At 38.2% G+C, this 138,929-nt stretch overlaps 15 protein-coding genes, 1 long non-coding RNA gene and 1 pseudogene across 18 annotated transcripts; 11 read left to right on the forward strand and 6 right to left on the reverse strand.

Moving 5' to 3' along the window:
- Nucleotides 1–435: 435 nt before the first annotated feature.
- LOC103406256 (ACT domain-containing protein ACR10-like) lies at nt 436–3,949 on the reverse strand. Its single transcript, XM_008345257.4, has 6 exons — nt 3,514–3,949; nt 2,961–3,182; nt 1,769–1,874; nt 1,303–1,639; nt 862–1,146; nt 436–731 (listed from the first exon to the last, which is right to left on the reverse strand). Exons 1-6 carry the CDS (start codon nt 3,665–3,667, stop codon nt 594–596), a joined length of 1,242 nt encoding a protein of 413 aa, XP_008343479.1. The 5' UTR covers nt 3,668–3,949; the 3' UTR covers nt 436–593.
- A 10,607-nt stretch (nt 3,950–14,556) lies between these two features.
- On the forward strand, nt 14,557–15,272 carry LOC103432672 (3-hydroxyisobutyryl-CoA hydrolase 1-like; annotated as a pseudogene).
- A 1,320-nt stretch (nt 15,273–16,592) lies between these two features.
- On the forward strand, nt 16,593–22,510 carry LOC103432682 (uncharacterized). The gene is made up of 12 exons (XM_029100193.2): nt 16,593–16,926; nt 17,762–17,840; nt 17,952–18,041; nt 18,129–18,173; nt 18,312–18,392; nt 18,683–18,752; nt 19,005–19,066; nt 20,151–20,287; nt 20,401–20,440; nt 20,905–20,967; nt 21,204–21,406; nt 21,556–22,510. Exons 1-12 carry the CDS (start codon nt 16,664–16,666, stop codon nt 22,007–22,009), a joined length of 1,587 nt encoding a protein of 528 aa, XP_028956026.1. The 5' UTR covers nt 16,593–16,663; the 3' UTR covers nt 22,010–22,510.
- A 1,715-nt stretch (nt 22,511–24,225) lies between these two features.
- On the forward strand, nt 24,226–27,502 carry LOC103427042 (uncharacterized). Its single transcript, XM_008365143.4, has 5 exons — nt 24,226–24,673; nt 25,621–25,834; nt 26,501–26,582; nt 27,018–27,084; nt 27,213–27,502. The coding sequence occupies exons 2-5, from the start codon at nt 25,702–25,704 to the stop codon at nt 27,264–27,266; spliced, it is 336 nt and encodes a 111-aa protein (XP_008363365.1). The 5' UTR covers nt 24,226–24,673; nt 25,621–25,701; the 3' UTR covers nt 27,267–27,502.
- Nucleotides 27,503–29,266: 1,764 nt separating this feature from the next.
- LOC103427133 (vacuolar protein sorting-associated protein 24 homolog 1-like) lies at nt 29,267–31,905 on the forward strand. Its single transcript, XM_008365232.4, has 6 exons — nt 29,267–29,582; nt 29,789–29,865; nt 30,330–30,432; nt 30,587–30,708; nt 31,236–31,430; nt 31,514–31,905. The coding sequence occupies exons 1-6, from the start codon at nt 29,471–29,473 to the stop codon at nt 31,592–31,594; spliced, it is 690 nt and encodes a 229-aa protein (XP_008363454.1). The 5' UTR covers nt 29,267–29,470; the 3' UTR covers nt 31,595–31,905.
- Nucleotides 31,906–33,137: 1,232 nt separating this feature from the next.
- Nucleotides 33,138–37,033, forward strand: LOC103427228 (serine carboxypeptidase-like). Its single transcript, XM_008365322.4, has 9 exons — nt 33,138–33,805; nt 34,084–34,252; nt 34,602–34,721; nt 34,960–35,103; nt 35,189–35,339; nt 35,655–35,743; nt 35,868–36,126; nt 36,243–36,376; nt 36,518–37,033. Exons 1-9 carry the CDS (start codon nt 33,453–33,455, stop codon nt 36,644–36,646), a joined length of 1,548 nt encoding a protein of 515 aa, XP_008363544.1. The 5' UTR covers nt 33,138–33,452; the 3' UTR covers nt 36,647–37,033.
- Nucleotides 37,034–37,409: 376 nt separating this feature from the next.
- Nucleotides 37,410–40,919, forward strand: LOC103427317 (uncharacterized). Its single transcript, XM_008365408.4, has 8 exons — nt 37,410–37,740; nt 38,047–38,120; nt 38,432–38,473; nt 39,455–39,496; nt 39,672–39,755; nt 40,245–40,332; nt 40,540–40,637; nt 40,725–40,919. The coding sequence occupies exons 1-8, from the start codon at nt 37,542–37,544 to the stop codon at nt 40,749–40,751; spliced, it is 654 nt and encodes a 217-aa protein (XP_008363630.1). The 5' UTR covers nt 37,410–37,541; the 3' UTR covers nt 40,752–40,919.
- Nucleotides 40,920–41,323: 404 nt separating this feature from the next.
- Nucleotides 41,324–46,227, reverse strand: LOC103427798 (U11/U12 small nuclear ribonucleoprotein 31 kDa protein). Its single transcript, XM_070818338.1, has 2 exons — nt 45,113–46,227; nt 41,324–41,762 (listed from the first exon to the last, which is right to left on the reverse strand). Exon 1 carries the CDS (start codon nt 45,970–45,972, stop codon nt 45,202–45,204), a length of 771 nt encoding a protein of 256 aa, XP_070674439.1. The 5' UTR covers nt 45,973–46,227; the 3' UTR covers nt 41,324–41,762; nt 45,113–45,201.
- A 2,847-nt stretch (nt 46,228–49,074) lies between these two features.
- Nucleotides 49,075–49,984, forward strand: LOC103427648 (uncharacterized). Its single transcript, XM_008365745.4, has one exon. It carries the CDS (start codon nt 49,075–49,077, stop codon nt 49,861–49,863), a length of 789 nt encoding a protein of 262 aa, XP_008363967.1. The 3' UTR covers nt 49,864–49,984.
- A 301-nt stretch (nt 49,985–50,285) lies between these two features.
- LOC103427557 (protein FLOWERING LOCUS D) lies at nt 50,286–54,971 on the reverse strand. The gene is made up of 5 exons (XM_008365652.4): nt 53,034–54,971; nt 51,809–52,570; nt 51,665–51,710; nt 51,419–51,540; nt 50,286–51,132 (listed from the first exon to the last, which is right to left on the reverse strand). The coding sequence occupies exons 1-5, from the start codon at nt 54,778–54,780 to the stop codon at nt 51,098–51,100; spliced, it is 2,712 nt and encodes a 903-aa protein (XP_008363874.1). The 5' UTR covers nt 54,781–54,971; the 3' UTR covers nt 50,286–51,097.
- A 2,204-nt stretch (nt 54,972–57,175) lies between these two features.
- On the forward strand, nt 57,176–73,359 carry LOC103427472 (exocyst complex component SEC8). Of its 2 annotated transcripts, none has more exons than XM_008365556.4 (28): nt 57,176–57,518; nt 57,614–57,670; nt 58,097–58,200; nt 59,473–59,685; nt 59,978–60,151; nt 60,692–60,796; nt 62,094–62,203; nt 62,648–62,815; nt 63,593–63,749; nt 63,845–63,951; nt 64,056–64,360; nt 64,485–64,648; nt 64,785–64,900; nt 65,747–65,817; nt 67,058–67,188; nt 67,290–67,339; nt 68,157–68,257; nt 68,760–68,872; nt 69,047–69,154; nt 69,762–69,959; nt 70,180–70,265; nt 70,790–70,976; nt 71,086–71,163; nt 71,554–71,655; nt 72,216–72,290; nt 72,573–72,668; nt 72,757–72,806; nt 72,895–73,359. In XM_008365556.4, the coding sequence occupies exons 3-28, from the start codon at nt 58,159–58,161 to the stop codon at nt 72,980–72,982; spliced, it is 3,195 nt and encodes a 1,064-aa protein (XP_008363778.1). In that variant the 5' UTR covers nt 57,176–57,518; nt 57,614–57,670; nt 58,097–58,158; the 3' UTR covers nt 72,983–73,359. The 2 variants fall into 2 exon arrangements, with proteins under 2 accessions (XP_008363778.1, XP_017188048.1); XM_017332559.3 differs by having other exon boundaries at nt 57,210–57,518; nt 57,609–57,670.
- A 1,085-nt stretch (nt 73,360–74,444) lies between these two features.
- LOC139194096 (uncharacterized) lies at nt 74,445–76,182 on the forward strand. Its single transcript, XR_011578806.1, has 2 exons — nt 74,445–74,653; nt 75,013–76,182. It is a non-coding gene; the product is annotated as an uncharacterized lncRNA (long non-coding RNA).
- Nucleotides 76,183–76,657: 475 nt separating this feature from the next.
- LOC103417673 (kinesin-like protein KIN-UC) lies at nt 76,658–85,079 on the reverse strand. 2 transcript variants are annotated; one of them, XM_008355835.4, is made up of 22 exons: nt 84,661–85,079; nt 84,430–84,530; nt 84,201–84,323; nt 83,869–84,054; nt 83,081–83,302; nt 82,815–82,977; nt 82,576–82,725; nt 82,102–82,190; nt 81,709–81,921; nt 81,416–81,550; nt 81,133–81,267; nt 80,597–80,776; nt 80,127–80,303; nt 79,666–79,785; nt 79,362–79,490; nt 79,156–79,294; nt 78,950–79,042; nt 78,436–78,561; nt 77,876–78,001; nt 77,422–77,565; nt 77,214–77,342; nt 76,658–77,061 (listed from the first exon to the last, which is right to left on the reverse strand). In XM_008355835.4, exons 1-22 carry the CDS (start codon nt 84,932–84,934, stop codon nt 76,913–76,915), a joined length of 3,303 nt encoding a protein of 1,100 aa, XP_008354057.1. In that variant the 5' UTR covers nt 84,935–85,079; the 3' UTR covers nt 76,658–76,912. The 2 variants fall into 2 exon arrangements, with proteins under 2 accessions (XP_008354057.1, XP_017182894.1); XM_017327405.3 differs by lacking the exon at nt 81,133–81,267 and having other exon boundaries at nt 84,661–85,076.
- Nucleotides 85,080–92,153: 7,074 nt separating this feature from the next.
- LOC103428073 (glycerol-3-phosphate dehydrogenase SDP6, mitochondrial) lies at nt 92,154–96,321 on the reverse strand. Its single transcript, XM_008366197.4, has 7 exons — nt 95,757–96,321; nt 94,718–95,191; nt 94,264–94,595; nt 93,670–93,830; nt 93,306–93,561; nt 92,662–92,960; nt 92,154–92,557 (listed from the first exon to the last, which is right to left on the reverse strand). Coding segments are annotated over exons 1-7 (1,890 nt in total). The 5' UTR covers nt 96,124–96,321; the 3' UTR covers nt 92,154–92,556.
- A 3,614-nt stretch (nt 96,322–99,935) lies between these two features.
- On the forward strand, nt 99,936–101,369 carry LOC103421671 (uncharacterized). The gene is made up of 3 exons (XM_029106178.1): nt 99,936–100,305; nt 100,411–100,962; nt 101,062–101,369. The coding sequence occupies exons 1-3, from the start codon at nt 99,936–99,938 to the stop codon at nt 101,367–101,369; spliced, it is 1,230 nt and encodes a 409-aa protein (XP_028962011.1).
- A 16,401-nt stretch (nt 101,370–117,770) lies between these two features.
- LOC103428441 (vacuolar protein-sorting-associated protein 33 homolog) lies at nt 117,771–123,470 on the forward strand. Its single transcript, XM_008366575.4, has 22 exons — nt 117,771–117,917; nt 118,033–118,072; nt 118,170–118,250; nt 118,505–118,699; nt 118,818–118,928; nt 119,063–119,128; nt 119,378–119,485; nt 119,606–119,650; nt 119,997–120,053; nt 120,494–120,591; nt 120,823–120,874; nt 121,012–121,068; nt 121,232–121,294; nt 121,380–121,486; nt 121,592–121,714; nt 121,803–121,884; nt 122,011–122,081; nt 122,171–122,251; nt 122,517–122,574; nt 122,675–122,736; nt 122,853–122,946; nt 123,098–123,470. Exons 1-22 carry the CDS (start codon nt 117,865–117,867, stop codon nt 123,179–123,181), a joined length of 1,788 nt encoding a protein of 595 aa, XP_008364797.1. The 5' UTR covers nt 117,771–117,864; the 3' UTR covers nt 123,182–123,470.
- Nucleotides 123,471–123,860: 390 nt separating this feature from the next.
- LOC103428346 (U-box domain-containing protein 14) lies at nt 123,861–127,435 on the reverse strand. Its single transcript, XM_008366480.4, has 4 exons — nt 126,874–127,435; nt 125,735–125,851; nt 125,171–125,584; nt 123,861–125,081 (listed from the first exon to the last, which is right to left on the reverse strand). The coding sequence occupies exons 1-4, from the start codon at nt 127,138–127,140 to the stop codon at nt 124,011–124,013; spliced, it is 1,869 nt and encodes a 622-aa protein (XP_008364702.1). The 5' UTR covers nt 127,141–127,435; the 3' UTR covers nt 123,861–124,010.
- Nucleotides 127,436–138,929: the final 11,494 nt, after the last annotated feature.

A 138,929-nucleotide genomic window follows, 5' to 3' on the forward strand; every position in this document is an offset into this window, starting at 1 on the left:
GCGACTAATTGTTGCAAATTTATGTTCAAGTTCGTCATGTTATCGACAAAATTAGCACACGAGTGACAAAAATGTGTGGAAATTGAACTTTTTTTTGCTGTAGAATATAGAGAATTTTTTATGGTTCCCTCCCCTATTTCAGTTTCGTATTAGGTCGACTTTCAAGACTTTGAAGCAAGATCTGAACCCAAACACAAATCAGTCGTCTAGCCGTGCAAGAATGGTGCACGCCGTCAACGAAGACCGCTCTTGCCGGCGGGTTTTCCTGGACTCTAAAACTCAACCAACTTAACCACTCCTCAAATTCGATCTTCTACCAACAAATCAAATTCTGATATAGTCTATGGTGAAAGATTAGTGAGAGACTTCGTAAAGAAAGGCGACGAACAGGATGAAATACTAAAACATTTTGTTACCTAAACACGCCGGAAGAGCTGAGACTGCCAAGTTTCTTTCATAAGCAATGCAAGTTAAGATGGAGGCACGGAGGTTATGAAACAGATTAGCTTATGCGCGTACTGATTTACTGGTTTGCACCTTGCCGTAGTAGAACTAGAAACTATGAAAGCCGGCAACTAAATTCGGCATCCAATCTATTCCCATCCCATCAACTTGTTTCTTACACCTTCCTCAATTTTGTTCCTTGGCACTGGAGAACCAACTCCTTCATCTAGCAGGATTCTGTATACTTCCCACTCTCGATCCCGGATCATGTGTCTGCCTATCTTAACCTGAAATCATGAAAGCACATTGAATCGTAGAATGAGAATCAAACTAAAGCGGAAATCATTCGTCTAAGTTGGCCTAAAGGAAATTACAACGAATGCATAAGAAAATTGTAAGATTGGTTGGGGGCAGTACAGAAAAGATGCGTGTTTTTAGAACTTTGAGGGCGAGTGTGATATCGTAAAAGACAAGAGGACGACCCCTGCCAGACAACTCAACGGGGTTAGCAACCAGCAGCTCAGTGTCAGGACCACGGCTCACCACAGCCACTCTAAGAGGACGCAGAAGCTCCATTCTCAAGCGGGAACATAATGCATTTTGCTTGTTCCGGTCAACAATCTTCTTCCCATCTGCTTGCATTATGAACAAGTCTAACTCACAATTTCCTCTTGGGTTAGCACAGAATCGTCCATAACGAACCTGACATTAAGCAAGAATATTCAATAGAATCGTCTCTTTAAAAAAACGGTAAATCACCTTCGTTATCTACTAAGTAATGGTAAAGCCAAATGACAAAGGAACCTTTGGAGAGAGAGAGGTTAAAAAAATCTACAAAACCTACAATTAAAGATGTACCTGAATATTGTAATCCTTCAGGGTTCTCATGATGTCATATATGAGACCTTTATGATCCTGGCAGAAGATTTGAACAAGTGTTAGAGATGGGCTAAGGTGATTGTCCACAGTTACTGAAACGGGGTTGGAGGCAACAGATCTGCTTAGGCGTCCGTTGGGCAGCTCTAAGCTGAACATTTCTTCGGTAATAGCAGAAGGAAGATACATGGAACCCTGTGAACACGCTGTAACTTCTGATCCGGCCAACTCAATTTCGCAACTCAACAAAGCATTGCATAAAACAGCCTTCAGAGAATCAATCGTTTCATCTTGTCTTCTTTTTGTATGAAGAATTTCTCTGATTGAAACGAGAGAAAAGAACAATAATATTCACCATACTCTAGAGGAGTGAAACGACAAAAGCAAAAGCGGAAATGCTGCACAGTTATTATTTATTGAAAGGGAAGCAATGTTAAGAATGACAAACCTAGTATCTGTTATGAAGAAAAGGTCCATTACTCTCCCATCCGGGGTAGTCGATACCTTCACACTGTTTATAGTGAGCTCCAGTTCACAGAGAACCTCAGTGACATCTATTAGATAAAAGCGTATTAATGTAAATCCGAAACAAAATATACGACTCCATACAGTACGTTTCCCACTCAATTACTGAGATAATTCAAAAGGTGTAGGAAGCACTTGGTAAATGAAGAGTCAATAAAGACAGAATCAAACAATACTTGTAGACTGATTAGCCAAAAGATAAGCAAAATTAACTCTCTTCCAACATTTAGTACCATAGGTGAAAGAAAAGGATCCCTTATTTGATTTCTTAAAACGAAACAAAAACAGAAATAGTGTTTTCATTTTTGCTATACAAAGTTACGGAAATAAGGATTGTTTATACCATACTTAGGGCTTCCGTATTTAGACATTGTATAAATAATCGGAGGACTCAAATGTAATTATGTAATAAAGGAAGGGGCAAATATGTAATTAGAGGAGGAGCCCTTATTCTATAAAAGGGCGTTCTCATCCTCACAAACCCTAAGCCTCTCCTATCTAGAGCAAAGCTCTCACACTCTCTCCCTCACAAATACTCTCAGAGAAATACAATTAGTGTGGACGTAGCCTAAACCTTGGGGTGAACCACGATACATCTTGTGTTATTTACATTTCTTGCAGATTCACGGTCGAATTTACGTTGTTCCAAAACCTCCGGTTTTGTGCATCAAATATGGTTCATACCGCTAAGAGTTCACTTGTCTTCCTTGGTATTATTAACACACCAAAAAGATTAATATCTATACTTGTACGAATCTGTCATAAATTATTCCTTGGTAATTCGTATCGATTCTAAACAAGGGAAATGAAAATGACGGATTCTCTTGCCTTTTACACAACACTGCTAAGTATGGGAACTCATAATATCAATCGTTGGAGATCATCGCCTTCCTATTTCATCACATACACAAATGATAATCACCGATAAAGGATACTCAAAACTTCATCTAATTCAAACGCTTACTAAGTTGGAGAGTTCAGACAAATCACTGAGAAAGATATTCAGTAACTGCACTATTTCTAAGCAAATTAAGCTCGAGGGTAACGCTTACGAAGTTTCACGAGAACAACTACTCATGCAATTGACATTCTTTGTAAAGAAGGCTTAGCATTACCATGCAATAGTCCGTCCCGTTCATAAGAACACCAGAACTTCAAAAGGAACACATCCGGTGGCTTAGGCTGCTGGTTTTCGGGCCGGTAATAGAATATTCCAGAAGTCGAAAAATACGATGGACACGCTGCCAACAGTCTCTTTGTCAACAAATTCCACCTTGTGCTTGGTTTCCCCACCACCCAAAACACTATGTAGCACCATTTCCCATCTGTTGAAACATCTGCTCCACAAAATAATCATATCGGTCACAAAAAATTTCATAAAAAATATGAGTAAAAACCTAAGTACAAATTACTACTTAATTTTAATAAGCTTGATGAAGAATGACACATTTCCAGGAAAAAACCAATATTTATTTCTCTCTGCATCTTTATATCCAACCCAAGAATTCTCAGGCATTTCCAGATCCAAACAGTAAAAAAAAATAAAAAATTACACTGCCCACCATATTTCTAGTTAAAAATTCCAAAACCCACCACCCAAAAACTCTGAAAATTTAAAATAAATAAATCAAACAAAAAGAATACATAAAGCAATCAATAAATCCTCACCTCCCCTGCAAATGCTGAGCCCAAACAGCAATATAACTCTGCACAAATCACATCCCAACCCGGTCTTGTCAAGACAATTCACAGTGATGACAGTGGGTTCCCCAGCCTTCTCTGCCTGGTTAATCACCACAACGTCCTCGTGCAAAATCCCCATTGCTTCGATTTCTGCTGCTCTGTTTTTCCAAGCTCTCGGGATACGGATGAAGCGAGAGCGCCAGAACAGCTTCCAGTTCGGTATCTTCGAATTCTCTCTGTTGTTGTTTACTGGGTGCAAACGGATTGGAGATTCCGCCAAACAGCGGATTACAGATCACTGGATTGGAGATTCCTCCACTCTGCTTTTTTTTTCTCGGCACCTTCTCAGCTTCTCTTGTCCTTCGCTTTATGTACTGTTTGCACAGTGAGAAGATTAGGAAATTATTTAAAAGATTAAAGCACGTGTGTGATTAGGTGGTGAGCCAATTAGTGCGGACCACGTCGTTGTTGCTTCCATAGGATTAACTGTTACTTTACAGTTAAATAGGATTAATTTTGTAATTAATGATTTATCGTAACGATATGACTATTTATTATCTCAAAGATTAGAGGAGATGATGTCTTAAAGAATGTTAACAATTCTTACATTTTAATCATTTATCATATATCGTGCAGTCAGAAATTATTTAACTTTCTTTATTTAAAATTAAACATAAATAATATCTGACGAAAACTGACTGTACGATATACGATAAACAGTTAGAATATGCGGATTCCTAAAATTCCTACAAAAAAAAGATCCGGACAAGATGCTTACCGGTACTAAATTGAGGTTGAGAGCCAAGTTTATTCAATTTGTCAATTGGACTTACTTACTTTTTTTTTGTCAATAGGGCTTTAATTTATAGGAAAACTGATGAAAATGGCTTGAAAACTTTGAGTTTTAACGATAAGGACACAATAAAGAGTAAAATGTAGTACCATGATTGATTTTTTAATGTAAAAATATGATTTTTCGTTAAAATGAATATTACGGGGAACTTTTCGTTAAACTTCCTTTAATTTATTTGGAAGAGAGGATCTCACCATTTGTAGGCTTGTTGCGACCTACCATGGTGGCGTTTCGAACAGTGATCTACCTGTTATGGATGATGGAGGAGGAGAGTTGCCAATTACCACCATCCCAATTTATGAGGACCGAATTGCAGCAAATCTAGTCCACCATGGTCCCCTTGCTAGTAAGTACATAGTAAACAATCGAATATATTGTAAGAATATGAGTATGAGATAGAGAAGTTTTAGGATCAGTTGTAGGTATTCAATTTTGATAGAAAGTATTGTTAATGAAAGGAATGTTGATCCTTGACAAATAAGGATTTTGTTTAGCATTGGGATTGGATTGCAGGACACGGAAACATATGTTTGTTTCCTATGAGGATTTTGATAGGAAATCCTAATATGTAAAGTCTATATGTATATATACAGTGGCCTTTCTTCTCACAGAACTAACGCTCATATTGAACCAAATCCTATCTGTGAGACGAGCTCTTGATAATATGCAAGAGAAGAGAAGGATCACTGAAACCTTGCTGCAATGGCTTTGAGTACTGGTGCTGCTGCAGGTATGTTTTTCCTTTTGGTTTTCTTGTGTACACATAATTGGTTGGTTCTCTCTATGGTTGTAGTTCATGTTTTGTTCTTGGTGTTTGTTAAGTTTATGCTTACATGTGGTGTCAAAGCCACAAGATATACAAACATGAGTTCAATCTGTACAGAAGAAAAGTTGTGTGTGTTTATAACAAAAAAATAAAAATAAAAAAAATTAATTTTCTTTTTTTTGCTCTCATGGAGAATCGAAGTCAGGTTCTCAAGGCCAGGAGATAGGTACTGGTCGAAAACGACAAAATAACAGCTCCTTTAGAAATTGAAAATATTGATCGTTGGAACCTCTAAACCACAACCGAATCGGGTTTTCTAGTTAGAGTTAGGTTTGATTCTTTCCATGAAACTATGATCTGGGTTTTTCTAAAAGCGCAAAAACCTTATGTCTTCAAATTCTAAATCCGTTTCCGCTATTATCATCGAGAATTTGAAATCAGTAATTGAAAGGTATGTTTGTGTTTATTGCTTCTGAAATACCTATGTGTGTTTAAGTATGTATGAATATGATTTACTGCAGATTGGGTTAACAAATTGCTGATAAGAAACATGGTATAACTATCGATTTTGAAAGTGAATTTAGGTTTCTTGATTTAACTTTGATTATTTTGAATCTATCACATGTATGAGACACCATCATTATGAATCGGTGTTTAAGGATACATGATGGCTGCCGCATGTTGATCGAGTTCTTAGTATGTCATTTATATGCTTATCAACAAATTATTAAGACTATAAGTATGATTATAGTCATGATGTTCAAATGGATGTTGGAATGAAATCTGGACTAATTAGTTCATATTTGTGATTTCATGAACTGCTGCAACATCTGCAATATCATTAAGGACTATGAACTTGGCCAATATACATATTCTCACTGAGGGAAACAACTACAAGAATTGGAGATGTGAGATTGATCTCTTGTTGACACTTAATGAATTTCACATAGCTCTTGACACTCCCAAACCAGTTTTGACTGATCAAAGCACTTAGCTGATGTAGAGAGATTGGTTAAAGCTAACAAAGTGGCACTTTCCATACTTGAAAGTGCTATGACATATATTGTTCGAGGTGGAATCAAAAGGCATGAATTGGCTATTACCTATTTGGATGCAATTGAGAGGAAGTTCAAAGAATCCCAAAAGGCATAAATCATTCAATACATGGCAATGCTTACCACATACAAGATTGAAGGGACAAGCTTCATCCGAGATCACATTATGAAAATGACTGATGCAGCTGGGAAGTTGAATTCTCTAGATTTTAATATTGGAGAGAAACAACTTGTATTCATGATCATTCAGGCTCTTCCAAACAAATACAATCAATTGAAGGTGTCTTATAATATTCAAGACAAGAATTGGGATGTTGATGATCTAATTGCACAGTGTGTGCAAGATGAGACTAGACAAAAGCAAGAAAAAGGCAAGGAAGTAGAAGCAGTAAATTTTGTGCAACCGGACAAAGAGAAGAAGTCATTCAATTCATTCTATGGATACTCTAGTAAGAATTCCAATACCAAACTAACCTCTTTTAAGTCAAATGCACCTACCAGAGTAAAAGACTCTAGTAAAGGATCTAACAATCTTAAAGTCAAGACCAAAAAAATTGCCAAACTTAGATGTTTTTTCTGCAAAACTAAGGGACATTTGAGAAACGATTGTCAAGTTTTCAAAGACTACCTTAAAATCAAGGGTGTGGAACACGTTAATGTCTGTGTTGAGTCAAATTTGATAGAAATTCCTGTAAATTCTTGGTGGTTTGATACTGGATGCTTGGTCTACATTACAAATTCTTTGAAGGGTTTTATAACATCAAAGCAAATTGGAGAAGAACGAAGGTTGTAGGAGGTTCCACTGTGCATGGAATCAAAGAATGGTATTGGGATGGCCTGCCTGAAGTCGAGCTACCTACCACAAAAGTTGAGGTGGTAGACCTCCATCCCGTGCTCGTAACCTATGCAGTCACTTCGCACTCCCCATGCCACGTCCCGCTGTTGGATACAACTCACGAACTTCTCCTTGCAGAGGTTGCTGACATCTTCCCCAAAGGCATTCTGGAAGATTTGGTTCGAGAACTATGGATATCTTCGCAGCACAGAAGCTCCTCACTTTAAGTCTGCCCGAGTCTGGCAAATTCTAAAGAAATAGAGGCAAGTGAATGTTGAATGGTTGGTGGGAAACACCTCGACCAAGATTCGGGCTAGAGCCACTCCTTTGGGGAACTCCAGATTGGGCACCCAAAATTCGGGGAAGTACCACTTGAGCTACAATTGGACCATCCAGGTTGGCTCGTTGAGATTGGTTTTAGGTACTGGTCGAAAACGACAAAATAACAACCCCTTTAGAAATTGAAAATTTTGATTGTTGGAGCCTCTAAACCACAACCAAATCGGGTTTTCCAAATTAGAGTTAGGTTTGATTCTTTCTATGAAACTATGATCTGGGTGTTTCTAAAAGCGCAAAAACCTTATGTTTTCAAATTCTAAATCTGTTTCCGCTATTATCATTGAGAATTTGAAATTAGTAATTGAAAGGTATGTTTGTGTTTATTGCTTCTGAAATACCTATATGTGTTTGAGTATGTATGAATATGATCTACTACAGATTGGGTTAACAAATTGCTGATAAGAAACATGGTATAACTATTGATTTTGAAAGTGAATTTAGGTTTCTTGATTTAACTTTGTTTATTTTGAATCTATCACATGTATGAGACACCATCATTATGAATTGGTGTTTAAGGATACATGATGGCTGCAACATGTTGATCAAGTTCTTAGTATATCATTTATATGCTTATCAACAAATTGTTGATTAAGACTATATGTATGAGTCTATGACTATAGTCATGATGTTCAAAGGGATGTTGGAATGAAATCTAGAACTAACTAGTTCATATTTGTGATTTCATGAACTACTGCAGCATCTGCAATATCATTAAGGACTATGAACTTGGCCAATATACATATTATCACTGGCGGCGGTAGCAACTACAAGAATTGGAAACGAAAGATTGGTCTCTTGTTGACACTTAATGAATTCGACATAGCTCTTTACACTCATAAACCAGTTTTGACTAATCAAAACACTCGGGCTGAGAAAGCTTATGTAAAGAGATGGGTTAGAGCTAACAAAGTGGCATTTTCCATACTTGAAAGTACCATGACAGATAATGTTCGAGGTGGAATCAAAAGGCATGGATTGGCTGTTAACTGTTTGGATGCAATTGAGAGGAAGTTTAAAGAATCTTAAAAGGCAGAAATCATTCAATACATGGCAATGCTTACCACATACAAGATTGAAGGGACAGGCTTCATATGAGATCACATTATGAAAATGACCGATGCAGCTGAAAAGTTGAATTCTCTAGATGTTAATATTGGAGATAAACAGCTTGTATTCATGATCATTCAGGCCCTTCCAAACAAATATAGTAAATTGAATGTGTCTTATAATATTCAAGACAAGAATTGGGATGTTTATGAGCTAATTGCACAGTGTGTGCAAGATGAGACTAGACAAAAGCAAGAAAAAGGCAAGGAAGTAGAAGCATTGAATTTTGTGCAACCAAACAAAGGGAAGAAGTCATTCAATTCATTTTGTGGATACTCTGGTAAGAATTCCAATACCAAACTAACCTCTTTTAAGTAAAATGCACCTACCAGAGTAAAAGACTTTATTAAGGGATCTAACAATCTTAAAGTCAAGAGTAAAAATATTGCCAAACTTAGATGTTTTTTCTGCAAAACTAAGGGACATTTGAGAAAAGATTGTCAAGTTTTCAAATACCACTTTAAAATCAAGGGTGTGGAACAAGTTAATGTTTGTGTTGAGTCAAATTTGATAGAAATTCTTGTAAACTCTTGGTGGTTTGATACTAGATGTTTGGTCCATATTACAAATTCTTTGGAGGGTTTTATAACATCAAAGCAAACCGGAGGAGAACGAAGGCGGTATGAGGTTCCACTGTCCATGGAATCAAAGAATGGCACTGGGATGGCCTACTTGAAGCCGAGCTGCTTACCATAGAAGTTGGGGTGGTAGACCTTCATCCCGTGCTCGTAACCTATGTAATCACTCCGCACTCCCCATGCCAGGTCTTGTTGTTGGACATAACTTAAGAACTTTTCCTTACAGAGGCTGCTGACATCTTCCCCAAATGCGTCCTGGAAGATTTGGTCTAAGAACTATGGATATCTTTGCAGCACAGAAGCTCTCCACTCTAAGTCTGCCCGAGTCCAGCAACCTCTGAAGAAATAGAGGTAGGGAATGTTGAATGGTTGGTAGGAAACACCTCGACCAAGATTCGAGCTAGAGCCACTCCTTTGGGGAACTCCAGATTGGGCACCCAAAATTCGGGGAAGTACCACTTGAGCCACAATTGGACCATCCAGTTTGGCTCGTTGAGATTGGTTTTAAAGGGCTCGCATTAAGTCATCTCATACAACAAGTGGTAGAGGTATGCAAGGAGGAAATATCCCATGGCCACATCATCAAATGAATGAAGAGCTTCCACTAGAGGGATCCACTTCAGCTTCACTCATTTGGATTTGTTGCCTAAAGACTTTAGCCATGTTGAGGATAGTTAGAGACATAAGACCCATTCTAAAGGCATGCAGTTGATGTTTAATCATTATTAATGTCTCGATTTGCAACCTTAACAATGATTAAATGGGGCACTACTTGGGTTAATATTTGAATATTGGGCTTATCATAAAGGAAGCCCAAAGGCGCCAAAAACAAGTTGAACTTACCCGAAGCTCAGCGATGAAGCCTGAAATAAATTGAAGCCTTCTCAGCTAAAGGCATAGGCCACGTGCTTATGATTGAAGTGACAAGTGACAAAGACCAGCGCTACCAACCAAAAAGCACTTTATGATGGCATAAAGGTGTAAATACAAGGTAACTCACTACCCCTGAGAGCATTCATGTCACATCCCGGCACGGGCCAGCACTACATCTCGGGCTCCTACCATATCCCGGGCTCGACTTCGTCGTAGTACGATATTGTCTGCTTTGGGCCCCAACCACGCCCACACGGTTTTGTTTCTGGGAACTCACACGAGAACTTCCTAGTGGGTCACTCATCATAGGATTGCTCTCGTGCAAACTTGCTTAACTTCGGAGTTCTGATGGAATCCGAAGCCAGTGAGCTCCCAAAAGGCCTCGTGCTAGGTAGAGATAAGAATATACATATAAGGCTTACAGTATCCACTCCCCTGAGCGATGTGGGTATCAGAGCGAATCCCTGGCCGGAAGTGTACCGACGAGAACGTCGGGCCCCTAAGGAGGGTAGATTGTGACATCCCACATCGCTCAGGGGAGTGGATCATGTAAGCCTTATATGTATATTTCTATCTCTACTTAGCACAAGGCCTTTTGGGAGCTCACTGACTTCGGATTCCATCGAAACTGCGAAGTTAAACGATTTTGCGCAAGAGCAATCCCATGATAGGTGACCCACTGAGAAGTTCTCATGTGAGTTCCCAGAAACAAAACCATGATGGTGTGGTCGGGGCCCAAAGTAGACAATATCGTACTACAGCGGAGTCGAGCCCAGGATGCGGTGGGGGCCCGTGCCTGGATGTGTTGAAAAAAAAATCTAAAAAATAAAAGAACAAGGAGAAAGATGGAGGAGGAAAAAAGGTTGCCAATTGAGGGGAATGAAGAGGTAGAGAGACCATTGAGATGAGAGAGAAAGGAGAGGAAATGAGGGAGTGCAGAGCACCCAAACTGAGCCTCTGCAACCCATACCCAACTCGTGTAGCTCTCGGACCCGACCCATATTACCCATTTTTAGTGTATTTCCGTTGGTTTTCCGGCGATCCAAAGCACCCAAACATATGGGAAACACTCTAAGACTTTCCTTCTCTCCATTACACCCCAAGTTTGATGGACTTTAGCCTTAAAAATAGGGAAACCCGCACGGTGGGTGCGGCGGGTTCTTGTGGAAATTCCTCAAATCCTTAAATATTTTTCTCCAATTACCACCACCATTAGACTTCCCTTGAGGCCTGGAACAAAGCTCATTCATTGGTTGGGGCGTTGAAGTTGTTTTAGAGTCGAATCAAGAACACCAAATTCGAGGGTTTCCGACGGGTTTGAGTGAAATTGGAGCTTTTCCCGGCCAAATTGGACTTGGCCACATGTATAAAGTTTGCTCTACTTTTTGAGATCTTCATTTGTGTAATTTTTTGAGAATTTTTAGAAATAGTTGAATTTTCTAGCGAGTCGGGGCAGCTAACCGCCACCTGCGCGCACGGCCCGAGGAGTCGACATTGTGTTTTTGTGCGAATTTTGTTATTCTAATTATGTTTTGGCATTTAATTGACATGTTTCAAATGTTAACACAAATGTTGTATATTTTGGGTTAATTAAATAGTTTTGGAATTAATTGGAAATTGGTTTGTGAACTACGAAAGGCTTGATCCCTGTTTAGGGTAAGTAGGCAGTCTAACGAGAAGTTAGATACAGCCTTAAATAATCAAGATTAATCTTACGTTGAAATTTGTCTATGAAGAGTAATTGGGTGATTAATTTATAACATATATCTTATGTTCTTTGTAAATGAGTTGGGTTATAGATTTTGTAAGTAACTCATAATTCGAAAATTAAGTATTAACTTTTGTTGAGAAGTTGAGTTAATAGAAGAAATTTGGAGATTTAGTGAAAAATCTAAGCATATGCTTTGTGTAACAACTCACATCGCCCAGATGAGTGATCCTTAAATGTATATTCTCATCCCTACCTAGCACAAGGCTTTTGAGAGCTTACTGGCTTCGGGTTCCATTAGAACTCCGAAGTTAAGTAAGTAGCACACGAGAGCACTCCCAGGATGGGTGACCCACTGGGAAGTTGCTTGTGGCGGACAATATCGTGCTACGATGGTGGAACGGGCATGGGATGTGATGACCCGGGCGGGGATGTGACAAATGGTATCAGAGCCAATCTTTGGCCGGAAGTGTGTCAACGAAGACGTCTGGCCCATAAGAGGGGTGGATTGTAAGATCCCACATTGCCCAGGGGAGTGATCCTTAAATGTATATCCACATCCCTACATAGCACGAGGCCTTTTGGGAGCTCACTGGATTTGGGTTTCGTAGGAACTCCGAAGTTAAGCGAAAATGAGGCTAGAGCATTCCCAGGATGGGTGACCTACTGGGAAGTTGCTCGTGAGTTCCCAAAAACAAATCCGTAAGGGAATGGTAAGCCCAAAACGGACAATATCGTGCTACAGTGGTGGAGCGGGCCCGGGAAGTGATCCGCCCTTGGCCTGGATAATGAAATGTGTCGACGAAAATGTCGGGCCCCTAAGGGGGGTAGATTGTAACATCCTATATTGCCCAGGGGAGTGATCCTTAAATGTATATTCTCATCCCTACCTAGCACGAGGAATTTTGGGAACTCACTCGCTTCGGGTTCCATTGGAACTCCGAAGTTAAGCGAGTAACGCACGAGAGCACTCCTAGGATGGGTGACCAACTGGGAAGTTGCTCGTGAGTTCCTAGAAACAAAACCGTGAGGGTGTGGTTAAGGCCCAAAGCGGACAATATCGTGCTACATGGATGTCATCCCGGCCCGGGTCCACCACATCCTGGGCCTGTTCTACCACCGTAGCATGATATTGTTCACTTTGGGCTTACCATTCCCTCACGATTTTGTTTTTGGGAACTCACGAGCAACTTCCCAGTGGGTCACCCATCCTAAGAGTGCTCTCGTGCACTACGCACTTAACTTCGGAGTTCTAATAGAACCCGAAGCTAGTGAGCTCCCAAAATGCCTCGTGCTAGGTAGGAATAGGAATATACATTTAAAGATCACTCCCCTGGGCAATATGGAATGTTACAATCCACCCCCCTTAGGGGCTCGACGTCCTCGTCGGCACACTTCCGGCCATGGATTGGCTCTGATACCATTTGCCACATCCCGGCCCGGGTCCACCACATCCCGAGCCTGTTTCACCACCGTAGCACGATATTGTCCGCTTTGGGCCGACCACGCCCTCGTGGTTTTGTTTTTGGGAAATTCTCGTGTGAGTTCCCAAAAACAAAACTGTGAAGGCGTGGTCGGCCCAAAACGGACAATATCGTGCTACGATGGTGGAACGGGCCCGGGATGTGGTGGACCCGGGCCGGGATGTGACACTTTGGTAATTAAAATATGATTATAGTTTATAAGGAAGTAAAGAAATTAAATAAAGCATCATGATTGAGAATTTAGCTAAGTAAAGCGAAGTTTAGTTTGGGCCATAAAATTAAATGAAGGTTAAATAATTGAGAATTTCAATTGAGTTGAGAATTATTCTGAGATTGGAGAAAAAATTGATCTAAGAGAGGTAAAGGGTAAGGAATCCAACATAAAATTGTTATGTTTTGATAAGAGAATTAAGGTTATAGAACTTGTGGAATTAAGGAACTTAATTATATGGTCATGAATATTGGCGGCTAAATAAACAAGAGTTTTATGTTGGGCCTATCAACAAACTCAATTCCTAAAAATAAATATTTCGGGGATGGGGTGTTACACTTCGGCCAAGAACAAAGCTAAAAGCAATCGGGCCAAATCGTCTATAAAAGGGGAAGTAAGCTCCAGGGGCAAGGACACTCAACCAATCAAACAAAAGACATACAAACTTGCCTATCAGACAAGTAAATACCTAAAAAGCTGCACTTCGTCCATATTCTGCACCTTTTAGCCATAGATTCCTGGTAGAAAGCCATTTTTAGCAATATTAGAAGCTCTGTTACCTTATCCTAGATTCGTATTATCGATTCCCTTTAGGAACCTTATTTGTATTTCCTACTTACATTTCCATTTCCCATTACCCACGACCCTTCTACAAACTCAAAGAGAAGTGGTTGCAAGAGATTTGAACCTTACCTGAATCTTGCCCAACTTCTTTGTGTTTGTACTTACAATTTGTAGATCTGTTGTTTAAATGCATATTATGTTATGTTTTAACTCACTTGCAATTGTTTCTCGCTTTAAGACCCATTTATAATCAAATATGGCTAAGCAAGTTAAGTTCACTTCTTTAAGCGTTTAACTGTAACCAATCAAATGATTAAGAGGGCTCTGGACTCCTTTCATCTGAACATACAAAATTATAAGTAAAAGTCCTCGGTCATAAGGCAAGAAAAAGAACTTAATGCAAACTTAACCCATCTGGGACAATCATTTGATAACAAGAAATTTAAGTATCTTGGGGCGCAAGTAATCGACTTAAATCAAATTTGTTCAACATCTATTATATTGAGATAACAGTGGCATGCCTAACTCTTTGTTAGTTTTGATTGTGAGCCTGAAAGCCTACACCTAAGGCCCCACAAAGACACATTTCAAAACTGACTTTGTTCTCTTCTTGTAGCACACCAAGCAGCAAGAACTCGACCAACAACCAACATCAATGTCAAGTGCCAACACTCCAGGGGAGCTTTGCCAAGGCCGAATCCTTGCCCGAACAGCTGAAATGCTTGCATATGGCCTAGCGACTCACTATGTGCCCTCAGCCAAATTGTCTTTATTGGAAGAAGCTTTGACATGCCGAGTAGCTTCATCTACTTCATCAATCTGTGATCTTGCTTCTATTATTTCAGCAATTATAAATGAATACTCACTGAAGAAACCAGCTTTGAGTGAAAAAGTGCTTATTAAAAAAAGGGTATTATTGACAAGTACTTTTCTAAACCAACAGTGGAAGAAATTGTAAGTGCCCTTGAGGAGGAACTTACTAAGGCAAACACTAGGGCTAGTGATCATAAAGAATGGTTAGCTGCAGCAATTTAATCGCTGAAGAAGGCATCGCCGATGAGTTTGAAAATTACTTTAAGATCCATTAGGGAAGGCAGGGTGAAAGGAATCGGTGAATGCCTCGTTCGCGAGTACCGAATAACTTGTCATATTCTGCATGGGGAGATCAACAAGGACTTCAAAGAGGGTTGCAAAGCTACTTTGTGGGACAAGGATAAGAAACCAAAATGGAAGCCTTCTAAATTGGATCTCATCACTGATGATATGGTTGAGCACTACTTCACTAAGTTGGATGGTGATGATAAAGACTGGAAATAATTAAAGCTCCCTACAAGATCCAAATTGCCTGTATTTGCCACTTCCAAGCTTTGATCAGCTTGTGATTTTTTATGTTTTCAATAACATAACTATATCTAACTTTGATGATTATAGTGTAATTAAAAAGTTAAAACTTTGATGATTATAGTGTAATTAAGAAGTTAAATAATATTTGGGTTAACTACATTTCACACTATTCAAGTTTGGAGTGATTTTAAAAAATGGCCATAAATTTTAAATTTTCTCATTATGCACCATAGGTATTGAAAAGTGTAAGCTACATTTGCACCACATTGACAGTAAAAAAACTCATCAATTTTGGAAGATTAGACATTTAAATAAACAAAAGGTGTAAATTGATATAAATGTCAAAACTTTAGGGTGCAATGTGAGAAAATTTAAAACTCATGATCTTATAAAAATCACAACACCTGAAAGTACATGGATTATTTTAAAACTCAGTTAGCCCTATAATCTAATGTTGAAACAATATTATACATCGAACATAACACCACACATATTCAACAACACATTAAGACATGAATGTGTTTCTTTAAAACCCAAAAATTATGTAAGGAAACATCCCTGAAATCAACTAAGACAATTGGTGAGGTTAAAACGTTTTTCAAATGCAATAGCCTCGTGTTTGGGACATAAATAAAAATAAGATCTGTTATGGAGCTAATTTGTTTTTATTTATGCAAAGTGGTGCAACTCTGGTGTTGGGTTCAAATTCAAAATTCTTAACCGTTGGAAATCCACCAGTTCAAAATTATAACCGTTGGAAAGCTAACGGACAAGAATGAGCCACGTCACCTAGGGGCAGAAGGACCTGACATCCCTATAGCATGGGCCCCACGACCTTTTTAGTCCCTTGATGTGCTACCCAGGGGCAAGAGTAATGCATGCACCTGATGCAAAAAAAAATTATAACATAGCTGACGTCAGTCTGACGTCACATTGCACCCAGGCGAAGGACCAAACAGAGATTGCCTGACTAGGCAGTCAGGCTACTTTAGGCCCACCAATTGCCCAACTTTTTGGACTGGGCCGGAGGTTGGCTTTTCGATTTCTGGGTGTGGGGTGGAATTGCTCTTCGTACATCACATTGACACAAAATTGTATACAACCAGTGTCGTAAGTTTTACCACCCGACCTTTCGGCTTTTTGTTATAAAATTTGGTGGATGCCCAAAGACAACTTTCGGAGAAACGCAACTGGGCTTGTTTCATATCCGGCCCACAAAATTTGGGCCTCGAATTTGGGTCTTAAACATCACAACAAAACTGGGCCAGAACTTTATGCTTTGGGTTGGGGTGGCCCAAGTACGATTTTGGCGGCAGATAGTGCATCAAGTAAAACTACACTTGCTTTCTTCTTCCTTTTTCTGTGCTCGTCTGACGACTTTACCCCCGGAAACCGCAGAGCTTCGAAACCGACTGACGATGTCTACTTCCGAGCCCTCTGATAGTGTGATGGCAATGCTCATCGACGGAGAGGACGAGCAGGAAGTACACGAGCTGCAAACCGACGCTCGGACTCCGATTCCCAAGCAGCGCCGAGAAATCTTTCCTTCGCTGTCGTCGAATTGCGGTGGCGACGGCGACGAAGGCAGAAGAAAGAAGGTTTTGGCTTTGAGCGATACGGAGGGTTTGTTTTGTCCTATTTGTATGGAGGCGTGGGAGTCGCAAGGCGATCATCAAGTCAGGTTAGAAATACAAATATACCATCTTCTTGGTTTTCCCGGAATTTTTTTTATTTTCCTGGAAAATTTATTGGTTTGTGTTGGCATGTGTGTTGAATTTGAATTTTGTTTCTGTTGTTGTAATAATTCAGATTGTTTGATCGTTTTGGAGAGTTTGATTTTTGTTTTGATTCAGTAAAGTTGCGTTCTTTAGAAACGGATTGTTGATTGCATCGGGAGAATTTACTATTTCATTCGAATAGTTTACTCGAAACCGGAAATTCTATGCTGAAATTCAGAAAGGTACAAGGAAACAGTAAAATTTATCAACCAAACAATTGGTAAAGTTAATCAGTCACCGAAAGTATCTGCGTAAATTAACCCATAAACCCCCAATACCATCTCAGAAGCTGAGAAGAACTCAATTGGGGAGTCCTGACTGTTCGATATTAGCGCTGCAGAACATAGTCGTGTCACCAACAAATGAAAAGTGCTGGATTAATATGGTACCTTCTCGAGGGAAGTCTGACATAACACGGTAATGGTTAAAGAGGCTTGGTGTTCTTAAGTTGTTAGTGACCTCACTTTTGGGTCAGCTCGCATGCTTCCCGTCAACAAAAAGTAAAAATGTTTTGTGGGGGAGGGGTTCTTTGTTGGGAATGCGATGTTGAAGTTAAATTCTAGCTTTCTCAACTTGCCATTACACTTGAATTTTTGTGCTGACTTCTGTAATTTCTAATTAATAATTTTGCTTTTGTTGCTAGAGTGCTATTTGTATTCCTCCAGGTGTATTCTGCGTAACGTATCACTTTCAATTGAAAATTCAATTGGCTAAACTCATTCTTTGTTCATTTTGAAGTTGTCTTCCTTGTGGTCATGTATATGGCTTGTCTTGCATTAGAAGATGGATTCAACAACATGGTGGAATTGTTGCAAAGGTTCTTTCTGCTGCCTTCTTTGTTTTTTCATTTATCTACATTCATTTCACCCATCGTTCTTTTATTTTTCATTTATCTACATTTGTTTCACCCCATCGTTTTTTTCTGTAGTGTACACAATGCAATTCAAAGTACAACCTAAAGGACATAATAAAGCTGTTTGGATCACCAATAGTTGTTCTTGATGAAAGTCTACATAAGGTGATGATTATGTATTATCTCGTGTTAAACAAGTTTCAAACGTTTATGATAAACACTATTTTGAATATGAACTCAACCATTCTGCAGAAAGTAAGATCATACGAGGCTGAAGTCGCCTCTCTCAAGACTGAAGTAAGACTACTGAGTACCAGATTGTCAAGCTGCATTCTGTTTGGTTGCTTAGTTGTTGCAATAACAGTTAAAATACTTGTTTTCTTTTTTTTATTTGGCAAAGGAGAATGCCTTTATGATTTTTCCTATCATGTGCAGAGAGCTTCTTTACTTGACATACAAGATGATTTATTCCGTGTACAAGAAAATCTATTCAAGGAATTAACCAACTGGGGGGAGGTATATTTTTTTGTAAACTTCATATTTTTATTTCTCAAATTAACTTGATCTTCAAAAGACGTATTATCTTGGTTTCCTCTTTCTTACGGCGTTGGGCATTCATTTCTTGGGATCAGTTAATTCATGCAGAAAACTGTTTCATCCCTTCAAGTTTATAACAAATATTTTGCTGTGTTTATAGTTTTGGTTTAAGAATTAACTTTTTTGATTATTTATCTGTTTTTGCTACTTAGTTCTATTTTATCCCTTGCTAGCTGCTTTTCCACTGATGTCCCCATTTTGTTTTCCAGAAACTTAGCTGCAGAGGTGATGCAGCATCAGGAGAGAAAGGGATGGAGCAGAGACAGGGCAGACAATGGGGTCATATTTCTATTTTAGAACTTTACCTTGCAAATTTATTTCCAGTTTTTATATTGAGCAAATTTATTTTCAGTTGGTTGTGTCTAAAAGAATTAATGCCCCTTAAGATTTATTTCATAATAACCCACCATCCTTTTTAGGGTCTCACAACATGATGAAAACATTCATTGTTACTCATTTAAAAGTACGTGCCCTACTGCTATAATGAATCAGTGAATTTGTTTTAATTGGAGACGTGCTGCCATAATGCAGATCATCACTCTGCCCATAATTTTCTCAGAGAAGGAATTCTTCACTGTAAATTTCAATTGGAGGTGCATCTATTCGTAATTCTTTCTCCAACTTTATCACGTCATATATTGTTCGGTGATTTGTTTTATTCAGTTGGGTCCTTGTCCAAGTAGCTTCCACAATTTTTTATGTAGTCCTTGTAGTAGTAAATTTGTCTAGAATGCATTTGAACTTTCTGTACGAGAGGAATTTCCCTTTCATGATCAGAATTTGGTAAATCCCAATAAGGCTGAGTTGCTTCTTGTATGAACACTATAAGGTCTTTGCAAAGCTAAAAAAAAGGTGGATTATCGATTCATCAGTTTGATTAAAAATAGAGGATGGGTTTCTGGAAATATGGTCATAGGATCTTTTTGGTTGCGAACAACAAGCCTGTGTACTTGGTGGTGAGGATTGCATGAGACTAGAGGGCATGCTTATCTGCATTGAGTAGTGGGAATGTGGCAGATGCCATGACATTTAGGGGGAAGGTGGGCTATAGTGTCTGATGTGCCATTGAGATGGTGGCTGCTTTTTGCTTGTTTGGTGGAATAGTACTCTCTACAATATGCGCTAAGCTTCCAGCCAAAAGCAGACACCATTCATAGTAAACAGAAGAATATATTTATTCTTTTAGACAAAAAAGAACTGACTGATAAATATTATAAATAATCGTGAACATACCATACAAAAGAGATCAAAGAGAATGACAACGGTCTGATAATGACAATGGTCTGATCATATTTGTTGTAATTATATATTAAATTCATTCATGGTTCAGTGTTTTCTATATGCTTGTGAACACACGAATTTGGCAGTTAGATGCTTGTCATCCATGAGTCTATTTTAGAATTTTGATTTCATATGATGCATAGCATCCATTGACAGCGGATAGATATATTATTGACAGAGTGAGCTGGCAGTAGAAGGGGCATGACTTTTTGATATGGATGCTTCTTCTCAAACTTTGGTCCTTGCTCGAAGGATATCTGGAATAGGTGGCACACACATGCTGAAGAAAGTATAGTTCTTGTTGAACACTAACAAAAACAAAACAAAAATATAGTTTTCAGCATATACATATGTCTGATTTTGTTACTTTTCATATGCATAATTGGTTTACCACAGGTCAACTTGATGTCTCCTCGACAAAGTGAAGATATACAGCTTCCACCTCGTACAAAGCCCATTAAGGATCTACGTGTATCCCCATGTGGTAGATTCGCCCTTTTAGCTTCACTGGGGAAGAAACTATCATTTCTTAGGTTTGCCTATTCTATCTTTTTGGCCAATGTGACTATTGAGGTGAAATTTGTTGGAATTTTATTTTCAGGTACAATTGTTTTTTGGAATTTACTTGTTTTGTTTTGTGTTTCAGCTTGGGGAGCAACAGTTTTGTCACCACTTATGACTTACCGGTATAATTTTTCCCATACTCTGTGTTGCAAGTCTAGAGAATAAATGTTGTCGCTTATCTGCTAGTGTGCGTGCGTGTGTGTGTCTAGCGGAGTATTTTCACTGCAGAATATCCCATTTTTCCTGTTTTTTTTTTATATTAGATTTTTTGGAATAAGTTCTGTGATCAGATCGTGCCCACATGACAGATTACAGGGTTCTAAAATAAGATTGGATCCCCATATTGGAACTTCCAAAAGTGATCAGTCATATTATTTTCTAGCATCTATTATACGAATGAGATTCTGTACTTACCATTATAAAACAGAAGGGATTCCCGGGACCTATTTAGGAAGTACTTACTTTTCGGATTTATGGAGACACAGATAGTTAGCTTATATGGATACTTTTGTGCTACCATTACCATGTACTTTTTTTTCTTTTTTTTCTACCATTTATCTGAATAAACATGGCTGTGCATATCCAGGGCCCCGCATGGTCGTGCTCATGGGATCTTAACACGCCACATTGTATATATACTGGTTTACAGGTTTTGATCCCTAACCATTTAGTTTAAGTTATATCATATGCTTATATTCTTTTGTGGATGAAGAGGGGGTTGTATATGGACATATAATACTGCTTAGTGTTATCTTCCATTATTTGAACGCCTCTAGATGTTTTTTTCTTTTTCGTTTTAGTTTAGTCAATCTTATGCGAATTTGATAAAATATCAGTTTATTGTTGGCGGCTAATTATCTTATCCGCTCATTTGTAATTTGGCAGGATGGTATGCTTTTAATGTTCGATATGCGTTTTAGCAAGGTTCCTCTGCTATCTTTGGCTGGGCTGACCTCCCGGCCAATTCATACTATACACTCCCTCGTGCAAAACCGTGCTTTCAGTCACACTTCTCATAAATTGCTCACTGCTTCTTCCATTGGCCCTTGCGTGTGGAACATGGGTAGTACTGGTCCTGCTGGAGAAAGGTTAGTTTATACAAAGTTATAAACTTGTGATGATTAGACCCTTTGGTTAAAGTATCCTGCCAACTCTTCTAAAAAGGTTTTCTGAAACATAACCTTAATTAAAGTCATATGAGCTGGTTGATATTCTAACTCGTATCTAAAACTTGAAGGCCATTTCTCATCCCCGGATTAGAGGATCAAGGTGTTTGTATATCAGTAGCTTATAGTCCCTCAACTGATAACATAGTTGCTTCATATCATCCGAAAACCAATACATCCGCTAGACCTTCTGGTTCACAAGTTCTTATCAAGAGGGTAGATGATTGCTTTTATCATAAGATGGGATCTGTGCCAGTTCATTTGAATGACTTTCAGCTGAGAAAGTCTGCCATTGTAGATATACCAGACTGCTACCCATTGTTTGCGTATGGTGAGGAACTGACCCGTGGATTGAGGCTGCGGGAATTGCCAAGTCTAAAAGTGAGCCAGAATCTTGAACCTCATCAACATTCCATCCTTGACGTGAAGTATGCACGTTCTCAGGACAAAGGTTTGCTTGGTTGCTTGAGTGAGGACAAGTTGCAACTTTTCTCCGCGGCTACAAAAGGTGTGTTTATATTGTAAATACTGATGCGAAAATAAATTTGAAAAGCGAAAGGCGAAAGAGAGAGAGATCTGCAACTGCTGCAAGGTTTCACCCATCACTTTTTCGCTACCAAGGACGCTGGTTTTCAGAATCATAGGCAAAGATGAATCGTCCTTGAGGATTCGAGGCTGCCAATAAGAGATAGGTTCTAAGTTAAAGTCCTGCCCCTTTCGGCTAGTTCTGTGGTATGCATTTCTCGGCCATAGCTCTGGTCGACTGTTACTATTCTTATGGTTCTACCGTAGGTTTGAGAAGTCGAAATTCAAGCTTCTTGTTCATAAGAAAGATAGGGCGACAAGGGAAATGCTAGATATCTTTCCACTTGTCTCTCCTTCGCCATCCTTTTCCGTTCTTTTTGTTTGTGTATATAACCCAAAAATTGTTCAATTAGAGCTTAAATTGTTTCGGAAATAACTCTGTCTGAAAAACACTTCCTGTAAGAATCATATAACTGATGCTTCTTTCTTGGAACTCAAAAACACCATCACCAAAAGCGTTTTCGGTCATTTTAAAAGCACTTCTAAACAAGTCATACACCATTAAGAAAAGAACATTCGAAGCGTTGAGGTCTGTTTGGTTGGCGGGAAATTGGATTGTCAAATCTTATGAGGGTAGAAGAATACTTATCCTTGTTTTTGTTTCCCAACATTTCCAAACGTTGGATTGAAAGTCTTTGTATTCTCAAGTCCTAGGAAGTTAGGATTGAGCATGGAAACCAAACAGGCCGTAAGAATTTCTCTACCAAGGTTAGGTGGAAAAGTGATTGTATATCCATAAAATAAGTCACATAATTCCAATGACTCCATAGAAAAACGATTACAAGTTTATAATTTTCAACCTTAATGCCAATACTTCATAGAAAAACGATTCTAAGTTTATAATTTTCAATATATTTTTGTGCTAGTGGTATTGCTCTAGTAGTTGGGGTTTTTCTATTCAATTCAATGTGTCATGTGTTTAACGACTTAGTGTAATTTAGAGTAAGAATATTGCTTGTATTAAAAACAAAAAAGTGACCAACTTGCATCATCATTAGAGCAATGTGGTACATTCTCAACACCTAAGTTCAAATCATCATTTTCGTAATTTAGATAAATTAGTGTAATTATTTTATCATATGCTATAAAAAAAAGGTCATATAATGAACTACTCAAATAATTCAATATTAAAACATTTCAATTAAAAGTAGAAACGAACATCACTAACTATAATATTAAGTGACATGACGACAATAGAGAAATGTTTGATCAATAATAGAACAAGATCAATTTTGCATCATATGTAAGGAATTTCTTGGTTCAGGCCGTCATGAACTAAGGGGGGTGTATTCAATTGAGAATTTGAGAAATTTTAATGGATTTTTATGGAGTTTAATTGATTTATAGAGATTCCATATAAAAATTTGATTTAATTTTCTCGAAATCTCATGGGGAGAGGTGGGATTTGTGGATGCTTAAAATACACTACGAAATCTCTCAAATTCCCTCTAATTCCTCAACTTTATCAAATTCTTTAAAATCAATTTCTAATTGAATACACATAGAATGTTATAAACTTCTTTAAAATCCTAATTTAATACACCTGAATTTCTAAAGATTTTAATAAACTATCTTAAAATTCTAATTGAATACACCTTAAATTTCAGAGAATCACTTAAAATATTGATTGAATACCCCTAGATTTATTAAAGGGAACTTTAACGAAAAGCTCCCGGTACTGTTCACTTTAACAAAAAACCACATTTTTACACTGAAAAGTCAATCCTGGTACTATTCATTTTACCCTTTATTTTGTCCTTATCGTTAAAACTCAAAGTTTTCAAGTCATTTTCATTAGTTTTCCTTGTATTAAAAGAATTAAAATCCCTCAAAATTCCTATTGAATACACCCCCTAAATTGAAATCATTCTCCCATGTGAAGTGATTTCATTATTTTATCAAATAAGAGTAGAAACCTAAGGTCTTAAGCGACCGACGAAGCAGAACAACTCAAAAGATAAAGAAGCATTTCGATTATAAAAAAAAGTAAAGGTAATTGAAACAAAAAGGATTTCTGTGGTAGGTGAGAAGAAAAAGTAGTCAACTACTTAATATAAGGAAGTGTGTAGAAAATGATTTTTCCTTTTGGGAAAAATACAAATTTTGCATCAAAATTAAATTTTGGTGTGCGAGAAAATGGAGGACGTGGTTTCCTCATTTACTTAATTGCGTGGTAAGACCTTGGTCACCAATCCAAGGAGAGTTCCTATCCGAATCTCTTCTATCAAGGTTACCGAAACAAAATAAGTGATCCAGATTTTTCAAATTCCATCTAAACGTTTCATCTGTTTTGACTTTTTAAAAAATATAATAATTTTTTACCGTTTGATGAAATTTAAAAATCCAGATTACTTAATAGCGGTGGAAGAGATCTGGAGAGAGGATTTCTTCTCCACCGATCCGACTCACATCCACGTCGCCAACAGAGAGTGACTGGAAACCATTTCTCCAAGCTACATATACCATAAACAAATAAATAAATTCAGAAATTAATATTATAAATTAAATAAATTGCTTTCTTCTCCATTTATCATAATCCAATCCATACTCTCTTTGTCAATCATTGTAATCTCTGAGTGCTTTCAGTGATACGTGCGGATCAAGGTAATTGTTCGTCTTGCATTAAGTATAATTTCATCCCTTTTTCCCTTTCGAATCTCTGGTTTTTTTGGTATGAACTGTGCTTGTAGATCTCAAGTGGGGTTGGGGTTTTTTTTTATTCGACTTTTTTTTGGAATCAAATGCTAAAATCTTTGTGGGTTCTTTAGCATTCGGGATTCTGTGAACTTTTCCTTTTTATACGAATCTGTTTTTTATGGATATGAAAAGAATTGTTGACATTTTGTTTATATCGAAAGTAAATGTGAAGAATTTGTTGTTTCCATGAATTGGGTTTTGTTTAAATGATCATCTTGTAGTTGGGTTTGTGTCGAATTAGGACGCGGTTCAATTAGGTTTTATTTGTTTGCTGAAAGTTTAGGGGTAGAGGAGGCTGCCCCATCCCAGGCCAGGGCATACCACAAGCCTTACAGAGGGGTCTTAGCCCCTTTTTTGGTTTTTACAGATCGCCCACCAAGAGGGATTTCTGGAAGCGGGAGTCAAACCTAGGCCTTTGTCTAGGGAGGAGAACGATCCTTACCAACTCAACTCAAGGAACCTAGGGAATAGATTTTAGAGCCTCATTGTTTTGCAACTTCTGTTGTCAAAGAATCAACTTTTAAGGTCCGTATAGGGTTACTGGGTAACTGCTGAAAAGCATGTACATGGTGCTCGCTTTTGCAATTAACACGGAGAGTAAAATATGCAGATTTGAATTTGGAAGATCTGATCTTTGAAAATAGTAAAGCTTGAGGGAAGTAATTTTTGGAGATTTGAACATGGAAGACTTTGTGGTCGAATCACTTATTTGCAATTGTCAAGATTATGCTTCTAAATAGTGTGTATTGGTAGTTCCTTATGTTTAACCAGCATCTGTCATCTCTTTTCGACCCCCTGTGGAGGTTCCTTATGATAAGCAGTAGTAGCTTCAGAAATTTTGTCTTTCATTTCAGGTGGCTGTGTCTGTTAGTGACACACTGGAAGTTGCTACGCAACACTTTACTGTCGTTTGCATTAAGGAATGGTCACTCGATATGGAGACAATGTCAGTGAATACTGGAAATTCCCATTCCAATAAAAGGCAAGCGTCAGAGCATTCGGAAACTACTAATGAAGAAAAGAGGCCTGCAGTAAAAGAAGTGAGCACTCCTGTATTTGTTAATCATGGTAAGTTCGTGGATACTATGGCAATTAAGTGCTAATACTGATACATGTAAGACCTTTCCTACTTTGGTAGTATGATTAGACTAACCCTTAATAAGAAACACTTGAATATAATTGATCTTATTACAACGTCTATTGGGTTGAAGATATTCAGAATCCCTTAGGTTATAGAAAGGTACAAGATATTCAGAATCCCTTTATTCATTCTGGAAGAGTGTACAAAATTTTTATTTTCATGCTTTGTTGATAAAAGGAATGAGGGCAAGCCTTGGTGCAAGCCTTGTTGGCTTGGGGTCGCCCTTATTGTTGATAAAGGTACAAGAATTGATATTTTAACAGAATCTCTTAAGCTTTTCGTTTCTCTTTCATTGTGGTATAATTTCATAAAAAGTAAAAACGAGCTTTTACAATTGAGTAATACATATCTTCCTTTATAAGAGACGTCTTTCAAATTTGGATCTCCGCCTATGCAAGAGCTTTTTATGGTTCTTTTCTGGTTTCCTTCTGTATCATTTCCTTTCTTTGGGGCTGGGGAAAAGTGTAGTAAGAAACTATTCCTTCTGCCCAGTCATTACCATATCTCAGCAATCGAAAACAACAATTTTTTATTTGTTTTAGTTGGTATTAATCATTTGTTCCTTGGAGATAATCGCGCTTTTTGTCTCGTAGCTGCAATTGCTTGGCATGAGAGGAGAAAAAAGTGGGTTGGGAATCAACGGGTGCAAAGAGCGGAAAAGGATCCAATCATAAGGTATTTTCTCTTCACAAAACTTCTTGTAAAGTAGAGAAAAAAGTTGGACAGCAGAATTTTTATAAGATCTAATCTTTTAGCACACCTAAGAAACATCATGACTTGTACTTACATTTTAGCAAATTCGACTTTTATTTTTAATGTTAGTTAATTAGAAACCTCTGTCCCCATTCCTGAACTTCAGTTGGCGGGTTTATGAAAAAAAAAGTGTGCACCTTTTCTGTTCTGGCATTTTATATGTGTGTGGTTTCGAATACTATCTCTTCCTTCAAATTTAAACACTGACATAAACCGAAGAAGCTCTTGCAACTTTAAAATGGGGTTGATGGTTGATGATACCATATCGTTGGCTTTCTTCGATTATTCTCTATTGAATTCTAGCCACTGAAAGAATTTCTGGGCTCCGGAAGATGATGCAAACAATTTATTTTGCAGCTGGTCAACATCATATGAAGATCTGCTGTCGACGAATGAATCTTTTCCTGAGCCAATCCCCTTAACTGTAAGTTTTTCATTTTCTTTTTCCAAAAAGATTGTTCTACGTGTTTCACATGTAGAATCTGGATTTATGATATTTTGTTACGACTTTTTCTTAGCGCTGTGAATTTAAGTTACTGGTGAACTGTGCAGGAGATGGTAGACTTTTTAGTTGATATTTGGCACGACGAAGGTCTCTTCGATTAGACGATGTGGAGACAGATAGAAGTTGGAGAAGGTCATTAAACCCTAATACAATCTAATTTCTTGTAGCTGATCAATCACACAAGGTTGGATTCCGGAAAGCGTTGCGATGAACCGAAGCAATATCCTTTTCCGGTTTCTTAATTCTTTGGATTGTAAAATCTAGATATTGTTCAACATTTACCACTTTAAATTGTGGTGAAAAAAAAAAAGACTAATGCATTACACTTAAGTTCTAATTCTGGATTATGACGTGAGGATCTTCTGTTTCTTCCTGTTGCAAGAAAGACTAATGCAGTAATTTCTTTTGGGAATACCAGTTAATCAACTGAAGATACAATTTTGGTGAATGATTAAAAGATGGAGTAGGATTCTCGCCCCTCCAAATCGATAATGTTGCTTTTGTAGTCGTTAGATCTAAATCATTGAAAATGTTTGGTGAGTATTTACTCTTTTCTTTTATGCAACTGAAAGTATTTATTCTGTGTTTACTTATTTGAAACGAAAAGTAGGAGTCTCACATTCCATTTTGTAATCAAAATTATAGGGTGGTGTTATTTATTTATACACGTATTTAGTTATACACCTCTTTTTATCTCTTAAATGTCTTTTGTTAATTTCTGTCTTTTAATTTTTTTCAATTCTTTCAATTCAACGGTCAAAAATTAAGAGGTGTGTGGAAGGTAAAAGAGAAGTGTGTGAATAACACCACCCATTTTATATTGATTTGGAGTGGTAAAGTCTTATCTATTTGTTGCTAAAATATGAGTTTTGTGTATTTATTTTTTGAATCGTTTCAATTCCTAACTTTTTTATGTGTTTAGTAAACGCATTTAATCGGAAAAATGTGAAGTTTCTTCTCATCCGGAAAATGAATTCCTAAAATCAATAACCAAATTAATTGTCCGATTTCTTTTCCTTACTTCTCATTTTTTAAGTTTCTCGATTCCTTAGAGCAACTCCAGCGGATGCTGGTTGCTCGGGCGACAGGGGAGGAGAAAGGGCCTGAGGGCCGGTGGGAGCAGCTCCAGCGGGGAAGGGCCCGAGTGAGGGTGGGAGCCCGAGCGAAGGGGGGGTGGGGAGTCGACGGGCCTGTGGCCCGAGGGCTTTGCAATATTTTATGTTTTTTGTGTCAGAGAGAGAGAGAGAGAGATAGGGTTTTTTATTATTTAAACAAACAAACAAAAATTATTATTTTAATTGCTTATTGCCAGGGGGAGGGTTCCAAGGGTGGAGATGTAAATGGCAATTACTGTTCATTAATGGTAGTTACTATTCATTTAAGGCAGTTACTGTTTAATAGGGTGGATTGAATATTGGATTGCCAGGGGGAAGGGCTCCATGGGTGGAATTGCTCTTACCTCTCTCGTTTTAAGTTTCTCGATTTGTTACTTCTCCTGCTGTCTCTTGTATTCCTGACTTCCGAATTCACAATTTTCGCATTTAACTAAAACAATGTTCTAAAAAAAGGTCTAGGTGGTGGTGAGCTGAGATGTTTTCTTGCAAATCGGTTGGAAAAATCGGATGGGCTCTAGGTGGTCGCCTAGGCGGGCTAGGCGGGGCTAGGTTGTGCTATGCGGTTTTTTTTTAATGAAATTAAAAAATAAAATAAAAAATCCTATCTATGTCTAAGTGGTTTAAAATTGTGAACTTGTTGTACATGTGTCATCCTACAATACTCCTCACTATGGTTATATGACTTATATGCTTATTGTGTTTTTAAATTTTGGACTTGTTGAATACTCGTTTTGCATTTTATCATTTTTTATTATCTTATTCATAAATTTCATACAAGTATAATTTTTTGTAAGTGTCAATATGCACTTATTTATAAGATATACAAGAAATTTACCTAAATCCGCCTAAACCACCTAGGCGCCAGCCTAAACTCCGCCTAGCTGCTCGACTAGCACCTAGTGTTTTTTAGAATCTTGAAATAGAACACTTCGAATTCGAATAGATCCTTTTTGGTAAAAAAAATTAACATAAAAAAAAAAAAAGGTGAAAACGCGGGGAAGGAAGGACCGTCGGCTGGTCGTTGCTGACTGCCGCTTGGAAGAAGAAAGTAAACGCGGAAAAGAAAAGTCTCAGTGGAGGGAAAAACGAAACAGAGATACACACCATACCATCGGATAATCCGATTGGATCTTGGAAAAACCAGAGAGAGATAGAACTCGAATCAGCGAGAAAAAGGAACGGGAAAAAAAATGAACAAAGTCAAGAGCTTGTTGAAGCCGAAACCTAACCCGTCGGAGCAACTCAGAGAATGGCAGCGGCGCCTCCGCCATGAGTGCCGCAACATGGAGCGCCAAATCAGAGGCAAAAGCTTCCTCCTTTCATTATTTTTGTTCTCGTTTTCAAATTACATGTAATTTTGCGTTTTGGGTTCAATTTATTTGGTGCAGATTTCTTTTATTTTGTTCTTAATTCTTATCAATTATTTGAATTTTTGGGCTGAGATTGGGTTTGTGTGTAACTGTTGACTAATTTTAGTCTAAAAGAAAGATGGGGTTTTTGTTTCATAGATATACAGAAAGAAGAGAAGGCTGTACATAAAACTATCAGAGAGGCTGCCAAGAGAAATGACATGGCCACAGCCAAGGTACTCCAAATTTTAGCTTTTCTGCTGATCACTCGATCGTCAATAATTTTACTTGCAATTTAGAAACACTGGTTGCACAAAAGTGTTCTTGTCGAAAACTGGAAGGGGAAAAAGCTTTGCCTTTTATTAGCTTATAAAGGTTCAATGAATCGAAAGTCATTCTGTTTCGGAGGGGTTTGTGGATTTTGAACTCAGTGTCACTAATTTCAAGATGGTTTTTGTTCTCGGAGTTTGTATTGGTAGGAATCTGTTTCAGCTACGTTGCGGTTTTGGGCCATTTGTAATGAAGTTCTTAAGTATAAACCCGAATGCAGGTGTTTTTAGATTCGCTGGGATTTTCCGTGTAGGATGATTGCGATGTGGTCTTTACGTTGAATGTCTGCTACTTGTGTTTGCTTCTTGTTGTTTTGTTCATCACGTCATGTATGTTCTATGTGTTGATCGACTAGTGAATTTGTGTTCAGGCACTTGCAAAGGAAATTGTGATGTCGAGGAAAGTTGTGAATCGGCTTCATGAGAATAAGGCACAACTGAATTCGATATCTATGCACCTTGGAGAAAGTGTTGGTATTGCTTCACACACATAAAATTATTATTTTAGTTCCCCTATGCTTATGTTGTCTTGAATTTGTGCCTAGCATGTTACCCTTCAATCCACCCTACCCCCTTCTCCATTGTTTAAGTCAGCTTTATGGTATTGATATGTTGTATGTGCTTGCAGCACTTGCCCGTACCGTGGGTCATCTGTCAAAAAGTACAGAGGTTATGAAACTTGTCAATAACCTCATGAAAGCTCCAGAAATGGCCGTCACGATGCATGAATTTACCAAAGAAATCACCAAGGTAAGATACCTTAAGGTGCTTTGTGGGTGGCTGTTAGAAGTTAATACTCCCCCCTGATTGCCCTATAGTCTCAAGTGTCGCACCCTTGTTTAAGCAGGGGTTCAATCTCTTGCTTTAATTTTGTACTTGTTTATTTCATGTTTGTTTATTTGGCTTAAAATGTTATATGGGGTATCATTTCACATAATTTACAGCTGTTATATTGAAATATCTGAACTCATTTTATGTAGAAAGTTGGGTGTTAATATTTTTTATTTTCGCTTATTTAATCAATGAACAATGAGAGTGCTGAATGTTACAAATTCTTTTCTATAACATGGAGAGAACGAATTATATCCGAATGCACCTTTTGACTGGCTCCCTGTTTTGGGAATGGTATATTTTTAATGATGAGGAGAGTCGAGACTGAAGCATATCTGAAGCGTCAGAGTTTTCGCAATGTGGAATGTGTTTATGTGCCACTATACTGTCTATATAGCTTCTATATCCTTGAAATCTTTAGATGTAACACTCTATTGGTCATACAGGCTGGCGTGATTGAGGAATTCGTAGATGATGCTCTTGATACGGCATTAGATTCAGAAGATATAGAAGAGGAAACCGAAGAAGAAGTTGAAAGGGTCCTCAGTGAAATAGCTGGTGAGACGGCTGCACAGCTCCCAGAAGCTGTGCGGAAGGAGAGGACAAAGGTAGCAGCCCAGAGAGCCAGTGCGTCACAACAAGTATGTGTCGTAGACTCCATTTTTATATCTTTTCATTGTTCCTTGCAAGATGCAATGAAATAACTCGTCATTAATCCATGCAGGAAGAAGCTATAGCAGAGGGTGCAGACAATGAGGAAGAGTTGGAAGCACTGAGGGCGCGGCTTGCCCAAGTGAGATCGTAAAATTTTCATGTAGTTCCCGCAGTTCGTTCCCTTCTTATGAGGAAAACTTCTTTTTGTATTTTGTAGAGGCATCTTAAAGTTTAGAAATTTATTGTTTTATTTATTAAGGGCTATAGACACAGCTTGCTTTGTATAAATGAGACAAATGTTGTAGGGTTCGGAAATACTTTTAAAATAACTGAAAGCGCTTTTGATGAGCGTGCTTTTGGAACCCAAAATACTTTCACCAAAAGCGTTTTCAGTTATTTTAAAAGCACTTTCAAACAAGTCCGTACATTAATACAATTTGTTACATAGTTTTGTTTGTCTTATTCTCGACTTTCAACACCAAGAGGTCTAATACTAGTTGAATGAATTTATTTAACATCTTGTGAGTAATGGTTATGATGCTGCAATGAACCATCAGCCGAGTTCATATGCATCAACGGCTGACAATCATCGAGGCATGCGTAATCGTCATGCCTTACCTCGAGCTGGTGTCAGACTCTGTTGTAAAGCTAAGGCTATATATAGCTTTCTGTCAACGACTAGATTTGGAATGCTTGCTGAATTGGTGTTGCTTGTTGTTCTGCTAACTGACGTTATGCTCGTGCGTTTGCTGAGTAGACCACCTTGATCCAAAAAGTCAGCACCGTCCTTCCTACTTCACTTTCTCTCCATACCTAATCTTCATCCCCAAGTCATTTGCAAAACCAGCCCATCCAATCTCCGTCCGCGGCTCAAAATACTGAACGCCCATACGACTGATGCTACCATCATTCTCATATTAGGCCTTATTGTCAAATTATCAAAGAGACGGCCCAAATGCCCACTTCAATAGCACTGATATGTCTTCAACTTAGTTATTATCACATGCACAATTCGTGAAGTGTGGAGTTTTATCAAAAATATCTCATTATTAGTTAGAGGAGGGTTGGGATATCTAAACTCTTATTTTCATAGAGATACGGTCGATGTGAGATATTTCAACATCCCTTAGTGAGACCCAATTAGTGGGTCACACGTGGTAGATCCTCGCATCGACAACCACGTGGAGCTAAGGAGACTCACCCTACATGCGGGGCCAAAGGACTCACCATCATCACGCGGGGCCAAGAGGACCAACCCATCACATGACAGTACAGTACGCGCTTGCTTCCTGACTCTGAACCAATGTCAAATAGGATGGAGCACCTCTTTCTTTGTGTAGCATTACCATGTTGGATAAAATACTTTTTTTTACATAAATACAATCGATGTAGGATATTTCAAGACTTATACCGTTATAAACTATCGCATATGGATTAACTAATAACAATCGTTCCTGAACACAATTGATGAAAACGTAATTTCGTGTGACAGCTCTGTCCTATACGACGGCCCTATCCAAGAATCCCTCCTGCAAGAGGTCGGTAACTTCTCCTCCACATGATGTGAATGAAGGTCATGGAATGGAATCATCCTCAACCTCAAAAACCACCTCTGTCGCGTGCACTGCTTTAACAGTATGCCGGTTTACACGTAATTACAACCCCACCTTCCTTCTTTCCGTTTTTAATTTTAATTTAAAGCAACTCCTTTGTTGCAAGCGAAAGCAACCGGGTCCAAATCCCCTGCACCCCGTTCCACAGAACTACACCACAGCTCCAATAAAAGGACCCCACAGAGCCAAAATCCAACGTCCTAGATCCGGTCAATTTCTGTACCTGCGCGCACCGGAAACTTCCACGAACCCACTCGCCCCAACAACTTAACAGTCCATTTATAAATCGTCGTACCACGCGACTGTTAGTTATCGCCTGGCGCCTTCTTCTCCCCGGCAAATCTCTCTCCTCTCTCATTCCTCTCTCTCTCTACCCAAAACGCAGACGCACAAGCCATGGAACGCAAGAATTCTCTCCTCCCTCACCTCCTCACCTTTCTCTCTCTTCACCTCCTCCTCCTACTTTTCTCTCCGATCGCCGCCGCTAAGCTCACGAACCCTCTCGGGCTCGCCAGGTCCAGCTTCCCATCCGTGCACGCAAAGCAGCTGATCAGAGCCTTCAATCTCTTCCCCGAGGAAGACATCAACATCATCGACGGCCCCGATTCCTCCACCGCCGCCGTCGCCGACGCGCCGAGGCTCGTCGAGAAGCCATTCAGGCTCCCCAACCTCATCGAATCCGGAGTCTCCGTCGAGGACCTCGGCCACCATGCCGGGTACTTCAACATCGAGCATTCTCATGCCGCCAAGTGAGCTTCTTAATCTCTTTGAATTTCGTTGTTTTTATGATACTTTGAACTGTTAAGTCGTGCTGCATCGTGAATTTGGTGTATTTTAGGGGTTTTATTTTGATTTCATTTGAATTTTAGGGTTTTATGCGGAAATTTTATGCTTAGCTGGGCCTTAATTTAGGAAAATAGGACCTCAAATTTGTAAAATTATGCGGAATTTTGGATTTTTTTGGATTGTATGGTGAATGTAGCTGCTTGCTTGGTGTTCTTACTATTCAATTTGTGTGGTAATGTAGGATGTTCTATCTCTTCTTCGAGTCTCGCACCAACAAGAAGGACCCTGTTGTTATTTGGTTGACTGGCGGTCCGGGGTGCAGCAGTGAATTGGCTGTATTTTACGAAAATGGTCCGTTCACTATCGCAAATAACTTGTCACTTGTGTGGAACGAGTATGGCTGGGATAAGGTATTTATATGAGACTCTCTGTCAATTGACTAGTTCGTTTTTGCTGACATTGTACGTATATTGAAAATTGGCAGTTGTATTTGTTGTCCTTGCCCCTTATGTGGTAACATTTTCTTCTTAATTATCGTTCGTGGAACCTTTTTCTAAATCATGTTGCACCGGTATGAAAGTGACTCGTAAACATGAAAGTGACTCGTAAACACGTCTTCACTTATATTTACTTGTCCCTGCATGATATCTGAGGCCGTCACTGATTTAGAGGCATCCTACTTCAGTAAGGCATGTCAGTTCTTTCTTCATTTTCCTGAGAGGTAACCTTTTTTTTTTTTTACATTTTCCTGTTTTGCAGGCATCTAATCTTCTGTATGTTGACCAGCCTATTGGGACTGGCTTCAGTTATAGTAGTGACAAACGTGACATTCGTCACTCTGAAGATGGTGTTAGTAATGACCTTTATGACTTCTTACAGGTGTGTCATTTATCCTTCATTTCTAAAGCAGTAATGTTTAAGTGTAATGGAAGTAATACGTGTGTATATATCTATATTTTAATTTCAATGTCAAACTTAACTGCAGTGTTTTTTTTAGGAGAAGAACTGCATGATTTTTATCTTGAGAATTTTGGAAGAAAGCAGACATCTTAGATGTTTAAGGTTTATTATTGTAATGAATAGTAGCATTACTTATTGTGCCTTTCTATGATGTTAGGCCTTCTTTGCCGAGCATCCTGAGTTGGCAAAGAATGACTTTTTCATAACTGGAGAATCATATGCTGGACACTATATTCCAGCTTTTGCTGCTCGAGTCCACAAAGGAAACAAAGCCAAAGAAGGAATCCATATAAATTTGAAGGTACATATCTCAAGTATTACCTTGTTTTGAGAATTGTAACGGGTCATTTCGTGGTTTAATAAATTTAGAAAAACTTGTTGAACAGGGATTTGCCATTGGCAATGGGCTTACTGATCCTGCAGTCCAGTATAAGGCTTACACAGATTTTGCGTTGGACAATGGCTTAATCACAGCAACTGAATATAATCGTATTAACAAAGTGCTTCCAGTTTGTGAAATGGCTATAAAGCTCTGTGGTAAGTGACATATTTTAGTGGCCCCTTCCTCATTTTCTGGTTCCCTTTTTTCAAATTTCTATTAGCTTCTCATTAAGTTTAGACCCTAAGACATGCAAATTTGTTATTTAAAATTTGCAGTTCTTTTGTTCGTTTTCATGTCAACATGGTAGGGTGGCCCCTTTCTCTTTTATTGTGTTCCATCTTTATGTATTTTTTCCTCTTTTCTAAGCCATGAATATTTATTTTTTATTTTTTATTACGCAAGCGTGTCTTTACATATTAGCCAATTAGTTGGTGCTTTTGTAAATAAACATATACTTCTGGTTTTTTCAGGCACTGATGGTACAGTCTCTTGCATGGCTTCATATTTTGTTTGCAATACCATATTCAGTAGCATCATGGCGAAGGCCGGAAATATAAATGTAAGAAGATCAGTTACTCATCATTGACAGAATGATTGCTCTTTAATCATTACGTTGTCATTTGGTATTCCACTATTGATCTGAAGTTTGATGGGAGTTTTTATTAATTTATTATGATATGCAGTACTACGACATCAGAAAGAAGTGTGAGGGGAGCCTTTGCTATGACTTCTCAAACATGGAGAAATTCCTGAACCAGAAGCCTGTTAGAGAGTCACTTGGAGTTGGGGACATTGAATTTGTTTCATGCAGCTCTACAGTGTATCAAGCCATGCTGGTGGACTGGATGAGGAACCTCGAAGTGGGCATTCCCACTCTTCTCGAGGACGGAATCCAACTGCTTGTGTATGCAGGAGAATATGATCTAATCTGCAACTGGCTTGGTAGGTCTTTAGGTTTTATTTGATACGACATGCCAAACCACCTATCATTAATATTATTCTCTTTTAATTTGTGATGTGCAATTCTTACCCGTCGCATATAAATTTGTATATGATAGGTAACTCAAGATGGGTCCATGCCATGGAATGGTCTGGTCAGAAACAGTTTGTAACTTCTCCGGAAGTTCCTTTTGTTGTCGATAATTCAGAAGCAGGAGTTCTCAAGAACCATGGGCCTCTTAGCTTCCTTAAGGTCTCTTTCTCTCTCCTTCCTCACTTGTCTGGGTTTCTATCTCTCTCACATATCTGCATTTCTCTCTATCCATAGACATTGATTAATTACCGATCCCGATTGCTGAACTAGTTATATGGTACGTTGTCTTGCAACAAACAGGTCCATGATGCCGGCCACATGGTTCCAATGGACCAGCCCAAGGCTGCACTGGAGATGTTGAGGAGGTGGACTCGGGGATCAATTGCTGAATCCGCAGGTGAACCAGAAAAACGGGTTGCTCAGATGTGATTTTACACCGGAACATGAACGGAGTGATGAGCATAGGATATGGATTTCCGTGGTTTCTCAATGCGCTTGTAAATATTTTGCCTAGGCTGGTGAAGCTAATAGCGTTTCTAGACAATGCGCTATGTTTGCTTGCAGTATTTTAAGATGCATAAGAAAGACTGCTTGTGGGCAAATATATGAATATTCGTCTTGTATGATTTTAAGCCGTTCTGTTCGAAAATTTCGATAGTTCGTAGTTGAACGTAATACATCCTGCAACAGCGAAGTTATGGAGCTGAAGCGGATGAAAGCATTCACCTTTGCACACGAGGGAAGATCTTACCATACAATATGCTATGTTTGCTTACACTACTTTTAAGATGAATAAGAAAGACTGCTTGTCGATAACATATGATTTCGCCTTCGTTTTGCTTGTAAATTTAGGTAGTTGAACGTGTTATGACCATCCAACAGAGAGCATTCACCTTTGCATACGAAGGGAGATTTTACCATAGAAGCCGAGGGATATTCCCGTTACGAGAATTTATTATACACTCGAGCATTTATCCTGCACACGAATGTACTCTCCGAATGCCTTGTTTTAGATTTCTGTATCTCTATATCGACAATATACCATCACGTGATGAGAGACATACTTACGAAGAAAAATACTTCTGTTTCATCTAAGAATATCTCCATCTTGTATGAGATTCCCCTCCCTCAATATCGCCACGTCACTGGAGAATAAAATACAAAAGAATTGGGAGTAACGGGTTTAAAGCCCAATTATCTCAAAGTTTGGGGCAAGATAAACCCGAAACCCGTTTAAATTTGGAACCAAGTTTATCAACTCCCATGGAAACGTGTTCGTAAATTGTGGAGCTGTGTGTAGTAAAAGACTGCAAAATCTTCTTCGATGGCAGCTTCTGCTCTTGCTTTCTCTCTGAAAACTTCACTCAACAATTCTCCTCTGCTTTTTATCCCTTCAATTTCCTCAAATCCTCTGCTGCCTCCAAAGATTTCAACCCTTTCTTCTTCTTCGTCGTCGGAAAATTACAGAAGCCATCAGTTGAAGCTCCTCAAGAGCACCCCAAGAGCCTCTTCTGAAAGAGAAGGTACTCAATTTCTGCTGCTCCTCAACATTTTTGGTGTTGGAACTCTGTTGAATTCAGTTTTTGAAGCTAAATTGTAAATCTTTTCGATAGCGAAAAAGAAATGGATTTGCTTTGGGATTTACCTGAAAGCTTATCACTCAAAAATCACCAACATAGTCTAAACCGAGCTTGAACAAGAGACACTGGATTCACGAGAGTCGAACCTGAGAACTCCCGCTTACAAGTAGAGATGAATACCACTAGACATTGTAGTATATGGCATAGATTATTACTGTTTTTGTTTAATTTGTTTTAACAACTTTACAGGAGTTCCTGGTGAGTTGATTGAAGATTCAAAATTCGTTCCTCTAAATGCAGATGAAATGATATTTGGTCCACCTGTAAGTTGCGGTTAGTTTCGCTCCAGTTTTTTTCAATCATAACAGTCTGCCAATGTCTCTATATGTTAGCAAGCATACCCTTCAATTTAAAGACACGAATGACCTAATGACAGTCGTTTTTTGATTGAAATGTATATGACTTTCTGAACTTGTTAGTTAGAAGGAAGAAACAAGCTTTCGAAATTCCTCCTTTAGAATCTGATTTTGCAGGAAATTGCAAATGTAAATCATTGATCTATTTATAGATGTATGCCGATAAATGATATTACAATTACTAATGAGGTTGAAGATTCAAACTTTCTCGTTTCCAGGCTTTGTTATTGTTGGGGTTTGAAGCGGAGGAAGCTGAGAAGGTAACTTGTTTTCCATCTATTTACTTTTCTCGTTTCTGAAGAGTTTATTTGTCTTGACCAGTGTATTAAAGAGTGAGGCGTGGGCGAGGCGTCTGAGGGATAGCCTGGTCTAGGCGTGAGGCGTGAGGCGTGAGGCGAAGCCTCATGGGACCTAATTTTTTTAGTATATACATTAAGCGTACACATATATTATTTTTTTTAAAAAAGGATTATTAACCAATAATCACCCTGAGCACACACATATATTATAAATATATATACACACATATATAGACATATATATATATATATATATATAATAGAGGATGAAAAGCACAATGAGCACACCTATAACAATGCACGCAGACAGCACACACATCCATTATATAAAAAATAAAAATCAGAAAAAAGGCAAAGAGACGATAGTGCAAGGAAGAGGTATGAGGCAGTTAAAACCCTACCCAAAATTTGGGTTTGGGAGTTGAAAAAAAAAAAAAAAAGCCTTGAGGCGCGCCTTCCGCCACCTAGGTGGCACCGGTGAAGCCTTACACCCACTCCCTTAAAACAGAGGCGGCAACCCTCAAGCCCAACCTGCCTCAAAGGGTGCCTAGGCGTGCCCTGAGGCGAGCCTTTTAAAACATTGGTCTTGACCAATGCATTTTCAATTCTCCATCTAAACGTTCATGCTTGCCATATGATCGATCGTATGGGGCAATGCAGGATCTCTTCAAGATCTATATAGTAGTAAGAAATTTCTACAAAGATCAATAGATTATGGACTGAAGTTAGTGAATCTTAGAAAGCTAGAGAACATTTTGACATTGCTACAACTTACAAGTAGGAAACAATTGCTGCTTTGAAAGTTTTAAAACCAGTTTTCTGAAACGGCTGCAAGTAACGTTCATCTCAGAGCGTTGCTGGTTGTACTTATACGTGGCTAGTGCTACACCTATGAATCATGGCTCGCGCTCATCGTGTTATCTTATGTGTCTTCTCGTGCAGATCCAACAGTTTTTGAAACAGCTAGATGGAGAATTCCTCAAGGTAATCTTGTATATTTGTTACTATGTTTGTTCCCTATGGACATTGACCTTTTCAAGGTTGACCTACAAAATCGAAAACAGCAGCCAATCAATCGTACTGATACCATAGTGATAAGGGAAATATGTCTGATTTCTTCACATGTTTGCCATTTTTCTGTTTAATCTTGTTAATGTAGGTTATTTATTGTACTGAAGACATGATTACTCGTTCACTTTGGGACGCGATGAATACAAGCCAGCCAAATTTGGAAGCATTAAAGGTTGAAAATCTCCACCTTGCTAATTACTAGTTCTTGCTGAAAACCGTACGTTGAATACTGGTCATCTAAAATTCATGTCTGCTTGATGAACTTTGGAAATGCAAAATTTAAGACATCTGGACATCTGAAGATACTCTAATTTGGCCTCCATGCTTGTGTCGTTATAATCTAAAGTATGTTTTCATCATCATAGTACTTAAACTAATTAAAATTTTCCATCTTTTCCATAGTTTCTTTCTGTTCACAAAGTTCTTAAAGCATCAGTTTACAAATCGTTTTAATGTTTAGTAATTTCAAGCAAAATTAGTCAACAAAAGATGAGGTTTAGCATTTAAGCGCAGTGGAGCGGAGGCTACACAGTAATTATCTTTTAGATGAAACAACGGGCTTAGGGAGCTTACAAGTTGAAGGATTATTAGCATCTTACCCGACCTGTTAAGTAGGAAACTTGTAGCTGGTCTCCTGCAGTTGACATGTTCTGCTCTGCAGATTGCTAAGCCGCTGCCACGAATCTGTTTCTTCTCTGGTCTCAGTGGGGAGGAGATGATGGTGTTCATTGATTCTTTCCCGGAATCAGGTACCTTTAAGTTTCTCTATCCATCAAATAACTAGTTATCTAGTGGAAGACATTTGTACGTATTTAAGCAACATATACTCGTTCTTGTACCCCCTTATTTACTGCTCTCAGTATGTATTTAACTACTGAATTACCGTTCTCTGTTTGAACACATTTGTCTTGTCCATTTCCATACTGGCGTAACGGCGTTACTCTTTTGATATACAGGACTCGAACCAGCCATTTTTGCAGCTCTTGTTCCCAACAGTGCCGATAAACCACTGGCGGAGTTGATAGAAGAGATCGTGGGGGACCATGAAATGCTAGTGAGTCTATTTTCTTGCCCCATTCCTAAATATACGAAAATCATCGGTCTATCGTTTAACCGGCATTACATTTTTATCCCCACGCAGACTGCGAAAGAAAAGGAAAATGCATAGGCTATGCGGAATCGACCATTCAAGATTCAGTTTTGTTTTTGCGCTTGAAACTTGCTTGTAGTTTATGCAATGTTTACATTAGAGAGGTAATGTAATCTTCAAAGTTATTGGAATTCTCGCTAGGGGTTTATAGCTCAAGCGATTATGAGTATTTACTCTGCACCCGAAGTCCTAGGTTCGATTCCCCCTTGCTCCAGTATCGCTTGTAGAAAGAAAGTTGTTGGAATTCTCAAAATTATATTGACTCTATAGAAACCCTATAAATCTTGCCACTCCCCTAAGGTGAACGAGAAGTCATTTGATTTCGCTACCGACCAAATTTGTGATCAGATATGCAGAGAACAGAAAATACAACCCGAACTTGCTCCTTTTATTTGTCCTATAGCTTGTACTAGACCTGGCATTTGGAATCCGACCGACCCGTTAATATTAGTATTTGGGTGGATGCTTAACCGGTCAGATCGCTAACAGATGAACCCATTAAATAACGGATCACTTTGGATCGACCCGCCATTAGCATCCGTTAGTTGAAGATGTTTTAGTAATTTCAGTTAAGTTTTAACAACAAAAAATAAACTCTATGCAAACAAAAAATAATAATAATAATTGTTAACGGGTCGGATTGAACCCGACCCAAACCCAATAACCCCGATCCGTTTACAGGTCTAGCTTGTACCAAAAGAAATTTGATAGAAGAGAAAATTGGAGCATTGATCCTAGACTTCGGCCCAACTTCACTCATAAATCATCGTGGTAACTTTATGTCCACCACTCGATTTTGATTGTATTACCGTTGAAGAAATACAGCATAAGCACTCATAAATTTTCATGGTGGCGACAATAGCGGCGCCAACAGCAATGATGGTGTCGCCAGCAGCAATGGTGAGGGTATAATGGTGGTGCCAATTCTAGCGTGTGGTTGTTGGGGGTGTAGAGGTAGCAATGGTGGCAGCGGTGGCGGTCAATCAGCTATGATCAATTTGATACGATGATGAATGTTTCGCCTATCTCCTGCAAAAAGGATGAACACCGTAGGACGAGTTAGAACCCGTATGAACATGAGAACCTTGGTGTTTAAGAGGCTAGCCCTAAACTCCGCAAATCCAATCAAGCATAACAATTTGTCTGTGTTATGCCTTGTGACGCTCTATCGACCCGGCTAACAAGATGAGGGGGCGGAAAGGGCTTTAAAATACAACGTTTTCTGAAAATAAAAGGTGAAGTCACAACAACTTGAACAATGTCACGGTTTTCTTCTTGTATTTCTACCACAAAGGAAATACTCTATGATCCTGAAAACTCACGCACCGGGGAAATGTGGAAACGCAATGGATGCTCGAAGCTACGATCAGATCGTACAATGTGGAAATATTATGCCACCACCTCATATGAAAATCAACAAACTGCATTTACTGCATAGCTTTAAGTATTTGTATGCAACAAGCAAAGTTATTTGATCATGCTTTTCAAATCAACACAAATCGAAGCAAACCGCAACGAAATTTATGATCAAATCCCACATAATGTAAAACTGCAACTACATTACTACTCTGTTGCTCAGCTAAACCAGCTTCAAATCGACTACTTTTCTCAATAAGAAACAGCACAAACTGAACAAATTATCGAAATATAAATTGAAAAACAAAACAATCAAAGCAAACTGCAACGAAATTTATGATCAAATCCCACATAATGTAAAACTGCAACTACATTACTACTCTGTTGCTCAGCTAAACCAGCTTCAAATCGACTACTTTTCTCAATCAAAAACAGCACAAACTGAACAAATTATCGAAATATAAATTGAAAAACAAAACAATCAAAGCAAACTGCAACGAAATTTATGATCAAATCCCACATAATGTAAAACTGCAACTACATTACTACTCTGTTGCTCAGCTAAACCAGCTTCAAATCGACTACTTTTCTCAATAAGAAACAGCACAAACTGAACAAATTATCGAAATATAAATTGAAAAACAAAACAATCAAAGCAAACTGCAACGAAATTTATGATCAAATCCCACATAATGTAAAACTGCAACTACATTACTACTCTGTTGCTCAGCTAAACCAGCTTCAAATCGACTACTTTTCTCAATAAGAAACAGCACAAACTGAACAAATTATCGAAATATAAATTGAAAAACAAAACAATCAAAGCAAACTGCAACGAAATTTATGATCAAATCCCACATAATGTAAAACTGCAACTACATTACTACTCTGTTGCTCAGCTAAACCAGCTTCAAATCGACTACTTTTCTCAATCAAAAACAGCACAAACTGAACAAATTATCGAAATATAAATTGAAAAACAAAACAATCAAAGCAAACTGCAACGAAATTTATGATCAAATCCCACATAATGTAAAACTGCAACTACATTACTACTCTGTTGCTCAGCTAAACCAGCTTCAAATCGACTACTTTTCTCAATCAAAAACAGCACAAACTGAACAAATTATCGAAATATAAATTGAAAAACAAAACAATCAAAGCAAACTGCAACGAAATTTATGATCAAATCCCACATAATGTAAAACTGCAACTACATTACTACTCTGTTGCTCAGCTAAACCAGCTTCAAATCGACTACTTTTCTCAATAAGAAACAGCACAAACTGAACAAATTATCGAAATATAAATTGAAAAACAAAACAATCAAAGCAAACTGCAACGAAATTTATGATCAAATCCCACATAATGTAAAACTGCAACTACATTACTACTCTGTTGCTCAGCTAAACCAGCTTCAAATCGACTACTTTTCTCAATAAGAAACAGCACAAACTGAACAAATTATCAAAATATAAATTGAAAAACAAAACAATCAAAGCAAACTGCAACGAAATTTATGATCAAATCCCACATAATGTAAAACTGCAACTACATTACTACTCTGTTGCTCAGCTAAACCAGCTTCAAATCGACTACTTTTCTCAATCAAAAACAGCACAAACTGAACAAATTATCGAAATATAAATTGAAAAACAAAACAATCAAAGCAAACTGCAACGAAATTTATGATCAAATCCCACATAATGTAAAACTGCAACTACATTACTACTCTGTTGCTCAGCTAAACCAGCTTCAAATCGACTACTTTTCTCAATCAAAAACAGCACAAACTGAACAAATTATCGAAATATAAATTGAAAAACAAAACAATCAAAGCAAACTGCAACGAAATTTATGATCAAATCCCACATAATGTAAAACTGCAACTACATTACTACTCTGTTGCTCAGCTAAACCAGCTTCAAATCGACTACTTTTCTCAATAAGAAACAGCACAAACTGAACAAATTATCGAAATATAAATTGAAAAACAAAACAATCAAAGCAAACTGCAACGAAATTTATGATCAAATCCCACATAATGTAAAACTGCAACTACATTACTACTCTGTTGCTCAGCTAAACCAGCTTCAAATCGACTACTTTTCTCAATCAAAAACAGCACAAACTGAACAAATTATCGAAATATAAATTGAAAAACAAAACAATCAAAGCAAACTGCAACGAAATTTATGATCAAATCCCACATAATGTAAAACTGCAACTACATTACTACTCTGTTGCTCAGCTAAACCAGCTTCAAATCGACTACTTTTCTCAATAAAAAACAGCACAAACTGAACAAATTATCGAAATATAAATTGAAAAACAAAACAATCAAAGCAAACTGCAACGAAATTTATGATCAAATCCCACATAATGTAAAACTGCAACTACATTACTACTCTGTTGCTCAGCTAAACCAGCTTCAAATCGACTACTTTTCTCAATAAGAAACAGCACAAACTGAACAAATTATCGAAATATAAATTGAAAAACAAAACAATCAAAGCAAACTGCAACGAAATTTATGATCAAATCCCACATAATGTAAAACTGCAACTACATTACTACTCTGTTGCTCAGCTAAACCAGCTTCAAATCGACTACTTTTCTCAATCAAAAACAGGACAAACTGAACAAATTATCGAAATATAAATTGAAAAACAAAACAATCAAAGCAAACTGCAACGAAATTTATGATCAAATCCCACATAATGTAAAACTGCAACTACATTACTACTCTGTTGCTCAGCTAAACCAGCTTCAAATCGACTACTTTTCTCAATCAAAAACAGCACAAACTGAACAAATTATCGAAATATAAATTGAAAAACAAAACAATCAAAGCAAACTGCAACGAAATTTATGATCAAATCCCACATAATGTAAAACTGCAACTACATTACTACTCTGTTGCTCAGCTAAACCAGCTTCAAATCGACTACTTTTTCTCAATAAAAAACAGCACAAAGTGAACAAATTATCGAAATATAAATTGAAAAACAAAAAGAATATACCTTGAAGGATGCCCCATTTGAAATCCTAATCCTCCAATTCCAAACAAAACCCCCTCCCCAAAACAAGCTAAAACCCGTCACCAAATCACTCAATCTTCATCATCGTTGTCACTCTCATCACTAAAGTAACCAGGTTTCTTTGCAACCTTTTTACTCTTCTTCTCCTCCGCCTCCTCCGCCGCCAACCGCAACCTCAGATCAGCCCCATCATCCACCACCGACGCCCAATTATCATCCTCAAACTTCTCACCACCACTATCATACTCCTCCTCGTCCACAGGTGCCGCCCTGCCGCCATTACCGCTACCACCGCCACCTCTCTTCACCCGCTTCGGCGGCGGCCGCTCCCTGGGCCCCAGCTGGTTCTTCGGGCACTCGTACGACAAGTGCCCCTCCTCGCCGCACTCATAGCATCGGCTCTTGTCCTTGTACTCCCTCTTCCGAATGAACTCGGTGGCCCGGCCATTGTCAGCGGCGATGGAGGCGGATAACTTTCTCCCGTTAAGTATCTTCCCGTGCATCTCACTCGCCGCCGTGGAAGCATCGGTGCGGGACACGAATTGGACGAAGGCGACGCCGCGGCTCTGGCGGGTCTCGCGATTCTTGAGGACGGTGACTCTGGCGATCTTGCCGAAGTGGGAGAAGAGGGTGTGGAGGTCCGAATTGGTGAGGGAGTAGTCGAGGTTGGAGACGTAGAGGGTCGATTTCGATGGTGCTAGGCTTCCTGAGCCGGACGTACTTACCGGTTTTTGGTTTTTGGGTTTTTGGGTTTGTGGGGCGGAGGAGGCGTAGCGGTAGTAGAAGGTGTCGTCTTCGTCTTCGTCGCTGCTGTTCTTCTTCTTCCTCCTCTTCTCCGCCATTGTCGATCTCACTCTCGAAGCTCCCAAATTTCAGTCAGACCTTTTGTTTTTTCTTTTGTGAAATCCTTTACCAACGCCCTTGAACTGTGGAATCTCGTTACATTTGGGCCCTTCAATTTTTTTATTTTAGTATTAAGCCCCTTAAATTTGCACTTTCTTTTTATCAGTTCGAACTATTCTGGTTCGATGGCTAGGAAACTGTTTTGTTTTGTTTTGCTCTTGGTGGCAACCCCTTCGCAATTGAGTGTTTCGTTTTGCATGTGGTGGTTAAAAAAAATGAAGGAGACGGTTTCTTGAACTAATAAATGTTGTTGGTGTTGTGTTTTGAACTCTAAGTTAGAGAATATAATTGGATGTCATTAGCGCGTTAATGTGTTTTTATTCTTTACTGATTAATGAAATCGGGGAATGTTGTTAAGTATTGTTAAGCCTCACTGCATTTTCTTATCCTTTTTTTTTATTAATGAAGTGCAATGTGGAGTTTTCAAGTCCAATTTGATCACAAGAGCAGTTTATCAAAAATGTGATCAAAAGTGCAACCATTAGTCAAAAATCATGGAACAAAATGCCGATAATATCGGCGAAATATCGTCGACGGTTTTTCAAGGGAACGATATTTTTTTTGGTATCCAACGGTTTTCGTCAAAATATCGCGATAATATCGCCGGAGGCTTCGTCGTCGCAACTGCAGCCGAGGTCCCGTCGTCGCAGCTGCCAAGGAGAGGAATGAGGGAGAAGGTTCGAGGGATTGGGGAAGGGGGAAACACACAAAACCTTTCCCGAGGGTTTCGATCTCAGCTCCGGAGCGGCGAGCGGCGTTGGGTGCCTTCTTCGTTCTTCCTGATGACGACGGGCTCCCAGTCCTGCGTGATGGGTCATCTTGACATGGCGATCGGCTGTGGGAGGGGTGTGCGGGGTGTCGGAGATTTCTGGGCTCTCGAGGCGGTCTAAAAGGGCTTTTGGAAGAGAGGCGAGGGGGTGCGTTGGGGGGGGGGGAGGATACGGGTGGAAGTGTCTGAAAAGATCTGGAAGAAGAAAAAGAAGGGCGAGGGGGAGGACACAGTGGAAGTGTCTGGAAGAAGAAAAAGAAGGGCGAGGGGGAGGACATAGTGGAAGTGTCTGAAAAGAATAAGAAAAGCAAGGGTTTTGGATTGGTGCGTTGGCACCATCTGAAAAGAAGAAGAAAAAGTGGTGGTGCGTTGGCACCATCTGAAAACAAGAAGGAAAAATGTTTGCCAAAAAAAAACAAAAGAAGAAGAAGCAATAATAATTAAAAAAAAAAGGGTTTTGGAATGATGTGCTGCACCATGTGAAAAGAAAAAATAAAAATAATTTTTTAATAGAAAATTGTACAACAAGATTGATTAAAAATTATATATAAATGATTATGGTGTGTTTAGATTTCTTTCATTAATTACTACATATTTTCTACACTCACAATGTTTGTCAGCTCGCTATATAATCAACTTGATAATGTTAAATCCATCATGCAATGCATTTCCTTCCAATTTTTTGTGATAAACTAATAGATAATTGACTAAATAAACATCTTGCAAAGTTTCAATAAAAATTTCCAAGTTTTTCTTACAATTTCCGTGGTTTCTATGTAATTTTTATCGATATCGATATTATCCCGATATTTCCATCGATATTTCCGTTTTTTTGGACTACCGATATTTCCGATATTACCGATATTTAATACCTTGGTCAAAATAGAAAAAATTCATTGAAATAAGAAGATCACTTGTATGAAAAGAAAAAAAACAAAATGAACACTAACAACGCGTGTTTCACAGGGGATTAGTCCAATTTTTCGAGAAGGATTTTGGCCGGATCATTTTTGTGAAGATTTGGAATTCTGAAGATCCTCAAATCACATCGGTTCATCGTACATTATGTAGTCAGTTTCTGTCTGATACTGTTTATATTTAATTTTAAAAAACAAAATTTACAATAATTTCTAACCGCACGATATACGATGAATAAATGTGATTGAAAGATCTATGATCCTCTGGCAATTTTCCCTTTTGTTTTGCCTATATCGGTTAATCCCACGTGGAGAGCACGTGAGATTGCCAAATCCAGAAAAATAAATAAAACAAAAAGAAAAGAGTAGATTGTTTTGAGTGGTGGTTGAGTTATGACTTATGAATGGACAGATGGGGAGATATCATCATCGGATTTACAGAATTGCTGATTGCTGTCTCCCGAACGAATACGCAGCTGCGAACAAGGCTTCAGGCGATTCAAAACCAGATTATTCTTCTGCAATAACACACCACTTCACCAGTTCTAGGGTTTCCTGTGACCTATTACTGAAGGTACCCTTTTTTTTTTTCTTATGTATCTTTCGTATTTGTTAGTTCTTCAGCTTTCTGTTTGGATAAGAAAAATCGGATATTTTTATATTTGAAATGCTATGAAAAATCCGGATTCTGGGAATTGGGTATTGGATAATTTGTTGTTTCCTGTGATGGGTATTGATTGGAATTTGAAATCTTTAATTTTTGTCTTTTGGGTCAATGGTTTCGTATTTCCGGTATGCGTGATGATTTGGAAGACAATAGGCAAGTGATTTGATTCGAAATCTGCGTAGAGGAGGCTACGCGAAAGATCGAAAATAATCTGTAAGAAAATTGATGGGGTGGAGTGGAGAATGACTATTTTGGAGTGCCAATCTGCTCCAGAAGAATATCGGGTCGCGGATAAATTTATCAATGCAGGCAGTTGAAATATAAGTTCTTGTTTTACAGCTGAGTTATCATTGACTTGGCGCAAAACCGAGCTCAATGACGTTCTAGGATTCATTAAGCCGACTTCACTCAGTGGGATAAGCTTTGTTGTTGTTTTACAGTTGAGTTCGTTCGACATGTCTTGAACTGCATTTGATTTTTAAACCACAATAGTATAGATTAGTAAAGATGGCTCTCGAGTGCCTTTCGTTGTTTAATTTGTGTATCGATTAGTAAAGATGCACGAAGCCACAAAGTGAATCAACGGCATTGATTTATTATTTTCAGGTTTACCATTTAACTTTTCTGACTTTCAATCTTCAATTTTTTTTGACAAAAACAGTGATGAACTGCCTTTGGCTATGAAAAGATGCATGAATTCTCCACCACGGATGGCTTTATGGAGATAACTGAAGGCTTGGGAGAGATGATAAGCAACGTTGCAAACGAACCGTCAGTAGGGCTTTTTTATATTCAGCAGCACGTACAAAATGCAGCGCCCAATCTCGTTAGTCTTAGAAGTAATGTTGTGGAAAAGGCTCGTCAAACAGCTTTGCACACTGAGGATTCAGAGGATTCCATAGCTACGGTGAGATCAATGAAAGAATGTGGGGTCCCCGTTGCTGATGAGATGATTAAAGATATAAAGAAATCTCTAGCGCTTATGTCAACAAAGAAGCCGAAGAGAGGTGTAATCCATAAGCAAACATCAGGTTTTCAGATGGGAAGAACAAGCTCTTGGAAGCCAACAAGTTGGGTTCGTAACCCAAGCGATGCCCAACAGGATACCGAAAGAGGTTATTTTTCTACCGTAATCAAATCTGCCAGACAAAAAGCAAGTGGTTTCAAGTGGCCGCAACGTGATCCTGAAGAATTAACACAGACCTATTATTCTAACCCATCACTATCGGTTGCTTCTGCAAGCACCAGTTCATCTATGCCGGATGTGGAAGCTGAGGAGTTGCCCTTGTCGAGTCCTGTTGCTGACGAACCACAAGAAGAACAAGCTGATGAGAGCTTGTCGACTCCTCATTTATTACCAATGGCAGAAAACTATGATGAATTCAAGGCTGACAGAGAAAATAAACTAAAGGAGTGGTTGGAAGGAGCCGGTAACCTAGATAATCGCAGAGGAACAAGCGATGCGGCAAGATTTTAGCTTGTCAATGTTACGATACTGAAAGAGCTTTAGCCTGTGCGTACTGTCGCGTGTTATTTTCTATGGGTGGTAATGTACACACGATATTCGATTATTATGAATACTGTAAGAGCTTGCGGTATTTGATTATGATGTGTGAATAGAGCATAATGTGGATCGGCTACCAGGAATCTGGCAGGAGTTGTAAATCCGCCGTGACTCACTCCATCTTGTATCGCAGGCTCGCGGCATTGTTGTGCTCTTGAAGGATGCACCGTTTCGAATTCAATGTAAAGCTAATGGATCGAAATGTGAGAGAGTTCTCTTATCAACAATTGTCGTCCATGAGATTTGTCGCCGTTGTTGAACTGCGAAAGATAAATAAGAATTCCCGTCCTAGAGCCCTCAAGAACGTCCCGCCGGAAAACTTGTTAATCATTCCATTGCTTTAGAAAAAGGCTTCTTGCATCTTATCATATAAAAACCTTATCTAAATAGTAGTACAAGGAAAATCGTAAAATCATGAGCAGAAAATTAAATCTGTTTACATTGTATTGCAGTTCGTGTTAAAAATCGACATTGTAAATCCGCGAAGTTTGCTTCCTTCACATATTAACTGAACAAGTTGTGGAACTGGAAAGATCACAACTCAAGTATCATTCCACCAGTCAACAATCACTGCCGTCTCATAATTAAAGCCTCGGCCATGGGCAGCACCCGATTCTGCTCACCGCAATCTGCTTGAAGACAATTGTCAGAAAGTAGGTATAATGGGGGCATTGTTCATGAGGTTCATCTGAAGTCCTAGGCCAAACATGTCACCATGATTCTTATCTCCATTTTATTCAGGCTTGTTGAAAGACCGGGACGGAGTTGCTCTTCCTCAATCTTCAGCTGGATACCACATTTCTCTTTGGCCTCAGTGGTAGAGAGCAAGCGGCACAAATTTCTTTACAATTGGGAATGGCAGCAGTGGTTATCCAGCAAAGAACATGCTGAGCAGAATATAGATCTTGCGACGCTGGTAGCAGAAACTTGGTATAAAGTCTTCATGGTGGCCGGCCACTTGTCACATACTCAAAAGTGAATGGGAACCGTCCCATATATTGGGCCAAAGCGTGCACCAGAAGGGCCAACTCCCAAGGCCAAAGGATATAAATCTCAAAGCTACAAAATGTAAAAATGCTCACTGATACTCCACTTTCGAGGTAAAGAAAATTTGATGATATCTCACCCCTCAACAGAAAAAGTTCATCTAGTCATTCTTCAACATGTCAGAATCGTTTTGCCCTAACAAAATAGGGAAAACAATATGAGATGTTTATCAGCAGAAATTATCATTGAATTTGAAAAACTAATGCAGAAGAAAGATACAAATTTAAATGCATTCAACTGAGAAAAAGTAAAGAACAAAACTTAAGAAAAAGAGAGAGAAACTAAAAGATTAAGGGAAGAAAAAAGAAATCGAGGACTTTAAAGCACACCCGCAAAACAAATGGGAAGACAATTCTGTCCCACTAAATCGTTTGATATGCAAAAAGTGATAAAAATATGTAAAGGACCTCCCCAAGTTTACCTGGACCAAGTGTGTTGGAGGGAGCCTGACTTGTGGTAGTTTCGTCTGACACCTTACCATTAACCAAGTTTGAATTAGCAGAAGGGGCTGACCCATTACCAGTGCGCATTATTTTGGCCCTTCTGGGAAAAGAAAGAAGATAACAAGAGAATAAACTGATAATTTAACGGAGTAAAAGAGATCTTTCTCATGAGAGAAAAAAGAGACATGAACTATCTAAACAACAGAAGATTTCAGAGCTCATACCTGACAAATTTTTTTTTCAAATTGCCAGCTTTCAGCTTTGATGTCCCTACAAAACCACTTTAATTGTTATTCCATTTCTACAGTTTAATAGTTCTCATATTTTTAAGGAAACCATATAGATAAAAATCAGCATTAACCACTCACCGGACTTTAAAGCCAATGAAGTTGAAGCAGGTTTGCGATTACCCCTCTCAGCTTTTATTAAGGCAATTACAGAATCAGCAGTAGGCCCCAATCCTTTTCTCCCCACCAGCTTCACCCCCAGATTTTCACAAAGGTAATTTAACCTCATCTCATCACCCCCTCGCACCTCTCTGAGGTCAAGAGCCTGCTGCCTAGATAACAAAGTGTAAACATGAAGTTGCTGTTGCTGATTGAAATGTGACTGAAGCTGTTGAAAAAGTAACTTATTTGAATGCGGCTGATCAGGGTTTGAACTGTCATGACTCTTCTTTCGAGGCTCATTAAATGTCACTCTTAAAACTGCCGTCGACTTAGGATCAGCATTCCTTCGACCAAAAATAACAGAAAAACTCCCAAATTCTAAATCAGGCTCCCTAAATAAATCTGCAAGGACAGAAGCACAAGAATGGGCGTTCTTTGATGGGTTCCTGTTAATTTTTATCCTCAGGGCTCGAGCATTAGCATAGTGAGCCATATTGGCGGCTTCTCTGAGCCCACTGAGAAAAGCACCATGCATGGTTGCAGGATATCTCCGATTGGTAGCCTCACCTGCAAAGAAAAGTCGTCCATCTCCTACACTTTCTGCTAAAATATCATAATCATCTCCTGATGCCCCTACTGCTACATTAGAATAAGAGCCTAGGCTGAAGGGATCACTTCCCCATCTAGTACAGATTGTTTGGATGGGTTCTGGGACAGTAATTCCTTGTGGTTCATAAATACCTGCATTGATTTACGTCAGCACCTAATAAAAAATAACTTTATAATCGGCAGCTACCTAATGGTTGAAATTTAAAAACTTAAAAATGCAACACCAATGATACCCAGAATAGTGATTGGGAATAGTCGTGATTAGAAATGGCAATAATCCAGAACTGGGTTTAGTGATTGTCTGTTTATTCCCTAAAATAAAATATTCTAACTTGTAAATCATTATTTGTCATGACAATTTCTATTCCATAACTAACTGTTGGGTTAACTATCGAACTTGAGGAACTTCATATATGTATGGGAACTCCGACTTCTGAAGAGATCATATGACCAAATTCTTTAAAAATGAAATCATGTTACAACTATATGTCTTTTTGTAATTTGTAGTCAAATATATGAGAACATAACATCCACTTATGCCAAAAAGTCAAAGCCACAAATCATACAATCAAAGTTCAAAGAATGAAAGGATTACCCTTGAGAATCTGAATAACCCGGGTCACAGCATCTGTAGGGGGCATGGTCTCAAACTTATGTGCAGCTTCACCTGCTACTAAAGCAATCAAAAGGGGACCGCCAGCAACTGTTGCATAGCTGTAAAACAGGAAGAACTCCCCACGACGGCTTGGATCATCTGAAAGGTGGCCAAAGGTCTCAAGATCTGTGCCCCAAAACACATGAGGAAAAAGCATTGCAACCTTATTCAACAGTCCGAACCCCAACCTCTTTATTCCATCAAGCTTCCTCTGAGGCAACTCTGGATTAAACTTGATGGACCCACTCTTCAAAACCCCAAGTGGAACAGTGCACAAAGCCATATCACCCTTAAAAACCTGGTTGCCAGCAATAACCTGCACTCCGTCACTACCATACCTAATGGTATTCACCACTCTCTCATATAAAATCGGCACATTCTCTGCCAAAGCCTGCACCAGCCTTCCATTACCTCCAGGCAAGAAGCAATGGTCCCCTCCCATATCATATGGATCATCTTGGTCCCAAAATGCAAGTGACAATTTAGATATTAACCCTGCATTTGCATATTCCAAATTTGCAAGATGCCAATTAAACAAGTTCGTCTCCTCAGCATTCACTGCATCCCAGAATGTTTCCAGTGCTGCACCAAGAGACACATCAACTGAAACACCCCCCATTAACTGCCTAAGGGTACTTGCCTTATCTAACAGACGGTTAAAAGCTGCTTCCACCTTCATATCCATATCAGGATCTACAGGCTTCCCATCTAAACTATAAAGCGGGCACTTGTCTCTCACTTTATGAAGCATGTCACCCAATTGGCGTGCAACAATGCCGAGTGGGTTCCCTAATGTGCCAGTTAAAACACTTCCACCTAAATCCGCAGCTGCACTTACCCGATTTCCTCCCTCCATTTTCTTTGTATAAACCCGTCCACCCACACGCTTCCTGCCTTCTAGAACAGTCACTTTAAACCCAAAACGCATCATTTGCCTGGCAGCAGCCAGACCAGCGAGCCCAGCACCAATCACAATCACATGTGGTTTACTGGGTTCAGCCGGAATCTTCTCTTTGATAGCCGGTGCAACCCCGAAGTTAATATATCCATATGAAACTAGATACTTGTAAGTAGAGTCCAAAAGGGAATGGCAATGCTTCGGTATAGAATCAACAAACATCTCTTTAGTGACCCAATTCGACACATTTTCGCGCCATCTAGCAATTATATGGTTTCTAATGAGAATGTAATTGACCTGCTCTATTCCCCCAATAACTCGAATTACCCCAAAATCGATTTCCTCTTCAGTGAGGGAATCAGCAGGAAAACCAGCCGAGAGCGCGATAAGCGCCTCGGCCGTGGAATCCTTATTGATCACAATGATCTCATCGGAGATATCAGGCACCATTCTTGCCGAAGAACTAGGGTTCCCTACATTGTGTCTAGACGAATGAGCTGAAATTAAACTAGAAGAAGAAGCAAGACCGTTACCATTACCGATCAAAGCGCCGTTAGGAATCGGAGGCAGCTGAAACGACGTCGCGACGCGATGAGGCCTGCCTCGTCTTCGTTTCTTGGGGACCGAGAAGGAAAGAAGATGGGCGGAGCTAGGGTTTGCGACAGTGTTTGGGATCGGCCCTGCGATTGAATTAGGGTTAGGGATTGGGTTTTCTGGGGGCACAAAAAGGGCGAAGGGGATCGGAGGGAAGGAAGAAAAATCATCGGGGAATTCGTTTGGTGGATCCATGGCAGTCCGGTCTGGCTGTGGTGGTGGTGGGGGCGGTCAGCTGGATGTGGTGAAGGAGAACAAAGTTGGACTGTTTGGTTCCCGGGGAAAAAAATTAGCACGGTAGTTTTGCCAAAGGGGTTTATCAGTAATTTCAAATTATTTTTCGTCTTATCAGTAAATTTCAAATTGATATCACTTTTTCCTTTTTGGGTAAATTTATTACTAATTTGTATGGGAAATGTCCTTGGTTAATAAAATTCTAAAGAATAAACATTAGGGTCAAATTAGTCATGTTAAAAAAATAGTACTACTTATTATTTTTATTATTTTTATCACTTTTCCATGACTTTTTCACTTAAACCATTCCAATTTTCTAAACAAAAGATCCAGCTCTCTTTAAGGCCATCTCCAACCCTTGGCTAAAAGCCAAATTTTAAGGATATTTATGTAATATAGTCTAACTATAAAACCTACCTATTCCAACTTCCAACACTTCTATTCCTTTTCCCAATACTAAAAATGAGTATTTTATTATTCTCCAAGTTTCTAGCTGACTACAATCTGCCAGTCTGGGTTTGGGTTGATATATGTGTATTGCTTTTCGATCAGCCTTCAATTTCCATGATCCTCAAAGGTATGAACTTCGAATCTCCAAAGTTGTCATTTTCAATTTTTTTGCAATTTGCTAATTCATATATGTTGTCATCTACAATTGTAAATTAATTTAACAAATAATATTTTTTTTGCAGATTGAAAAATTCCATTATTCCATCATTCCATCAAAGAAAAGACATTGAAATTTAGTTAATTGGTCAACAACCCAAAGTATGTATTTTACTCTCAATTCCTCTTACAATTTTTTGTTTATAAATAATGATTAAATTGATGTCTTGCAATTTCTCTTTAACTATTGCCGAATTTGTTTTAGTTTGTAAAATTAACATATATATACACTATGCAACAATTTCAAAATATGAAAACTCGTAGAGAATAATTATTTTAATTTTGGGAATATGTAATATTATCAATGCTATGTTATTTTGAATTTTGGTTACTTTTCATATATATTGTGATATCCCACATCACACAAGGAAGTGATTCTTAAATGTATATTCTCATCCCTACCTAGCACGAGGCTTTTTAGGAGCTCACTAGCTTTGGGTTCCGTAGGAACTCCGAAGTTAAGCGAGGAGGCCAGATCACTCCCAAGATGGGTGACCACTGGGAAGTTGTTTGTGAGTTCCCAAAAACAAAACCGTGAGGGAATGGTAAGTCCAAAGTGGATAATATTGTACACTGTAATGGGTTTGCTCACTTGGTCATGGTAAGCCTAAAGTGGACAATATCGTACTACGATGGTAGAGCAGGCCTGGGATATGGTGGACCCGGGCCGGGATGTGACAAATGGTATCAGAGCCAATCTCTGGGCGGAAGTGTGCCGACGAGGATCCTTAAATGTATATTCTCATCCGTACCTAGCACGAGGTATTTTGGGAGCTCACTGGCTTCGGGTTCCGTATAAACTCTGAAGTTGAGCGAGAAAGAGGCTAAAGCACTTCCAGGATAGGTGACCCACTGGAAAGTTGCTTGTGAATTCCTATTATAATAAATAAGGGAGTGAACATCACTTGAGGGTAAGCAAAAATGCAGTCCTATTTTCCACCACAACAACTCCACGTAACCACGTTGGCTTTCACTTTCAATTTCTTTTGGCCAAATGGTAATGTTGCAACCATGAAAAAAAAATTGAAAATTTTGAAAAGATCCCTTGGTTAATAAAAAGTAAAACAATAAAGTTCCAACCAACCAAATTTAAAAAGTTAAACGATTTCAACCTTGTTGATTCAACTCATAGTTAATAAAATACGAACCGATATAATACATAAAAAAATAAGTCCGAATATTATTAGACAATTTTGCTACAAAAAATACTTTGAAAATTTCAACAATTTATTTAAATTTTTAATATTTAGAATAAGTAATTTTGATATGTATTATTAGAAATGTGTTAAAATAACGTGTATTAAACATGAAAAGTATATTAAATTTTTGTCATAAAAATGTGAAAAGTATATATATAAGTGTATAATAGCACATTATATTGTTTGAACTTAAAATACGTATAATTTAACTAATAGTTTAAAAATATACAAAAAAATGCAAATATTTAAAAAAAATACCTATTTACGTAATTACATATCATACGAAAATCTAATAATTGCTCCTAATATATTTAATTGCTTGATATTAAGAGCATATTAAAGAAGGACATTTTGATATTTTCACACCAATTATTCCCTTTTATAAAAATAGCTATTTCATTATTTTCCCCATAACAATCCGACCCGTCAATATCCAAATACTCCATATTTAACTTAACCAAAATAATAATAATTAAAAATAAAAAAATAAAAAAGAAACTTGGTTGAAAGCCGCAGGCGCTTGTTGTTGCATACTTTTCCGCTTTAACCTCTCCGTTTCTTGCAAACCACCGATCCAGTTGGCCATTACACACCACCGGCGCATTCCGATCCGCTGCCACGAGCTCCGACCTTCAATGCGCCTCCGCCTCCGACGACCCGATCCATATCTAGCTCCCAACTCGACCCAACCCCAAATCCCAGCTCCGAAGCACTCTTCACTCCTCCACTAATCTCCCATTCAATTCACTCCCGTCCGAACACAGTTCTACATCTCCAAGACGACGCCGTTTTCCCTTCAAGATTCAATTACGGACATTGCCGCCTCAATAATCGGTGATCATTTGAATTTTTTCAATGAAATTTGACTGTTCATTTTTCAATGATTATCGAATTGACATATGTTATTTATTGGTTTGTTGGAAGCTTAGGGTTTTGTATTTCGCGGAATTGCTTTGTTTTTGGAGTTCTTCCTACGGGATCTAGAGGTATCTTTTGTTTCAAATCTTTACCTTCTGTTTGGTTGCTGAGAAAGTTGTGGGGAAAATAAAAATTGAAGGGAAAGTTTGAAGTGTTGCGGCTTCGGTTGCGTTTTTAGTTTTTGGGTAGTAGAATATTCAACTCAAACTTGCATAGTAAGTTGTCTCGAGCTCAGATGAAGATATTCCACCTCTACCGTCAAGGAGATATTGCATATGCATTTTGGAACTGGAATTTCAGTAATCCCATATTCGGTTGATCGCAATTTGGTGAAAAATTAGGAAAGAACTTTGAATTGGAAATAAATTTTTTGTTTGTTTTGGTTAATAAAGAGAAATTAAATAGGTTAATTCAACAAAGTATTCTGAAGATGGCTTATTTGAATTTATCGTTCTGTGCTTATTAATTGAATAAACCATGCCCTTTAATTTCAGTTGGGACTGATTTGTGTGGGAATGAGGTGAGTTTTACAGCCCTGCCGAGGTGAAATCTCACTATGGGACTTTTTGATGGATTGCCCGTGTCTTCAGACAAGGCAGTAAGTTCAAGTCACTTATCTTATTATACCTGTTAATGACTATTTATTGGGTTGTGTGCACTGGATATGGAGCTCATATTCCAAAGAAGATGACACACAACATCACGAAAGTGAGATTTTATAATTTATATTATTTACAAAAAAATATATACAATGATTGAGGTCAGTTAGAACAATTACTGTTCTTTTGGATAGCTAAGATGATGAATTGGAAAGCCTACTAGATAGTAGTTCCAACTTTTTGCACTCAGAAGAAATTCATTTTATCTCTGGCAAGGGGGTTTGGCGCAGGTATCTATGGTAGGAATTTTAATGTGTAAAAGGGTTTTGCATAAAGTTAACTTTTGACTATGTGTAGAGTTGGTTCAATTTTCTTTATCCTTGAAATGTCTTCAGAATTCATGACATGTTCTTTATTCGATTGTAAATAAACGACGCATATTTTAGCTGCTAAAAACTTGGCGTTTTATTTTTCTTTTGGTTGCTGTTGGTGCATATTTCTCATTTCAGAGTTCTAATGAATACATCTGTTTTGAGTCAATACGGAAAAGATTCTTGCTAAAAATTTGATTGACCAAAATGTGTTGTGTCATCAATTCATGGATGTTTACGGTTTGATATAGGCTTAAATTTATACCTGCTGTATGCTACTTATCAATAACAAAAAGGGATTTACTATATTTTGCAAGTTTGACTTGATCCCAACACTCCTTGTTTTTCTTTTTTTTTTTGAGGATGCAGTTTAGCTGGACAACACCCTGTTTCACTTCATCTTATTTGTTGCTTTTTTTGTTGTGACATTTTGATCTTTTGTGTATACTTCCTGCACACCCAGTGTCACCTTTTGGGCATGTCTTACATAAAATTGGGTAATAAAAAAAATATCATACAGAATATAAAAGGTGAAAATCCTTATAATTTTCTTCAGTAAAACTGGAGAGGAACAGTTTTTCAGTGATTCTAAATTGAAAAATAATCTTAGGAAAAAGTGTACGGAATCCACATTAAAATAATTCTAATTATCAGAAAAAGAGCTGGAGGTTTATATATATTCATGCCTTGGACTCTTCATAATGTTACAATATTGGAACAATAACAATATGCTTATGACGTAAAAATCTTTTACATATGGAGAATTCACTGTAATAACTAGAAGCATGCACCAGCATATGAAAACAATCATTTCATACAGATTTTAAACTTTAGCACGCATGCTTTGTTATGCATAGTGCTTCTTTCTCATTTTTCCTTCTGTCATCATGGTAATTTCAGTATCTGAGGGAAGAGATTGCAAAGATAGATGAGAGCTGGGCTGCTGCTCGTTTTGATTCATTACCTCATGTTGTTCATATTTTGACATCCAAAGATCGTGAAGGTGACATCCAGGTTTTGAAGGAGCAAAGTGATGTTGTTGAGGAGGTTGTGGATGAAGTTGTGCATAATTATCACAGTGGCTTCAACAAAGCTATTCAAAATTATTCTCAGGTCTAGTCACCTTTCTTGATCAAAATATTTAATCTATTTGTCCATTTTTTTCTGTAATTTTTTCAATTTCATATATTTTGAGAATCTGTGGTGATAAGAAACTCAATCTTGTAGGTGCTCCAATAATTCATCTGTTTCCTGACAAAAGAAATTATTTGTCAAAATATTTTGCTTTGAAAATGCTATCGTTTTAATAGTTTGTTTGTTTCTGATTTTGGGGGAAGCGGAGGGTTGTCATAAACAAGAGTTGACTTTTGCGTACTGCTGTCTCACTCTACTCAATTCCTTCCAGATCTTGCGGTTGTTCAGCGAATCTACTGAAAGTGTTGGTGTCCTAAAGGTTGATTTGGCTGAAGCAAAGAAGCATCTCAGTGCCCGTAGTAAACAACTGCATCAGTTATGGTACCGGTCAGTTACTTTGCGTCACATAATATCCCTCTTAGATCAAATTGAGGGCATATCTAAGGTTCGTCATATCTTTTTTTTTAATTTATGAATTTTTATATCTTTAGACCATATCGGGCTTAGTAGTGTTGGGATTATTTCATTCAGTCACTAGCATTTGAACTCTTGACCATGAAGTTAGCTTTTTGGAGGGTGTGTCAACTGCACTCTGCTCAATCCATTGTACTTGAGTTGCAATTGTATTAGTTTGCTCATTCGTATATAAATTCATGAGCATGCATACATACATGAGTAAATTGATGAGCATGTATGCATGTATATTTTGGTTTGAATTTTGAAATAATTTCTTAAAACCCTGACCTTTACAGGTCACGAGATAGAAGTACACGCCCACACGCTCACATCTTACAACTTATTATTACTTGGCACTGTAGCTTCAGATTTAACACATATGTTGTATGGTTTGATACGTCTGTATTGTCTGGTATCCATACTGTCGTTGAACTACCAGCGATAAAATTGTTCCAACTGAATCAACTTCATGCCATGAATGTTTCAATTCTGAAGATTTATCATCTATTCTGGTCAAAATGTGGCCCAGGTTCCAGCTCGGATTGAGAAGCTGATTGCTGAAAAGCAGTATTATGCTGCTGTTCAGTTTCATGTTCAATCAATGTTGATGCTTGAAAGAGAGGGGCTTCAAACGGTAGGATTTCTTTTATATTAAAGAATAAAATATTATCTTCTAACAGTATATTTGTCAACTACTTTATTTGTTTTCATGTTAAAATGTTACATAATGTTTTTCCTACTGTTTTATGGTGGCTTGGTTGAAACTTAGTTTCCTCTAACTATACTAGATCCTAAAACAGTTTGTCCCATTGTATTCTCAAGTTTCATTTATGCCCGTCTGTTCAGTAATAATGGTGTCAACTTCAAGCTTCAACCATTTTCTTCATCCAATATATCATGGCGTTTCACCATTTTGCTTCTATATATTTTTAAATTGTTAGCTTCTCTGCAGCCACATGGCCTGGTGGCACTATTTTAATGATATTAAATATTGCATTATTATCTGGTTGATGCGTCCTTAAAGGGACTCAGATCCTCTCCGGATCATTTCCGTGGGGATCCTCCTGACTGATTAATCTCATCCGTTGATACTAATCCAACAGCCAAATGAGTTTCGCATCTTTTCTCTCTTTCCGCTACCCTCTATTCCCCTTGCTCTCTTCCCCTCAACTCCTCTTTCTCCCTCAATTCAAAGCACCCGACCCACCGCCACCATGTTAGAACTGGATTTGAACCAGCATCCCAAACTTCCCTAGAAAAGTTCCATTTTTATTCTGATCATGACAATGGTCTTCCACCAAGTGTTGGATCATTCTACTAGCCCTTAAAAGAAATAGTCATTTTAGCCAATTCTAAAGCTAATCTCCAATAGATGTATAAATACTTCAAAATCTTTTTCTGGACATCCACCCTCCCACTGTAGTTCCACATCTTACACAACCCAGCAACCCCAACCTCCCCTGCTGCAAATTCTTCCTCCTCCTGTTGAATAAAGTCTGAATTCAAAGGACCTACAAAAAAATCACTGAACATACTGCAAAAATTAAAGATTCAGAGATAAGAAATACAAAAGTTAACAAGGAATTTAATTGGGGTGGGCTGGGGCTGAAGAAGATTGAGAAGATGCAGGTGTGGCGGTGGTGGGTGCTTCAAAGTGAGGGAGAAAGAGGTGAAAATAATTTGGCTGTTGGATTTGTACCAACGGTTGATATCAATCGGTCAGGAGGATCCTCACGGAAATGATCCGGAGAGGATCTGAGTCCTCCTTAAAGGTGCATCTGACACTTAAAGTTCTTAAAGCTATCAGAACAGGGTCTAATAGACGCGCTCTCATATTTTTTTTCTTGATGCAATTTAGCTTTGAAGAAATATTTCAAATGTTACCGTTCTAGTACTGTATATGAATCGGTAGTTATAATTGATTGGCCCAGGTCGGTGCCCTTCAAGATGTTCGCTCTGAGTTGACAAAGTTGCGAGGAGTTCTGTTTCATAAAGTGCTAGAGGATTTGCATGCTCATCTTTACAACAAGGGTGAATATAGGTATTTACTTGTGTTTTGGAGTTTTTTCCTTTTGGATACTTTCATATATTTTGCCTCACTTTAAAAATAGTACTTTTCAGGTGAAAAAAAAAAGAAGAAACATTTTACTTTATAGTTTTCAGTTGTTCTGCATACTTATGGGGTGGCTGGGATGTTCTGGGTTTTAGCCATTGGAGGATTTGTTCACAATCTACAGCTTTCTATTTCATGTTAGCTGGGCATTGTCTGTTTGTTCCTGCTGCTGTGAGAAACTATACTTGTATAAACTTGTGATGATTTTTATAGAACTCTACCTCTCCGGGGGCATTTATCTTTGTCTTTTGGGGAAATCGATGATCGATCAATTTCCTAGCTTTGTATCTCTTTTTATCCTGTGCTATACTCTCAAAAGCTGTTTCTCATATATGTTGTCCTTCTGCCGATTCGTGCCGATTCTTTCTTCAGCTCAGCTGCTTTAAGTTTGCAAGAAATGGATGATGAGGTACCAACCACCACTGCTGCTGTATTGACTGATTCACAATCCCTGTCTCGAAGAACCAGGCTGTTAAAAGGTGACAATCAGTTCGGTATTCAAGGAGATGGATCATATAGGACAGGTTCTATTGATGGAGGGTAAGATTACAAAGTTATTTGTAACGGCTTGAACCTACTATGTTATTGTTGCATGCTGGGATTTTCCTTCAACATGCATTATTATCGCATTATTTTCATATGAAAGTTATATTCCTTTGTAAAATGTGGATTCTTTTGTTTATACTCTATACTAGAATCAAAGTAAGTTCACAATGCCTCAAATTCTTATTTGGCATTTTTTCTGCTGCTGCACTATATTATGTAGTTAATTTCTTCAAGACCCTCCTGGATATTTGTATATTCGTTAGGAATTAGGATAATAGCATCCATCTTCAAATAAGAGGAAGGTTCCCCACGAGGTTAATAGGTTGGATAGAATATTTTTTATTGGCTGCTAAGTACCCGTTTAAACTAGTTTTTGGAAAGAAGTTAAAAAAATGTCACTACAGTGTCTTGATGGTTATATGTGGCTAACTGTGGGTAGGCCTCCAGGATATTCTATAGGGGTGTGATATCCACACACCCCCTTTGACTCTCACACACCCTTCTAATTTTTGGCCGTCGGATCAGTTGAATTGATGAAGATCAAATGACAGAAATTAACCAGAGGTGTGTGAGAAGTAAAAAGGGGTGTGTGGATAGCACACCCCTATTCTATATTGCCTTTTGCAATATTCTTTTTCCATCTGTTCAATTGAAAGTCTAAATCTAAAATGTATGAATTAAGCTTATAATTAGAGGATTGAATTCTTAATATTATTATATTGTGCTTTTCATTTGGTAATTCTATATCTAAATTCTGAATGTATTATTCAGTTCATCTTTTGATGGAGTTGCTGAGGAGGGCACTTTGGAACTGCATGAGGAAGCTACCTCAGATGGGCAGACATCAGTGAGGGTCAATGGTGATGTCAAAATTGTTCCTCGTGAGATGCCAACATGGCTTCAGTATTCCACTCCGGACGAATTTCTTGTATGACAACTGTGATTGTTCATATCTCATGTTTTCTTTTGAATGAGTTTCTCTTCTTTCGTTCTGAAAGTTCTGGGGTTTTCATTTGGATGTAGGAAGCAATAAAGAAAAGTGATGCCCCACTTCATGTCAAGTATTTGCAGACTATGGTTGAGTGCCTTTGCATGCTTAGGAAAGTTGCAGCTGCTGGTGCTATAATATGGTTTGTTGTCTGGTTTTACTTTTATCTCGTTTGGTTGGTCGTCAGTTGTATTTCATCAAGAATACTTATTAACCTCTTTGATATTGTGTTCTTACCCATAACAGCCAAAGATTGCGACCTACAATTCATGAGATCATCACATCCAAGATTAAAGCTCATGCTGAACTTGCTAATTCTTCAAGGTCTAGCATTGGGCAAGCTTCCCGCACAACAGCTGGTCTACATTTCATGAAGGGACAGTTACAAAGTTATCAGTTGCCAAAACAGAAGCGTCAGAATGGGATATCACTGTCTGGAACTCTATTGGCAGTAAGCCCAGTCTCATCTGTAATGGCTCCTGCAGGGAAAGCACAAGCCGTGGCAAAAGAACTTCTTGATTCAATTTTGGATGCTGTTGTTCGGATATTTGGTGAGATACTTTTCAGTTTTTAATGTGTTCTTAATTCTATTTTTAGGTTTTAATGATGTGAATATAAATAGTATACATATATATTTTCAACATTGAAATTAATTTCCCTAGCATAATTATTCAGAGAACCATGTTGTTGTTGGGGAGCTTTTGGAATCAAAGTCCTCTGTTCAAATAGACATGAACACACCAAAATCAATGCCAACAGATGTAAATTGGAATACTGATTTGGAAGCATCTCAAGTTACTGGAGGCTATAGCATTGGTTTTTCCTTGACAGTATTACAGGTAAACTATCTGTTTCAAGTTTTTAATGGTTAACTTCCACATGGTGTATCCTCTAAAGGAAATGCTGTGGAGGGACGTGCATGTCAGTTCTAAAACTGTCTTTTTATTTTTCCCTTTTTCTTTTCATGTGTTAAAGAGTGAATGCCAACAACTTATTTGTGAGATTCTGCGGGCAACTCCTGAAGCTGCATCTGCTGATGCTGCTGTACAAACAGCTAGACTTGCAAACAAGGTCCCTTCCAAAGACAAGAGGCAAGTAAATTGGTTTCATATGTTGAAAAACACTTACTAGACCTTGTTCTTTAATGTAACCAACGGCAATAGACTAAACTAGAAAATATTGAAAACTTAGAAACACACAAGAATTATACTAGTTTGACAGAACTTTTGCCCATGTCCGGTTGTGATTTCTCTAGGTAGAGAAATCACTGCTCCTTTGATTAATAATAGAGATTTCAGAACTTTTGCAAACCCTAGAACTAATCTCAAAACTCTTGGCTGTCTCTGGCTGTTTCTCTCTCTGAAAAATTAAGCCTTGCCGCACCCTATTTATAGGCATAGGATTAGGAAATTACACTTATCCAAATCCAAATAGACTTCTAGAAATCCAAACCTAAATTGAATAAGGAAAACTGAAATTCTTTAGTAATCCCTCTAGGACAAGAATCATTATACCTCTAATTTTCCTAAAACAAACCCAAACCGAATAGGGCATATTTGAAGAGCCAAAAATCCTAACATCATATTCATCTAACCATATAGTGTCACTTAAGTTATTGATTCTGCTTGATAGGATGGCGGTTTTCTAGTTTAATAACTTATGAAATCACCACCAGGGGGCAGTGGTTCTAAAAAGCTTCATAGTAGATGTTTTCTCGACTACTTGGGTTTGCTGAATGAAACACATGCTTAAATGAAACAATTGTGACTGGTTGGAAAATTTTAATCCACCATATATGCCAAGGATTCATATATATTGTTCTATTGATATGATGTCACTTTTGAAATTAGGTCCCTTTCTTACAATTCGGGATATATCTCCTTTTGTGAGGAGTTACTGGACTTATGCCTTTTTTCCTTCATGATAATGGGTTACAGGGATGATGCAGAAGGGGGTCTTACCTTTGCTTTTCGCTTCACAGATGCTGCTATTTCTGTTCCCAACCAAGGTATGCTTGATTTTGCTCCTGCACTACTTAATAACACTTAACTATCTAGCATAATGATGAGTCGAAGAACACCATGCAGTAATTTACGAACGTCAATATACTGTCTATTGGGGTTACAAGGTCAGCCTTATCTAATGGATAGCGTCAAACTGTGGCAGCCTTATCTAGTAAATGTGAATGTTATGATTATTGCCAGGTTACATGGACTCTTCACTTCACCTTGTTCCTTGTACCTTGTACCTGTGTCAATAAGACATGACACTGTTAAGGGGTATGAGTATGGCATTAGGAACTGCTGATGCATAGAAGACCTTTGGATAAATACAAACCCTGATATACTTGGGTGTAGACCCTCACATGATTCCCATAATCAAGTTCATGTCACAAGTAACATCAATAATTTTATAAATTCCTTAAGAAATGAGTTCTTTCTCTGTACTTAGTTGATAAGCTACTTGTTAATTGTGCATATGAGAAGCATAAATTCACATCAGAAATCTGATGATAGAAGATTTTTACTTCTGAGGTTCTCAGAGGCTTTTGTTTTTCACGACAGACATGATACAGTTTGTCTGATATGTGTTACTACATAGGTACTGATATAGTACTTGCTGATGATTGAGCTTGTCTGATGTGTGTTCAAGGTTACTCAATATATTAATGAATTGAATCATTGATTGTGTCATAAGACCCTGGTGTCCAAGCCCCAATCAAATTATTGCTTTGATTATTTATTTTGTTGCAGTTTCTCATATTTCTGGAGATTAGCATGACCTTGGACTATACATTGGTGGATTTTTCCAACAATGAATCATTGTGATTTTTCACCAAGAATAGAGCGACCTTATTGATCAAATCACTTTCACCTTTAACTTATATAATTGAGATGCTCCGTTGTATGTAACTGAAGATACAGTAGATATTGAAGAAAGATGCCCTTTCCTCCTTCCACAAATATAAGTCAGTTTGTATGTCGTGGATTTTTCAAACCATTGCTTTATGGTGTTTGATGTCACCACCAACCTTCAAGTTGGAGTGTTTTGATTTATCGACCGAAAGAATCACTTACTTCATAGGGGTGCTTTCTAGTTTAAAAACTCTCTCAATAGGCTGGTGCTTTCATAAGTTATATTTTTAAATTCTTCTAGATTCAAAGTTTTCTTCAGTTTTCAACATGTTGCGTCTGACATTTCTGTTAGTTAGTAACATGTTATGGTGGTCTGCATCTTCCATTCTCCAGGGGTTGATCTCATTCGTCAAGGCTGGAGTAGGAAAGGTCCAAATGTTTCACAAGAAGGTTATGGGTCCGCAGCTATCTTGCCTGAGCAAGGCATATATCTTGCAGCATCTGTATACCGGCCTGTTATTCAGGTTGTTAGGATTGTTCTTAATCATGTCGTTAAACACGAGTTCTGCGATTGTACACAGTGGGTTCGTCTTTTGACCTTTTTCTGACTTTATGTGCTCTTCAGTTTACAGATAAGGTCGCATCAATGCTTCCGAAAAAGTATTCCCAGCTGGGGTAAGCCTCAAAAACATATTGCTCTTTTCTTTAAGTAATTGTGCATATCACTTTACGTTTAACATGCAACGGGCAAGATGCTAGTTATTCGCTTTCATTCTATTTCCATTTTATTGCTTAAGCAAATGTTACTTGGCATGGGATAGGATATGCAGAGAGAAGAAAATCCTGTTGATCTTAAATTTGAACTTCTGATCCTATTTCTGTTGTTAGTCTTGTTGATGACTTATATAAATATATGTTGGTAATGGTCTCTATATGCCGATGCCAAATTGTCTTTCTTAATATATTTGAATCTACTAAACCTCTTATGTCTGTCGAATTATATTTAAGAGGATGGTAAAGGTTGCGTCTGTCCAGTAATCTGTCCTGTAGGCAGTCCAATTGCCCATCTGTCCACAAGGCGAGATCCAATTCAGTTGTGCCGCTGTAGCATATAGTTCCTCATAGTCATATTTGTACATGTGTCTGTATCAAAAAAGATAAAATTGTATCAACTGTTTTTCAGTCTCCTTTTATGCCACTATTGATGCATGAGTTTCCGAATGTCTCAGCCACAAGTTGTAGTCTCACTAACCCCACACATATAGGTTTAAATATAGTAATTCTTCAAAATTGGGATTCTTTGCTGTTTAGGCTTAGTGAACTACTGGTCCTGTGATCTGTTTGCTTATTGATCCACAGATGAGTTCGGTTCATCTTCTTTGTTATCTCCATATTTTATGTTATTATTATTATGAATTTGGGTGTTGCATTTCCTCTTTGTTGCCATTTACTTTTCTGGGAAAAATTGTAAAACTAACTTCTGAATCTACAGTAACGATGGATTGCTGGCTTTTGTGGAGAACTTTGTGAAGGACCATTTTCTACCCACGATGTTTGTGGACTACAGAAAAGGAGTACAGCAAGCTATATCAAGCAAGTTCTATAACTAATTACTCTACAGTGACCTTTTTTTATTCTTTTATTTTCTTGCATAACATGAAACTACATTGATCAAATGATTTCACTTGTATGTGCCCTAAACCCTGATAAAACTTGCTTTTAAAATAACGCAGATGCATATATGTATAATTATATAATGCATACATACATACTTAGTTGTAAGCTATATATTTTTCAAGTAATCTTACCCAAGTAAGAGGTTGTAGGCTCATGCCCTTTGTATAATTTAATTTCTATATGAATTCTGTAGACGTGAATGTTATATTTTATATAGAGTTTTTATGGAATTGACCTTTAACAAATAATACATATTCAAATAGATATGATCAGAAACCATTTCTGTCAACAATAAGGAATTCTACTATTACTGCCTCACTCATCTGGAGCATTGAACAAAAGTTTTCTTGTACATAATGGAACAGTCACATCATTTGCACTTAAAATTTGATTTTGGGAAGCATTTTAATTTTTATAGGTCCAGCTGCATTCCGGCCCAGGGCACATGCTGCTGCATCTTATACTCCTTCAGTTGAGAAGGGTCGACCTGTCTTACAGGGACTGTTGGCAATAGATTTTTTAGCAAAAGAGGCAAGTTTGAACTTTTCCTTAAGAGAATTTCCTTTATAGTATTGCAGTAGTGTCTCTCTGCTCCACTGCGGATGATTTTTTTAACATTGTGCTCAAGTTATTTTAAATATATGGATGAATAATCTGATTTTAAATATATGGATGAATAATCTGATTTGAAATTATTTACTGCAGGTGCTGGGTTGGGCACAAGCTATGCCTAAATTTGCCATAGACCTTGTGAAATATGTGCAAACTTTCCTTGAGCGAACCTATGAACGATGCCGGACCTCATACATGGAGGCAAGGATGTTTCCCTTCTCACTTTCCTATTATCCTAGCACAGCAGGAGTGATGCCAACCATACACTAAAAATATATTTAATTACTATAATAGGTGATTATAGTAAGACTTGAGAGAATGATGCCAACAGTAAAAAAAGGTCGTACCCAGTGCACAAGGCTCCCGCTTTACGCAGGGTTTGGGAGAGGTGAATGTCGGCTAGCCTTACCCCCATTTATGGAGAGGCTGCTCCCAAGTCTCGAACCCGAGACCTACCGCTCATGGGCAAAGGCACTTGCCATCGCACCAAATGCGACCTCTAAAAGGTCGTACCCAGTGCACAAGGCTCCCGCTTTACGCAGGGTCTGGGAGAGGTGAATGTCGGCTAGCCTTACCCCCATTTATGGAGAGGCTGCTCCCAAGTCTCGAACCCGAGACCTACCGCTCATGGGCGAAGGCACTTGCCATGATAAATGCCAACAGTAAACAAATATAAATGTCAACAATGTCCTAGATTGAATTTCACATTTTCTCGTTCATAGTTTCTTGATTTCTAATCAGTACCCCGACAAGTAGTTAGCACATGCCATGATAATTGATCATGAATCCAATTTTTGGTATTCTTCAGGCGGTTCTGGAGAAACAGAGCTATATGCTCATTGGAAGGTATGATATTGAGCAATTGATGCGTCTCGATCCAGCAAGTACATGTTTACCAATTTCCTTTGGTCAGTCAAACATTGAAACCCATGCTTCAGATTCTGAAAATCTTGAGGTTGAATTACAATTAAGCGACCTATTATTGAATTTGCGGCCTATTAAGCAGGTATTTCAGTTGGCCGCCTGATGTTTACAGTTGTTCTTTCTACTTGAATGATTACAACTTATTGTTATCATTTATTGTTTCTGTTTTTTTCAGTAAAAGATGTTAGACTAACTTCCCTTCAGATTTTGTAGTAGTGAGGCCTTGCTGACATATTAATTGATTAATTTTTTGAATATGTAGATTATGGATTGACTTTCTTTTTCAACTCTGCCCCTCACAGGATAATCTAATTCGTGATGATAACAAACTAATATTGCTGGCTTCCCTTAGTGATTCGTTGGAGTATGTTGCGGACTCTATTGAAAGGTAAGCTCTCATCTGGCTGGATTTATTTTTTTATTAGATCAGTGGAGTTTGTGAGTGATCACAGAGTGGACAACAAGAAACTTGTTAGTTTAATTAAAAGTAGCAAGATCCTATTTTTAATCCCTATACTCCATATGGCAATGAGTAGTGTTATCTGAGATTAATGTGGCAAGAGTTATCTTATATAACAAGTTATCATGAAAACAATCATGGATCTCGTGTGGATGCTAATGATACTGATTGATGCTCCTTTGAAGAAAATGCTAATGTATACCCATAAAATTATGTTGTTTTTATGGATGCGAAGAATCTGTTTCCAGAAGTTTTTCCCTTCACTTCCTTGTGTGAAGTTTGTTATTATTTTCAGAAGTTTCGACAACACCTTTATTTTTCTAATTTTTGTTTTCAATTTGTACATGTCCAGTTTCAACCTCAAACGTAGAACCTTTTTTATGCTTGAAATCTTTTCAGTAGGCAATTTATCCATGATAGATGAATGAGCACAACCGTTGTTCATTATATAGGCTTGGGCAGACAACCTTCAGGTCTCCAAATGAAGTAGAAGAGAGTGGTATGAACCATCATCAACGAACAACTAGTGCTGCTTCTAGGGATCTGGCATCGTTTGCAGATGAGTATAGAAAATTGGCAATTGACTGCCTCAAGGTTTTACGTGTTGAGATGCAATTGGAGACGATTTTCCATATGCAGGTATGTGATATTTAGTTTTCATATATTGAGTCGACTTTGAGAGTGATACTTGTTAGAATTGTCCTGTAATGAAAATAGCATCGGTGGACTGAAATTGTGGTTTAAACAGGAAATGACAAATAGGGAATACATGGAAGACCAGGATGCAGAAGAACCAGATGATTTCATTATTTCACTTACTGCACAGGTCAGTATATTCATGTCCAGCTTAAGCAGATGGGAGCCATTGGATCAACTGTACTTTTCTTTCTTGATTTGGAGAGAAATCCTAAATAGGAATTATTATACACCACGTCTTTTTTAAAAGGTTTTTTAAAAGGAAAACTAATGAAAAAGGCTTAAAAACTGAGTTTTAACGAAAAGGATAAAATAAAGGGTAAAGTGAATAGTACCAGAATTGACTTTTTAGTGTAAAAATGTGGTTTTTTGTTAAAATGAACAGTACCGAGAGCTTTTCGTTAAAATTCCCTTTTTTAAAAGGATATTTACTTTAATAAAAAATTAATTCTTTAAGGACCAGTGATTTCTGAGTGCCACATGCTCTTCTTACATAATATTTGTGTTTCTTTGCCTATAGATAACACGCAGGGATGAGGAAATGGCACCTTTTGTTGTGGGAACGAAGCGAAACTACATATTTGGTGGGATTTGTAGCATCGCTGCAAATGCATCCATCAAGGTTTGTACTTTTTATGGAGTCTTTGACTCTTCTGTATGATATATTAATATTATATATATATATATCATTGTGTGTGTGTGTGTATATATATATATATATCATTGTAGATATATATATACTCATAATCTCATGCAAAAGTCTGGTTCAACTGATTCAGCCAGATTGGTGCTTGTTATGTCATGCCATCTGAAACATCATGAATACATGAATTGGAAATGTAAAAAGGCTTCATTTTCTCAACAATTTTTGCTGTATTTTATTATCTTCTCTGAACTTCTTCATTCATCAATCATTACAAGCATAAGGAATTGTGCCGAGAAAATATTTCATTGCCTTACGTTACCTTTTTGCTTTTTGTTGCACCATCATTGAAATCACGGCACGGGAATTCATGAATAGCATTCATCATCACCCATTTTATTCATTTAGTGATTGAAATCCAAAGAACCACGTGAAAGAAGGCTTATTTATTATGTGCATTTTATCTATTCCGTCAGACCATAAGTCTTTTCCATCTGTTCACTGCTGAATGCTGATGTGAGATATTGCAATCTTAACAGGCTTTGGCTGATATGAAATCCATCAACCTTTTTGGCGTTCAGCAGATATGTCGGAATTCAATCGCCCTGGAACAGGTAAGTCATTTTTTTTAAGGGAACTTTGACGAAAAGTTTCCGGTACTGTTCACTTTAACGAAAAATCACTTTTTACACTACAAAGTCAATCCTGGTACTATTCACTTTACTATTTATTTTGTCCTTATCATTAAAACTCAAAGTTTTCAAACCCTTTTCATTAGTTTTCCTTTTTTTTAAGCCTTTATTCAGACACCCCAAAATTATTGTGATAAGGCTTTCTGGTTCCGATCTTGAAGTTATGAACGTTACCACTGGTAATAATTATTATTGGCACTGCAGGCCCTGGCTGCTATCCCATCAATTAACAGTGAAGGTGTCCAACAACGACTAGATCATGTCCGAACTTACTATGAACTCCTAAACATGCCATTCGAGGTAAGTCATTGGTATTGCATATTTTGTTTCACTCTCTATATTTTGGTTTTCCCGTAGTGATCAACATTTTTCACCTGTTTGTTTGCAGGCCTTGCTAGCTTTCATCACAGAGCACGAGCACTTGTTCACGACTACAGAGTTAGTCAATACGTCCCTCTTACCTATACTTATCATGGTCATAGTAACTTTTATAGCTGCTGAATAACATGTAACATTTCTCTCGCAGGTATGCAAATCTTCTGAAGGTCCAGGTTCCAGGAAGGGAGATTCCTGCCGATGCTCAAGATCGTGTATCAGAGATTTTATCCCGTTAGCCATCTCTTGCATTTATTCTCTTTCGTCGAGATTAAGAGTTCTTTGCTGTGGAAAATGTGGTAGCATCTATGTAAAGTGTTGGTCATACTCAAATTGGCGGGTGCAGCAAAAGCAGATAGAAGAGTGAATTTTGTGGAAGTTGCCGTGTCAAATTTTTTTTTGCCGAACTGTACAATGATGGCGAGGGTTCCGGTTTTCCTTTTGTTTCGACAATTTGTTAGTGTAGTACCAATTTTTTGTTGTTGCAGTGTGTAAGAAGTTAATGCTTAGTGTTGGTCATGAAGAAACGAAAGCCGATGTAAATTTTCATGTAAATCATTTGTATTGATTCTCAACAGCGTCCATTTATCGAAGAGCTAGGACTCGATTACAGCCCTGCCCCGTTTCATCGTTTTGTTATTTCGGGTTATGTTCTCCGAATAATTTCAGTTGTCTCGACTAGGAGAATTGGGAGTTACCTTAATTCGGATCAAAACTTTGTAGTTCAAGCCTCAGATGAATTCAAGTTTACGGCCTAGCTCCGTGAGGTTGTGAGCCAAGTTTTGGTTTCGGGCCTGAGCAAATCCGCTTTCATTTACTTCTTTTTGCGCAAAAACGACCATTTTTTAAACTTCTCCGGTGATTATCCAGCTAGAGCTTAACCTGGAAACCTCGGCTGTGAGATTACTGTGTTAAGTTATTGTTTTTATGCGAGCGATATTCAATGATGGGTGAATTGAACACGAACCTTACATCAAGCAATGTCTCCCAAATGCAATTTGGTTAGACACTAACAATTTCCCTTGTATACAGATGAGACTCCTTTTAGAGAAATTTTATTTAAACTCATCTAACCTATTTATACATCCAACTTACTCTTTGCACCCATTTGATTTTTAACTAAACTATTAATATATTTTTGAACTCAAATTTAATAACTAATATACCCTATAAACCCAATTCAATATGTAGATTTTTTTTTACACCCATTGAGTTTTTAACTCAAAAGTTGCCTCTGTGCGACTTGACTTTTGATGGTAAAGGGTTTACCTCCTCCTTAAACTTCTCCTCCTCTTCGTAACTGGACAAAGCAACTACTTCTACCCAGTGGCGAAGCCACGTGAGGACGAGGAGTGGCGACTGCCCCTCCCCTCGCCGAAAAACACAGCTGAAGCCGAGGTTTCGCCCCTCCCCTCACCGGAAAACCCAGCCCCTCCATCTCTGTTTTGGCACCGGTGAACTGGTTTTGCTGCTGCGTGCAGCAGCACTGGGTTTTTTTTTTTTCCTTTTAAATTAATAAAAAATTTAAAATCTGGCCCGCATGTCCCAAAGTTAGGCCCCTCCATGTCTCATGTCTGTTTCAAATTAGTGCCCCTCCACGTGAAACTTTCAATGTTTGAAAAAAACCAAAAAAATATATATGTATTGGGGGGACCGCGTGGCATGTCCCCTATTCCTTCACTTAGTCAGCCCGCGTGTCATGCTTTACCATTCCAAATTTCTCCCTTCCCCAATGAGAGAGAGAGAGAGTGCAAAGCTTCTCCCAAAATCTCAGCAGCCTGAGCCTGCAGCCAACACCCAACCCCAACGGAACGGAAAATAAATCCCCATTGGCTGATTTCTGTTGGCTTTTTGCTGCTAACACTAGCCACTCCAGCCGCTAAGCCGACTTCTAGCCTTCAATTTCAAAGGTAAATTTTTTAATTCCTAAATTTATAATCCCTAACCCTAATTAATTATTTAATACGAATTTTGTTTAATTAGTATAGAATCATATGGTAATGCACTAATATGGTTATTGATTATTGATATGATTCTATGATTATTGATTGATATGAAATTATGAAATTATTTTTTAGGGTGAAAATTAAAATTTGAATTTTTGATTAGTTGTATTCATATGATTAGTTGAATGAATTTTTTATTTATTTAATAATTTATATGCTTATTGGTATTGATTAATTGAATTGTTGGTTGGGTTATTATGCATATTAGTATAGTCTACTCTAGGATTAAGAGTCTAAGATTTTTTTTTCTTTCCATTTTACAGTTACGTAATGGAACGGTACTATAAGAAACAATGCTTAAATCTTCCTTCAAACATTTCGGGTAGTCCTTCTCCTTCAAATATTCCAAGTAGTCATCCTCCTCCTCCTTCAAATATAAGAAGTCCTCCTTTGAATATTATGAGTAGTTCACAACAAAGTGAGCCCACTGAGTTGGATGAGATATTGGCTAATCTTCATGCAGACCCTGGATATAGACGTCGAATGCTTGATTATCCACCTAATTATCGTGAAGCAATTCGTAGACACTATCTCCAAAATGATCCTTGTCAACCTAGAGACCACATTATGCCAAGAAAAGTTAGCAACAGAAGATGTTTTATCACCGGTTGGTTTGATAGGTTTAAGTGGTTGGAGTATAGTATATCAAAGGATGCTGCATTTTGTCGTTATTGCTATCTTTTCAAATGTGATTTCGATCAAATGGGTAGCACTGGAAATGATGTCTTCACTGAGAAAGGGTTTACAAATTGGAGGAAAGGACCCGAAAATCTTCGAGCCCATGAGGGAGGTGTTGGAAGTCTTCATAATAAAGTTGTACAACAAGCTAGAGATTTGATGACACAAAAACAACACATTGAAACATTTGTGATTAAGCAAACCGATGAAGCTCGCAATAATTATCATACTTTATTGAGTGCCTCACTTGAGTGCACAAGATGGTTGTTGGGACAAGGTTTGCCTTTTCGCCCCTCCCCCCGTCAATTCCTGGCTTCGCCACTGCTTCTACCTTCATATTAAAAAATGAAGTACCAGAGACAATAGGCTTTGATTAATAAGAACATTATACAAAGCAAACATGACCAGAGAGTAGAGAAGAATAACTTATATTCTTAGTCCTAGTATCGAGGAAACAACTAAGCAAGATAATGCAAGGGAATCATGGTTACTAGGTCCTTTCACACCGGACATTTTTTCATCATATGTAAGCAGTGATTCAAAAGGAGGTTTAATGTATAAACATATGGGAAGAAGGATTGGTAGGATATTCTGCAGACTACTAGGGTTGGACTTGAAGGCAAGAAATCACTAGAATTTCAGTATTGATTCTGGAATTTGGGGCAGCAACTGCTTCATAATTTTTTTTGTGTCATGGCAATTAAGCCAAAGGCTATCAACAAAATCTGAGGAGTAAACATATGCTTTCGTTGTTGTTTGTTTTAGCCAAAAGGTAGGATGCTTTCATTGTATTTGTTGAAAAAAATTACAGTAAAGTAACTTCTACACTCTAAAAAATTGAAATCAAACGAACAAAAAATTTATAAATTGAGTCATATCTTGGTTGAAGGATTCAAAACTTCAAAATCACCATCTATCAATATAAAAAACTTATTTTTCTCTATGAGAGCTATTAGGGTTTTAGTCAGAATGAATGTAGGATAAACAAAGAGTGATCGTAGGGTTTAATTATAGTGTTTCGATTTATTGATAAATTTGAGTTTTATTATTAATTTCATTTTGTACTTAATAGTAATTATGCAATAGAATAAAATAGACAATTAACATTTGAAATTTAAGTTGGGTGTAAAAAGAGATTAAATGGGTTTATATAAAATTTCGCCTACTTTTATTTGTCTGCGCTATGCATTGAACTTCCCGTTTTGTAATAAGAGTTACCACCCAATCACGTTGTGCACTCTGATATATTTATTAAAAGTTTAAATTTATTCTCACTTTTACACATCAACCATACTTTATGGCTTCGTCACCCTCCGGATGTCGGCCATCACATCACGATTCGGATGGACATCATTGTTGATTTCTCAAAACATGCATATATAGTGCAAAACTGTCCAGAATTCCAGTTCAGTTGATAAAAGAACAAATGGCTACTTACAACTCAAACAATTAGGCTACAAAAACAACGAGATTATGTACATTTCGCTATTCACCGTGCCTCTGATTGTAAAGTTTCGGATTCACTCTCAACGCCTTCTTTGCCAAGTTTCGGATATCGTCCCGAATGGATTCAGTTGATATTCGAACGATCTCTTGCAGCCCTCCACCGGATATGAAATCCCTTGCATTGTCCTCTGCACGAACAGATAATATTACTGCCTAAGAAATTTAGGACCTCAACAGAAAATAGAACAAGTCATCCTAAGCATCTAAGTTTGTTGTCCGATTATTTGGAAATATGTAAAATTCTCCGTAAAAAAAATCCCCGAGCGCAGTCAGAGCTTACCGTTTTGCGCTAAATGGCAGAGAGCAAGCTCTATATGGCGTCGGGTTGAAGTTGAGGCAGTGTTGGAGTTGATAATCAACCAGGTAAGGGCACCATCGTCCATCAAAAGTGAACGACCTTTTCTATGTCCTGATATGTAAAGCTTAATAGTCAATATAATGCAGCATAATACATGTACACAACCACAAGGAGGACTATTTCGACCAACCTTGAATAGTTCCGCGCGATTCACATTTTGCAAAGTTAGCCAGTCCTCTGGCAACCTGTGCAATGACATCACTACTCCCCGACCTCCCCATTCCCAAGAGTGCCTTAATTCCTCCATCTTCTTTCAGCATTGTATGTAATCTTTCTGTAATTAACGAAAACTACGCATGAGCTTTCAGACTAATAACCCTCAAGCAAGATGTGACTCCATCCGTTTAGACGTAAAATATATTGGGATATGTTGAGTAAGCAACCTATGCAGCGAAGGAATGACCCTAAAATACATAACCTAAGTACTTAACAACCTCACGCTTAAACCATATGTTGATGCTAACAAGTAATTCGGTACATGGAAAGGTCGGTACTTAGAAAAAATTAAACAACGTGCTAATATGAAATGCACAAAAGTTCCTGAGAAAACTTGGAAAAAATACTCTCAACCATCTCGTGCTTACCATTTCCACATAAATTAGCAAGTGCACCAGCAACCATTCTAAGAGTTTGTGGATCATTTGTCTTGCATGCTGTCTCTGCGAGTAGTTGAGCTCCGCCTCTGCTCATAATTGCGCCTTGATTTACCTCTGAGAAGAGTTAAAAGAGAAACAGAAGACAAAAGACGAAGAGTTGAGTACATAAAATTAAGAGAGTGATCAAATATTCAACACAGAAATATCAAGTTCCTCCCCCCTACATTTTACTGCAAGGGTCCTGCTTTTCCTAGAACCCAGGAGCCATTTTCAGTGACTAAAAGACCCGAGATAACAATACATAAAGTTTTATAGTTGTCAAAAAAATATGCAGTCAAATGTTCACGAACTTCATAGTAATCAGCATCTTTTGTGGTATTTGTTAATAATCAGTTTGGTTTACATTTTCCAGAACCAACGTAGTGTAAACAAGAATTTTAAAAGCAAGGTCTAGACGTGAAAAGGATGGACGATGGAAGGCACTGAACAAGTATAATTTGTTTACCAACTAAAATGCACAAGAAAGATGAAAAAGGAATCAGGATTACCATTCATTGCCAAATTGGCAATGGCCCCAGAAGCAACTCTAAGGATAGTTGTATTTTGTGAGGATTGCAACAGAACAAGCAAAGCGTCTAAACCGCCTTCCTCAACAATCTTTGCTTGATTAGTATCTGAAAATAAAGGAAAACCTTACTCGGTACAACAGTATACACTACTAAATCCTCATGCTAACTGTTTGACCCCGTGACAGCAGTGACAGATCAGTGATATAGACCATACAAATCAAATGCACAAATATATGACATATAATATCACTATTATGTGAAAATTGAAGCAGCATATATTAGTTTTAGAATAAATTTTTTTTCCATGTGTAAAAATTGAAGTGGCATATATTTTTTTTTTCCATTAGACTGGTTTTCTGAGGTCAACGTAATAACAAATAACACGTAGATTGATCCATCTTTAGCACAGTTTGTAGTACCACCTCCTTTGAAAGGGGATGAAAAGCATGCATTTATCCGCTAATATAAATAGACAATACAGGAAAGTGCATACCTTCAGCTGCAAGATTGGCCACCACCTTCACAGCATGGGTTTGGACATCTGAATCTTCAGATGTCAACAATTGTACAATCTTTTGAAGCCCAACTGAATTATTAAGTAAATTAACTTGTCAACCAAGAGATATCAATGAGTGGAATTCGCAAAGGAAAAGATAGTTATTCAAACTTTATGAGGCTTTATTATATAATAAAACTTGCCTTCTTCACATATTTTTGCAATTGTGGCCCTCTGACCAGAAATTGTATCTCTCGATGGATTTGCATTGTGTAACCCCATTGGATTCCCCAAAGCAGAAGATCCTTTATGTGTATTTTCCTTCATATACAATTTCTTGTCCTGGAGAATTTCAAATGTAAGGTTGTATTGTCGAACCTGATATTTGTGAAAAGCACAAGCAACTCACCTCAAACTCATCTTCTTTCTCCGGTGCAGCCTTCTTTAATTTGATTAGCTCATTCTCTACAGACTTCCTCTGCTTCTCTTCAATTAGAAGTCTTTGCCTCACATCTTGAAGTTCTTCCTTGAGTATTTCCTTAATAGTCCCAATTATAGAAAATAACGCAAATCATTTAGTAATTCACACTTAACTGACTACTCATAGCAACTGTAGGAGCAATTGCGTGACCACAACAGAAATAAATATCAGTCTACATTTTGTGGGAATATAATATTGAACCACTCCAGATGCATTTTATATGTCAACGTACCTTCTCTTCTGAGAGATCAGCACATTCTGATTTCAAGGACCAATATTTGTTTAGAGTTTGTTCATGTAGCTGATTCATTTCTTCTAACTGCACTCTAAGTTCATCAATCTCTTTCTTCCCCTGGATTTATTAAAGCAAAATAAAATTTACTGTATGATGAATACGTGTGAAAGGGAGCCTTGAATATGAACAATCATTTCACCACATTTAGAGAATTATCAATTATCAAAACAGAGGGAATAAAGGCAGGTAGTAGCTGCATAAAAACTTTTCCCAGCTCAATATGAAGTGATATATTACTACGAAGCACGTGGGGATGAATTTTTCTTTTTGCCTATATATACATTAAAAGGAAAAAGAAACAAAGAATATCACAGATACGTGAAAATAAAAGAACACTGGACTCTTCCATGAAGCATCACAACGGGCTCATTTAGTAAGTTTTAGGAATAAATTTTAACCTGCATTGAGTTTTGCCGACTACGTTGCTTCTTCTCCACATCCAATTGTTCTTCTAGATCTTCAAAACGAGCGTGCTCATTTTCCAATTGCTCCATTAACTCACCTATTTTTTTCTCATACATCTGAGTAGCGTCTGCAAGTGCTGATTGAAATGCAGAATTCTCTATCTGATGTTGCTACAAAAAATGAACAAAGCATTGCAGTTGGTACTCATGTTGCTATAACTTGTGGTAAAATAATAGCTTCCATTATTTGCAAGTTGCAAATGAAAAGAAGAGACCATATTTAAAAGGTTGAAGTTTGAAATTTTCTAATAAAAGGTGGCCAAATTTTGAAGAAGAAACAATATTTAAAATTTTCCAGAAAAATGCATATTAAAATAAAAAAAGCACTCCAAGGATATTACAGAAAACTGTTAGAATTAAAGATGACAAAAACAGGTCCTGTTCTAAGTGCATAGAATGCTCACCTGAATAGTCTTTTGGCCATCAGTCAGAAGCTTCGTTGTTAAATCTAACTGTTCCTCTGTGCTTTCAGCACGAGCATGCTCATCATCTAGCTGCTTAATCAACTTTGCTATTTTCTCTTCATACATCTGAGTGCTATCAGCTAGGACTTTCTGATACATAGAACTTTCAAGCTGGTGTTGCTACTAACAGGCAAAACAACACTATAAATGCCATGCTCATAAAGGACAAAATATTTGATTATGAGACGGTATGCATTCAACATATGTTTTATGCGTGTGTGTGCGCGCGTGCGTGTGTGCGCGTGTGTGCCTAACTCCTGCTATATAACTGATTTACTAGCCTATGATAAATTCTTTTGGTGTACATAGTGGCACCAACATTAATAACCATAAGCACTGTATAGCCTCAGCTAGACTGACAAGAAAACAACTAGACAAAGTCATTAATATGAAAGGAAATTACAAGGCAATCTAACTGGGCAATACAGCCATTATGGTATCAATACTGGTGCACTGGATCTTCAGAAAGGAAATACCTTGCCGTGTTCTAAACTTGCTTCAAGTTCTGCAACTTTATCATGCATCAGGTCACTGTGTTCTTTCTCAAGGTTCAGTTTATCTGAAAGATCTTTCAGATCCAACTCCAAACGAGTATTTTCCTTCTCCAGAAACTTTAAGTATAGAGAAGTATTAGATGGCGGGGAAAGACGTACCAACCCTCATAACAATCGGCATGACAAGAAAATAACTAGATGAATCATCAAAATGAAATGAAACTATAAGGAACATTTTTGCACCGAGTCTTCAGAAAAGAAATACCTCTCCATGTTCTAAACTTGCTTCAAGCTTTGCAACCTTATCATGCATCAACTCACTGTGGTCTTTATGACAGTTCAGCTCATCTAAAAGATCATTCAGATCCGACTCCAAACGAGCATTTTCCTTCTCCAATAACTGAAACATGCAGAAGATTAGAAGAAAAAAGTATACTATACCTCTCATAACAATAGGTATGTCAAATGGATCGTATGTGAGTTGAAAACAACCCTCATCATATGATGACCAGCGTTTCATCAACCAAATTACAAATGGTATCTAGGCGAGACAACTACCTCAGACCTTGTGCTTAGATTGTTCTTGGCCTCAGCAAAAGAATCTTGACACTCCTTCAGCTGTCTTTCCAATTCCAATTTGTTACTGTCCAACAACTTCTGTTGCCTTTCAAATTGTGCAGTAAGATGGTCTACTTGATTCTCAAGCTTCCGACATTGACTTTCATAATCAAATTCTTCTTTAAGTTTTACCATATTTACTATTCTCATTGCCTGCAAAATAAATAACAGATGGTCTTGTATGAAAGATTGTAAACTACCAATAAAATAAATGAGATAAACTAACAACAGGAAATTAGCAGTTGGAATTATTAAAGTTAGAAAATGAAAAACAGATACTGGAATATATGGAGAATTCAGTTCAGCAATAATGATTAGTATAAGTTAGCTCACCCGTTGTCCAAACATTATTGTACTAGTGGTCTCTGCATAGTGCTGTGCTGACAGCCCAATCATTACTATGAGTGAGGTCCTCGCAGAGCCTGTTTCGTGGAAAATACATGGAATTTCCTTTTAGAAACATTAGGAAAAGAAATGGAGCAGAAATAAATGAAGGAAGGTATACATATGTGTGCATTGGGCCTTTTCATATTTTTCTTTCTTTACATATATGTGTATAAATTAGCCGACCCCACTTAGTGGGAAAAGGCTTTGTTGTTGTTGTTGTACATATATGTGTATAAATAGAACAACAAATATGAACAACATATCAAATTTGTCTCACTCGACACAAAATGTATTCAAGATATAGAGCATTGGCTATGGCCTAAATACATAGCAAATACCATTATAGATGTAAGAGGAGCGATTCAATAAAATCTATGCAATATCTAAATACAGAGCAGAATGTAAATATATTGGGACAACCTCCAAATGAATCACGAAGCAACCTTGTAAGCTTAGAATCTCTGACAGGGATATGTGGACTGTTTTCCGCCAATGCATTTATACATTTTCCAAGGGAAGTAAGTGAAAGATTTATAAATTTCGCCTCCTCAAGCAAGTGGCCCTCACTGCCTGCAACATGAGAAAAATAATGTCAGGAATAACAAATGATGGAAAAAAAGCTTAAGTACTACTTCAGGTGTACAGTATCAATGACAAACCAGATTTATCTATTCTTTCAGATCCTGCAAGATCAACAATCAACAACTTGCTTTTTCGAACTACAGGTACCCCACTTCTAACTGATAAATCAGCTCTAAAGGTTTTTTCTTGAGAAGTGATCTCATCTGTAGCATTTTCTTGCACAGATCTACGAACAAAAACCTGCAAGCATAAAAGATTCAGATCATCGTTATTCGAAAAATAATATCTACAGATTTGAAAGTAAACATGAATTGATAAATCCAAAATCATACAACAGACACACCATAAGAATCGCGTGACTGCGTGAAGATTCTGTATTCAGCTTCGTGTTAGCTGCATGACGGTTTGCCTCACCAATTTGCAGCAGTTGTAAAAAGTGATCAAGGTCTTTAATTCTTACTACTGAAGCACCAGGAAGTGACACCTCACCAGTCTTCGAGTCCTCATGAATAGGAATATTAATCTTTTCTGGTGCAAGCAAATCTTGAATAGATTCCATGTACAACTGGTGCGGAAAAAAAAAAACATTTCTTAATAAACGAGCAATCATCCAACATGGTAGTAACTTGCCGCTCTACTTCAACAGGTATGCAATCAGATGACAAGCAATCTTTAGAATTTGGTAAGGATTGAAAAGGTTTAACTGAAAACACTATATTCCCTGTCATCCTTCTTTTCCTGGATAAGAAAGAAGAACAGAGTCCTAAAAGAGATGGTGGATGTTCACCTTGCTGATAGTGATACCTCAATGTAGTCTCACACAACAAGGGAATGTGATGGGACTTTACACAGTACGCAGCATGTCTCCAGGTTTTCCATTACTTTCCTAAGTTGTTATAAGACTTAAAGATCTCTACTGAACTCCAAAAGATATTTGTTCCTTAGCAGTGTAGCATTCAACTCATGAAATGAAGCGTTTGCTAATGCTATTAACTTCCTATGGTGCAGTGAACAATATCATGCCTACGATGGACTATGTACCAATTCACCTATATTTCACTATGAACAGTGATGGTGGATCATGAAACACTTCAACAAGAACGTCAAATCAAAACAACGAAATGCAACCACCTGCAAGTAGGAAACTTCCACACTATCAAAAGCAGTAGATGTAGTCGAAAGTATGTCCTCCAAAGCTCTAACCATAATGCCACGCTCGGATGCATCATCATTACCCAGACTGCCAACTGTGTAAGTTTTCCCAGTACCGGTTTGGCCATAGGCCATAACTGTCCCATTATATCCACTCAACACACTCTGCAAAAGTATATCAAACTCGACATTACATCATTAACCAATTAAAGAGCCACAATTGCAATCAAAAGCCACATTGAGCATCTCGACGCGTCAAATGCAACTCAAAAAAAGCCAAAGAAATAGTGGTAAATAAGCAAACAAGATACCTCAACTACAGGCTTTGCCACCACTTGATAAACCCGATTTTGTGAGGCGGTTTCAGTGAAAACTTCATCAAATCTGTAAGACTCTGAGCTCCAATTGTTCTTTCTCAACTTTAGCCGCTTCAGCTACACAACAGGAAAAAATGAAAATTTTAATTCCATTATAATTTAATTAGTTAATCTGGTTTAAGATTAATAAAAAAGCTCGGAAATTTCAGCTGTAAAATCACACCTCGGGCTGCAACTCGACAATGTCTGCGAAATCAGAATCCGAAATGCGATCCTCCAGATTTCTCGGTCGAAGCCTGACAGCAACCCTCACTCTTCCGGCCTCTGTTGCAAAAATTAATCCCGAAATCCCCAGAAATTTAAAAACTTGAAGTTTGATTTGAAATTAAAAATGCATTCTTCGAAGATAAATTCCAAAAATTCAAAATTATATGTGGGGGGGAGAGAGAGAGACCTTGTTGATATTCGGGGTTAGAGTGAGGAGTTCTCGAACTGGGTATGACGGAGCGCCGTGAACTGGAAGAAGAGGGCCGTGTGCGGTGGCTGTTGGCTTGCAAAGACGACGTCGTTTGTCTAGTGGAGTGAGTAAGAGGGACTTGCGCCGACGATGTCGTTTGCCTCTGGGACCTTCCACCCGTACTGTTACTTCCATTAGTATTCCCTGCTGCCGTCGACGACGACGATGATCGTGCGGACGACGATGACGAAGAAGAAGAAGAAGCAGCCATTGATTTGTCAATGGTCAGAGGAAAGTGAAAGGGAATGGCAGAGGAAGATTCTGGAGCTTTATTGTTGTGAGGAGTGAGAGAGAGAGAGAGAGAGGAGAGGAGAGGCCGGCACGATGGGGAAGAGAAAGAAAATGGTTCCCGCGTTGTGGGTAACGTTTGACTGTTTAAGCACACGAGTCGACCCTTTTTTTTCCTTTTAATTTAATTTTTAATTTAATTTACTTTTTCATTATCTAAAGCCTAATCGGATAAAGGTTCTTGGAATACGAAAGTAATCAGAAGATAGGCTAGTGGTAAAAAATATATATATATAAAATTTAAGCCTTTGTGATGGCACTCATTTAGACCATCTCTAACCCTTGGGGTAAAAGTCAAATTTTTTAGCCCGAAAAATTTGGCTTTTAGCCCAGAAACATCTTTTCTGCTCCAACCGTTCTGCCCTAAAATTTTAGCCCGGAATTATTAAAAAATGAACTTAGGCTAATTTTTTTCATAAATCAATTTTTTTTTAAATAAATATGTAGATTATTGTAAATTAATTTTATGAACATTTTAATCTAAAAAAAATTAAATTCCGATAAACATTTGGCATTTGGCCCGGGGGGAAAGCTGGGGGGTTTTGGCCCAGAAATAACATTTGGCATTTAGCCTAAAATTTTAACATGGGTTGGAGAGTGTTGGGGGGGGTAATTTGGCTTTTAGTCCAGGTTTGGAGATGGTCTTAGTAAATTTAATCCATTTTTATCCTTGCATTTAACTGACATTTAATGGAAAATTTATTTTTGAACTAAATTTGCTAAAGGACTACACTATGAGGCTTTAAATCTTAATTTTTTTACCATAGGCGTTATTTTCCAATTATCTTGTCACTACGAGAGCCATTTATTCGATTAGAACTATTAAATTATCTCTATTAATTAATGAAACTCTCTTTGTCAACTAAAAGATAATGAAAAGACTACTTAGTCTTCTAGCACACAAAAAACATTATGGACAATAATGTAATTTTACAAGTCCAAATTTTTTTATGAACAATAATGTAATTTCACAAGTCCAAATTTTACTGTTTTTTATTGAAACCTCATCTACAGGTGATGTTAAAATACCTCGAATATTAAAAAATTAAAAAAAATAAAAACCGAAAACAAAAACCTTCCACTCCCCCCCCCGGTTCTCTATCTCCCCTTCTCATTTTCTAAAATAATGTGTTCATACACACAAAGTGTGTAGACAAATGCTAGTTATATATTAATATAACTATCTTTGTCAACCAAAAGAGAGTGAAAAGATTATTTAGTCTTTTACCACATCAAAAAACTTAGGGTTAATATCAGTTTACTGCCCTGAAGTTTTGTAGTTTTCAACATTTGGTACATGAAGTTTTTTTCATTCCAGAGTCATACCTCAAGTCTTAATTTTGGGACAATTTCATACATCTGTTAAGTTTTCCGTTAAAACTTCTGTTAACTAATGACGTGGCGCCCACGTGGACAATAACTGAGCGCAACGTGTCAATATGGGCCCATTTCAATATTTAAATTTTTTTTTAAATACAAAAACAAAAATCTCCACCTGTCTTCTACCTCCCCCAACCCCCTCATTTCCTTCTTCCCTCTGCAACCCACATCTTCTCCCCCAAAACCAGTCTCCCCCCAAGCTCATTCCAACCACCAAAACCAGTCTCCCCTAGCCTTCATTCTTCCTTCTGCAACCTGCACCATCTCCCTCAACCTTCCTTTACCACCAAAACCAGTCTCCCCCAACCCACACCCTTCATTCCTTCTTCCCTCAAATCCAACCCTAACGAGTCCATGTGCGACCCCGAGAGCTCCAACCTTCCTTCTTCCTTCTGTAAAAGACGTCCCCGAGAGTTCCAACCCTGACGAGTCCATGTGCAACCTCGAGCTCGACAAGGCCGTCGATGACTCCATGGGCGAGCCGGATGTCTCCTTCATTGAAGCCGATGGTAAGACCAGCGCTAACTATTACTTCGACTCCTACTCTCATTTCGGTAAAAAGAAAAAAACTTACTTTCTTCGATTCTCTGTTTTTTGCTTTTGGCTTTTTTTTGGATGGTTTGAAAAATTAGATAGTGGGATTGGAAAAGGGGGGGTTTTTTAGTTTTCGTGATTAGGTTTTCAATGTGGGTTTCGCAAGTTCCGAACTTGGTTGCATTTTGTTTTGGAAGTTAGACTTTTGTGCTGGTTTTCATTTGATTGGGAGAGTTGCTTTAAGGTGCAATGGAAGCAAGTAATAGAATGGTCTAGAATTGTTTACGTTTTTGTTTTGGATCTGAGGGAAGAAGGAAGGGAGGGTGAGGGTTAAAGGAGACTTATTTTAGTGGTAAAGGAAGGTTGGGGGAGAGGGTGCGGGTTGCAGAGGAAGAAGGAAGGTTGGGGGAGACTGGTTTTGGTGGTTGGAGTGAGCTTAGGGGAGACTGGTTTTGGGGGAGAGGGTGCAGGTTACAAAGGGAAGAAAAAAGGGAAAAGGCTGGGGGAGGTAGAAGACGGGTGGGGATTTTTTTTTAAAAAAAAATTTTAATATTGAAATTGGCCCATATTGACACGTGGTGCTCAGTTACTGTCCACGTAGGTGCCTCGTCATCAGTTAACAGAAATTCTAACGGAAAACTTAACGGATGTATGAAACTGTCCCAAAATTAAGACTTGAGGTATGACTCTGGGATGAAAAAGCCTTCATGTACCAAATGTTGAAAATCACAAAACTTCAGGGTAGTAAACTGAGATTAACCCAAAAATTTAATAGCAGTAATGTAATTTCACAAAACAATTTTTTTTTAAAACCTCACCTACAAATGATTTTAACACTCTAATTTTTTTTTTAAATTTAAAAATAAATAACAAATAAACCCATCTCCCACTCTCCGCCTAAACCATCAATTTTATTTATTTTATATTTTTTTGTTAATTTTTTTTCCCTTACTATAACATCAAACAATATTTTCATATTCTACAAAATATATTTTTGGTAAAATTTTTCTTATAATTCATGTCTTGATCTTTTGAGCACGGGTCGCAACAAGTATGTTCTTGGTCGAATGGTTCTCAAAAGATCAAGACGGAACGAATGGGAGCATATAGTGGCCGAGACAGGCCTGAAGGAAACGTGCATGAGGGTGCGACTAAAGCTTGAGGTTGCCATCCTCGTCGAGGACAATCCATGGGATGATGAGCTGGCCGGCGAGAGCATCTAGGTCGAGTTCAGCGGAGTCGGGTTTGGGCTTCGGCTTGGGTGGCACTAAGGTGATGTTGAACTCCTGAGATGAAAAGGAAGTGGTGAGGGAGCAAGTGAGGCAGGGGGGTGGGCGAATGGGGATGAGAGAGAGTGAAGGTTTGGAGAGTAGGGAGGAGGAGAAAGAAGCTATTGCTGCTCCAGCCACTGACGCCATTTTTGGTTGTTGGGTTTATTGGTTGATGTTTTTGCCGGCAGTGGATATATATATATATATATTATTTTTTTTGGGTAAATTACACAGAACTACTTCAACTATTGGGTCATTAACAGTTTCATACATTGTTTTTAAAAAGTTTCAATGTCATATCTTATCTTCAAATTTGTTGCAATGTCATACCTTTCGTCAGTTGTCTGTCAATTCCTCAGTTAAATGATGACATGGCTTGAGGCAGGGCCCATTTTCTATAAAAAAAATAATTAAATATTAACTAAATATTAAAAAAAAACACCAAACCAAACCCAGATTCCCTTCCCATCTTCCCCATTGGTCCCCCCCACCCCTTTTCTCCCTCTCGAGCCTCCCAACCACCTTCCTCTCCTCCACTCTCTTCACCTCCCCTCCCATTCAAAACTTAAAAAATTAAAAAACAAACAATTAGAGGGTCCCCGTTACCTCTGTCAATAAGTTTGTCAATGAGGTAGGACCCGATGAACCCAGCTTTGTCGGTGACGACGATTCGCAGCCTCTGATGGCCGAGCGCAACAGGGACGCAACCCACCTTGGCATGGGTGGGCTTGGAGACGAGGTCGTGGGCGGTGGAGAAGGTTCTGGAGATGGAGTTGGGATTGGAGGGGCCGAGGCAGGAGAGGGTCAGTTGGAGGATGAAAAAGGTGGAGCCGATGAGAACGCCAAAGAGGATGAAGATGAGGCCCTACTCCTTGAAGAGGTAGTTGATGGATCTGGGTGGCGGATTTGATGGATCTGGGTCGATGGGAAGAGGTAGTTTTGGTTTTTATTTTTATTTTTAATTTTTTAATATTTAGTTAATATTTAATATTTTTTTTTAATATGCTGATGTGGCTTGGGTCCCGTCTCAATCCATGTCAGCATTTAACAGAGGAATTGACAGACAATTGACGGAATGTATGAAATTGTAATAAATTTGTAGATAAGATATGACATTGAAACTTTTTAAAGGGGATGGGAAGTTTCTCGGGGGGGGGGGGTGGGGATATGGGTTTGGGTTTGGAATTTTTTGGTTTTTTTTATTTTTAAATTTTTTAATATTTAGTTAATATTTAATTATTATTTTTTAATATGCTGATGTGGCTTAGGTCCCGCCTCAAGCCATGTAAGCATTTAATGGAGGAATTGACAGACAACTAACGAAAGATATGAAATTGTAACAAATTTGTAGATGAGGTATGACATTGAAACTTTTTAAAGACAATGTATGAAACTGTTAATGACCCAATAGTTAAGGTAGTTCTGTGTAATTTACCCTATTATTTTTTAAGAGAATTTTTATTGGCACTTTAAAAATCTCATTTTATACTCCTCATAAGTGTATTTAATATTTTACTTTTTAAATATATAAAGTTTGAAGTGAAAAATGAGAATTTTGAAATGCTAATAACAATTCATTTTTTGAAATGAATTTGTAATTGGGCTATCTTTGGTCAAATGATTAGGCTAGATCCAAATATAAAAAGAGGAAAAGTAATCAGGTGGTCTCAACCCCAACATGATCCTCTCTGAATCCTTTTGGTGAGGATTTTAGGGATTCGTAAATCGTGTCTGTTTAACATACATTGTGCAGTCAGTTTTTGTTAGGTACTGTTTCTATTTAAATTTAAATAAAAATATTTAAAATGATTTATGACCGCACGATGTACGATTAACAGATATGACTCACGGATTTTCGGAATCCTCACAAAGAGGATCAGGCGAGGATCCGGATTCGTCTCAACCTAGGTATAGAGAATTATTTATTTATTTTAGACTTCATAACTCGTTTGAAACTGATTTTGCAGTAAACATTTCTTTGCAAATAATTTGTAACTCAGTTAGTTAAAAACATAGGAAAACTAACTAAAAGAACTTAAAAACTTTTGCACTTCTGTCGTAATACTTTTTATTGAAATTAAATATGTTGAAATTTTGTAACCAAAAAAGATGTTCAAATTTTAATTTAAAAATCAGGTACTTAATAAAAAAGTGCTTTTGAAAAAGCATTCAAAAAGCTAGTCCTCTAAGAACGCTTTTAAGTGTTATGATATCAGAAGCATTTTAAGTTGGCATAAAGGCTTCTCAATCAGCTCCGTGCAATCGAGGCCTTTGTATGAATTAACGAATTAATAGGATTTTAATATTTTTCTTAAATATTAATACTGGATTGGTTTCTTGTAAAAATATACCGAGTTTGGAGAGGAGGACAAAACCAAAAAGGGCATAAAGGCTTCATGATATGCTTGCTATCTTTATTGAAGGTCAGTCAAGTCATTGCGAAGGTTGGACGTCCCATGCATGATGCATGCAACGTGTGAGGGTTTTTTTTTTTTTTTTGAACAAATGATATTAACTACACTAATTATTTTCTATGTATCGTGATCTACAAATGAGGATTGTTTTTCAAGGAAAAATGTTATCTGAACTTAAGCATCGGATAATAGCAAGTCAAATGGGATAAAGCTCCAGGAGTGTGCTGCAGTTCGAATTGGCTCTGGAACTTATCAGCCAAAGTATAGTTGTCCTATACATACAGGAGGTCGTGCAATAAAAAAAGAGACATTCAATTCAACACACAGATCAACGCTTTACACGGATTTTTTTGCACCTTTTTGTGAAAATTGACTGACTAACCATCAACACAAATTCCAACTGGATATAAGGTCAGGTTTGGGTTCAACTGGATTAATGGGGTTTTTCAGAAGCAATCAATGATCTCAACCGACGAGGAGTCTTTGATTCTTTCATTGAAAGATGTCACTTCATTAACCTTTTCGCTGAGGTAGGAGTTTTACAATTGGTTACTCCCAGGTTGTATTCAGAGTTTGGCATACAAACAACTGAACCATTTTTATGACGAAGACACTCATCTCTTTTGAACATCTTTGTCCACATAGTTTGATACCGATTCGGCGGACCTGTATTTTCACCAATATAGTTGAGGTTGCCGAACCCGGTGCGCATGATCCAGAACTTCAGAGTGATCCACACAACCTTGTCTTCAGGCTTCAAAACTCAAGGCCGAGATTGTTCCTTCCTCGACCGAAGTAGCTCAATCAGGAATTAACAGCGTATTGCATCAGCATTTAAGCCACTAAAAAACGTAATTAGCTCCTAATTACTTAGTTTGCACGCCACATAAACTTTGTAACTTTTAAAGTCAACAGAAAGTCAGAAATCCTCCACAGATTGACTATGCATTTGGAAGAGAGATGGTTTGGAACATTTGTTGAAAAGCATGTGCTTCAGACAACGCTACTTTTAAGATGACTGACGCTTTTGTTCTTCATTCGTTGGTATTGATCCTATGATGTTTATTTCACATTAAATAAATATCTTTTTCCCAACGATAAAGTAAAACAATAAAACTCTCATGGGGGTAATTATTTCGGTAGCGGCAAAATAGGGAAGAAGTTCAGAAATCACAAGCATGTCAACTGTTCGGTTTCATCGACTTTTGGACCCATAAAATCAGCACCAACCCGTGAGTCAAGTAAATACGGATGGATTGAGGTTTTTACGTGAAACTTCTTGTGAACAAGGAAAAGAAAAAGTTGGACCGGACGGTCGGTAATCTTCAAAGTTCAAAGTTCAAAAAGTGTCAAAGTTTGCAATGTGAAATTAGAAATTTTCAAATTCCTGACACTGACCATTTCCGCCCCCATCCAAGCCATCGGCAACCCCTCCAAATCCGGTAACTTGCGTGAGGGCAGAGATGGTGGGTATGCGGGATGAGGAATATTAAATGCAAATAGAAAAGAAAGGTCTTTAAGACGGGGTCTTACAAGGCATATATGCAAGAAAAGCTCGAGTGTTTTGGTTAAAAACACATCGATCAAAATTTGTATTAAACACGTTACCGTTGTATGTAACAATGTATGAACCAAGAATAAATCACTTTATTTTGCTTGCAAGGAAAATTGCAAACGAAGACCGATTATTACAATGCGATTTCTTTTCCTTACATTGTATTAAACCCGAAAATATACCGATCAGAATCAATCGAAATTTTTTACCAGCAACTCTGCACAGAGGGGGTGAGAATCTGGTAATAAATTATTTTGACAGATGACTGTAGTTTTCATAGATGTGTGACTATAACCATATGCTGTGTGTGGCAGGCATACTCCTTTGCACCAGAATTAAGGCCGGAAAATATGCCGCCGGTCAATGTACCTGTGAAAAATGAATGCACAAACCTACAGCGGAGACAACCACCCGATCAAGATTATTTACACTACCAACTAATTTGATAAAGGAATTTGTTGATCGTGGATGTAGAACGAAAGAGAAAAGTACTTACTAAACATGTTTCCCGTCATGGAACTGAGCATTTTTTGAAGATTTGAAAGTTTTCAAAAATTCCGTGGCCTTCTCTAACTCGTACTTCTGCCTCGAATCATCCCAGTTGTGTTCGGTCGCTAAAATTTCAATCACACGTGGCAATGCCCTGCTTGCTGCATCAGTGTCGAGGAAAGCAAGCCGAGATCTCCGAGCAATGAAATCAATGGCAGATTCACAGTACTCGTTTCGGGCACAGTAGGCAACCTCAGCCTCTAGAAAAGGGTATCCATGGGCAAGCCTCTTCCCCAGATTTTCGTTCTAAAATTTGAATATGTGAAGTTATAAGTAAAGCATTAACTTCAAATCAAAGCACATGACTAATCCAAAAAAAATAACAAAACACAAATACTAAATTGCACGATGACACCAGTGGGTTATAATTCCAAATTTTACAGCGGTTACGAGTTTATACATTAAACATATCTAGAATGGTAAAATATGGACCAAGACATGAGTATACCGAACTTCAACAATAATACATATGAGGGATGTTTAGGAATCGGCGGTAGCATTGTAATATAAGGACATCAGCAGTATATGAGAAACCCATAAATTATGACAGATTACATGTATACAGTGACTTTTGGAGCAAGATAAACCAACCTGAGCAATAGCAGCAACTCGTTCAGCCAAAGTACCATATGCATGGGATAGATGCTTTGCTGCAGCAGTGTCCATCACTCCAGGAACAACTTTACCATGGCTGTTCTTCATGCGCACATATTGTTGAGCGATAACTGTAAAAGATGCAGGATCCCATCCGTCTCCACCGACAATTTGCAGCTTGGAGGTTAAACATCCATTTTCTGGGGTCAGCTTTCCAGACTTTATTGCTGCATTAACCGCATCTTCTGCCATGCTGAAAAATTTATAGTTAGCAAAATACACTGTTGCTTAGTTTCAAATGGAAAACCTCTTAACTATAAGTATAAACTAAATCATCTCAGCTCAACCAAACAAACCTTACCCACGGTAAGTAGTCCACTTGCCGCCCGTGATTGTTACCAAACCAGGATAATCTTCACATACAACATGATCTCTGGAGATGCTCTCCGTGCTTTTCGCAGATGGATCCGTTGCCAATGGACGAATACCACTCCACGCGGAGAGAACATCCGTACGGCGTACCTATATTTTCCCAGCATTGCTTTAGTCTCAACAAGACAAAACGAAAGAGAAAGACACCTAGATTGAGTTACAGCTCTAAATGTCTTCCACTACTTTCCACATTTGGATATCAATCATCAACCCATGTAAAAAATTCAACTAGTCAGAGAAGTCCTTAAGGAGATGTGTTACACTGAGGAAAATAATAGACAACTGATCAAGCAGCTCATGTTGATAATGAATATCCAAATACAGATCATAAGATTACACTGAAATCTACACACAGTATTTTGAATAACTGACTAAATAGAAAGAAAGCAATCGGTGAAAGAACAGATACTTAATTTTGTAACTGTTCATGTCTATTTGACGTGTGATAAACATGGTGCTGCATCATAAAGCTTGGATTAGCAATGCAGGAAAAGATGCCACGCATGCACAGAGAATCACAAACCTTGACATTAAGGTAATCACAAATGGCATCCAGTATGAATTGAATCTCATCCTCATGTGGTTCAGGAAGCAGAGTAATAGGGGTGTTGGAATCTGTGGTGCCAGCAATTGTTCGTCCCAACCAAGGAAGCATGAAAACAACACGTCCATCCTTAGTTTTAGGAACAATCAAACCCATACCCTCAGGAGAGTAATAGTCAGGAAGTACGATGTGTACACCGCTGCTTGGGCATATCATTGGTTTTGCATCTTGATCTGTCATCTTCCTTAAAGAGTCACAAAATGGCCCAGCAGCATTCACGACAACTTTTGCATATGTATTAAACTCTTTCCCTGGTAACTTAAGAAATTCAGTAAGAATCACAAAGTTCAAAAAGGAAATCATTAAATAATCATTCACTTAATTACACTAGGGTAACTTATAAGCCAGTTGTGGAAGTGTGAGCTCATTCTACCTGATAAGTTGTCTCGGATTCTTGCACCAATTGTCCGATTGCTAGCCTCATCCTTCAACAAATCAACCACTTCTGCATGGTTAAGCACCGCTGCACCAGCTAAGGCAGCAGTGCATGCCAATCCAACATTAAGACGCGCGTCATTCATCTGCCCATCATAATACACCACGGTGCCCTTCAAGCTTTTATTGTTACCCTTCCTGGCAAGGGTGGGGAAGAGCTCAACAGATTCTTGTGCAGAATAATATCTGGACACATGTAAGAGCCGTAGTGCTGCAACCAAATCGTACATTTTCAAGCCCATCCAGTAGTATACTACCTCAAACCAGTCAAAACATGGTGTCATGCATGGCAAAGCATGGCAGAGGTGCGGTGCATTGTCAATAACCTGTTTACGCTCCTCAAGCGCATGAAATACCAACTTCAGCTGCCCGTAGTCAAGATTAAAAACAGCTTTCTCCAAGTACCGAACACCTAACATAATAATCATCTTGCATAAGCAACCAAGATAGTAATTTTACATAACCCGCCAAGACGGAAGTCAAAAACTTAATTATAAACAATTACCTATTAGAAACTAAAATATTCAAAATCTTTTTAGACAACTCAATGGTTACTAAATCCAAACGAAAAAAGCCGAACATCATGTCATATCTTACAGCCAATTCAATTGGTATTTAACATTTATCTTAGCAATATGAATCCGCCTCGATTTACAGTTAAGATCAATGTACACAACGCTATAATGCATCAATCTACAAAGTTAACGAAATTACAACGGTTTTGTACATTGATCCACTCCTGCAGCTCAATTTCTCTTCAACCACACAAATGCTAACGGGAGGCCAAAACGACAACCGAAACAAAACAAAACGTCAACAGCTACTTTAAGGACCGGAAATGACAAATTGAGACGACAGGGAGGTCCATGTAATGCAATTAATTACGCAACACAATATATACAGAGAAGTATGAATTGTATGTATACGGATACGGATATGGATACGTATACATGTATGTATATACGCTATACGCCTACCTCCATGAATTAGCTTAGTGGACCGCGACGACGTTCCAGAAGAGAAGTCCTCGCGCTCGACGAGGCCGACGCGGAGGCCTCTGGTGGTTGCGTCAAGGGCGACGCCGCAGCCGGTGGCGCCACCGCCAATCACGAGAATGTCGAGCGGGTTGGCAGCACTCGCGCCAATCAGAGCGGCCTCCTGAGCCGCCCTAGACGGAACGACAGCATTCGGGTCGCTGATCCTCTGGCGGACAGCGCCGAGGGAGGAGGACCCGGCGCCGCGGTCGCTGGCGGAGAGCGAAGGCTGGAGGAGAAAGGCGCCGCTGGCTGCCGTAGCAACGACGGCGGCGGCTCCGAGCCGGCGTAGGTGTATAGCGGTGGCCATAAATTGAGGAGGGAGGGCGGGCGGGAGAGAGTGGCGGGATCCGTTCGGTTGAAGAAAATGGTTTTTGCGTTGGGAATCGTTCTCTGGGTATTTGGATTGAGAGTGAGATGCTACGATATGGTGTCTTACGTGTTCGTTGAAAGAGTGACAGTTCCTTCAACCACGCTTCTTTTATTTTCCTTTTTTTTTTAATTATCTAACAGCACTCCGCTTTTTAATGTGTTTGTCTTTGTTTTATTACAATTTCACTAGTTTTTAGGACTTTTCAACTCTCTTTTTTTTTTAGTACAGTGATATAGTTGACATTAATGTCACCTGTAATCGAAATCAATTTACAGGATTGAATTCCGATTGCGGGATATATCTCTGTTTACGTAATCTTGGGGAATCAAAATACATGTGGGGTCCATACGCATTAAGGAATCCAACTCCTAATTTTGGAGGAATTGGACTCCCTACATGAGGGAGGTATTTCAATTCTTTGATGGCGCGTTTACGTAACCATAAACAAAATAGAGGAATTAGATTGAAGAGGAATTTGATTGAGGAGGAGTTAGAATCAGATTCATGTTAAAGCTGTTTACTTAAATGTTCTGGAATCGGAGTAAAAATGAAACAAAATTCATATAAGTTGTTTACTAGTTCACCTGAATCGGAATGAAAATTAATATGATTACTAAAATACCCTTAATCTAAATAATAGAAAAATTCATAAGTTTTTAATACAATTTCACACACACACACACATACATATATGACACGCCACGACCCGGACTGTCCATTAGGACTCCGAATCGAGTTGTGCTGGCCGACACCTGGAAGGTGACGAATCCATAAAATGTGATGATGTGGAAGATTGTGAATAAATTTAAACCTAAGACTGCCTAAATACCAGAGTGCACCGATGAGCGGGAATGAATCTACTTCACACGTGACGTTAGAACATAAGCAAGTACAGAAGAGTAAATTAAGAATCGTACCCTCGAAATAATCTCCAATACTAAGAATCGCCACGAATCTTCGACGATAATAAAGTTCAGCTAATAAAACCTGGAGGGTGAAGACAAGACAAAGATGAGTGGCCCTGTAAGTAAAATTTTAGGGTAAAGTACAAAAAACTACCTCAACTATTACCCTCAAGACACTTTCATACCTCATCTTTTAAAATTGACAATGTCATACCTCATCTTTAGAATTTTGGTCCAATGTTATACCTCTATTAGCTTGTCCGTGAATTGGTCAGTTAAATGCTGACATGGCTTGATCTGGGGCCCAGATCCTCGCCTAGATGGATTCCACGTGGCACCACACCCAATGTTTTCCCGCCAAATGGCATCCAGCTAGATTTCTAATACACGTGGCTTTTTCAAATGACGACACGTGGATATTCCATTAAAATTTAAATTTAAATTTAAATTTTTTTAAAAATGTAAGGGAACGTTGTAAAGTGTGCCAATCGAATTGTTTTCCCTCCCCCCGATACCTAAATCCTGTCGATCTAATTCCCCATTCCCAAATCCAGAAAATCAAGAACCCTAACCCTAGTTCTCGCGACTCCAAATCTCGATCAGTCAGATCAGAAATTCAGCGAAAAACCCAAATCATCTTGTCGACTCGCTTCCTCAACTTCGTTGGTGTTGGAAAGGGCTTTCATCTGGGTTCCATTGGCTTCGAAGGATTCGCCATGGGGTGGTACATGCGCGATAATCCCGATGAAACGACGCCTACCTATTGTAAGTTTTTTATGCTTTTGATGGTTCCAAATGTGTAGTGTGCTTATTTTTTGTTTATTCTTGTTTGAAAAGGTGGATTTATGCTTTGTTAATTCGAAACGGTTCTTACGGTGTTGGAATGGGTTGAATGTGGGTTTTTTTTATTCTTCTAGCATTGTTTATTCTTGTTTGAAAAGGTGGTTTATGCTTTGTTAATTCGAAACGGTTCTTACGGTGTTGGAATGGGTTGAATGTGGGTTTTTTTTTTATTCTTCTAGCATTGTTTATTCTTGTTTGAAAAGGCGGTTTATGCTTTCTTAATTCGAAATGGTTATTGAGTTGTTGGATAATGGGTTGGTTGCTTTGTTGCTTTGTTTATTGTTGTGAAGATAAGGTGGTTGGATAGTGGGTTTGTTGATTTGTTGCTTTGTTTATTCTTGTGAAGATAAGGTGGTTTGTTGCTTGGTTTGTTGTTGTTGAGAAATGGTTAATGTGCTTTGGCTGTTTGCATATAGTTGTGGTTTGTTGCAATTGCATATAGAATGTTGTGCATTGGTTTTTGTTGTTGGCTTTTAAAATGCAATTAGTTGCATATAGAATGTTGTGCATTAGTTGCATATAGAATGGTTTTTTAGGTTAAAATGCAATTGCTTATATTTGTTGTTGGCTTTTCATTAGGGTTTGTTTTTGTGAATTTCAGTTGTTCCAGAACTATTATCTATTGAATTACATCATGGTGGGAAGATAAGTTATGACATGTACGTTGGGGGAAAAGTGACATATATAGATAACTGTGATAAATACCTCATGTCACTGCCGGTGATAGATGATATGGTGGAGGTAGTTGGATACATTGAGCGGTTCATGAACTATTATTTCAAGATTCCCAACATGGACCTTTCCAATGGTTTGAAGCAGATTCAAAGTGATTCCGATGTTCTGTCCATGTGCAATTTTGTTCCAAAAGACAAAGTGATTGAGATGTACATTGAAGAATTAATGACAGAAGAAGCCGTAACCCAAGAGCAACAGTTTCTGAATTCCATGGAAGTCCAGGTCCAAGTAAAGTGGTTATTGATGAGACAAGTAGTTCAGAGGAAGATGTTGGGCCATCAACACTTAAACCAAGAATATATAAAGGCTTGCTAGCTAGGGCCAAAAGTGGATGATTGTTGCACATCTCAAGTAGTGCAAACATGTGTGACTGAGGTATGAGAGATAAATGTTGAAGAAGGTAATGGTCAGAAAGAGAAAAATTGTGAAAGGCCAAATAAGAGTAAGGGGAAATCTGTGGCTGAGGTAGGAGAATAGGATACTGATGGGGATGTAGGCGAGGGGGATACTGAAGTATTCTTTGATGTACCTATTAGTTTGGAGGGGATGTAGGCGAGGGGGATGTAGGAGATGGGAATGTTGAAGAAGAGAATGAAGAAACTACTGAAGAAGATGATAGTGACTTTGAAGAGAGTCAATATGGGAGTGATGCCGATAACCCAGTGTTTTCCAAGTTTGATGAAATGGATTCTGAGCAAAGAAGTGCAAGGCAATCTGAGCAAAGAAGTGCAAATTCAAGGAAATTTGAGCAAAGAAAAGAATTGCAAGGCAATATGAGCAAAGAAGTGCAAGTCCAAGGCATTCTGAGCAAAGAAGTGCAAGGCAATCTGAGCAAAGCCAGGAAAGAGAAGAATAGCAAAAGGAAGAAGAATTTGATATTGCAAATGTGGAACAGAATGTGGTTGATGATCCAGACTATAACTCCGATGCTCTTGAGAGTGTACACTTTTCGGATGATGAAGGAGGCAAAAAACATGAGTGATTTCCAGAGTTCAATGAGAAAACAGATATGAAGAATCCCACTCTTACACTCAGGCTTGTTTTCAGGGATCATGTCCAATTCAAGCGAGCTGTCATCATGTACTCCCTAGTGAATGGATATGGAGAAATCCATTTTCCTAGGAATGAGAAATTGAAAGTCATAGTAAAGTGTGCAAAAGGGTGCCCTTGGAAGTGTTGTGCTGGAAAAATGTATGGTTCGAACAACATACAAATCAAGACCATACTTGATGAACACACCTGTGGAGAACTTGGGCAAACAAGAACATGAAGTCCCCTTTGCTGACTGATTTGTACATGGACAAGATAAAACGGAATCCCACATGGCATGTGGATTCCTTTTTGGCAACTGTCGAATCAGAGTGGAATCACAGTTGTACAAAGAGGAAGGCTTACAGGGCTTTAGATAGGGCTTTAAAGATCATTGAGGGAAAACATGCAGAGCAGTATACAAAGTTGTGGGACTTTGCTGAGGAAGTGAAGAAGACTAACCCTGGAAGCACAGTGAAGGTGAAGTTGGATAGGGGGAGGTTTCAAAGGATATATGTGTGCTTGGGGGCTTGTAAAGAGGGGTTTAAGTTAGGGTGCATGCCATTGATAGGATTAGATGTGTGTCATTTAAAGAGTGTATATGGAGGTTAGCTACTTTGTGCTGTTGGCATTGACCCAAATGATGAAACATGAGTTATAGCGTATGCAGTTGTAGAAATGGAGAATAAGTCCTGTTGGATTTCGTTCTTAGAGTTATTGGCCGTTGATGTTAGGATTGTCAATCAAGGGGGATGGACATTTATCAGTGATCAGCAAAATGGGTTAATTCCGGCCTTTAAAAAAGTCCTTCCTAATTCCCACCACAGATTTTGTATGAGACATTTGTATACCAACTTCAGAAATCTGTTCAAAGGGAAAACATTGAAGGATGCTTTATGGTCAGTAGCTAGAACAACAACAGTTCCCTACTTCAAAAAAGCAATGGAGGATATGAAGAAGCTCGATGAAAAGGCTTACGATTGGTTGGTGAAGTTGCCTGCACATCATTGGAGCAAGTCCCATTTTGAAACACATCCCAAGTGTGACATGTTGCTGAACAATCTCTGTGAAAGTTTCAATGCTGTCATACTTATACCCAGACAAAAACCTATTGTCACCATGTTGCTCCTTATTCACACACTCTTGATAAAAAGAATTCAGATGAGAAAGGATATAATGGTGAACAAAGTTGGAGATCTCTGTCCTAAAATCAAGAAAAAGTTGGAGGAAGCCAAAATTCAAAGTGGAGATGCATTGCACAATGGTTAGGGGGCTCTAAATTTCAAGTTGATGCTGGAGGGGGAGCAATATGTGGTTGACTTGGTTGAGAAGACATGTTCTTGTAGAAAGTATGCCTTGACAGGAATCCCATGCAACCATGCAATATCAGCCATAAATTTCAAGAGAGAAAAACCGGAGGACTATGTTGATGCTTATTATTCGAAGGCGCGGTACTTGGAGGTGTATTCTCATTTAGTAATGTCGATGAATGAGATGTCTTTGTGGGAGGAAACTGATAAACCACCAATAGTGCCTCCTACATATACAAGGCAACCTGGAAGGCCGATGAAGAAGAGAAACAATGAAGCTGCTGAGAGGGACAATGAGGGTGACAAACTCCCACAAACCCAACCAATAATCCTTAAGGCCCTCCTCAGCCACTTAAGCTAGGAAGGAAAGGGCAATGCACTTTGAAATGTACCATCTGCAAAAAGGAAGGTCATAATGCAAGAACCCATCATAGAAATCTTCCTCCAAGGGACAAACAGGTAACATTTTCTATTTTATATGGTTTTTAAAATCCTTTAACATCATATTACATTCTTAATCCTTTAACATCATTTTCTACTTTGTAGGCATCCACATCTGCTCAAGGAAAAACTGCACCTAAAAAGAGGACAAGGAAAACAAGGGTAAAAACTTAACCATTTCCTTAGCTGTAAAACATTTGGATTTAGTTAAAAAGCTTGCTTGGTCTATAAATGAACTTTGGATTTAGGCATCACAATCAGTAGCTGAATCACCTAGAAGCACCAAGCAGAGAAAGACCAAGCAATCCACTAACTGAATCATCCAAAGGCACCAAGCACAGAAATACCAACCAACCCAGCCACAACCACTTTTTTTTCACAGATGGTTGTTTTTTGTAAAGGAATTGTAAAGTTAGAACAGGTTTTATGCATCCAAGAGGTCTTTTGTGAGTTGAATGGATGATGTAGCAGGTTATTATGAATTCAGTAGGTTTTGTAATGTTGGTTGGAGATGCTTGATGAATTCTGTTAGTTTTTTGAACATGTTTAACAATTTCTGGATAATTAAGCAGGTTTTATGCTTAATTTGGTCTATTTCATATTTTTCTTGCAAATGATGAGTAGTTTGTGCTTGAATACACTTGTTTTGTTGTTGTTGTGGTTATATCATTATTTTTGGGTGAGATTTTTCAAATTTGAGGTCAAGGATGATATAATCTGTGCTTAAGGATGATAATATGTGCTTAAAATGGTATATCACATTTTTTTTTTACGGGAAAATTCAAATTCAAATTTTGAATTTCAAATTACCAAAAAAAAAAACCAATTATATTTTTTGACGTGGATGCCATTTGGCGGGAAAACATTGGGTGTGGTGCCACGTGGAATCCATCTAGGCGAGGATCTGGGCCCCGGATCAAGCCATGTCAGCATTTAACTGACCAATTCACGGACAAGCTAACGGAGATATAACATTGGACCAAATTCTAAAGATGAGGTATGACATTGTCAATTTTAAAAGATGAGGTATGAAAGTGTTTTGAGGGCAATAGTTGAGGTAGTTTTTTGTACTTTACCCAAATATATATATGTCATGGCATAAATTTCTCAGTTTTATTTAAAAACATTTATAGAATTATCAATCATGAAAAATATGATAAGCAAGGAAAGATCCACTCACCTGGAGTCCGCGCTACAACTTCCTAGCACAAATATCGGGACATCACAAACGATCGGCGCCTGCGACCAATTATCAAACCATATCTTAGAATTCTCGTTGATACAATACATAACTTACATCGCACATGAGTCTTTGTAATTCGGTCCAGAAGATCTACAAATCAGATCTCTGATCCGTAACTTCCAAGGATCCACATTATGATTCTAGAATAACATACTAAAGTTTCGGAACGATCCAACGGTCGGATCTTCGCCAATTGCCAAAACCAAGTGGCGGATAACATTTTATTTTACGAACTTACAAATCCAATTTGAGAAGATCCGTATGTTGGACTCCCAATCCATAAGTTCCTATATTCCTCAAATATTATGAATAATAACCTATTAAAGTTTGATGACAATCCAACGGTCGGATCATCGATTCATATAATGACCTATTAACGTATCTTAGAGAATTTTGGTTCTAACAATCAATCTACGTCATTCAATTCTCAAAACTGAATTCAAGGCATCAAATATAGCCTAAAAATAGCATTGGTGGCCCTCTGGCCACGCGCCGCCACACGTGCCGCCGTGGGTGACGGTTGGCCGCCCCGACTCATCGGAAAAATCAACTATCTCTAAAAATTACCAAAATTTTCAGATTTGAATATCTCAATGAGTAGAACAACTTTCATACCTGTGACCAAGGTCAATTTGGCCTGGAAAGGCTCCAATTTCATCAAAACCTGTTGGAACCCTAAAATTGGGTGTGCTTCGATTTGACCTCCAAACGTGTTCCGATGCCTCCACCACTGATTGGATTTTGTTCCTAGGTTCTAGGGGAGTCTAGTGGTGGTAGTAATTTGCTGGATTACCTTCACGATCGTCAAATTTTGTCATGGCACCCTCGGAACCCACAGTTTCGTTCTACTCGAATTCATGCTTAAATCCTATAAAATTTGGTTGGGAATGGAAGAGAAAAGGACTAGGGGGATGATTGGGAATGGTTTCTTGGTCCAAATTCGTGAGAAATCCGGTGGAAAACCATCGAAAAATATGGAGAATTGGAATGGGTGTACATGGGTCACGGGCTGGGAACCCGTTTCCCCCTTTTTCCCTCGCTTTCCACTCTCCCTCCTTTCCCTCCTCGCTTTTGCTTCTGATTGGGCAGTCTTCTCTCTTCCTCTCATCTGATTGGGCAACAGCCTCCCCTCTGTTCTCTCTCCCGTCCCCCCTTATTCTTCCACTTCTTCTTCAACTATTTTTAAAATCACTAAATGATAAACAAAATATATCATTATAAAAATGTATAAAATATATAAATAGCAACTAAACAAAATTACTTCTCGATTTTATAATTCCGTAGCGTTGAGTACTTCAAGAAAACGCTAATTATTAATTCATACACCTCGCTATACGTTGGTCAACGGATGTCAAGACCCTCGCCTCTAAAGGCATTTTCGTAAAATCACACTTTTAAATTTTGTAAAAACGTAAGATTTGGGACGGGTTGTCACGTATATATATATATATGTGTGTGTGTGTGTGTGTATAGTTTTATTAAAATATTAACCATCATAGTACATCATCATTTTTTTTCTATTTTTTTTAGTCCCTTTTCGCTTCGTTCTTTCTAGCTCTCTATCTCAGTCTCTCTAGCTATTTCTCATCTATCCGTCTAAGCAGCAAACCTTCCATAAATGCAGCAGCACACCCAGAAACATACCTAGTTTCCTGCAGTTAGAAAGATCTGAGGGGCGGAATCCGGACTTTCAGTGGCGATTTCAAACGAGCCGAAGGGCGGCCGCCCCACCTTGTTCCTTTGTAGTTTCGCCAGTGGGTGATAGGTCTTGGTAGTTGATGCGAAATATATAAGCACACAAATTAAACCCTCTTTTTATCAATTGTAGTAAAGTATGTAAGTAGGGATCGTTCTAGGCCGGGGATTAGAAGGGATTGCTAAATCACTTGGAAACTGACTTGAAAACGTAAAAACAAAGTTTAAAACACTAACTAGACTCAAAGAATGCAAAACTATACTTTAAAACACTAAAACAAACCAAAAGACTCAAAACAGCCCCTAAACACTCAAAACTACCTTAAACACACAATCTGGGCAGTTTTGGGACTCTAACACAAACTTGGACGAATTTTGGTTTTCTAATGAACTAAAACACTTAAAAACATAATCTAAGACAAGTTCTAATTAATATGACTCAAAGAAATAAGATGGGGTTGATTTTGGACGAAAATAATTAAATTAAGACAAGAACAAAGTAAACAAATTCTTAGACAAATTTAAGTGAATCAAAACAGATTGTAAAATGAATTTGAATGAAACTTATGGATGGAAGGCTAGCTAGGAGGTTCTTCTCCACACATGTCACACTTGTATACAAAACGATTTCCAGTTGCTTTTCGATAAGCTATGAATACTCAACGCCCCAAATTAACCGTGAATTGCACTAATTAACCCTCAGTTTTTCCACAAGTTATTGGATTGGATGATTGCATACGACAACCCAAAACATTCCCTACAAGTTCCCTACATGAATTGCATAATAGAGATACAAGCACGAATCATTAAGTTCTATGAAAAACATAAGCATTGACGAGGCACTCGTTACTATGATTTGCATGAAACTTATGCCAAGAATTTACTTAACGTGATTGTGACTAGCAACCTTCACTACTTGTGAATATAAGTTCATAACGATTAGGTGAAACTCCCTTATATTCTAGCGTTAAATTCATGCATGAAAATTAAACGTGCACTCTCAACCAACATACACAAATCATTTTTTATACGATTGGATAAGTAAATTGAATTCACAACTTATGAATCACAACTGGATGTAATCAAATCATATTGCAAGTATGAACATGGTTTCGAATCACCCTCTAACTAAGAGGGGTTTAGTTCCTCATACTCACAAAGCAAAGATACATAAAATTAGACATTAAAATCAAAGGAAAGAAAACACCTAAAATGCTCCAACTTGGGTAGCAAGTGCATCCAAGAATTCTCCTTTGCTTGCTTGCGGCAGATTGCTTTGTGGATGGATTTTTGGGTAGTTTTATGATGTAGAATGGATGGGGAATGGTAGGGAAATGTTTAGGGTAAGTGTGGAGGAGTGTTTGAGGGTTGGAGGGTGGTGGAGAACTAGGCAAAGAGGGTGGAAAAAGGTGGAGTGGCTGTTATGTTTTCTAGGCACTAGAATGGTGTTTTTGGGGTGTTTTGCTACCTAGGGTGAGTATGGACGAATTTCTGTGATGAATGGTGAATATGAGAGTGTGAACCCTTTGCCAAGGGGTGTAAACATGTATATATAGGCCCCAAAAACCTTAGAGAATCAGGTTAGGCTAGGGAGAATGCACGGCAAAGAGTGTATGTGGTGTGCAATGGTCCAAGGGTGAAAATGAAGTGATGATGCAAAGTGTGAAGGGTAAAATGGAGTGGTCTTGTAGCTAGGGGGCATGAATGATTGTGTACATTGCATAGAGATGGAAAGGGAGGTGAAAATGTGTCAATAAATGGGTCAAAGGTGCAGCAACATGTGGTACACAAGGCATGGGATTCCAAATGTGAATGATGGAGCATCAATTGGTGCATGTTATGGTTGTGAAAGTTGTATAAAATTTTGTGGGTGAAGGGAACAAGAGGTATCAAGCAATTAAGTGTAATAATTAAATGAATTGAAGCATGAAATCAGAAATTATGTAGGGGACAAGAGTGATCAAGCATGGCATGGGAATCCAAAGGGAATTCTATGTTGTTTTGCATGGCAATGAAGGCAAGTTGGGGTGACAAATTTTTGGGCTGAGTTCTTTATCTTTTGGACCATAATTCTTCACATTCTTGGCCTCTTTAGTTCTCAAATTCGTCCATCCACTTTGGCCCAAATATGTGACATGCATTCCAAGCTCCATTTTGCTCCAAAATGCTCCAAAATGCATCTTCTTGCCTACTTTGTCCATAAAATCTGAAAACACACGAAAATGACTTTAAACATTAAAATAACTAAGGAAACACGACATAAATGCACAAGAACAAGCCAACTAAGTCGCATAAATATGCTCCTATCAAATTCCCCCACACTTAGCTTTTGCTAGTCCTCGAGCAAAACAAAGAGATAAAACGAAACAAAGTAAAAAAAAACACAACCTAAACCTTCCAACATTTGCCTCAGGGATTTCCAATGCACATGACATGTTAAAAATTATTATCCCCACAGATTTGAGTCATCTTCACACTTAAGCACGTACTTAATCATAGTCACCACTTACTTGTTCACAATTAATCGATTAAAATAATGTTTTTGATGTAGTAACATGCCTTAGAGAAATCACTCAATTCCTTACAAGATATGCACTCAATTTTCACTCAGATTTTCTAACTACACACCCTATACTAGTTATATGTGAGAAGATTGATGTAGATATGAAAACGAACGCTCACATATATGTATCACAAAGAAAGCAATTTCTGGAGTTAATAAGCATGTTTAGATATGATCTCATGAATGGAATGCTACTACTTAGATGCGAGAACCAGTGACACCATATGCTCATATCAATTTCAAACTCCACATATTGAAACGCATGACACTCAAGATGAAGTTAAGGGTTGTAACGGGGCTTGGGGTGATGGCTAACAAATGAAGGATAAGGATAACAATCGTTCTTAAAGCAATAGCAAGTAAAGTAATGAAATTGAAACTTAGAATTCACTTAGATTGCAGAAATCAGCTTTTAGACACGAAGGGAAAATTCAAGCAATATTGAGGGTCGAATTCTATGTTTTGAACCCTTTCTTCAACAAGCAGCACTTTAAAACTCTTTTTCGCATATTTTTCAACTCTTTTTTTTTTTTTTTTCTCAACTCTTATTTTCTTTTCAACAAGCATAATAACTCACACTTCCCCCACACTTGTTTTCTGCCATACATTAATCAAAAGAAATTCAATTTGAATCATGCTTTACTATGCTTCAAGAATAAGGGTATAGATGGTCTTAAACTAGGCTAGGTAAGGATAATGTGGTTTAACAAAGAATGTAGGCTATCAAGGCTCAATGGGGTTAACTTAAACATATAACGATATGGGATACATGGCAGTTTGGCTTTGGTGGTGGTAACTACACAACTTCATCTTGAATATGTTTTATGCAAATCAATAGCATGCTTTGAATGAAATAGGCATGAGTTCTAGCATTTGGAACTAAATGATGAAACGCCTTCTAAGTAATAACCAAGCAAAGAATAATGAGATCATGCAACGACTTTAGAAAACAAGAATGCACAGATTTTAACTCTCCAAATAAACGTTTAAGCTCAAGTCTCACAAGGTTGTAGCGTTAGTTTGAGTTCTTTCCTTCAAGCATGTTACAAAAACTAATTTTTTCTTTTATGATTACATGTGATTTCATAAGTTATAACCACAACCACGCATAAATAAAGAGTAAATCAAACTTTCATCCATGTTTATAACTCTCTTTAACAGTCATGCAATTACAAACCGAATCCTCATCATTGTGTTGGAAGGTACCCTAAGACACAAATAAGCGCACAAAAATAACTTTTTTTTGGATTTTCAAAAACAATTTTTCAAATTTTTATGAATTTTCGGATTTTTATGTCAAAACACACTGAAACACTCCAAAACAGCTTAAAAATACTTAAAACAACAAGGAACAACACTAGAAGTAATGGGTGATAAATTTCTACGAATTTCATGCAAAACAATGGTTACCCCCCACACTTAAATCAAACATTGTCCTCAATGTTTCAAGCATATACTCACACAAAAAACAAGCAAATAACAAACGACAAATAAACATGACAAATATGGCAAAGTAAAAACCAGACAGAGTAGAGTTTAAGAACGCAAATCTGGTTTTGGAGATAGTTGATCTTGTTGACTTTCCACAGCTTTGATCTTGAACTGGATTGGAATTGTACAGCGAAGCTTTGCTCTTTGGTGATGTTGCAGTTCCTTATTTGTTCTCCAAGCAAATGTGGCAGCTTCTCTAGTTCTTCATCTCAGACTCCTTCTGCTGGGTTGATTGTGCAAGCTGCATTCTTCTCTGCTTGTTTCTTCTGCATGACGGGCAGGTACGGGGTAAAGGTGTTGGTCTGTTTCTTTCTTCAATCTTTCCAAGTGCCCACCTCTTGCTTTCTTTCTCCTTGTCCCTAGTTGAGGATGAATCAGCACGTTGTCTCCACATGCTTCGAGGTATCATCTTCACTTCCCTTATACGTGAGAGACGAAGAGAAAACACAAGATGATGAGTACTCGAGAGCATGTGCTGGCTGGAGAAATGACAGGGAGAAAGCATGATATGGGATACTCGTGCTCTTAACCTTTATGATATGAAATACTTGTGCTCTGGATGGGTTGTTTGCAGGGGTATCCCAGAGGATGAAAAATACAGAGTGACTCGAGAGGGTTTGTTGGAAAGCCATTTCAGAGAGGATGAAGGGTTAAGTGAGGCTGAAAGTTGGGTGAGACTGCTTCACTTTGAAGTCCAGCATTTATAGATTTTTCTTAATGGCTGGGAAGGCATTGTTCCATTACTCATGTCGGCAAGCCTGGGATAATTTAACAGTAGTTTTCACGTGCATTCCGCTTCTCCAAAAATTTTCGACAGATTGCGCGTGATTTACGCAACGCAGATGTGCAAACACGTCTCGATAAAGCAGAGGCTTCTTTAATATCCGGAATTTACGCTTCGAGTTCTGAGCTTCGTTGAGGGCAGAGATTGCATGTGACAAGTGCTGACGAGGCTGAGAGAGACAGATGGTTGGAATCGGTGCTTCGACAGATTGCCCGTAATTTTCGCAAAGCTGAGTTGCATGTGATGGGTGCTGACGAGGCTGAGACAGTTGACACTCTTCGGTATCTGGAATTGGTGGTTTGTGAGCAAGCCCAACTTTTGAGAAAGCTGGCGCCTCTTCGATCTCCGAATGGCTTCTTCGATTTCTGAGCTCACCTTTTCGATCTCTGAAATCCCATCGCGTGCTGATTTTTATAGAGGTATGCAGGACGTTCAAAGCACTCTTGAATTTCTGCCTGTAAAAACTCCCGTTTTGCACTTCTACGATCTTGACTTGTCCGATCTCCTCTTTCTTTAACAAAAATGTCTGGCCCTTCCGACCGTCGTTTTGACTTGAACCTTGGTGAAGGAGCAGCCCCTCCTTCTCCAGACAACGTATGGCGCCCGTCCCTCATATCCCCTACTGGTCCTCTGACCGTTGGGGATTTGGTGATGAAAAATGACATGACCGCTGCGGTGGTGGCCCGGAACCTTGTCACCCCCAGAGATAACAGACTGCTCGCTAGACGGTCTGATGAATTGGCGGTTAAGGAGTCTCTGGCTCTTAGCGTGCAGTGTGCGGGTTCTGTGTCCAACATGGCCCAACGCCTATTTGCTCGAACCCGTCACGTTGAATCGTTGGCGGCTGAAATACAGAGTCTCAAAAAGGAGATTAGAGGACTCAAGCATGAAAATAAACAATTGCACAAGCTTGCACACAATTATGCCACAAACATGAAGAGGAAAATTGACCAATTGCAGGAAACTGATGGTCAGATTTTACTTGATCATCGGAGGTTTGTGGGTTTGTTCCAACAGCATCTGCCTTCGTCTTCTGGGGCGGCACCGCGTAGTGAAGCTTCAACTGATCAACCTCCGATACCTCCTCCTTCCGTGGCCCCACCGACTGCTGAGACTCCGCCGACTACTGCAACTCCGCCGACTACTGCGACCTCTCCCAAGCAGCCTTTGTGAAGGCTCCCTCTTGTATTATGCTATGTTTCTTTATTTCCCAGTTTGCTGTTCATTTCCACGAAGTTTAATGTTAAAATCATTTGCATATTTGTTAATGTTTCAAAATAGAAAGTCACAACAAAAAATAATTAAACAAGTAATAAAATTGACAATCAAGCAGAATAAATGGGTTGCCTCCCTTAAAGCACTTGCTTTAACGTCTTCCAGCCGGACGATGAACACCTTGATCAACCTTCATGGGAACCCACGGCATAGTGGGTTGTCTCCTCTACATCTTGTTCTACAAAGCTCTCGTACATTGCATCCTTGAACGGAAATGGATAGTGATGTTTGTTGATGGGTGTGTTGTGTTGCCTAAGGTTCACGTTCATGTGCCCACCGTCGGGGATCTGCTTGGGTATCTGCACCAAAGAAGGGAACCACCTATCAACTTTAATGGGAATTGGATTTGGATTAGGTGGCTTACCTATGTGATGTGATGAAGTGGTAGCAATGTGAACATTCTTCCCCATGGTGCTTTCGGCCAATTTGAGCACTGTGAGGGCAGTGGCCGTATGGTCCTTGTACTCCACTCCAATTCCCTCGTCTTGCATGGTTGTTGATGCATCCTTTGTGCTTGGTGCTGAACGATCCAGTCCTATCTTTTCAATTTTATCAATGGCACAACAAGAATGAACAACATTAGGAGTCTCAATGGATTCAGAAACTTTAAAACTAATCATGTCACCACCAAATGCCATAGTGACTAATCCTTTGGCCACATCAATCTTCGTTTGAGCCGTTTTCATGAATGGCTTTCCAAGGAGGATGGGCAATGAAGGGGCATGGTCTGATTCATCCATTTCGAGGACATAGAATCCGCCGGGAAGATTAAATGATCAACCTGCACTAAAACGTCTTCCAAAACTCGCTTTGGATAAGCGTTAGATCTATCGGCCAATTGTATGATTACACCATCATTTTTCAATGCTCCTAAGTTCATAGATGCATAAATGGAATATGGCATAACATTTATAGAAGCACCTAAATCAAGCATGGTAGATTTGAAACGGGTATTACCAATGACACACGGAATTGTAAAACTCCCCGGATCTTTGCATTTGGGGGGTAGTTTATGTTGCAAGATGGCGGAGACATTCTCACTTACATGTACCACCTCTTTCTCTCGGACACGTTTCTTTGTTGTACAAAGCTTCTTTAAACACTTGGCATACTTCGGGATTTGCTTTATGGCATCAAGGAAGGGAATGTTGACATGCACCTTTCTAAATGTCTCTAGAACATCTTTTTCCTCCTCTTCGTTCTTTGATTGCAAAAATCTGCTAGGAAAGGGGACATTCAAAGGAAAAACATTAGTCGGAATTGAATTTAACATATTCTTACCCTTATTGGATGAATTGGACAGATTTGGAGCCATGGGGGCTTGCGGCATAGGTGTGTCCACCTTTGCCGTGGGTGGGCATGCTTCCTCCTCCTCAAATTGAAGTTTTTCATCCTCTTTGTGACCTGTTTTTGATGAAGAACTTGCCCCAATCTCTTTTCCACTTCTCAAGAGTATGGCCTTTGCACTTTCAAAGCCCCCCTTCATAACGAAGCCCCGTAAGATTACTTATCGACGATGGCAGTTCTTCAATTGCAGTATCATCCAAACAAAGCCAATTGAGTTTTTCCATAACTTCTGAAATCTCTGGAAACTTCTCAAGATTTGAGCAGCCAACAAGATTAAAATATTTCAGGGACTTGAGTTGACAGATACTGCAAGGCAGACGTTTAAGCTTCAAGCAGCCTGCAAGGCTCAAATCACAAAGCCCCGTAAGTTTGGAATGGTAGAACTTGGAAGCCTTCCTTAGTCTCTAATCTGCCCAACAACGTCGGCAATCTGCCCCATTTGTTTCTCTAGTTGGTCCACTCTTTTGTTTTGATTTTCCTGCCCATTAGTCAAAGTGGTTAGTAACTTAACAAGTGTATCATTATCTAAAGCATTACCTGAATTATTTGGGGCAGATTGTGGTTGGACTTGAGGGGGTGCGTATGGTTTGTTGTAGAAGCCCGTGGGTTGTTGCCTAAAGCCTCCTTGTGGTTGGGCTTGTTGTGGCTTTCTCCATTTGAAGTTTGGATGGTTTCTCCACCCCGGATTATACGTGTTGGAATATGGATCATGTCTTGGCTGATTTTGGCTTTGAAACCCAATGGCATTAGCGCTCTCCCATCCACCATTCTCAATGAGTTGAGGACACTTTTCGGATGCATGTCCTTGGATAGAACATACGCCACACACCATGGGTCCTTGAATCTTCATTCCCTCGGCCATCTGTGAAACAAGAGAAGTAAGATTAGCTAACTGAGATTGAATATTGGAAGTGGAACTTACCTCATGCACTTGTTGCCGTGGGGGTCATCTTTGGCCTACACCCTCGTATTGTTGAGCGTTCAATGCTCGATTAGCAATCAAGATTTTTGCAGCCATTGGCATTTTGTCTACCAATGCTCCACCCGCCGAGGCATCGAGCATTTGACGTTCTAGTGGTATGAGCCCTTCGTAGAAGTATTGCAAAAGCAATTCCTCCTTCATCTGATGCTGTGGACAAGAAGCAACAAGTGATTTAAATCGTTCATAATATGTAGGAAAAGACTCACCTTCATCTTGTTGAATTCCACTTATTTTTTTACGAAGAAGAATGATGCGAGAAGTTGGGAAAAACTTCTCCAGAAACGCTCTCTTCATACTCTCCCAAGATGTAACTGTATCGGGAGCCAACTCGTATAACCAATCATTGGCTTTGTCCATTAAAGAGAATGGAAAAGCCTTCATCTTTAAAATACTTCCGTCAACAGTAACCGGAGTCATACTTGAGCACACCACTTCAAATTCTTTCAAATGTTTGTTCGGATCCTCCATGGACAGCCCATGGAACTTTGGAATGTGGTGGAGCAAACTTGACTTTAACTCGAACTTTTCGGTTTTACATTGAGCAGCCATGGGATATTGGATACACAATGGTGCGGCATTATCCAAACCCGAGGCGGCAAGCTCCTTGAGCGTACGGTTGTCCATGGCTATACCTTGCTCTTCTCCACCCACTTATGCCGTGGCCTTCTCTTCAACCTCAACTTCTTGCTCTTCTAATTCAGGCTCGGGACTAGGAGGATTAGACTCTTGCAATTTCTTCTTCCTTCTCAAAGTCCTCTCAAAATCACCGTCAAAGTCGGAGATATGCTCACGAACAGGTTGTGAGCTACGGGTCATAAACTAGTACCTAAAAACAAAGAAAACAAAACAAATCAGCAACTTAAACAGAAACTTAAACAAAATACAATAATTCGAAAGAAAACAATCCAAGAGATTAGCAAAGTTGCTAATCCCCGGCAACGGCGCCAAAAATTTGATGCGAAATATATAAGCACACAAATTAAACCCTCTTTTTATCAATTGTAGTAAAGTATGTAAGTAGGGATCGTTCTAGGCCGGGGATTAGGAGGGATTGCTAAATCACTTGGAAATTGACTTGAAAACGTAAAAACAAAGTTTAAAACACTAACTAGACTCAAAGAATGCAAAACTATACTTTAAAACACTAAAACAAACCAAAAGACTCAAAACAGCCCCTAAACACTCAAAACTACCTTAAACACACAATCTGGGCAGTTTTGGGACTCTAACACAAACTTGGACGAATTTTGGTTTTCTAATGAACTAAAACACTTAAAAACATAATCTAAGACAAGTTCTAATTAATATGACTCAAAGAAATAAGATGGGGTTGATTTTGGACGAAAATAATTAAATTAAGACAAGAACAAAGTAAACAAATTCTTAGACAAATTTAAGTGAATCAAAACAGATTGTAAAATGAATTTGAATGAAACTTATGGATGGAAGGCTAGCTAGGAGGTTCTTCTCCACACATGTCACACTTGCATACAAAACGATTTCCAGTTGCTTTTCGATAAGCTATGAATACTCAACGCCCCAAATTAACCGTGAATTGCACTAATTAACCCTCAGTTTTTCCACAAGTTATTGGATTGGATGATTGCATACGACAACCCAAAACATTCCCTACAAGTTCCCTACATGAATTGCATAATAGAGATACAAGCACGAATCATTAAGTTCTATGAAAAACATAAGCATTGACGAGGCACTCGTTACTATGATTTGCATGAAACTTATGCCAAGAATTTACTTAACGTGATTGTGACTAGCAACCTTCACTACTTGTGAATATAAGTTCATAACGATTAGGTGAAACTCCCTTATATTCTAGCGTTAAATTCATGCATGAAAATTAAGCGTGCACTCTCAACCAACATACACAAATCATTTTTTATACGATCGGATAAGTAAATTGAATTCACAACTTATGAATCACAACTGGATGTAATCAAATCATATTGCAAGTATGAACATGGTTTCGAATCACCCCCTAACTAAGAGGGGTTTATTTCCTCATACTCACAAAGCAAAGATACATAAAATTAGACATTAAAATCAAAGGAAAGAAAACACCTAAAATGCTCCAACTTGGGTAGCAAGTGCATCCAAGAATTCTCCTTTGCTTGCTTGCGGCAGATTGCTTTGTGGACGGATTTTTGGGTAGTTTTATGATGTAGAATGGATGGGGAATGGTATGGAAAGGTTGAGGGTAAGTGTGGAGGAGTGTTTGAGGGTTGGAGGGTGGTGGAGAACTAGGCAAAGAGGGTGGAAAAGGGTGGAGTGGCTGTTATGTTTTCTAGGCACTAGAATGGTGTTTTTGGGGTGTTTTGCTACCTAGGGTGAGTATGGACGAATTTCTGTGATGAATGGTGAATATGAGAGTGTGAACCCTTTGCCAAGGGGTGTAAACATGTATATATAGGCCCCAAAAACCTTAGAGAATCAGGTTAGGCTAGGGAGAATGCACGGCAAAGAGTGTATGTGGTGTGCAATGGTCCAAGGGTGAAAATGAAGTGATGATGCAAAGTGTGAAGGGTAAAATGGAGTGGTCTTGTAGCTAGGGGACATGAATGATTGTGTACATTGCATAGAGATGGAAAGGGAGGTGAAAATGTGTCAATAAATGGGTCAAAGGTGCAGCAACATGTGGTACACAAGGCATGAGATTCCAAATGTGAATGATGGAGCATCAATTGGTGCATGTTATGGTTGTGAAAGTTGTATAAAATTTTGTGGGTGAAGGGAACAAGAGGTATCAAGCAATTAAGTGTAATAATTAAATGAATTGAAGCATGAAATCAGAAATTATGTAGGGGACAAGAGTGATCAAGCATGGCATGGGAATCCAAAGGGAATTCTATGTTGTTTTGCATGGCAATGAAGGCAAGTTGGGGTGACAAATTTTTGGGCTGAGTTCTTCATATTTTGGACCATAATTCTTCACATTCTTGGCCTCTTTAGTTCTCAAATTCGTCCATCCACTTTGGCCCAAATATGTGACATGCATTCCAAGCTCCATTTTGCTCCAAAATGCATCTTCTTGCCTACTTTGTCCATAAAATCTGAAAACACACGAAAATGACTTTAAACATTAAAATAACTAAGGAAACACGACATAAATGCACAAGAACAAGCCAACTAAGTCGCATAAATATGCTCCTATCAGTAGTCTGGGAGGTGGTGCGGTGGTCTGCGTTGGTTAAGGGTAGGATGGGTGTGTGCTTTGGGTGGTTGAATCGTGGGAGGCAGATGGGAGGGTAGGGCAATTTTGGTAGAGAAGTTTGATTCTAGATGCTAGCTTTCTTCCGGAATTCAATTACCACCTTCAAGTCAGTATTTGGATTCCGGGAATATTAGGAATCCGATTACTGATTTTGGGTGGAGCCCACTAATTTTTTTAGTCCCAAAATTTGGTAAACGCCGGAATCACTTGGATGGGAATTCAATTCCCTTTCGTCTACCTCCATTCTGGTTTGGTAAACACGTTATGATACTTGAGGAATCCGAAATAGATTTCTTCTACCAATTATGCCCTCACTTGTTTTTTATTATCCCAACATTGCCCTTCATTTGACACTCATTATGCCATCTTTTAATAAATAAATAAAACCTATTTATATATTTTTATATAGATGAATTTTATTATATAAATTAAATTAGGAATTTAATTTAATTAATTAGTTGAAAATAATTTATTTATGTAAGGGTAATTTAGTAATCAATCTAGTTTTAATTCCGATTGAAGTGAGTTAGTAAACAATTTATATGGACTCAACATCATTCCTACCATCTTTTAATAAATAAATAAAACCTATTTATATATTTTTATATAGATGAATTTTATTATATAAATTTAATTAAGAATTTAAATTAATTAATTAGTATGAAAATAATTTATTTATGTAAGGGCAATATAGTAATTAACCTAGTTTTCATTTCAATTGAAGTGAATTAGTAAACAACTTATCTGGACTCAACATCATTCATACTCCGATTCCAGACAGTTTTAGTAAACAACTTCAACAGGAATCTGATTCTAATTCTACCTCATTTCAATTCATCCTCAATCCAATTCCTCGTCAATTTAATTCCTCTCAATTTGATTACGAATTAGTAGACGCGCCATAAGAGTTGAAAGGAGAAAGGCGAAAGGGAGTTCTGTCAAGATGCATAATAAATAATTTAATTTAGAATCGAACTCATCATCTATGAAATTTGAACTTAAAACATCTCAATTACAAATAAAAAAGAATATCATTAAAACGTAGTACTAAGTGGCTTTAAAAAAAAACATTATTTCTAAATAAAAAAATGCTATGTTTACTGTATATTTGTAAATTTTAAAAAGTGAGACTTACATTAAAATTTTTGAAGCCATCCCACCCCCCCCAAAAAAAAAAACCCAAAAAGAAAAGCCAAATATCTCCAATTCAACGACCACCCATCTCTAAATTCCTTAACCATAATGATATTCCACTCATTTCTTAGTGTAGGTAATATTATTTGTTCCAAAAAATAAAAATTGACAATATAAATATATTGTAATGACAAGAATGTCCCAGTGTCCAACTATGCAAACGAACCCCATCAGCTCCTCAATCAAACATAAAAATTCTTCGTTAAATAAGGACCAAAATGATAAAAATATCCAATTTAATAAAAAAAAAAGGGGCCAAAATGATTTGTAAACAATTAAGAGTATTTTAGTCATTATTTAACGAAGATTTTTGTACGGATAACTAAAATGATCGATGGTGAGAAAACTCAAGGACTAGTTTTATTGATTTTAAATCTTAGAACCAAAGTAAGAAGTTGTGCTAATTTCATGAGCCATTTTGACCAAAAAGTCTATATTATTTTTAGAGCACGGGCCTAATTTCAATTGTACTAAAGCAATAGAAGTCCAGCCCAAGGCCCAGAATAACGAGTCCAGGCCCATTATTAAGTTGCTTGAAGTAAGTTTCTTTGTCTTCGTCCTCGAGCAGGCGAGCCAGCTCTGCAACTGAAAAATTGGAGGTTTTGGACTGCCATGGCTCAGATTCCCAACTTAGACAATGCTCCGATCAATCTCACATCCCTCAGGTACTATCTGATTACAATCTCCATGTAATTTCCAATTAATTTTGTATTTTCTTCCATTATATCTATATATGTATATATATTATTTAATTTTTGTACGGATATTATGGTACAACAGGGAACAATCTCAGAGGGAGCTTGTAAACATCCTCAAGAATGTGAGCTCGAATTCATTGATTCAATTTAGTTTCCGTTGAAATTCAAATTAGAAAATGTCTTGAATTTTGATTTGTATGATTGTTCTTGAATTTGCAGATTCGAGGAAAGAAGTGTTTGGTCATCGATCAGAAGCTCAGCGGCTCTCTCTCATCGATCATCCTGACTTCGATCCTCAAAGTAAATATATCACACTGTTTCCATAGAAATTCAAAATTTTCTGCTGAATTTTGTATGGTTTGTGATGCGATTTTTATGCTTGTTAAGCTGGAATTTGAAGGGGAACTCCCATTCGAAATTGATTTTTGGTTCTTAATTTCGGAAAAGCAGTTGTTATGTTCAACTGAAATGAGCTGTGAATAATGCAGGAAGCTTTTTCTGGTGGAATTTAGATGGTAATTGTTGTTGTTTTTTTTACTGGTGCATGCAAACAGGAACATGGGATTGAATTGCGACATCTTTCGGCTGATCCCATTCAAACTGACTGTTCCAAGCTCGTTTACCTTGTCCGTTCAGAGCTCACTTTGATGACGTTGATTAGTTCGCATATTCATAATGACACGTCAAAAGGACTGCAGAGAGAATACTATGTTTATTTTGTCCCTCGACGTACGGTTGCTTGTGAGAAGGTGAGAACGCCTTGGCTATTACAGATGTACTTACTCGCAATAAGTTATGGTTTTTGATGGATGCAATGTGCGTGTTTTTGGACATTGAATGATGATAGATACCATTTTGGTTTTTCAGATCCTTGAGGAGGAAAAGGTCCATCACTTGTTGACTATAGGGGAATACCCGCTATACATTGTTCCTTTGGACGAGGATGTTTTGTCGTTCGAACTTGATCTTTCTTACAAGGTAATGGAGAAATTCCTCATTTTATATTTGTGAATTTATTTTAATTATTTTGATTTGAGCTTCAGATGTTCAACACTTGTTATAAACCACTGATTTATATTTATTTACTTTCTCTTTTTGTTTATGCATGGTAGGAATACCTAGTTGATGGTGATACAGGCTCACTTTGGCATATTGCAAAAGCGATTCACAAGCTTGAGGTTGTCGAAAATACATGCACAATTTGCTCAGTTTACTTTAAGTTTAAGCTTTTGCTTTTAAAGATATTTCTGTGATTTATACGACCTACGACCTAAGCATGAATCCTTTCACCATATATATATATATATATATGACAGGTATAAGGTTAGAGCAACTATTATGAATGTAGCCTGAAATATGCTTCTAGTAACTCTAGTTATTGTTCTTCGCCTGTGGGTGAAAATTGTGCCTTGTTTATTGTTTTGTAGTTTTCTTTTGGGGTGATACCAAATGTGAGGGCGAAAGGTAGAGGTTCAGTGCGTGTTGCTGACATTCTAAACCGTATGCAAGCTGAAGAACCGGTTAACTCACCTGATGTAATTTATACATGATTTGAAGCTCCTTCTCTTATGAATTAATTTAAAAAGAATATAAACTGCATACTAAAATGTACATTTCATATTCCCTCCACTAATATATCTTGCTCGTGACTTCAGATGGTTGTGCCAGAGATAAATACTCTCATCCTGTTAGATAGGGAGGTACTCTCTCTCTCTCTCATCCTCTTAAAGTTACTTAGTTTGCCACACAACATGGCGTGTTCAGGCCATTTCTTGTTGGTACATTTATTTGCAAGACATGCAATAAATAACTTTAGGTTAATTTCATGAAGTATGCCATGTTAATCAATTTGTTCACGATTTAAAGTTTTTATTTGGAAAAGGAATAGAAAATTGCAATGGTGAAATTATGAACTCTTCTTTATAATTATGGCATACCAATCCATTATTCAGAAAGTTACAAACTCACATTCTGCTACTGCATATTTTGATGCAAGTGTACCGTGAATTGTGGTTTTTGCTTACATCGACTATTACTTGGATGTAGGTGGACATGGTAACTCCCATGTGTTCTCAACTAACATATGAAGGGCTTCTTGATGAGGTAAGTCATTGTAAAAACTGGAGGAAGTATATATTCAGTAGAAAAATCAATCACATGCCATGGTTATGATAAAAAGCTGCATGGGTATGGTAGGTAACTAGGAATAGCAAGCATATGTTAAAATTTTGAGTTGCTCGTGAGGTTTTTTAATCTGGATTATAGCATACCAATTCAATTGGCATGCTAAGAATGTATGCAAGTTTTTCCAATAACTTTTTCATTTGTTTTTCATTAAATCATTATATAATATAATATATCTACTCTTATTAATTAATTGCCTAAGACATAGATTTGTAAGTCAACTGAACCCAAGTCTTTTTTTGTATTAAACCTAAAACGTTAATGAGAAACCTTAAATTTTCTGAATTGAAAGTAAAGGGAATTCTTGTTTGTTTGTAATTTGAATTAGTTGCAAGCTATCCCTAATAGTTTCAGTGCAGTTTCTGCATATCAACAATGGTGCTGTTGAGCTAGATGCATCTTTCATGGGGGCTGCCCAACAAGAGGGAAAGAAGATGAAAGTTCCACTTAATTCAAGGTGTTTCATTGTTTGCTTGAAAGAATTTTTATGTAATTCAAGGGCATCATGTCACATATATACTCATTTGAAGTCTTTTTGCCCATCCATAACACTCGTTGCTCTCAAATGCCTATACCATCGTAGTCTTTTCTTTTCTTAATTGTTTTTCTTTAATCATTTTTCTTCCTATGTGCTTCTTTGGTCCACTGTCTTTTCATACTTATTTACTGTGTATCATAATAATCACAGTGACAAGCTGTTTAAAGAGTTACGGGATCTCAACTTTGAAGTTGTTGGCCAGGTTGATCTATATTCACCACTTTAAATTGTTCTGTTTGTTTCTTTTTCTAAAGTTATTTCTTCTAAGTTCTTATAAAAATGAAAAGAAATTCTTCCAAGCCGTTCCATTTCTCATTGCAACCTGCAGTATGATTGCAGATACTACGTCAAAAAGCACAATCAATGAAGCAGGACTACACCGATGTGACTAGCAATGTAAGTGAATGTTATAAGACCTAAATACTTGCCCTTCTGCAATCATGAGATGATTTCGACTCAATTTTCTATTCATGAACCTGATTGATGGTATTACCAGAATTTTATTTTATTTTATTATTATTTTTGTTTCTAATGAAGTGCTATATAATATTGCATATAGAACCAGACAGTTTCTGAATTGAAGGACTTTGTCAAAAAACTGAACTCATTGCCAGAAATGACTGTAAGTAATTCTTTAAATCATTAATTCATTATAAGAATTCATACAGGGAGTTTTATATTCTGATTTGCTACAATTATTGCTTTAGAGGCACATAAATCTTGCTCAGCATCTGTCAACGTTCACGTCAAAGACATCATTTCTTGGACAACTTGACATGGAACACACAATTATTGAGAGTCAAAGTTATGACATGTAAGCTGAATTTAGGCTGCTGTTGAGAACTTACATGTTTGGGCTTTCTATGCTTCTCACTTTCTTTAGCCATGTAATTAAGACTGAAAGAGTTTATGAATGCAGATGCTTTGAGCATATTGAAGAAATGATCCATAAGCAGGAGCCTCTTGTGAATGTCCTACGTCTTCTCATATTATTTTCTATTACAAATTCTGGGTTGCCCAAAAAGCATTTCGACTATTTAAGGCAAGTGCTCTTCATCACACACTATGTTTAAATTTAATCCTTTTTATTTTATATCTTATATTAAATGGTTTTTGTATTCTTGGTTTAGGAGAGAACTACTCCATAGTTATGGATTCGAGCACATGGTTACACTGAATAATTTAGAGAAAGCTGGATTGCTTAAAAAACAGGTTCATTTTTATTTTATCCTCGCAAAATAATCCACTAGTTCCATTGAATAATTTAGAAACTGGTGAATGGACTTGTGTGCATGAAAGGATAAATGTGGATTCATTGTACACGTCTGAACTTTGCAGGAGACGAAAAGCAACTGGCTGACAGTTAAACGTGCCTTGCAACTTGTAGTTGAGGACACTGACACTGCAAAGTATTATTCTTCTCTACTTTTGATTTTCTTTTAGCAGTGTTCCCTTTTCTGTGGTACTAACTTGGGGATGCAATTTTCTTACATCACAGCCCCAATGATATCTCCTATGTGTTTTCTGGATATGCACCTCTTAGCATTCGCCTCATCCAGCAAGCTGTTCGATCCGGATGGTGAGCCTAATTCCTTCACTAAATTTTTTTGTAGCATGTTCGTTTTGTTTCCGTCTTTGTTTGTTTGTTTCTTATTTTTTTCAGTAGATCCCACCAATTCTACTTCGCCAGGAGTATATATTCTGCAAGTCATTTGCCCTTTGTTATGGTCGAGCTCTTAGAAAACCACTGGAAATGATAAAGTTATACGATCTTTCGTTGTAAATTTTCATGATCTCGATGTGTGTTTAATTTGCTCTAAAACATGCAACTTTTTTACTTTCAGGCGTCCTATTGAAGAGATTCTGAGGCTTTTACCTGGACCACATTCAGAAATAAGGAGAGTAAGTACATTTCTTGAGTTATTCGTTCTTATTTTATCTTTTGTGTGTTTATATTGGATTACATGTTAAGCTGCTTTTTTCTGTTGTAACAATTTTGCAGGGCAGATTCTCAAGCAGCCCGTCGGTAGACACTTTGCAGGGGCATTCGGCCAGTGTAGACAAGTATGTCCCAACTGGTCCTATTTTATAAGAGTCTGCTCTGAGTACTGTATTTCTTGATTTGTTGTTTGCTAATGCTGCATTTATACTTCAATGCAACATTTCTGAACATATCCCAGGGTATCTGATGGAAGGCGTTCTGTAGTACTTGTTGTCTTCATTGGAGGTGTGACGTTTGCGGAGATCTCTGCTCTTCGATTTCTCAGTGCTCAGGTATGTTAATTGTTTTGCACGTATGAAATCTACGACATTTCATTATGTTATACAATTTGGTAGATGGATGGGTTGAAGCACATTTACTCCTCTCATCTGTGTCTGCTTCTTGTCCTAATTCCTAATATCTATGGTAATTTGGATCTTGCAGGAAGGGATGGCATATGATTTGATAATCGGGACCACGAAAATGGCAAACGGCCGGACCTTGACCGAAACATTCATGGGAAATTAGATTGACAAGTAAAGTTTTGCTCGGTTTCATTTTCTTCTCCCTTCTGCCTCATATAAATAGATCAATCCCGTGTGGACTAGGCTAATGCTGTGTTTGGTGCTTGATGAGATCAAACTTGTTTTTGTTGTTCCATATATTTTCTCGTAACGATTTAGTGGTGGAAGCAATTTCAGTATTTTTTTCACGTATTTTGTTTGGTTTGAATATACATTTTAAGTTTTATTTGTATTAAGTTTATTGTGGCGAAAACGGAGAAGCTTAGAAGCACCTCTAGACGAGTTATATTCAACTTTTTGGTTGCTGCTGTTTTTCTAATACATTTAATTATTCACTCAAAGAAAAAATTGGATTTTTTTTTAAATAATATTTTTTGACAAGCGATAGCGTTAGTGGTTAAATTGTTAGTTGTTAGAGGAATGGAGATTTGTAGGGATCGAACCTGCACAGGGTGCATAAACATGATTGTTTCACGCTAATGCGGTAAATTGCCATTTTCATAGTTTACAAGCCTACCGTGTTTGACCTGGAAAAAAAAGCACATACTTGTTCTAACAAATAAAATCGGAGAGATTGCGACGCTTCCATTTTTTTTTTGGACAAATAAAATACTCGATTTGGAATTCCAGTTAAAGTTTTGAGCGCGAGAATCCCTACCTAAAACAGAAAACCTGCTCTACTATTGTGGAAAGGCCGGCCACATTGAATTGTATTCCTGCCTTGTTTTATATTATCCCTTTCTACATGAAACACCAATATGCCACCACAATATAACGTATACGTCGTATATAGTACACATAGAACTACACTTTCTCCATCCTAATAATACGTACTAGGATTGTTGGGGAACAAAATCATCTTCGACTCGTTGAAGGAACTCCAAAACACTTACAGCTTTTCTCTTGGCCCTTTCAGTGCCATTTTCCGACAGTTCCTTCATTGCCTCTTCTGCGCCGAGTTCCCTTGCTAGTTTCAACTGCTGCAAATCGCCTGTGCATAACGACCATAACACAGCAGCAGCATTCTCCCGGTTGCGTGGGAAACCAGTTCTTATAACTTCCACCAAAACTGGGATTGGCTCAGCTTGGGCAATTGCTGCCTTCCCTTCTTGGTGGCTAGCCAGAATGGCCAGGATCGCTAGTGCTTCATCCGCCATCCCACTTCCCGCATCCTTGAGCAATCTCATCAGCGGGGGGACAATGCCTGCCCTTACAGCCCTGGCCTTATTTCCCTGATAGATCGAAAGATTAAAAATAGCGGTGGCAGCATCCTTTTTCCCCCTCGGAGTCCCCTCGCACAGCAATTTTATAAGGGCTGGGAGAGCCCCAGCAGCTCCAATTGCCACCTTGTTTTCGTCTATAACAGACAAACTGAAAAGGGTTGCAGCTGCATTTTCTCTAGCCTCCATGCTGCCATTTTTCAAAACATCTACTATATCGGGTATAGCTCCTGCATTTACAATTCCTACCTTGTTGCTGTCGTTTATCGAGAGGTTGAGAAGTGCTGTAACAGCATGCTCTTGGGTCCGAGAATCAGCGGATGATAAGAGCTCAACAAGGAGAGGAATGGCTCCTGCCTCAGCAATACACACTCTATTATCTGCGTTCCTCTTTGCCAGCAAGCGGAGCTCACCAGCAGCTGCTCTTTGTTCTTCTGAGTTTCCCTTTGCTAGCCTTTCTAACAAGGAAGCAATAGAAGTGCGATCACAGTCTGAAATACTGCTTCCTGCTTTTCTGTTTTTATTTTTGGGTAGCTCAACGCCATTGCTTTCACACCACAAAGCAATTAGACTCTTCAAAACATAGTTTGGTGTTATGGCCGTGTGCAACAATGTCTGCTGTGTTTTGGGACAGGTTTTGTGTCCAGCATCCAACCACTTCTGAATACAGGATCTTTCGTATGTCTGCAAAAAATAAGTGAAATCATCAACCACGATGAAGTACAATAGAGAAACTGACAGAACTGTGTTGTTAAAGAAGTTTAAGGATGTACCTGTCCAGTAGAGACAATCACAGGATCCTTCATCAATTCTAATGATATTGGACACCGAAAATCATCCGGGATGACAGGAGATCTGTGTTTGATCGTGCTCTTGTCATGTTCAGAGTTCTCGAGTTCTGGGTTTTCTTTAAGCACCAAGTCCTTTAGCTTCTTAAGCAGAGATTGCATGTTTTCAAAGTGGTCCCCTATATCTCTGTCACTTGCGATAACCAATTCATGAAAAGCAAGTGACTCTTTCTTTAGATCGTTGATGGTTCTGAGGTACAGCCTCTCTGAAAGTCTTTTTATTACTGCAGGGTCAAGATCTTTGTCTCTTACTGCTATGGCTAAATCCATCTCCAGTTGCGAGTCAAGGCAGTCCTTTTTTTCTTTCGCTCTTTTGAATTGAGCATGCACTAGTTCAATCTGAAGGAAATTACAAGGTATAGTGCTTGTTAAATACTTTGAAAATTAACAGCATTAAAAAACGCAAAGAGAAAAAAAGATAAACTATGAGTCATTTTCTGCTAATAATTTTCTTCAGATGCAAATATGGAATGCAGGTTGTAAACGTACCTGTTCGGAAACTTCCTCTGACATGTCAAATTTCTCATAAGGAATTTTACTCAATGCTGCTTCAATTTTAACCGTCATTTGGTGAAACTTATCAACAATCTCGTCCTTTTGCAAAGCCTGTTACATAAAGAAAACAGTCTACCTTTAAATCAACTAAATCTGTTTGCAGGCAAAGAAGACCAATGCAGAGAGTCTTACAGCAAATGTGTTACATAAAGATAATATGCTCGTATCTAGTGTTACCGCACCATGCTTCAAATATGCAAATTATTCACATATATATCCATCTGGAGGATGCCAATCTTACTTTCTATATGTTAAATAAGGATGAGAAGAAATGAAGGCACGAACTCACGATGAAAATGTAAACAAATGTACTACATTTGATCATTTTATTCAGTTAAAAAATAGGATATCACAATAGAACGAGAACGAGAGTACATGCAACTTATTGTTACTAAACCTCCTTCGTATGAAAGTGCAACACTCTAAAAGCCAAACTACAAGGTCCTGAACAAGAAAAGCTATCACAACAACTTAATTAAGCTGGCAATGAATTATTTCGTGGAACGTTCACTTGCGAATCACATAGATGAGAAGTTTTCAAGTCAACAAACATGGAGCTCGAAAGACTATTCGACAGAGGTTCTTAACTTGAGGCTAGCACGATCATTTTGAAGTCTTAATGACATTTGGTTATGGAAATGTCAATGAGATTCGGTTCATTTCCCACTAGCTAACGTACTTTTCAGTCGGTTAAGGGCTATGAACCAGGCAACGAGTACGATTGAGAAACTGTGTACCATTAAGTTCTTGGTTGTTTTGTGTAATTTACATGATTTAGTAGAGTTGTCTACTTATTAAGATTAATAACATGCATAATTTGTTGCTAATTAATTAAGAAATAAAACTTTTTCATTGCAGCATCAGAAAACAGAAAGGACAGAACTTGAGTTTCAGAATCCTTTTCGAACCAAAACTGCACTCGAAACTACCATGTTTTCCTGCAAACTGGGAACTCCGAAAGCTATATGAAATGCTACCAAAACCCAAAACTTTACTTTGCTCTCTCCACTTTCCTTCGTTTTCTCAGCAACCAAACAGAAAATAGAAAAACACAAACCAAACAAAGCAAGTACCTGATAAAGTTTGCTCCCTTGGTTGACCGACTTGATGAGCTCCTCAGCCGAATTCAAAGCCTCCCCCAGCGACTCCAAAGCTACAACTTCTTCTTCCCCCAGCGCTTTATCGCTGTCCCTCAACTCCTCGAACAGAGGACTCAAAAGCTTGACTCTCCGCACGAAGTTCCCGTACATCTTCCTGAACGCGTTTCGGCACTCGGGCAACTCGGAAATCGCCTTCACCGACTCGGCAAGTTGACTCAGTACTGAATTGCTCGGAACCATGTGAGATTGGGAGCCGAATTGGAGCGGGAGGAGTTGGAATTGGAGGTTTGGTGGGAGATGGAGACGACCCAGAAGAGGAAACTGAAGGATTGGGATTGGGATGGCGGCGTCAAGGAAGAAAGGGGCAAAATTGGAATGTAAAAGTAAACGGCAGGTCTGGTGGTGGAACAAGAAGGTTGGTGTAGATATTTGGTAACGTGAAAGGTTGGGGTTTGGCCTCTCTGTCTACTGACGATGGCGAGAGTTGTGGAAGTCTAAAACTCACAAATAAACAAACAAATAAATGAAGATAGTTTTACAACTAAAAATATAAACAAATAAATAAACTCGCCTTGTTCGGATAATTTTAAAGATTTCACAATTTAACGTTAATTATCATGTCAAAATTATCAAATATGATACTAAAAATATAAGGTGACAGAGATTTAACAGAAACTCTCACTTTTGAGAGTTGTTTTAGCATTTCTCATGTGCAAAATTACAAGATTTATTTATACAATAACCTTATTTACAATAAAAGTAAGGAGAAATGCTAAGGAAATTCTCAAAAGTAGAATTTTTCTTAAACTCTCTGGCATTTCACAATCTCAAATTTTAAGTAGTACCTTTTATAATTGAGTTTGAATCTCTTGCTCGTATTTAGAGCAATTTAAGTTAATATCGACTTTGTCAAAAGAAAAAAAATATTCATCCAATACAGAATAGTTTTTGTCGCAGATGTTATACAAATGGTCGTTACCATATTGATAACAAGATTTAACGGGTCGCAATTTAATATTAAAGAGATATCGTGCCTTAAACTTTGAGACATTCTCCAACTAGGTAGAAATTTTGTTTTAAAGAAAAAGTGACGTCATTGAATTATGGCTTCATGGTAAAGTTAGGAATTAGTTGCTTAATCCTTGTTATGCTGTTATTAACTGCTAAGCTCAGATTAGATCACTTATGACCAAATTTGTGTTGCATTTTGACGGAACTACCCTTTACAATTGTGTTGCAAAAGAACTATTCAAAGCAGGTATCAAGTACAAATAAATAAATAAATAATCACCATATTTGGGGCCGCTCAGTATTACGGGTGGTATTTTTCTTCACCTAGAAGTGAGAAGTTTTACGTTTGAATGTCGTAGATGGTGAATTTGGGCTAATTCGATACCAAATTAGGTTGTCCATTATGTGGTTTAGCCGAACTCCCCCTCCTCCCTCCTCCCCCTGTGTAAAAATATCGATGTACTAAAAAAAATCACTATATTTGGAATGATAATGGAATAAATTAAGAATTTACTTTAAAAATTAAAAGAGTAAATCATGGAACTTCTAGACAATCAACTTAGTAGTTATACCTATGTTTGGGCGAGGGACTTTTAAATTCCAAGGTGTTTAAGCAAAACAAAGAAAACATGGGAATGAGAAATTACTTCCTTTCCCATGCTTGGTGAATCTGGCTTGAAAAGAAATATAATAAATGTTGGAAAATGAGGTGGGAAAACCAAACTTATGAGGAATGAGGGTTTGCATACTTTATGTGAGAAATCTTTGATAAATTGAATGTATTTCTATCAAATCAACTTCTCACTTTAAATTGATAGTTTTCTTAATTTAACAATTTTTTTTTCACAAAATGATCATAATGGTTAATGATTAGGGACAACTTTTAATTTTAAATATCAAGAACCGGACAATTTTGATTAAAAAACCATGGTCAATTTTTGAAGGAGCCAAATGAGAACACGGCTAGCCGAGGCTTAGTCAACTACGCGTGCCAAAGAACGGCCTAATTAACAAGAGTAAACTGTCGATTTGCCCCCTAAACTTTCACCGAACTTTCGATTTCCCCCCTGAACTTTTCGATTGGAAAATTTCCCCCCTGAACTAATTTTTTTAGCCAATTTGCCCCCTACCGTTAGTTTTTCAAACATTCCATCCAAATTTCTGTTAAGTGAGACCATGTGCACAACATATGAGGGTAGTTAAGTCATTTCACTTTTAAAAATGATTAAAAAACTGAAAATAAATTTTTAAAAAAAAATTCCCTCTATTTTTTACCTCTACCGCCGATCTCCTTGTACCCACCATTACCACCTCCTCCCACCCCTGAGACCCATCAACCACCATATCCGGTCCTCCCCCTTCCCACACACAGAGACTCCTCCTTCCCCTCTCTATTTGTTATTCTACGAACAATGCAAGGAACAAAGAAAGTGGGAAGAGAGAGAGAGAGAGAGAGAGAGAGAGATTTGTGATGCAGGAAGAGGGTTGGGTCATTGGGGTAGCAGAGGGTGGGGCCAAATCAGGGAGTGGGGTTACGGTTGAGGGAGATGAGGGTAGGGGGAGGATGTCGTAGGGGTGGGTGATGGGGGTGTGGAAAGGAAGTGGTGGTGGCTGGGGTTTTTGTATTTTTTTTTTCTTTTCTTCGATCTGTTTTTGTTTAATCATTTTTTTTAATAATGTAAAATTACTAGAATGTTCATGCCATGAAGACAATAACACCGTATGTCATTTTTTATACATAGGAATGAGTGAAAAATAAAATTGAGGATATGAATTAGAGAGAAATTTTCAGTTTTTTAATCATTTTTAAGAGTGAAATGACTTAACTACCCTCATATGTTGTGCACATGGTCTCACTTAACAGAAATTTGGATGGAATGTTTGAAAAACTAACGGTAGGGGGCAAATTGGCTAAAAAAATTAGTTCAGGGGGGAAATTTTCCAATCGAAAAGTTCAGGGGGGAAATCGAAAGTTCGGTGAAAGTTTAGGGGGCAAATCGACAGTTTACTCAATTAACAAACCTCAAAGTGTCTCAATCATGCTGACGTGGAATAGGTAGCCATGCGCGGCCATGAGAATTTGGACTTGAATCCTCCCTTGATTCCAAGGAGAGGATCCTCCTAACCAAAATAATTGACCCGTTGGATAAAAATTTAATAGTTACAAATAAAAAGATTTATTTAAAATTATAATAATTATAATCGTTAAATCTTCATTTAATAACTTAAATCTTTTGGTCAGAAGGATCATCTTCTTAAGCTCAGGAGAGGATCCAATCCTGAAAATTTAGCTACGCCGGGACCCACGACACACGCTTTCTAGATTCTTCGTTTTCCATTGGGCAGATGGAGAATTCCATCGCTGGACATCCGCGGGTTCCTCTCATGCCTTCGATTCGATCTGGACCGTCCAGCTGCCTTTGTCAATTTGCTTGGCTACATGCTCTTTTTCTTTTAGACTGTAATTAAAATGACAATTGAATGATTTTTTTTTTGCTAAAATGGTTCTTGAAATTGATAACTCTATATTTTGGTTGTTGATAATCTTTACTAATTAATAACATACTTATTGTTAATCAAAATCTTATGAAATTACTAGTTTAATTATCTAATTAAAACATAACATGAATATTTTTTTAAAGAAATATGATGTAGAAATATAATTTCACACAACCAATTTTTTTTTTAAAGCCTCACCTACATGTAATCTTAACATATCTCTTTCTCACACACACAAAGTGTGTGCTCTCTGCTAGTGAAAATAGATTGAAGTGATCACTGAGTTTGTCTATTGTAAATTATTTTGGTCATTCCGTGAAAATTCTGTCACTATTCTTGTTTAATGAAGGTGTTGGCAGATTTATTTTGGTAATGAATTAATGAACAAAAATACACTTAAAGACGTGGTCACGCGATCGTTCACGTAACTATTTAACGAGGATATTGACAGATTTTTCAAGGACCAAATGATTTATGATGGACAAACTCATGAACCACTTCTAATGGTTTTCATTGTCAAATTCCAAAGTGAATAGTTATGCTAATCTCAGTAACGTCTTAGCTAAAAAGCCTAATTGAATTCCTAAGTGGTGGATTGTTTGATAAATAGACTTTCTTTTTAACTCATTAAGTCTCAGATTCAACTTTTTTATTCTCTTTTAGTCTAATTTAGAATAACAATATTGCTTGTATATCTTTAAGAATGGAATGGCAGAAAAATATTTTTCTGTATTAATTCTCAATGAATATACAAGCTGCGCTAGGGTTCTTATACAAACTATCAGAATACAATCACAACCTCTAACTCCTACAAATCAGCTAAGTAAATATTTGTACAAAGGGAAAGAATAAATCACTGATAGTCAATGATTATCACGCTACCAAATAGGAAGGAAACCAATCATATCTCAACACTCCCCCTCAAGTTGGCGAGTGAATGTCAAAAACCGCTAACTTGCTCAGCAAAAAACGAAATTGATCTTTTCCTAAAGGCTTCGTCAATATGTCTGCAACTTGCTTTGAAGATAGAACAAATTTGGTGACTACCTTTCCTTCTTGAATTTTATCTCGAACAAAATGACAGTCAATCTCTATATGGCGTGTCCGCTCATGAAAAACAGGATTAGCGGTAATGTGAAGAGCTGCTTGGTTATCACAATGTAAAATAGCAGGACCCATATCTTTAACGTGTAAATCACATAAAAGACTTTGTAACCAGGTGAGCTCACAACAAGTAGCAGCCATTGAACGGTATTCTGCTTCCGCAGAAGACAATGAGACTGTCTTCTGTTTTTTGCTTTTCCATGAAATTAAAGAATCTCCAAGGAAAACACAATATCCGGTAGTAGAACGTCGAGTCACTGGACACCCTGCCCAATCAGCATCACAAAAGGCCTTCAACCTTAACGAACTTTGTGAGGAAAACAAAATACCTTAGCCTGGAGTGTTCTTCAAGTATCTCAAAACACGTAAAGCTGCATCATAGTGAAGCTTGCGAGGATGTTGCATGAAACGACTCAACGTGTTTACTGCAAAAGTAATATCAGGTCTGGTAATAGTTAAATATATCAAACGTCCTATCAATCTCCGATAGATGGACGAATCATGAAGTAAATCTCCTTCATCAGGAAGTAGCTTTAGATTTTGCTCCATGGGGAAACTAGCTGAGCGTGCTCCCAAAAGACCCACATATTTCAAAATGTCCAATAAATATTTTCTTTGAGAAATAAAGATCCCCTTTTTTGAACGAGCAATCTCTATTCTTAAAAAATATTTAAGGGCTCCTAAATCTTTGATGCGGAAGCGTTTATTTAAAAAGGATTTAAGAGAACCAATAGCCGTCATGTCATTACCAGTGATCAAGATGTCATCAACGTAAATAAGGAGAGCTGTGAACGATTTGCCAACTTTTCTTGTAAAAAGGGAATAATCGGCTTTGGACTGTGTATACCCAGCTGCAGAAATGGCTTCAGAAAATTTAAAAAACCACTGCCGAGAAGCCTGCTTTAATCCATACAAAGACTTGTGAAGGTGACATACCAAATGCTCGCCCTGTCGCTGAAGACCAGGAGGTGGAACCATATATATTTCCTCATGGAGATCACCATGGAGGAAAGCGTTGTGGACATCCATTTGATGGAGGGACCAGCCACTAGCAGCCGCAAGAGCAAGGAGACAACGAAAGGTAACCAACTTGGCAGTTGGGGAAAATGTATCATGGTAATCAACACCATCAATTTGAGTGTAACCCTTGGCCACTAAACGAGTTTTGTAACGATCAATAGTGCCATCGGACTTGTGCTTGATTTTGTAGACCTAACGGCAACCAATAGGGATCTTGCCAAGAGGAAGGGCAGTCAAAGACCAAGTGGCATTAGCTTCGAGAGCTTGAATCTCCGAGGCCATAGCGTCGCGCCACCGAGGATCTTTAGCAGCCTCTGCATATGTGTTAGGTTCAACAGGAAGAGTAATATTGGCAATAAAACTTTGATAAGATGGAGAAAGATGTTGATAAGAAATATGTTGGCATAAAGGATGGCGAGTACCTTTAGTAGAAGAACCTGGAGGCGATGCATGGAGTGGGGAAGACGAGGAAACATGAGAGTAAACATAGTCATCAAGGTAAGTATGTTGACGTTTAGGCCTATCAGAATGACGTATGGGGGGTGCAAGAGGGAGACCAGGTGACGGAGGAAGGCTATTGGTGATGGTGTGGTCTAGGAGAGGTGGAGCAATGGAGTTGGAAGGAGGCTCAATGGCAACAGGAGGGGAGGAAGGCTCAATGAGGACGGGAGTAGGTGGCATTTCAATGTCATCATGAGTAGGAAGAGGCAAGACAGGTTCGGGAGGTTGGGTTAAAGAAGTGGTGACAAAAGGAAAATGAGACTCATGAAAAATGACATCGCGACCGGTGAACACTTTGTGAGTAGAAAGGTCGTACAACTTATACGCTTTTTGACCAAAAGGATATCCTATAAAGACACATTTTCTGGCTCGTGCATCAAATTTATGAAGAGGATGAACATTGGTGGCATAGGCTAGACATCCAAAAATACGTAATGTGCATACGATGGAGGATGACCATAAAGAACCTCAAAAGGTGATTTATTTGACAAAAGTGGTGTGGGTAAGCGATTTATGAGATAGATTGCAGTAAGGACACAATCTCCCCAAAAATACAAAGGCAAGTGACTCTGAAAACATAGTGCCCTAGCCACTTGCAAAATATGACGATGTTTCCGCTTGACTACTCCATTTTGTTGTGGAGTATATGTACAAGAACGTTCAAAAATCACACCACTCTCGGAAAAGAAAGAATGTAGGGACAAAAACTCACTACCATTATCAGTTCGAATTTTCTGAATTTTGTGATGGAATTGAGTTTCTACATAAGAAAAGAAAGTCTTAAGCAACTGTTGTGTTTCAGATTTATTTCGCATCAAAAAGAGCCAAGTGGTGCGAGAAAAATCATCAACAATGGTTAAGAAATATCGAGCCCCATTATATGTAGAAATTTTGTGCGGTCCCCAATGTCACAATGAACAAGCTAAAAAATGTGTTTATTGGCAATATGACTTAATGGAAAAGGCAATCTAGTTTGTTTGGCCAATGGGCAAACATCACAAGGTTTATTTAAATGAGAAGAAACATCTAACGATTGCTTAGCTAAAAGGTGGAGTCGTTGTGGAGAGGGATGACCAAGACGACGATGCCATGAAATGGAATTAACACAACTGGATGACGGTGAAGTGGTGCAGCTACTGTTTGGTTTGGTGAGATAGTAAAGACCGCCACGTTGTCTACCCCATCCAATCATCTTTCTCGTCTCCAGGTCCTGGAAGATACAAAAATCCGGAAAAAAAGTTATGGAACATCGAAGGGATTTTTGTTAAACGACTAACGGATATCAAATTAACCAAAAAAGAGGCAATTCGTAAAACGTTAGTTAATGAAAGTTTGGGATCAAAAGTAAAATTGCCAATACTACTAATTGAAACCCTTTCACCAGTCGGAAGTTTTACTGGAGGCAAAGACTTGTTCACAGTAGAGTTCGATAAAGGAAGTGCCGTAACATGATCGGTGGTGCCACTATCAATTATCCACTCTTGTGAATGATGGGGAGACAAACCTGTGACGGCATTGGTCTGTGCTTCAGATGGTAGATTTCCAGCCATCATAGCAAAGAGTTGTTGAAGCTCCTCAGGAGTGAAAGTCATCGGTGTTGCTGAGGTAGATGAAGAAGTGGTAGAAGTTGAAGCTTGAACATGGTTGGTTGCTGGTTTTCCCTCCTTACTACGGCCCTTTCCCTTGTTCTTTTTATGAAGACGATGGTCCTTGGGATATCCATGGAGTTGGTAGCAAGTCTCCTTAGTGTGGTGATCTGTGTCACAATAATCGCAATGGAGCGGTTTGCGATTCCCTTGGCTACCACGGCTTTGTTGATTGCCGCGACCACCTTGAATAGCCATAGCTGCTCTTTCCAGACTTGGTTGTGGGACGGCTGTAATTCCGCGTTGCTTCTCCTCTTGATTAACCATGGAAAAAACTTTGAGCACCGAAGGCAATGGCTTTACAAGCAGAATCTGACCTCTCACTGCTGCATATGAACCATCAAGCCCCATTAAAAATTGCATAACCTTATTCTGCTCATCTTTCTCGTTACGGTCATCCATGGCACCACATGAGCAATGTTTATGGCTGCCGTAGGAAGATAACTCATCCCATAAACCCTTCAATTGGGAATAATAGTCAGACACGGACATCTGATTTTGAGTGAGGCGTGCAATGTCACGCTGAATCTCGAAAATTCGTGGGACGTTGTCTTGCGAAAAACGAGTCTTGAGGTCCTCCCAAACATCATGTGCAGTGTCGGCATAAACCACACTGTTGGATAACCCAGAACTCACAGAGTTTAAAATCCACATGAGAACCATGTCATTATAACGCTGCCAAAGAGCAGCTTCAGTTGCGTTCTTGTCGGACGGCTGCTTCACAGATCCATCAACAAAACCGAATTTGTTCTTTGCGCTAAGGGCAATGCGCATTGAACGAGACCATGTGCTATAATTGTTTCCAGTAAGTAGAGTGGAAACAAGATGCATCCCTGGATTATCAGAGTGATGAACATAGAAGGGGCTTGATGGATCGTTTGACGCCGCAATCGACTTGGAGTCTCCCATAGCAAAAAAAAAGAACGACTGTTCTTACAAGAAAAACCGAAGAAAAACGAGGAGAAACAAAAAAAAAACGTCCTAGGATCTTGGACTCTCTGGTACCATCTTAAGAATGGAATGGCAGAAAAATATTTTTCTGTATTAATTCTCAATGAATATACAAGCTGCGCTAGGGTTCTTATACAAACTATCAGAATACAATCACAACCTCTAACTCCTACAAATCAGCTAAGTAAATATTTGTACAAAGGGAAAGAATAAATCACTGATAGTCAATGATTATCACGCTACCAAATAGGAAGGAAACCAATCATATCTCAACAGTATATGAAAATTTAATGACAACTGAAGGATCGAATTTTAGTCCCTTATTAACAAATTCATATGGTTTGCACATCCGAGAGAGTGTTTTTCACTAAGGCCAATTATTAGTTATTATGCCGTGGTATAGCTTCTAAGAGACCAACTTATACAATGAAACGTCATACCTATTTACATCATTAGCACGAGACGCCGCGATAATGTGTACCTTTGTCATATAAATCATTCTCCTCCTATAAAAAGTTTTAAATTAATAATGTAACTGCTTTTGTAGGTTGTTAGTATTAGAATAGGTCACGAGTTCGATTAAATTTTGAACTTGGCTGATAATGACCCGAAACCACAAGAATTTGGTTTGTATTAGAATAGGTCATGAATTCGATTATATTTTGGCCTCGGCTCATAATGACCCGAAACCACAAGAATTTTATTTGTATTAGAATAGGTCATGAAACTCCGCCTATGTCTTACATGGCCGGTCCCAAGCCCGGATAAAGGAGGAGGGGGAGGGCGTCAGGTAGTCGACAGCCGGCACTCCATGATCACGTCGAATCCTTATGAAAATGAATCCAGAACAAAATCACGCTAAAGCTAGGGCGTCACCCGTAAGTGGCGCGCTGTGTGGCCTGAGCACAGTGATAAGTGAGCAAGGGTCGCTGTATCTCCATTGGCACCCGGATGCAGTGGTAAATGAGCAAGGGGGCCATAGAAACTTCTTTTCGAACGACTCCACTCAAAGTTGTTTGGGAGCATATGCTCCTATCAACTTTACCCGGGACACACAAAAGAAGTACTTTGATCCTATTAGACGGAGGAGGGTGAAGAAGCTAGGACAGAAGGGTAGAGTTCAAGAGAGCAAAATGCGTTTAGGAACGTGGAATATAGGAACCTTAACGGGAAAATCTATGGAAGTAGTGGAAGTTATGGTGAGGAGAAGGATAAATATTATGTGCCTACAAGAAACTAAGTGGGTTGGTAGTAAGGCAAAGGATCTAGAAAACTCAGGGTTTAAACTTTGGTATTCTGGCACAAATAGAACGAGAAACGGTGTTGGCATCATCGTGGACAAGACCTTGGTACAAGATGTTGTAGATGTCAAGAGGGTAGGAGATAGAATCATGGCAATCAAGATTGTAATAGGACAAGAACTTATCAATGTGATTAGTGCGTACGCACCTCAAGTAGGGTTGGATACGAGTTCGAAGGAGAAATTTTGGGAAGATCTTGGAGACTTGGTGCAAGGAATTGCTCAAACGGAGAAGTTATTTATAGGAGGAGATTTAAATGGACACGTGGGCAGGGAGACAGGCAACTATGGAGGTTTTCATGGTGGCCATGGTTTTGGGGAGAGAAACGAGGATGGGGAAACTATCTTGGATTTTGCAATGGCATATGATCTCTTCTTAGCCAACACCTTCTTTAAGAAGAGAGAAGAACATGTGATCACCTACAAGAGTGGGTCGTCAAGAACACAAATAGATTTTCTTCTAATGAGGAAAGGGGATCGTATAACTTGTAAGGATTGCAAAGTTATACCAGGAGAGAGCGTGGCTAATCAACATCGCTTGTTGGTGATGGATGTACATATCAAAAGAGTAAGACAAAAGAACAAGACTTGGAAGTGCCCAAGGACTAGATGGTGGAATCTAAAAGAAGAAAAACAAGCCATTTTCAAAGAGAAGGTAATCACCCAATGTGTGTGGGATAGAGAGGGGGAAGCTAGCCAAATGTGGGATTCCATGGCTAGTTGTATCCGAAAAGTAGCAAAAGAGGTATTAGGAGAGTCCAAGGGCTTTGCCCCACACCAAAAGGAATCTTGGTGGTGGAATGAGGAGGTACAAACGAAGGTGAAGGCTAAGAAGGAATGTTGTAAAGCCTTATACAAGGAGAGGACCGATGAAAATGGTGAAAGGTATAGAAAAGCGAAGCAAGAGGCGAAGAAAGCTGTCAGAGAAGCTAAGTTAGCGGCTTACGACGATATGTTTAAACGACTAGATACCAAAGAAGGAGAGTTGGATATCTATAAACTATCTAGAGCAAGGGAAAAGAAGACAAGGGACCTAAACCAAGTGAGGTGCATCAAGGATGAGGATGGAAAGGTTCTTGCTACAGAGAACGCGGTTAAAGACAGATGGAGAGGTTATTTTCATAATCTTTTCAATGAAGGACATGAAATGAGTGCTTCTTTAGGGGAGTTGAGTAACTCAGAAGAGTGTAGAAACTACTCTTTTTATCGTCGAATCCGGAAGGAAGAAGTGATTGTAGCTTTGAAGAAGATGAAGCATAAAAAAGCAATAGGCCCAGACGATATACCAATCGAAGTGTGGAAACTTTTGGGAGAGACAGGTATAACATGGCTCACTGACCTTTTCAATAGGATTTTGAAAACGAAGAAGATGCCAAATGAGTGGCGAACGAGCACGTTGGTGCCTATCTACAAGAATAAGGGCGACGTACAAAATTGCATGAACTATAGGGGTATTAAGCTAATGAGTCATACAATGAAGCTCTGGGAGAGAGTCATTGAGCATAGATTGAGGCAAGAGACACGGGTTTCGGACAACCAATTCGGCTTCATGCCAGGGCGCTCAACCATGGAGGCAATCTATCTCTTACGAAGATTGATGGAAAGATATAGAGATGGGAAAAAGGATTTACACATGGTCTTTATAGATTTGGAAAAAGCGTATGATAGGGTCCCAAGAGACATTCTTTGGAGGATTTTAGAGAAGAAAGGAGTACGAGTAGCATATATCCAAGCTATAAAGGATATGTATGAAGGAGCAAAGACTGCCGTAAGAACTCATGAAGGACAAACCGAAAGCTTTCCCATAACTGTAGGATTACATCAAGGCTCATCCTTAAGTCCTTACCTTTTTGCGTTGGTAATGGATGAGTTAACAGGACATATTCAAGATGATATTCCTTGGTGTATGCTTTTCGCAGACGATATAGTGTTGATAGATGAAACTCAGGAAGGGGTAAATGCAAAGCTTAACCTTTGGAGAGAAGTGTTGGAATCTA

The sequence above is a fragment of the Malus domestica genome, chromosome 01, assembly GCF_042453785.1.
Source record: "Malus domestica chromosome 01, GDT2T_hap1".
NCBI classification, from domain to species: Eukaryota; Viridiplantae; Streptophyta; class Magnoliopsida; order Rosales; family Rosaceae; genus Malus; species Malus domestica.

Bases quoted from the DNA above. Each gene is read 5' to 3' on its own strand.
- LOC103428073 (XM_008366197.4), bottom strand. From the start codon at position 96,123: ATGGCCACCGCTATACACCTACGCCGGCTCGGAGCCGCCGCCGTCGTT. The intron at 95,192-95,756 runs GTAGGCGTATAG...TTATTATGTTAG, and splicing joins CACTAAGCTAATTCATGGAG to GTGTTCGGTACTTGGAGAAA. The intron at 93,562-93,669 runs GTAAGGTTTGTT...TAAATTTTTCAG, and splicing joins AAGTGGACTACTTACCGTGG to CATGGCAGAAGATGCGGTTA.
- LOC103428441 (XM_008366575.4), top strand. From the start codon at position 117,865: ATGGCTCAGATTCCCAACTTAGACAATGCTCCGATCAATCTCACATCC. The intron at 118,700-118,817 runs GTGAGAACGCCT...TTGGTTTTTCAG, and splicing joins GTACGGTTGCTTGTGAGAAG to ATCCTTGAGGAGGAAAAGGT. The intron at 122,252-122,516 runs GTGAGCCTAATT...TTTTACTTTCAG, and splicing joins CAAGCTGTTCGATCCGGATG to GCGTCCTATTGAAGAGATTC.
- LOC103406256 (XM_008345257.4), bottom strand. From the start codon at position 3,667: ATGGGGATTTTGCACGAGGACGTTGTGGTGATTAACCAGGCAGAGAAG. The intron at 1,147-1,302 runs GTACATCTTTAA...GCTTAATGTCAG, and splicing joins TGAAGGATTACAATATTCAG to GTTCGTTATGGACGATTCTG. The intron at 732-861 runs GTACTGCCCCCA...TCATGATTTCAG, and splicing joins TAAAAACACGCATCTTTTCT to GTTAAGATAGGCAGACACAT.
- LOC103427228 (XM_008365322.4), top strand. From the start codon at position 33,453: ATGGAACGCAAGAATTCTCTCCTCCCTCACCTCCTCACCTTTCTCTCT. The intron at 34,722-34,959 runs GTGTGTCATTTA...CTATGATGTTAG, and splicing joins ACCTTTATGACTTCTTACAG to GCCTTCTTTGCCGAGCATCC. The intron at 36,377-36,517 runs GTCTCTTTCTCT...TGCAACAAACAG, and splicing joins GGCCTCTTAGCTTCCTTAAG to GTCCATGATGCCGGCCACAT.
- LOC103421671 (XM_029106178.1), top strand. From the start codon at position 99,936: ATGAAGTCCCCTTTGCTGACTGATTTGTACATGGACAAGATAAAACGG. The intron at 100,306-100,410 runs GTTAGCTACTTT...TTTCGTTCTTAG, and splicing joins TTTAAAGAGTGTATATGGAG to AGTTATTGGCCGTTGATGTT. The intron at 100,963-101,061 runs GTTAGGGGGCTC...ATGCCTTGACAG, and splicing joins TGGAGATGCATTGCACAATG to GAATCCCATGCAACCATGCA.
- LOC103427042 (XM_008365143.4), top strand. From the start codon at position 25,702: ATGGAGACAATGTCAGTGAATACTGGAAATTCCCATTCCAATAAAAGG. The intron at 25,835-26,500 runs GTAAGTTCGTGG...TTTGTCTCGTAG, and splicing joins TCCTGTATTTGTTAATCATG to CTGCAATTGCTTGGCATGAG. The intron at 27,085-27,212 runs GTAAGTTTTTCA...TGAACTGTGCAG, and splicing joins CTGAGCCAATCCCCTTAACT to GAGATGGTAGACTTTTTAGT.
- LOC103417673 (XM_008355835.4), bottom strand. From the start codon at position 84,934: ATGGCTGCTTCTTCTTCTTCTTCGTCATCGTCGTCCGCACGATCATCG. The intron at 82,978-83,080 runs GTGTGTCTGTTG...TTATGCTTGCAG, and splicing joins GCAGTCACGCGATTCTTATG to GTTTTTGTTCGTAGATCTGT. The intron at 78,002-78,435 runs GTAATCCTGATT...AACTCTTCTCAG, and splicing joins TGCCAATTTGGCAATGAATG to AGGTAAATCAAGGCGCAATT.
- LOC103432682 (XM_029100193.2), top strand. From the start codon at position 16,664: ATGTCTACTTCCGAGCCCTCTGATAGTGTGATGGCAATGCTCATCGAC. The intron at 18,393-18,682 runs GTATATTTTTTT...TTTGTTTTCCAG, and splicing joins AATTAACCAACTGGGGGGAG to AAACTTAGCTGCAGAGGTGA. The intron at 20,968-21,203 runs GTTTTGATCCCT...GTAATTTGGCAG, and splicing joins GTATATATACTGGTTTACAG to GATGGTATGCTTTTAATGTT.
- LOC103427133 (XM_008365232.4), top strand. From the start codon at position 29,471: ATGAACAAAGTCAAGAGCTTGTTGAAGCCGAAACCTAACCCGTCGGAG. The intron at 30,433-30,586 runs GTATTGCTTCAC...ATGTGCTTGCAG, and splicing joins GCACCTTGGAGAAAGTGTTG to CACTTGCCCGTACCGTGGGT. The intron at 31,431-31,513 runs GTATGTGTCGTA...TAATCCATGCAG, and splicing joins GAGCCAGTGCGTCACAACAA to GAAGAAGCTATAGCAGAGGG.
- LOC103427557 (XM_008365652.4), bottom strand. From the start codon at position 54,780: ATGGATCCACCAAACGAATTCCCCGATGATTTTTCTTCCTTCCCTCCG. The intron at 51,711-51,808 runs GTGAGTGGTTAA...GTGGTTTTGTAG, and splicing joins TTCATTGGCTTTAAAGTCCG to GGACATCAAAGCTGAAAGCT. The intron at 51,541-51,664 runs GTATGAGCTCTG...TTCTTTTCCCAG, and splicing joins TTGAAAAAAAAATTTGTCAG to AAGGGCCAAAATAATGCGCA.
- LOC103427648 (XM_008365745.4), top strand. From the start codon at position 49,075: ATGCATGAATTCTCCACCACGGATGGCTTTATGGAGATAACTGAAGGC.
- LOC103428346 (XM_008366480.4), bottom strand. From the start codon at position 127,140: ATGGTTCCGAGCAATTCAGTACTGAGTCAACTTGCCGAGTCGGTGAAG. The intron at 125,585-125,734 runs GTACGTTTACAA...AATTTCCTTCAG, and splicing joins CAGAGGAAGTTTCCGAACAG to ATTGAACTAGTGCATGCTCA. The intron at 125,082-125,170 runs GTACATCCTTAA...TATTTTTTGCAG, and splicing joins TGATTGTCTCTACTGGACAG to ACATACGAAAGATCCTGTAT.
- LOC103427798 (XM_070818338.1), bottom strand. From the start codon at position 45,972: ATGGCGGAGAAGAGGAGGAAGAAGAAGAACAGCAGCGACGAAGACGAA.
- LOC103427317 (XM_008365408.4), top strand. From the start codon at position 37,542: ATGGCAGCTTCTGCTCTTGCTTTCTCTCTGAAAACTTCACTCAACAAT. The intron at 38,121-38,431 runs GTAAGTTGCGGT...TCTCGTTTCCAG, and splicing joins AAATGATATTTGGTCCACCT to GCTTTGTTATTGTTGGGGTT. The intron at 39,756-40,244 runs GTTGAAAATCTC...TCTGCTCTGCAG, and splicing joins CAAATTTGGAAGCATTAAAG to ATTGCTAAGCCGCTGCCACG.
- LOC103427472 (XM_008365556.4), top strand. From the start codon at position 58,159: ATGGGACTTTTTGATGGATTGCCCGTGTCTTCAGACAAGGCA. The intron at 67,340-68,156 runs GTAAGCCTCAAA...CTGAATCTACAG, and splicing joins AAAAAGTATTCCCAGCTGGG to TAACGATGGATTGCTGGCTT. The intron at 68,873-69,046 runs GCAAGTTTGAAC...TATTTACTGCAG, and splicing joins TAGATTTTTTAGCAAAAGAG to GTGCTGGGTTGGGCACAAGC.